We start from the raw sequence: 141,993 nt of genomic DNA on the forward strand, positions 1-141,993 counted from the left end.
CGGTACATTGCAACTGCCTCCGGAGTCCTCTGGGATAACATATCCCGGAAAGACTCCTTCTTCAGTCGGACGGCTTCCCTGACCACCGGTGTCCACCACGGTGTTCGTGGGTTACCGCCCCTTGAGGCACCTAAGACCCTAAGACCACAGCTCCTCATCGCAGCTTCAGCAATGGAAACTTTGAACATTGTCCACTTGGGTTCAATGCCCCCAGCCTCCACAGGGATGCACGAAAAGCTCCGCCAGAGGTGTGAGTTGAAAGTCTGTCGGACAGGGGCCTCCTCCAGACGTTCCCAATTTACCCGCACTACCCGTTTGGGCTTACCAGGTCTATCCAGAGTCTTCCCCCACCCCCTGACCCAACTCACCACCAGATGGTGATCGGCTGACAGCTCCGCCCCTCTCTTCACCCGAGTGTCCAAAACATACGGCCTCAGATCAGATGAAACGATTATAAAATCGATCATTGAACTTTGGCCTAGGGTGCTCTGGTACCAAGTACACTTATGAGCATCCCTATGTTCGAACATGGTGTTTGTTATAGACAATCCATGACTAGCACAGAAGTCCAACAACAAACAACCACTCTGGTTTAGATCAGGGAGGCCGTTCCTCCCAATCACGCCTCTCCATGTGTCTCCATCATTGCCCACGTGCGCGTTGAAGTCCCCCCCCCCAGCAGAACTATGGAGTCCCCCGACTGGAGCCCCATGCAGGACTCCACTCAAGGTCTCCAAGAAGGCCGAATACTCCGAACTCTTGTTTGGTGCATATGCACAAACAACAGTCAGAGTTTTCCCCCCCCCCACAACCCGCAGGCGTAGGGAGGCGACCCTCTCGTCCACCGGGTTAAACTCCAACGTAGCGGTGCTCAGCCGGGGGCTTGTGAGTATCCCCACACCCGCCCGGCGCCTCACACCCTGTGCAACTCCGGAGAAGAAAAGAGTCCAACCCCTATCCAGGAGTATGGTTCCAGAACCGAGACTGTGCGTAGAGGTAAGCCCCACCAGATCTAACCGGTAGCGCTCCACCTCCCGCACAAGTTCCGGCTCCTTCCCCCCACAGAGAGGTGACATTCCACGTCCCCAGAGCCAGCGTCTGCTGACCAGGTCTGGTCCATCGAGGCCCCTGACCTTCACTGCCACCCATATGGCAGCGCACCCGACCCCAGCGGTTCCTCCCACAGGTGGTGGGCCCATGGGATGGAGAGATAGGTGCCACGTAGCTTTTTCGGGCTGTGCCTGACCGGGCTCCGTGGCAAACCCGGCCACCAGACGCTCGCTGACGAGCCCTCCATCTGGGCCTGGCTCCAGACGGGGGCCCCGGGTTTCCTCCGGGCAGGGTCACTCCATCTCTACTCATAGGGTTTTTGAACCATTCTTTGTCTGGCTTCTCACCTGAGACCACTTTGCCTTGGGAGACCCTACCAGGAGCACAAAGCTCCAGACAACACAGCCCTCAGGTTCATAGGGACACACAAACCTCTCCACCACGATAAGGTGATGGTCCCCGGAGAGGTTACATATTGTTGCCTTTTCAAAAATGCATCCTGTTTTAAATGCTGTGGAGCAAATCACAGGTGGACTAGTTCACGATATACTTTACTAAACATCCTTCTACTTTCATCCAGTCAAGCAGGTTTGCAGCCTCTGATTGGACTAAAAGGAGCTGCCAATCAGGCTCTAGGGGTCTGCATGCGAGGACAAGATTTCACACAATAAACATTCTTTTAACTAACCTGCAGCTATTTGCAAAAACTATGAGTCACAAGCCTTTGTTCATCTCAAAATAATCCATGAAAATTGCAAAATATTGGATGTTTAATTCAGTGTTGTTCTGCAACAAGTGGTGCAGTCCACACAGTGTAATACACACACACACACACACACACACACACACACACACACACACACACAGCTCTTTTATAACATGATGACATTTTCCTCGGACTAGAGTGACTGCATGTATTTTCACTAATCCTGTTGTCCTTGTGCAAGGGGAAAGACTGTCAGTCGTGGTGATAAGGAGGTAATGATAAATGGCAGAGCCAATCAGACGCCAGACCTCCACAACTGGGATTTGTTAGTGTCAGCCGAGAGGGAGAGTGGACAAGCAGTAACCCCTCCACAAAGTATGGAGACACATTTGTATTTCCAAGACTTATTTCCTCAGCTAATTTCTGGGAATGGCACATGATCACATATTGTACAAATACAAGAGAATTCCCTATGGTGTATCTTGTTGATCAAAAACAACTGGGTGTTGTTATTGAAATGTGACTATGTTCCAGTGTTGCACTAGTTGTCAGCAGCTGCAGGATAAAATTGAACGAACCCTTTTATTGCTTTTGTAATTGGTATAATAAGGTCAGATACTGAGCTTTTAGACTTTACTCGGAAACCACTCCTTCTCAGCCAAGACTCTCATATGTAGCGGTGGATTCCCACTGAATACTGGAAATGCCAGTGGATCTCTCACCATGCTGTTAACCAAAAGGAAACAACTGATGTTTTTTCCTTGCAAGAGTTTAACAATCTAAATACACAGAATGTACAGAATATAGGTACCAGAAATGTCATCGAGAGATCTTTCAGAGTTAAATGTGGATCATTTGATGATTAGAAGAAAACTGTGATTATGCATCATTATTTATTCTTTGTCCCAGTTTTGGAAAGGTGTTTGAGTCAGGTGAACATTTTGTCGTTGGAAGATTTAATCACTTGATGAGCTGACAAATCTAAACTTTAAAACAGCTATCAGCTGAGTAACAGATTGGCTTTTCAAGAAAAATCTAAAATAAAAGGGATAGTATAGAGTTAGTTACACATCATTTTCCCTCTGTCCAGATCCCAGCCGTTGCTCAATGCATTTCCTGCCTTTCAGAAGTCAAGTGGGAATCTCTTTCAGAGAAACCAATCCACAAACTCAAGGAATCTGGGATTTTGTTTTTCTTCCTCACACTGTGAGTTGATTCAGTGTTACCTAATATGTTTTGAATTTCTAGCAAAGCTGGCTTAGTGATAACAGCCAGCTATAGTCCTGTAGCCTACTATTAAAACATGATGGATATGGGCTCAAAGTGGCTTCACATGTTGGCTGATAATATATAATAATATATAATATAATAATATGGCTTTTATTTGCTAAGTATATTTACACATACGAGCAATGTATCCTCTGCATTTAACCCATCCTAACTTGCAGTGGGCAGCAGTGCTAACCACAGGGCCTGGTCGACAATGACCTTTGTGGTTGACGAGCACAACTACTCACACAAAATAGGCCATGAGGGAGAGGTAGTTCAGCTGTACAATATCAATAGCAACTTATTTAAAGACACGCTGTTGGTCTTTTTACCACCCTATATTGTTGGTATAGACTAGTACACAGTGTGCACAAAGGCTGCGTAGTGAAATCAGCAGAGCAGCAGCAGTGTCTAACTGCTGTTGTAGTTATAGGCAGTCCTACTAAACAGTGTCTGAACACGATGTGTTTAGGCACAAAATGCAGGTCACTCATGTTCGAACTCAGAGCCCAATACATAACTGTTGTAGTTATACGCTTTGGGTGCAGCTATGTGCGTCAAGTGCGAGTGAAACATGAGCCGTTATGCAGCCTGTGTAAACAGCTGTTTTGATTAAAATAAAAACGAATCTGTTCCAGCAGACGTGTGTGAGATGTGTAGACAAGCAGTCACATGTAAAAAACAAAAAAGTTGGACTTCGGACTTAGAGTTTGTCAGGCTCAGTTCAACATCAGCCCAAGCTGTAGTTTGTGCTTGGACTCAGGCTCCTGCAACTGTTAGCATGTTACTGTTCTATGGTAGCCTAATGTCAAAGTATGATCTGATCATTAGTTTTAGGATTATATTTGAGGGGTCAAATAATCTCAAAAGCTGCCACTAACAACAAATCATTACCAACGTCACTGAGATTCATCCCTTAAGGATGAGGGATCTGTGAACCAAATTAGATATGGTATAATCCAATTGGTGGAATATAATTCACACTGGAACCAACTGACATTTCCAGCCTTTAAACCATGACAGTGGTGTAGCTAAAAATTAATGGTAAGAAATGCATTAAACATGTTTCTCAGACCTTAAAGATACATTCTGTAGTGCATTGTGTTCTGGTGAGAAACATTGAGTGCAAATGTCTGTTCACAATAACAACTTCACACGTCGTACCTTTAACTTAAGCTGCTCAGTGTGTTTTTTTTTGTTTTTTGAGATACTGCATGTACAATTTCAGAACAAGACTCTTCACTTCAGTTTAAAACTATAATAAAACTCTCTTTACAGGAGCTGGAATCACGCCTGGTGCAAATACGTAAACTCTACTCCATACATATAAAACAGAATCATAATAAAACAAATGGGCCTACAGTGTGTATATATATATATATATATATATATATATATATATATATATAGATATAGCGCTTTTCTAGTCTTAACGACTACTCAAAGCGCTTTAACATAGTACAGGAACCATTCACCATTCACACACATTCACACACTGTGGCCGAGGCTGCCGTACAAGGTGCCACCTGCTCATCAGATAAACTTTCACACACATTCACACTCCAATGGCACAGCATCGGGAGCAATTCGGGGTTTAGTGTCTTGCCCACTTCGGACACTTCGGCATGGAACTGCAATGCCAACCTTCTGATTGGTAGGCGACCACTCTTACCACCTGAGCCACAGCCGCTCAGGTGGTAAGAGTGTGTATTTTACTGTTATTAATTCAAGGCATACGAGGCGACCATGCAGTTTGCATTGACACTGATTGAAGTAGAGTGGATTTTTGCATCAATAAACATACAATACTTTTTTGATTACCAAAACTGGCATCATATGGTGTATTATTTAGTATTAAGCACATTTAAAGCATGTATTGATGTGTTTCATTTTTTCATGTTTCCCTTTGGTAGATTTACCACTTTGTCAGCCTGAATCAAGGAGCTGTCAGGTGGATCCCTCAGAGGGATCAGCGTTCATCACTGATATTTAAATATATTTTTACCTGCTCTTAAAGTCAATAAGCTGCCACCAGGCAGATGTTTTTTGTTTTGTTTTTTATATTTGATTGACATTAGACACAGAGATATATGTGGAAGTTTATGGCCATGTTTATATATGTTCCAGGTAGAGTGACACCTTTATCAATGCAAGTCCACAATCGTTTGATGATTTAATGATTTAGCTATTCTCTAAAAGCAATTGAAGCAGTCAGGAATATAGGAATATGTGGTTTATCTCTTTATTGAACCTTCCAGGGCTCTTTATTTATACAGTGCACTGTTCATAAAAGTAAATGCACTGAAGCTGGTATGGAGACCAATTTGATTGATCTTTCCAGATCTGTGTGCATAAAATCACATAACGCTTCATTTAGTTAAAAAGTTTTTTAAAAAATACAGACGACAATGGAAGCCTTCCTAAATATATTACAGCTTAATATACACATATATAAATGTACATTCAATAAATACAATATGAAGTATTCTTGAGATGTATTATGGCTATCATGTAGGCCAGTCCATCACAAATTACCAAGGCCTGCATGATTATTTTTAGTAATTTTTGTTATGTTTGACCTTTCAAAATAAGGGCATGTTGGAGCTTAGTCAATGAGGTAAACTGTTACAGGTAAGCCACTTTGACCCATTCATGAACTGATAAAGGAGCAATGCATATCCCATATCCTTGGACCTCAATCTCAATTACCTTAACATCTAAATGGCTGCAGGGAACAGAGAGCCTTTTAAAGTGACCAGTGACACAATAACCAAAATGCAATCAAAGAACAAGCAAGGCTTCAAGAGATCAGATATTAACACATTACTCATATATATAATACTGATTAAAAAAGGTATTTACAAAGACCGCTGTGATTCTCCATACAGTAGACAGTTAATACTTCTTTGGTCATTGTTGATTGTTGGCAATTAGTGGTTTGGTAAAGACAAGCATTAGCGACAAAATAATCATTTTGTACATTTAAAAAAAAAAGAAGATGTGCCGAAATTATGCCTATCACTCAGAATCATTTATACATCAACAATAATCCAAGTTCACATAGGCAAAGAAAACACACCACTTCAGGGGTATAAAATACATCAACATCAGTACAAACAGTATATGTGGGCTACAAAAGCATAAACAAATGATTATAAAGATATGCAGCAAAAGCTGCTGAAAGTGTACATTTTCAAATGTGAAAACATCATCACAAAGAAAAACTGTAACATTTTTCAGCAGCAGATTATGCAGAGAGACAGGAGAGAGCTTGTGAGCAGATTAATTTCCAGCACTGTGAATGAGGTTGTGATGGTTGCACTGAAAGTTGAAGTGATGAAACACAACAGAAGGAAAATCAGAAAAACAAAAACAGCATTCAGTATACGTCCAGTTACTTGCAAAGGCTTTCCCAGTGTCGCTGTGTACTGTCCATCTTTGGCTATGTATGTAGAGATGGATGCTGTGTGCATGATGTGTATTCAAATGAAACTTCAAGCATCATTCAGCCCAAAAAGACTGCCCTGCATTTTCAGCTTGTGCATCCTGTCGAAAAGAAGACAACAGTGAACAGGAGAGCTTCTGCTTTGATAAAACAGGATTTCCAATTAATAATTGACAATAAATAACCAAGCTCCATAAAAAGGAAGCGTCGCCTCAACTTACAATTTCTCTTTACGGTTCATGGTGTCTTCTTTTGACTTGACAAAGACTCCATCTTCTCCTCCCCTGACGAGGTAGGCAAACTCTCCTTCCTTCGCGCTGAAGATCACCCTGGAATCACACACAGAAAATAAGTCAGTTTTAAAGTAAAACTCAAATTAAAAATAGAAAAAAAAATGTAAAAATGTCTTAAGTGTCACTGGATCTGTTCCTAGTTTATTCTAGATAATCATATGTTTGTGATGGTGACCAAGAACGTACTTGGACTGGGTCTCCCCGGATTTAATGCGCAGCTTTCGGATATAGAACTTGCTACCGCCCCACCAGTCTGACCAGCTGATGATTGTGTCCTTCTCCCAGCGCAGCTTCACAATCATCAGGTCTCCAATGTCCACATCGGTGGTGATGAGGAAGGAGAAAGTGGTGTTACCATTCAGGACCGGCCTGGGAAGTAAAGGGAAGAGCAACGGTCAAAGGTCAGCTGTCTTCAACATGGACGCAATGAAGACATCTGTGGTATGTGTGTTTGTGCGTGTTCATGCGTGTATGTGACGTAACAGCACAAGTGCCCTTATGGTCTTTTTTTAGAGTCAGGAAATAACTGTTGCTGACCATGTGTTTACTTTTTCTTGTAATTTCCACATGCATGTCTGTGTTTTCTTTAGGTTTTCACATGACAGATGTTAAAATAAAAAATGGTACTGTTTAATTTGCGTACAGGACAAAGGAAATGTCCTCCTTCTCTCCGTGGGTTCCATACAGAGAAATCTTCATTGGCTGCTCGGTGAAGCTCAGTGGGTCCTTGCTGAAGAAATGTACCTTCACTTGATAGTGGAAAACTACGAGAGAGGAAACAGACAGTTTACATTTTAGACACACTCTCTCGCAGCTTGACATTTCTCAGCAACTGGCCCACGTCCCTCATACCTCTACTTAAAGTTGATTTAATACTGTAAAAGGCTAAGCCCTTTTGTAACCTGCAACTGTGCTGCATCTAAACATAGATTTGTGATAAATCCTGGTCGGTTACATTCACACACCATCGTATGAATGTATTACTATAGAACTCTTTACTAAACATGCTTTTCTTTGCACTACACATACTGCTGACTTGTTCCAAATTGTAATTCTTAAATAAACATTTCCATTGACATCACATGCAGCAGGTGTCGTATTACCTTAGCATACCCCAAGGAACTAAAATACCCATGACTTCTTCTTCATGTGACCTCCTGAATGCTTGCTACTTGTACACATTTTCACGTGTGAGAGAACTGTGTGTGGTGTATGTTTAGTGTATTTGTACCAGCGCCGACTGTACTAATATTAATTCCAGCTACAAGCAGCCACATCCACACTAAGTACACTCAACAACAGTAGCTCACACGCTGAGGATTACTCCAATTAATGTATGTGCATCAATGCTCAACTCCCACTAATCCCCAGTAAAGTACATAAACCCAGTCAGACTTATATTTTCTTGCACTGCACAGAACACAATACCTACAAAAGCATCTGTACGTGTTCTTCTTCCTGTGTGTTTACCTTTGTAAGGCATCATTTCACGAGTCTTAAGATACATCTTGACGCTGCGGGTCATGCGGACCTTGTTGATGTTGTAGCCCAGCTTGTTGCAGCGGTTTTTCCTGCAGCTGAGGCACAGACCCTTGTTGAAGGCCTCTCTGGAGTTGCAGCGGTAGGCCAAGCTCTGCTGCTGGGTGTTCAGCAGAGAGTCGATGAACAGATGGATCGAGCGCTCGTGGGAACATTTGACAAGCTGGTCCATATCTGCAGGACACAGAGTACAGAACCTGTGAAACCTCCACATTTTCAGAGGAAATGTCTTCCTTGTGTAGCTTTTATGGCTCTAGACATGTCAGTGTTGACCCAGATGACATTTCTCACTTAGTTCTGCCATGCTCAGGTAAAACACTTACAGCAGCTGGGGTACATACTGTGAATGTGTGGCTGTCTGGTATGACTGGAGGCAAACCCTAACCCTAACCCATTTAAATTGAAAGCTTTTATAGACTCAAAATGTCTGTTGACACCATGTACAATTACACAAGCCTATCCTAACGTTAATAATCTTCTTTAACACTGCAAGAAGAAGACTGGTAACGCCAGGTCTGAGCAACCGGAGTTCAGGTTCTACCTAAATCTGAGCTATCATCACTTACACAAAAACGTTTGCACATTCCACGACACATGAGATAAATCTAAGAGCATACATTGTCTATGAAAAACTCTCAGAGTCCCTTACTGGCCACTGGAGTCTAATAATAAGGGCAGATGCATGCTAACATGCCACAAGGTCATCTAGTTGAAGTTTAGTTTACAGTATTTAAATTGAAAACTAACCCAAAGCATCATCTCAAGTAGAAGTGTAGTAAGGAACAAACAATGAGAAGTATTTGTAGTACATACTTTGGAGGCCCTTGATGCCTTCCAGTGCGATCCCCATCAATGTATTTGAGATGTCGCAACCCGGCTGGAAAGTGCCTCCGTTGGGGTAAATGTCGATGTGGCCCACGGGTCTCTGGATGCCGATGCTGCGGTCCGGGGAGCCCCTGGTGTTGGTGTGTAGGACGTCCACAAACTGGGCATCGTCTCGGGATAGGGTGTTCTGGTTGTCTGCGTGCTCAAAGGTGGGACCAGCGGGATCCAGGCCTAGAATAAAAAAGAGCGAGACAAAGGCCATTTCAGTGATGCTTCAACTGTTTTGGAAGAAATTATTTTGTGCTGATTGCGCACAGTTCTCTATAAAGAAAGAGTGTTTAGATAATAATAGCTACACATGAAAGCAGAAAGAAATGTCTCTTTATTGATCAATATCTATGGATTGATATAAAACTATAAAACTGTTGGTTAAAACATTTAAGTACGTATGTGTTTCATTTGGGGTCTTTTATCCATGTGCAGGTATGCAGAACCACTGAAGCTCAGAACAATGTGAAGCAGTGATTGTGGGTTCGTAATGGACTCCTGCCTCAGATCACAGTAAACATATCATTATTCTAAACAGGTCAGAGTGATTTTAAAGCTCGATAAACTCCATAGTGACAAATTGGGGGATAGGACCGACTGGCTACATGCACACATACAATACGGGCCTGGAATGCAATGGCCGGAAGAATATATTTTGGTGTGTTGTGTTGTTTTTACAAGCAGAGCCTTAATATATAACATAACAGTACAGTACTAATTGGCTCAGAGACTACATTTAGAGTGTGTAATAAGACAAAATGTGTTTAGCTAAAACACTATGGGCTACACATGGTCATAAATGTATTCATGGCATTTAAAAAAAAAAAAAAAAGGATGTTACACACTGCACAGAAGGCAGATGAAGTCAATGACTCACTTTCCAATTAAATATATTTATGCACAGCCTGTTCATCTGAGTGTAACGTGAGCAGATGATGATCCATTGGTTAAGTTAACATTCTCACCTGTGATCCTGCTGATTTTATGGTCTGTGAGGTCTCCGGCAACTCCAGCCACATGTGCTCCCAGACTGTATCCCAGGAGATGAATCCTCTCCCAGGGCAGCTGCAGCTCTTTCTGAAAGGGAGGAGATGGATAAGATGTTGACATGCCTTAAAACAGTTTAAAGTGAATCGCGCAGACTTGCTGGAGGGAGTAATACTAATAGAAGGCTGTACCTGGCAAAGCGCTGGAGCCCTTTGTTCAAATCTTAAGGGAGTTTGGGACATAATCCAAGACGAGGATTCAGGTATGTAATATTATTCTTAGCCAAAACTTGGAAACTTGAAAGTCACGTACACAAAGGACAAACAAATGAAAGCGTTTGTGCCAAAACCCCTTTTTGCCTTGATGTCGCTCAAACAAAGTCTGCACTCCACTTAACTACTGAGCCTTGTAATAACTCATTACTAATGATGTTGTGCTGTGAGCCACAGTCAAAGCCATTACACAACTTTATAGGGCGTTTGAAATTATAAACCAAAAGGAAAACATTTCAGCAGCAGCACCGCTGGATTCAAAATATTACATCATCACATACAAATTTGTCAAAGATTCTCCGGCTGCTCTAATTTCTTTGCTGGCAGATAAAGAATCTGGTGGATTCAAAAGCATTGGGAAAAATCCACTTTTTAACAAAGAGGATATGGAGAATATGATCCAGCTGTTAGTAATTTGTTAGCCAGCTTGTATACTGTTCAATGAAAACACTCACTTGTATCCATGTAACAAACTTGGCCACGTCGCGGCCAACTAGTTTAGTGTAGGCTGCAGAGGTCGGGTAGTGCTGGTTGGCACGGGTCAGCCAGTCCACCACGATCACATTGGCACCGGGCTCACGGTCATAGAGAGCTGACACCAGTTTGGGCACCCAGCTCTCAAACATCCCTGTCACCTATAGTAACACACACACACACACACATAGTCAGACACATTTTAGGTCAGCTCCAGGACGGCGTGATTTATTCTGGCCTTAGCCCTCATTCTGCGTCCTGTGGTTGGAGAGACGCCAAAGTGTCATCCGGTTCAAATCTTGTTGCATGCCTGGCCTAAATCACATTATAGGAAGAGAAAGCCGACTCACTGCTGTCAGCCTGTCTGCTCTGAAATATGCATTTATTGATATATTTATCTCCCAATGGATGCTCATCAGTTTGGACTTGGCTCAACATTTATGATCAGTTTGTTGGCTATATTTCATGCACCATTCCATGAAATGGCTTTTTTTTTTAACTGGTATGTGTGGTATAATTTCACTGCATCAGTATCTCAGAGCCATATGGGCATTAGAAGTTTTTCCTCAAAGATGGCCAAAACAAAACAGTGCCCATTATACATGTTGCACAAATAGGTATTTAATTAACAAATGAGTCACCCATAAGATGGACCTGCTACATTACCTGTGATTTGAATATGATTTTTTTTTTTTTTTTATAGTAATGCACGCTGGTGACAACTTTACATGAAATACATTTTAGTTTAACATACCGTCCAGCCATGTATCACAATGAAGCTCTGTGTTTCTGAGTTGAATTCACACTCTTTGATTGTTTCTGGCCTGCCGGCCTCAATGTAGCACATGTCTTCATCTGGGATGTCCACAGTGCGCAGGGAGAACTTGGACACAATGTCAGTGTAGTCTGTGATCCATTCAGTAGTGGTCGGCAGGGGAGAAGCGGTGACTGTGGTGTTTACTGTCACAAGACACACATAAACAGTATGCAGTAGATTATTATGGTATGACGGAAATGTAGAGAACTGCATAAGGCACAAATCAGGCATTCTGACAAGAAAAAATGTAAATGTATGACATTATTATTACACTTTACAATCAGGCAGGAATAAAAAGGTTTCATCACGAATTGACTTGCAGAAGACAAAATAAACACACTAAAATGAACAAACAATGCAAATTACGAAACTTTGCTGCTGTTCTAATCCCATTGTGAACACTAATTACACTATAGTGTGAGTCAGTGAACCAATAGAGGCATAGAGCATGGCAGTGTCGCCCCCTTTTGTCTCCACTGCATTTCTACCCGCATAAAATAGCCTAATTAAACCTCAAAATATTGTTAAGAGCCTGGGTTTTCTTAAGGGATTCCATTCAGATACGTTGGTTAAAACGGGGTAAAACCCTCTAAACTAATTACATTATTCCACAGTGAATAGTTTTGTAACTTAATATGTCTTTTAAAAAAAATCAAATAGCCTAAGGCTAAATGGTTTTAAGTGGATAAATGTCATACAAAACCGTTCTAATTAAACAATAAATACTAGTATGTTTTTGTATTTTAACTTCGAAAATAATGCGATTTTATTAGATTTCAAAATACAGTTTTTTTTTCTCTGTTCTTTGTCCAGACAAAAGGCCTGTAGCAGCCGCTCTTCATCTTGCACACATAGACCTGAATGGTATGAAATATGATGCAGACTTGAACTGTGAAAGCGGGTTACTCCCGGTCAACACGGAGCAGCATGCATTCATTAATCTACTTAATGATCGCTTCATTACAGCTGCGGATAAATCATCAAAATACTGTCCTGCCAAACACGGTATACAAACACGTTGATGGGCCGCTCTTACCAAAAACAGTGGTGGTGAGTTCAGGATCAGAAGACAAAGTTGCAAAGATGTTTCCCAAACTTATCCAAACAGACAAAAAGCAGATTTTTTTTTTTCCCATATTATTGAGATTTTTTTTCTTTCTAAAATATCCTGAAAAAAAAGTTCTTTGGATGTCGTTGTATATCCAAGCGTATATTGTAAAACACAAAGTTGTATGGACATGCGGTTTAGGCGTAAAGTTTCTTAAGGTCTGTTACTGTTGCCGCTCCAAGTCATCTTTATGGGTGGCTCATTTGAATAATCAAACATGATTGGCTGAAGGTTAGAGGGCGGAGTTTAAACTTTGCCCACTCTGATTCACTGAAGGGAAATTATTCGCAATCTTCTTCACAGAAAAGCTGACGAACTGCAGCGCACAGGACTGTGTCGTTAGCATTCTTTTAAACGGTGTCATTATGTCAATTAGCAACTATCAAATTTGTTAGATTTTTTAGAAATTACAGGAGAGTTGCCTCAGACTTTAGGAAAGATTGTCATTATGAAAATGTGTTTTTTCATAACTCATAACAAGCTGTTGAAAAGAAAAAAAAACAAGCAAGAATTTATGTGGAGAAATAGTTTGCCAATAAGACAGAAGTAAAAGCCCTGAATTGAAAATGTTACTCAAGCAGAAATACACAAGTAGTATCACTAACAAAACAGAAAAATGTCCCCTGTCAGTGATATACTATTACATATTGATGTGAAAGCAGCATTTTGCTGTTGTAGTTTGTTGAGGTGCTAATTTGGTTCTGCAGTGTAATATATGCCAATGCAACACATTTTATAAGCTAATCATATCTTTTCTGTGTAAAATCTTGATTTGTAAAGTAGCAAGTAGCCTATAGCTGTCAAAGTAATGTAACAAAAAGTCAAATATGTTCCCCTGAGTTGTGAAGTAGAATACAGTGGCATTAAATGGAAAAACTCAAGTAAAGTGCAAGTACCTCATATTTGTGCTTAAGTACTTAAGAATTAAGAAGAAAGTAAGAATTCATGGTCCAATTTACCTTATTTCACCGGGATCATTCACTCAGTATCACTTCTCTCCAGGTGTCCTGGGTATATCAAACGCAAACAATAAGACAATTAAAACACAGTAATAACAGCACAGCTAATGAATGATACAATCTTGTAAATAATTAGTTAATTGATGCCATGGTGTGGCCAGTCAGAGGCCACTGACGCCCTGTCAGATGTGATCATCTGAAACAGATGTGCTGAACAGTGTGGGTGTGTTAAAAAGCCCCCTCTTCCATTGGAGTCTGCAACTCAAAAACAATGACAAAGCACAACTGGGTAACAAATGATACCACAATGTCTTGCCCCATGCTGTCCGATTGCGCGCAAAACGGAAGCTAGAATCATCCAAAATAAAATAAATCGAGAAAAGTACATTCCCGTCTTATATCATGTCATGTTAAATGAAAACAAGATGTTAAGACACTGTGCATTCTTCATGGTGGCAGTTAAATTCCCTTTGCAGCACGTGGTGGGTACCAAAGAAAAAAATCAAAGACACATGTAGATTAAGAACAGGCATGACGGAAATACGTCTAAGCCCACGTGTCTGAGTTTTATGAGAAATTTCATGCCCAAACACCTGCGTGAGAATATTTTACACCTCTGTTTTCTCTCAAAACTGAGGGCAACAATAACAGGTCGACCTATAGCCTATATATTTTTCCATCAGGATAAAGTGTTCATGTTTTTAAACGTGATATACTTTATTTTCAGTTAATCAGCCCCCCCCACACTGTATTGTTTAATCTTCAGAGCTATTATTCTTCTAAAACCCATAGAGAGAAACTCAATGAGATTTGGATTAAGTTTTCACATGCGGAGCGTGACACAGAGTGGGGGCCATGTTGTTTGTGTTCTGTATTGCCTTGAAAAAAATTAAAGACCTCCCCTGCCAGGAATTTACTGTGCACACAATATAGCGTCAACCATGTAAGAAGCAAGAGAGGAGTTTTTTTGTCTTGTTTACCTTATCTGCATATAGTATAAAGATTGCCATTTAACCCATGTGTTCTGATGACACTTCCTCATTGTTTGAGGACCCATGAACAGACCCAGGTGCTGTATGTGTAAATAATACCTATACAAATCAAAAATCAAATGCAAATGTCTTTTTTTTTTCCTCTGACCTCATTAAAACGATAAATGGTAACCCTTCCCTCAGCTTCTATGTGATGGTTTCTGAAACATTGTCATGTTTATAAGCAAATTCTCATGAAATAAGGGAAACTCGTGAAACCTCAAGTTGATTAAATATTGGCAAGCATGTTTTTTTTAGCTGTTAACTAGGGCCCAGGGGCTACAGGACAAACAGAACATTAGGTTTAATGCTTAGTTTGGGTGAATACAAAACTGATTCACTTTCCTTCATGAATATTTTCTGCACGATTGCACCGTGTTGTCCTTAGTAATCAACTGCTGCTCTATATTTTCCTTCTCTAAATATAGCCCTCTGTTTCTTTTATCTCACATGTATATGTATGTTTAGTGTTTGTACGTATGTGAATGCCAGTGATTGTTAGGAAGGTGATGCTTAGGGCCGGACCAACAGGCCCAACCCAGTGATTAGAGAGAGGAGCAACGCCTATCCCCGAGTCTGTGATCTCAGTCTCCATCTCTGCATTCACTGCAGTTACAGTATCTTGCCTCAAGGGAGACCCACAGTGATAAGACAGGGCAGAAATGTAATATCCTGTATGAGACACATCCTGGCACGTTTTAGAATAGATCAGACTTTTCTAAACGGCTTGAGCTCCAACTAGTTTGGCTTTGCCATTGAGAGCTGCTGAGGAAATGAAAAGATCACTGCAGAGAGAACCTGTATTTCCTGCTCAAGAGGAATTCCTTCACTTTCCCGGTGTGGCTTTTTCTTCTGGAGCCTTGCAAATCTAAATGGCTGATTTGTTTCACATTCCTCTGTTTGCACTTCTAAGAGATTATGAAAACAGCAGGGTTAAGTCACTCTGCTGAAGGTTTGAGGTGGTGTTTACGCTCCATCTGTTTCTTTATCTGTCTCTTTTTCTTTCTATTGCCTCCAGCATTCACATTTGTTTATTAATAGAGTAAACCACTGTAGCAAATACAGGTTTGACTTAAATCCCATATAACAACAACAACACACAGTCAGTCATGCTCACACAAAATCCTTGAAAGGGAAAGGGAAACCTCATAAATGAGCATTTATGCAGTTGGGCAAACACACTGGCTGACTTTTATGTTTTGTGTTTTATGGTGAAATGTAATACTTACGGGGCTTCATTTTTGATCTAGGGCTACACTTCCATCTTCTCCTCTGTTCCCTAAACTGTATCATTCTCGCATTGCACCCTGTGCAAGGCCATCCTCTCATTGTTTTTCCTGACTTCACTGACACATGACTCATCACATCTTGTTCCCCTTTATCTTTGCACTCTCTTTGATGACCATCGCTGTCCAGACACAACAGGAGAGAAAAAAGACCTTCAGAGATTTCTGCTGAGACCTTGAAGCCAGCTGGAGAGAAAATAATGTCAAAGACAAAAATAATCATGAATCACCAATCGCGCGTTTTATTTTACATTTGTGGCATGAAAGCTAAAGAGAACTCTCTAATTAGCCAACACCGGAGTGCATTTTAGCTTTACTGCCCATTCAGAATCCATTAGACGAGGAAAAAGATTTGCTGGGCAGGAAAGACAGAAAGAACGAAAGGCTCCTCAGTGAGAGTTCAGTCTTTTATGAGCCTCCTACTAAAGACACATAAAGGTCATAAAAGAGCCACAGAAAGACTTGAACGTGTGAGGAAGGCAGTATTTTAGCCCTCTATTCAAGGGTGACATGAAGAGGTTTTGTTAGACACTTGTGCCGGGGAAACTAATTGATGCGTGAATTGAGTGGGAGTGTTTGTACATGACATTTGGGTGTTTATATCTAACATACACAGAGAGTGTATCTCATTTGTATCCTGTGTACACTGTAAACTGTGTATGCCCTTATATGAACCTTTCAGTCCTCACTTTCCAGTAACTAAACCGGCTACAATACTCTTCCTGGGGAAACAATGTTTGTCAAAATGTAGAATTTAGAAGATCATAGATTATTATTATTACAGATTATTAGAATGCAACATGTACAGAAAGGTCCAAACTAACCAGTATTTTCGTTTTATTGGACATGCAAGAGTCTTGAATATTGAAAAAGCAGATAAAATCACTTCTGTGGCCTCGCTGTGAGCCACTTTTCTTTTGTAGAGATGATGCCCATGAGAAGCCAGAAACATCAGCCTCCTCGTATATAATGTTTGACATTTATAGTAATATATTTAGATATATGGAACCTAAGTCAGATTCCAAAGTCCAAGAAGGCAGGCAAGGTTTTTGTCAAGGAAGAAGGATTCTGCTGTCCCATCATAAGTCTGACAATGGTATAGGAGTGCAATGCAATGCTTGGTGGGGTACTCTTTTAAGAGAATCGCCTAAGCTTACGCCCCAAAATGAGAGCCATTTTTCTTTTGCAGAAGTGATCTCAGTGATCTCAGTGGGGAGACTATAGTGTATCTGACTCTGGCAACACTACAGTATATGAGGGCTGGATGTATGGTAGGGTGACCTTATGGGATCGGCAGGAAGCCTTCTCCTTATATAATGTTTGACATATATAAAAATATATTTAGATATGATACCTAAGTCCGCACACACACACACACACACACACACACACACACACACACACACACACACACACACACACACACACACACACACACACACAGAGGAACATACTGTATGGGTTGGAGGCTGTACATCTGTTGCTGTGTATCACTGTACTGTAAGTCAGGTCATACAGAGTTTCCACTTTTCCTTTACACTATTTTGCCAGTAGACAAAAGCCTACATCCATTGGTCATGGATGCATGTAAGTGTACACAGTGTCCCGACAGTGATATGCACACATGAAGCAGGCATGCATTTATCAAGGTGGTGCAGGCTGAGATGCACATCTAGTAATTCTGGTTTCTCCGTCACAGTTTCATGCCTGTACATTACATAAGGGCTTTTGTACATGTGTGTTGGTGGTTTTATCTGTATGTTATGAGTGGAATGCAGCAGACCCGAAGCCCGAATGAGTTCTATGTTTCATCCATGAAGGCAGCTGGTCATGCTGGCTGGTGTAAAGGGAGACAACTCGGGACGCTGTTTGTGCAGCAGTGAGCACCAGTCTAGTCAGAACAGACTTTCTCAACTCACTGATGTCCCAACTCACAAAAATAAGAGATTTCATAAGTATTGGATTTCAACTGCTCCAGAAGATGCCTGCGTCTGGCCTGTAGGCGCTGAGAGGGGGTTGCAATGTTCAATTTGTGTTGACTTTCCTGTTTAAATTATTTGAATCATTTTGCAACCTAATCTTATCTGAAAATCAACTTCAAAATAAACATTAATTATTGTACATCAAATACTGGGTAGTGAGTCATGTACTGTATTTGTGATGTTACATGGCATTGGTCAATGAGTAAACTGACTTATGGAATCATTATTAAGTCATATGTTTTGTTAAAGAAATTACCCAAATTATGGGAGGACCATCAAAGATTTGTTTAAGGTCAGAAACAACAGAACATTTGGTGGTAGACTTTGCCCATAGTGTTTAGCATCCCTCTTACCTTATGTCTGACTCTCCAGGTCTTGGACAGCGATGACCCATCTTGGCTCTGGTTTGACCTTCGCTCTCTTTTCATCAGTCTGTCTATTGCCTGAGCTTGATGTCTTTGGCAAGCAGGAGGCAGAGTTTACATCATTCCTCTCGTGCCGCTGCCCAGCAGTCTGGCATGATGTCTGGCTGTTCTGCACGAATGATTGTGAGAGGATCGTGTCAGGATCATTGTTCAGGCAGCAGATCTCCACCAGATGAAGGATTTCACCCATCGTTGTTTTTTTTTTTATATCAGGACAACATGATATTGTGGGCATTAATTTGACAAAAAATTCTCAAAACATTTGTTGGAAGAAACAGGGCAGGCCGGATGAAAATAATATAGATCCCACATCTATACACCATTTGTGTTCTTATCTGCCTCTCTTTCTGCATTCATCTGGCCCACAACACTGACGCTCTGCAGACCTCCTTCTCCTCCCTGCAGCTCTAGCTGTTAATCTGAGCTTCAGTTCTGTTGAAAGATAATAAAGATGTTGTCTCAGCTTTGTTTTGCCTCCGCTGTCCAAGAAAGCTCCTGGTGGAGCCACCTGTGGTGGTCTCAGGTCTGGTGCCTTGCAGACTAACATATATGAGGACCTTATGCACATGAGAGCTTCATCAAATGCAAACATGCAAGCCAAACATTACGACCCTGCCTCATCTCCCCTGCTTGCAGCGTCTCACGTTCACGTGCACTGTTCCTGATTCAGAGACGTGAACCAATGGATGCGACGAAACACTGCAGAGCATCTTACTGAAAACCTGCTGTGTGGTATGATGTCAATTCCATCATGTTTGTCTGTAGGTGAGGCTCTGGCACCTGCTGTAGTCATCACCTTACCTGCCACCATACCTCCACTTATCACACAACTACATTACATTTATTACAGATTAACCCTGGGATTATTTCTCTTATTAAATTTCTAAAACATCTCTGCTACATATTTGCAGCTGCAGGCAATAAGCGTGTGTTTCTGTGTAATAGATATAGAGAGGAAGAAAGACACTTCAGGACAGACAGAGAAAATAAACGCATTCCAAAAGATAGGAATTTGGGTTAATGATGATTAAGCAGCAGGGCGACGCAGAAGATCAGTGGAGTGTGTGTGTGTGTGTGTGTGTGTGTGTGTGTGTGTGTGTGTGTGTGTGTGTGTGTGTGTGTGTGTGTGTGTGTGTGTGTGTGTGTGTGTGTGTGTGTGTGTGTGTGTGTGTGTGTGTGTGTGTGTGTGTGTGTGTGTGTGTGTGTGTGTGTGTGTGTGTGTGCGCATGCATGCGTGTCCAGGTGAAGTGTCTGTGACCTTCTCTAGCTCAGATCCAGTGTGCTCCTCTCCCCTAGATTTGTATTTTTTGTATTTATTATAAGGATCCCCATTAGCTGATGCCTAGACGACCAGCTAGTCTTCCTATAAATAAAATAAATAAATAAATACAACATCTGCTTACAGAACTAAATAACAAAAAAGATTCCAAAGAGAATTAAAATGAAATTAAATAAAACAATAACAAACCAAGCAAAGTAGAGAAATATCTTGTAAACAAAATAATATATTACAAAAATCAAATAAATTAAACCAAACAAAAAAGATTAAAAAACAAAAAAACAAAAAACTCATGATAAATAATTTAAGTGAAGATAAGATTTAACTTTCTTTTTAAAATGTATCTTTCCTGTGATAAAACGAATGTTACTTGGTATATTATTCCACAAAGAACTTGCTCTGTAAATGAAAGTTTTTTTCAGGTTATTGGATTTTGGTAAAGGCACAATCATCTGCCCCTTACTGGCTCCTCTTGTTAAATAAGTGTGGATATCTGAACTGTAAGTTATGTTGTCAAAAATAAATGATGGTGTTTGAGTTTGAATAACAGAGTGCAACAAACTAAGCACATTGGCTAATAGTCTTTTTTCAACACTCAGCCATTTAAGACGTTCATGCATTTTAACAACATTGGACCTAGAATTGCACCTCAGAACAAGTCTAGCTGCTTTGTTTTGTGCTACTTGAAGTTTTCTAAGTAGGGTTTTTGAAGCAGATGACCAGATTACTGAGCAATAATCCAGGTGGCAGAGAACTAAATAGCAAACAATTTGCCTTAACAAAAAAGGGGGTAGAAATGGTGAGCATTTCCTTGTGGTGGCAACCGCTCTGCCCATCTTATAAACCATATAGTTAATGTGATCGCACCACGACAATGCACTATCAAGCCGTAGTCCTAGAAGCTTAACTTTATTTACTTGTTTTATGGATTGACCTGCAACTTCAAGATTCTCTCTCTGTGATCTACCAGACAGGTAACTTCTTAACCACAGAATAGCTGAGTGTTTAAAACCATAACACATAAGTTTACCAATTAAGAGATCATGATCAATCACATCAAATGCATCACTGAAATCTAACATAACGGTGCCTACAAGCATCAACCTGTCATTTGATGCAAGCCAGCTATCAGACATTTGTAACATAGACAGTTACAAATGTAGAGAGCCAGTAGAGTGACCAGCTCTATATGCATGTTGGAAAATGGAGGTTAAACCATTTCTAAAAAGAGAGTCTTGAATTTGTACAGACACAATTTTTTCTAAAAGTTTACTAAGTACAGGCAAGATGCTAATAGGCCTGCTGTTTGGACCGTTAAAAGTTGACTTTTTGTCTTTTGGAATAGGAGAAATCTTTCCTTCTTTCCATAATGTTGGACAAACACCAGTAATCAAGCATCTACTAAACATATGACAGACAGATTTGGAAATGTATGAAGCAGATATTTTCAACAATTTACAGTCTAGGTGGTCAATACCTGCAGGCTTATCAACTTCCAGAGAGTTCAACAATCTCTCTACTTTATCAACTTTAATCTCATGAAATTCAAAAGCACAGTTTTTACCCCTGTAGCCGTAGTCATGTTGATTTAAGCTGTTCATTCTACATCTGGTGGACGATTTACAGTGCTAGTCACTGGCAAATGTCTTGATTTTATCCCCAACAACCTCTCATCCACAATTCATGTCCTCATTCATTTTTCTTCACTTGTAGCACTGCTGTCATCAATGTCCACTAGGATGCAAGAGTTCACATCTAGTGTAGCCTATGTATGCAGTGACTGCAACCCTCAGTCCTCATGGTTCCTTGTAATGTAGTTTTTGGTATTTCAACTGATTCTACAGTTACTGTCAATTAATAACTACTACTTAATGCCCAAAGTATAAATAGAAATGGCCAGTTCTGGCTTCTATTTATGGTTATATAATACCCTCTAGTGGGCAAAAAGAAAATGACAGAGGAGAATAGGGCGGATTTTAGAATCAAGAGTTTCATGAACCGATATTAAGATTGTAATTACCTATTGTGTCTGTTTTTCTACATTAAACAGCAAGATGGGGTCGACAGGTGTTCGGCCAAGGTGTCAGTGATGTTGTCAATGTTGCAAACTGACAGATGCACACATCTGAACCATGCTGCACAAAATATGAAAGTAGTATGCAGCAATAGCATTCAGCTACGGACACATTTTCACAGTTTAATCAAATTTACTGTTAATATGAGGCTTAAATTAACACCCAAATTTACAACCTGCTGTTGAGTACTTCCCCAGTAATACATACACACTACGAGTCATCATTAACGTTTTATGACGCATGAGCAACAGTGTACTGACGGAGGAAAGTATCTGAGTGGAAGAGAGGAACTTCATTCATAGAAAAGGAACTTGGATCCAGTAATAGATAAGAACCAAGGAAGTTAGAGTGAAGAAGGAGCTATATATGGAAATCCAATCTAAGCCAACACTGACAGTTGGTCTACTCATGACTTATGAGTGTGATGTACAGAGGTCAAAATGACACCTGCAGTCAAGATCATTTCCTGTTGCAAATATAACCTGATATGTAATCCTAGACATGGTGCTCTTCTGCAAAGTTATATGCAACACTGACACTTACTGAGGTGACTGTCAAGAGATAACATTGTTGAACTCCAACCAGTTCCCCCAGCAGGCCACCCACTGGGTTTTCTGTTGCAGCCACTGGCTTTTCACCTAATTTCTTCAGTCTAGGCTGGAGGTCTACATGTCATGTGAAATACCTCCATCATCAGTGGACTTCCAAGTTGAGTAACTCTCCCTCTGCCATTTAGAAAGGTTTCAGGGCACCAGCACAGCAGTCAATGTGAGTGCAAATGCCTGTAAGTGGTACTGGAAAAGTTAACAGAATCATAGCAGTTAGGTGGTTTCATTATTATTCTGTTTTAGTCAGAGGGAAACACCCTGTTATGTGGATCAGTCAGCAACAATACTCCTCATCTTGGACACTATTAATCAGGTTTGAAACACACTATACACAGTAACTCATCCCAGGCCATGGCTCCTTCTTTCATCGGAGGTTTGTAAGACGTACGCTAGGATCTCGGACCTGCGGAATGGGTCGAGTATTGTGGCAATTCCATTTCAACGCAACTGGTTTCGACTGGCTTGTTGTTTTTGAGTAACTGAATTCTGCTTTTGCTGCTGTTTTTTAAGTTGCATTTTCATATTGCTGCATGCTCCTAAAAGTTATCTAGTGTTGCACTAAGTTAAAATGAGGATTGTCAATCAGGGCTTATTTGATGCAGGATCATTTTATTATTCCCAGCATTCCCAAAATCTCAACGCAGCCATGTTTTGTAATCAATCTGTCCTCAAACAGTCCAAAATGCTGGACTTAATGAACACACATTTTCCATAGTATATACAGAGTTTGAGTTGATCTGCTTGTACCAACTTATATGTTCAGATAAAATTCTCGAGGTCTCAGTTAACCACCAACTTGGGCTAAATTCTAAATATACTTTTAGTACGTACTGCAGCTGCCCTTATACATTTTGTACTGTTGCGTCCAAGGATTGTGGGCCAGAAATAGCCAGAAAAGCAAGCTGGCCTGCATACTACAAAATCTGACCGGAGTACAACATCCTGGTATTTTTGGCATACTGGATTTGACATACTATGTATCGGAACATACAAAATCTTTTAATGGCATACTAAATAGCATGGTAGTATAAGTATTGGAATGCAGTGAACCAAGTCAAAAGGGCTCAGTGCATGAGTCAAGAATGTAAATACATGAAAATGTAAAACTTATACACTGCATTTTTATAAGAAGGAAACTGTAATATAGCAAGAAGCTCTAAAGAAAAGGGTTGAAAATTAAATAGTTGCTCTAATGATTCATATCAGCTCATATGCTTTAAAGTTTTTGTGCTCTATGTGAGCCCCTGAAATTTACTTTTGAAAAATTGTTATGGCAATTTAAAAACAAGAGTAAGGGAGCATTTGTTTCTGTAGCAAAAAGATGAATATGTGTATTTTACAACTGAGCTCCATTAGACATTATCAGCTGCCGTTCTCTGCTACTGACCAGAAGATGGCATTAAAATGAACCAAACACAATCAACAAAAGGACAAAATTAAATACAACACTTTTATGAACAACAAAAAGACATTTGAGTTACAGATAATGTAGGCTGAAACATCATACATTAACTTTGAGATTTAGATTTTATAACAGATCTTAATCAATAGATTTCGAACACATACACACTCCTGGGGAATTTATTACCATTATCCAACAATCACACAAATCAAAAACTATAAACAAAAAAAAGCACCGGTTGAAATGTATATATAAAAAAAAAAGATAAAAAAAACAAAAAAAAAACAAGCATGGATAATCAGAATGTGACATTTACTTTAAAAACAGTTTCAGACACAAACTGGGATACAGAGACTGATGAAGGTCCATCAACCCAGATGTCTTTAAAACATCTGAATTCAGGACAGAGCTCTGATGTGACTCTCCACCACAGGCCAACTATACTGCATTTACAACACATTCTTGGCAAGCAGTGTTATACGAACAAGGTAGGTTGGTCTGAATAATAAATGCAAGGAAGGAGATCACTACATCACACAAAAAAACGAGAGAAGTGACCAGAAAAATAAACGACTCCATCGGAATTGTGTCAAAAAAAGAATTCCTAATTTTTTTTTTATTTTTTTTTAAATTTACAAAACAATTCACATCCTTCCTGATATGACACAGTCCCACTAATGTCTTCAGACAGACAGACAGACAGACATCAGTAGCGTCGGCCAAAAGCTCCACCCTGCAACCCGCTGCCCTGCATCAGCTGGTTCTGTCTGTTGAGAGCTCCAGACAGGGACTGAGACGTTCCTGCATTCATGTAGCTTCCACGGCTAGTGACGGGAAAAAAACAAACAGACAATGATCAATACTGTTCTAACAAATAGAGCTGGCTGCTCTTGTGAGCTGAAGTTTAAAAAAGGGAGAACATCGAAAATATGGCATAAATCCAGCTAATATTCACTACTCACCTTGCCATTCCTCCACGCGCCATGTGGCTCTGGCCTGGGATGGCACCGTCTCTACCTGGAACAAAAAAAAAAAAAGGAAAACAGACGCATTGACCAGAGTAGTTCTACATCTATATTGCCATTAAGCAGGATACTAACTATAGTTTCTGGACACGTGGCACCATATTCCTGCTACTATAATTGTGCAATCTGCCTCTCCAATCCTCAGAAGGTAAAACTACTTTACTTCAAAATGTACATAATGGTAGCATGAAAACAGTCAGTGTAACTAGTAGCAGTCATTACAAACAAACAAACAAACAATAAAGCACAAGTAATGGCATACGTACTTTGCCATGTTCTGTCTCCATCTATCTTCCGGCTAGAGTCCCAGTCTCGACCTCCTTCCCTAAAAAGCCAAACAAACATTGTTAACTTTTTTCCCCTCCTTCAGAAAATGTCAGCTCTGGACACTATTTAGGAACTGAAGCCAGTTCCAGCTCAGTTAGGTGCTCACCTGGGGTTGATGCGTTTGTCATAGCCTCCACTCCAGTCGCGGCCCTCTCTGCCATGTCTGTCTGATCGGTCTGAGAAGTGCTGAAAGAAAAAAAGACACAGGACAGTTATAATTCACTCGTTCTGTGTTCCTGGGCAGTTTATTCATTGTTACTGTATAAATGTGGCAACCCAGCGAGTATTTATCCTTTCCATGTGCACTGGTATACGAGTAAATCACACACCACTACCACGACAATTTAGCCATCTGCCCGGTTCTTCCCATCATAAGGATGTATGCTTTAACTGTAAAAAGTGCGCAAGTTGCATCTAAACTTCAGTGAGAGACAAGGGTCAACACCTCTTACCTGACCATCTCTGTCTGCAGCAACGTTACGAGTGTTGTCCCGCCTGTCCATCATCGCATCGTCTTGGTAACGGCCCCGGTCTCTGTGGTCAAAGTCCTGATAACGTTCCTGACGACCAAAGTCTGAACGGCTATAACGATCGTCAAGGGCCATGCGCTTCTCAGGCCAGTCATCTTTCCTAAAAGAGGAGCAGGAAACCACAACCAGAATGAAGTATATCCACTGAGCTGTTCTGTGTCCAAATGACATATACACAGTACATACAGAAGTACTGAAGCTCTCACCCTTGTTATTAATAAGAACTTTTATTATTTTTTATCATTAGATCTTAAGCACTTTAATAAAATAAGACTAATATTTAAATGAATGAGAAGCTAACTTGAATGAACCTCTGCCAAGCAATACATTTATTTATCAATCACCCTCTATGTCCGTTATTATTTACCTGCCATCCATGTCATAAGGCCTCTTAACAGAGCGTCGGTCCTGTTCATAACGCAGCTGCTCCTGCTGCCGTCGCAGCTCATCACGCTCCCTGAGGATCCTTTCCTGCTCGCGCCGCCTCTCATACTCTATACGAAGTCTTTCCCGCTCCAAGAACTGGCGCTCCATACGGTCCGCGTCGAGGCGCTGCTTCTCAGCCTGGGAGTCAAAACATTCATGGGTTCAGTGAGATTATTAACACTAAACCAGTGAGAAAATTGATATATGAACAGTGTGGGAAAAAAAAAAAAAAAGTATAATGGAGAAATACATGGCAGCGTACAATTTTATTTTTTTTAATTTTTATTACCGCATTCAACGAGTTAAGATTTGCACCAGAGAAAAATATAATGCAGGAAATGTGGGCAGAAACACTGACAGCAAAGCAGAGAGAGAAAAAAAAAATCCCCTGTTGGAATAAGTTAATACCTCCAGCCAGTTTCTCTTCCGGATCAAGTGTTTCCTCTCCTCTTTTTCTCGGAACAGACGGATTCGCTCGCGCTCACCACGTTCAGGACGGTTGTCACGGTCCCGGCTACTAAAAGAAAAATAGGAAAGAAATCTCTAAGCACCCACATGTACCGTTTCGGAAGTACTGTATATGTTGTAAATATAGGTCAATAGTGTCCAGTGTAAAATCATATTGTACAGACTGCTACAAAGATAATTTCTTCAGCCTTCCACAAGAAACTACAGAGCATCTTTTCATTTTACAAAAAACAGCAGGGATGATGTAAAAAGATATTTCCCATGGACCTTCACAAGTTTAAGTAAAACAAATTAAAGATCTGTAGCCCTGTCAAAATCAAAAACAGGGATTTGGACAATTATAATGTACGAATGTGCAAAACATACAATTAACAGGTAGCAATTATATAGCTGGGATGATTCCTTTAATTACTGGAGGAACAGGTGCTTCGGGGCCTCTGGCTTTTTCAGCTATTGTGCAGTGGTGCCTTTTGCTGTTATCATGAGCCTCTAGAAGGTTGTACCTGAACGACGTCGTTAATGTAGTCTATAAGGAGGATGTGCTGAAATAAGATCATCAACATGGGTATTAATAAAGCCTTTATCTATCTTTATCTAGAATGACAAAACACTGAAAATGACAGTAACATTTTAACCACTTTATGACTAAATTAGCGGATGTATGCCAGCAACAATAAAAAAAATTAGCGACAGTAATAAAAAAAAAAGGTTTGAATATGCGCAAGCAGCTCATCTACCATGGCCGGTTAGAACGTTGGTGGGACAGTTTGAAGTCCTCCTGAGCATGCTGCTGAAGCAAGAGTAAGAGAAAGTGGCAGGAGATGTGAGCGGACGAGAGAGTAAGGGAGTTTATGTACAGTAGCTAGAGTTAGGTAGTCTGCAGTTTTAGCACAATTAAATGCTGCAGCTCCTCAAGACCAACAGAGGCGTCCCGTCTTGTTTCTAGCTCTGGAGACTCCAGCCGAAGCTAACACTAAAGCGTGATTTATGGTCCTGCGGAGGCTCCACGCAGAGCTTTCGCCGTAGCCTACGTACGTGGCCCGATGTTTATACATGTGGGTTGGTGTGTGCGTCGAGCCGGCGTGTGTGTGTGTGGGGAGTGGGTGATAGAGCGAGGGAGAAAGTGAGAGAGTGACGTGATTAGCTTCGGAGCGAGTAGCGACTCTAGAGTCATAGTGAGAGAAACAAAGTGTCTCCCCTGTGTTTTCTGACCAAGGTGGGAAATCTGTAGCAGGAGAAGTTAACCCTCTCCTTGATTTTATGTCGTTTATGGAGACACAGCGCTACCAAGCCACGGCCGAGCGACGTGTATCGCCGCGACGTGTAGTTCAATTTTGAGAGGCGCACGTCAGGCTACAGCGTAGGGTCCGGCGTAGGTTCGTGTCTCTACGTACGCTACGTACGTAGCAATGGCGTAGATTTTACGCAGAAGTATAAATCAAGCTTTAGCTACAGTAAGCTATTTTATTGGGTTTTCTATTAGCAATATAGTGAATGTAATTTCCTCAAGTATACAGTAGAACAGAAAGAGGGTCTCTGCCGTTGCTAGCCTTTTTGTCCTACTCAGTTAGCTTGCTGAACGAGTCTGTCGCTGAGCAGCGGCTCTCAATCACAGGATAACATTTATTTTTCACTTGTCCAATCGGCCAACTGCATGAGGCATTCCACGTACACAGAGTTCACTTGTCCCGGGCAAGCGTTAATGTCGAGCACTGCTTAATTATGTTTTATTAAGCCCTTTGGTGGGGTCAGATATTGGTTTCTGGACCCCCTCGCATGATCCTTACTTGCATCTGCGTCTTTCCACCTCTCTGATCTCCCTCTCTCGTTGTCTCTGTCTCTCCCTCTCCCTCTGCTCCTTGATCTGGTCAAACGACAGGATGTCTTTCGTCTCCTTACTGGCTGACTTGCGGTCCCGACTCTTTGTGCTCTGCAGAAAGGAGAAAAGCAAAGAAAATTTTAAAAGAAAAAATGTTTGAAAAAAATTAAAATAATTATAAATATTAATAAATAAATGAATAAATAATTATTAAAAAAGTATCTAGAGGTCAAAATAAAATCTGGCCAGCAGATTTGAATGAAAGTTGTTCATTTGGGTATATGTATCCAACCTCCATATTAATAGCAACCTTATATGCTGGCATCTAACAGACCGCTCTTGACTTTATGGTTTACTTTGATCTTGTGAGGAAGTGTTTACTTACTCGTTCCTTGCTTTTGGTTTTGACACTGATGACAGGCTCTCCTTTGGACTTGTCCATAACTACAGTCCTCTCATTTCGCCCTGTCAAACAAACAATTGATAGTCAAAAATAGAAGTAAATGTTTCAGAGGTGCCCATTTTGTCAGCATTCACTTAATGTGTACAAGCTCAAAATAATCCCACATTTCTCACCTTTGCCATCTTTTCCTTCTCCCTCAGCCTTCTCATCAGATCTACAGAAAATATAAACAGTGTGAGCTCTATCAGTGCTGCATCAATAAAACATTTTAGTTGATAGCTTAGCCACACTCAAGGTCTCAAACTGCTGTGGTTGTAGGTTACCACTGGGGCATGCCATGCTAAAAATGTACGCACCCATGATATTTGAAAGCACACCGGACCAAAATACCGGCAGCTTGTAAGCGGTCTTACTTTGAGTCAGTGGATTGTCTCCTGTCACTGCCAGACTTCTTGGGGTCATTCTTGTCTGCTGGCTTCTTCCCAGCGGGCTCATTTTTAGCCTAAGTTTAAAACGGGAATGTGTTTATTACTTCATTTCACACTGATCATATAACCATACAATAAACATGAACAATAACACCTCTTTTGTAGGTATCTAAATACTTTCTCCTTAACTGAAGTTATTTTTGACCTAAAAGATATTCCAATATTTAACAAAATGATACATTATGAAATGTAACAATCACTTAGTGTTACTGTGTCCATTTTCCCCACTCACATCTATTCTTAGTACAGGCTTCACAACAGAATTACAAAAGACAACACACAAAAGATTCACACAGACCCATGAGGTAAAGCTGGGTGGGACCCCAATTATTGGACATCCAATGAATGCACTACAAGGAAGCAAAAATCTCTTCCTCCAAAACTCACCCGCTCCACAGAGATCATCCTGCCATGCAGCTCAGTCCTGTGAAGGTCGCTGATACACTTGGTGGCCTCCTCCGTGGAAGACATAGTGACAAAACCATAGCAGCGAGCCCCGGGGCTCTTGGCGTTGGTCACCACCTTCGCTCCAACAACCTGCAGGAAACGGAGAGATAGAGGAGGGGAAGTAAGGACAAAGAGGTAGAGAGGACCAGGGAATGGGAGACCCAATTGTGAAATCCTCAATTTTAGATAAAATATAAATGCATCTGTAAATTCAAGGCCGGTTGACAATGGTGAGGGATAGTTTGCATAGACTAACCTTGCCATATTTGCTGAAGAGTGTCTTCAGATCAGTCGCTCTAGTAGTGGAAGACAGACCACTGACCCACAGATTCCTGCTACTGCTTGCTGCAGTACTTCCAGCGGCTACACACAAAAACAGAATAAATTAGAGAAGGTGTATCCACTGAATTTGAAAAACCAGAACAGGAAAAAACTAAACACTTGATTCACTCACCCTTTTCATCTTTTGACTCAGTCTTGTCATCTTTCTCCTCAGGGCTAGAGACAAAGAAAAAAAAGCAATAAACATACAGCAGTGAGGATACCTGGTATCGCTCACTATACAGATGTATACACTCATGTGTTTTGTGGAATAATAAATAACTGACAGGGTTCAGCCCATCATGTACCATTATGCAGTAATTTTAACAGTGATTAAATGGAACTATACCCTATGGCAATCCCAAGACACTACGTGTTAATGGTTAATAAAGTGGAATAAGAGTGTAAAGAATGACAAATGAAAACCGACAAATGCACAGAACGTTTTTACCTCCAAAAGAGCATCCAAATTTTGCTAGCACAAAGGAGCCAATGCAACAGAGATAGCCATTTTGGTTTCTAGTAGACAGAAAGCAACAAACCTCTTTTTCTGATCATCGCCCTCTACAGAAGAGGACTCTTTCACTGTGGAGGCTGAATCCGCAGCAGCTTTCTCTTCTGTCTTCTCATCCTCCTCCGCCTCACCCTTCTTAGACCCCATTTCTGAATCAACAGTTTCACCCACAGTGCCCTGTTCGCTTACACTAACAGCCTGCGAGCTTTCGTTTTCAGCATCAAATGTCTCTTCTGGGGCATTCTGTGCATCCCCAACCTCTTTGGCGTCAGTCTCCACAACATCCTGGTCGCCCTGCACAACATCCCGATCGCTCTCCACATCTCCAGAGGCGGCCTTGTCGGACTTGGCACCGGTGTCGGACACATTATCTTCCCCTCCGGCGGTGGCAGCTTGCTCTTCTTCAGGGCTCGTCTCGTGGCGATCTTCGTTAAGTGGCTCAGATAAACAAGACCCGGCTACTTTGTCATTTTCTACGGATTTAACAGGAATAGAATGGCACAGAGTTTAATCACTTCTGAAACACAGCAATGGTTAACGAGGAACTGGCAAGGCCTGGATTAGGAACGTCATGACCACTGGCCTGTGCTCTTAGAACTATGTGTTAAAACGATGAAGTGGTCCCTAACGAGAGACTGGAAGGGAACCCAAAGGCTGGGGGACAACCAAGCAACTAGTGCGGCTAACACTTTGGCTTATTTTTCAAGTCGAACCACTTCACTGTGTTCACCTGATCCAAAGCAGACAAAGAGTTCAGTGCTGAAGAGAGCCACAAGATCAGCAGTGCAGCAGCAGATTCTCGCTGCAGTCCAACTTCTTTCAGCCTTTGACTTTGCCAGTGTCCATTCGTGATGACCAGAAGAAGTCTAGCTCAAGTCCAGCAATTTCATATCCGGCTGATTTCTGAGTCAGAGTCCTTAAAAAGTCGTAATAGTTGACGAGTCTTGATGGATCTTCTTTGTCTTGTTCTTCATGTGGCAACCTAGAAACACTGCAATCACCTGCAACAGCTCACACCTCCCTGACCATGACATTCAATTGCTGTCAATGTGCATCAAATTGTTAACCACTTATTATATTACTGCCAGAACATAACTGGAAACTTAATCAATATTTGCCAGCGAAAGTATTAAGTAGTGGTTAACCAAATTTCAACACAAAGCCAGCAATTCCCTTTGGGCTTCCAGTCTCTCTTCCTGATTGAAACTAAACAAAAGTGTTTGCATTCCAAGCTCAACACCGTAAAAAGATGCCTCCACCTTTTTCTACAGTACCTGTTTCTTCTTTTAAGTCATCTGCATCTGGATCCTGAGCCTAAAAGAAAAGAATGATGTATTAATGAATGTGACAGTTTGTGAAATTTTGTTTTCCCATAGCTTTACTAGCTTTGCCTGAAAAATATTTGTGACGAACATACCATACTGATTGATGAGCATGTCATGTGTTCATCCTTATCCAACATCCTGGACTCATCCATCTGTTACAATAGATACAAAAGCAGTTACATTAAAAAAGGTCCAATATGTAATATATTTACTGTAATAAATCCAAAAATGACCCCAATGCATCATCAGATGATAAGGAAATATGCTAAGTTGAAATACTATCTTTCCTGACAACAATGCTAAAGCCAGTATTCTCTCCTTTTAAAATTTCCGTTCCGTAACGGAATTTATGTTTGTGAGTTGTGTGTTTGGCCTGTGTGTTGTTATCAACTGCCCAGTTTGAGAGCCAGGCCAGGCTGCCAGATATACCTGTAAATACGTAAACCCAACGCGCTACAGCTGTAATGTTAGTACAGCCATGAAAGCAGCAAACAAATGAACAGGATCAAAAGGAGATAGATTCTACCCGACCTAAAAAAAAAAAGAAACTGTTGTGTAACCAGAGAAGTAACAAACCCCGGGTAAATATTGGAGATGTATTTGAAAGATGGAGACAGCTTAGAGCCCAGAAGGACGCCGAGTTGGCTAATTTCCTCCTGAAGAGGTAAGCATTAGCTTCAGGCTAATTTATCACAGCTACAAGGGACGGGCATTTTATGTCATTTCAACATTTGTGTACTCACATTGAATTATATAGAGTACCCAAGTTGGTTACACGCAAAAACAACTGAGACACAGCCAGTAAGTAAAGTGATCCCGACTGGTCCTGGCTAACGCTGTCATGCTAACTGCTAACGTTACCAGAGGACAAGGCAACTGGGCCGTGGCTGTTTACAACGTGTAGCCTGTTCAGCGGACGTAGCTGATAAACGGTGAGTAATGTTAAGCCAAGAGAGGGGGGCTGTAAATTGGGAAGAGAGGACCGTGTGTTTGCAGTGTGTTAAGCGATTGTTGCCGTAATTCTAAGCCAATAAAGTGTGTCAAGTTGGGTGGAGGGGATGGCAAGGTAACGTTAGTGTTATTGTTAGCAGTTCTCACCGTAATTCTAAGCAGAGGAGGTGTGTCTGTCAGTTGGGTAACATACAGAGCTCCGTGTGAACTTGGGCTTTTATGACTGTCAATATAGCCAGCATCTAACGTTAGCTACTCCGCTGTGCTGTTAAGTAATGTCTGGCTATGTGAGACAAGCGTCTAGCAACATTGTTGTGGATGCTGCGGTCTCAGCCTGGCAACCAACGTGAACTTCGAGTCTGGGGAGGAGGGGGCGGGGGAGACGACTCTCTCCAGTATTTTGAATTTGTACTGCAGTAAATATTTTAAACACTAGCTGTCAGTATTACATATTGTACCTTTAATACCTGCCAGTTGAACAGACAAAAGATTAAAATGAGTAGACAAGTTTCTCACCTCTGGACCTCTTGCTTCATCGTCTGACTCAAGAGTCCTGTTGTCATGCTCTTCATTCAACAGTGCGTCTTCATTAAAGTGAAAATCTGCGGTTTCATCCTCATCATCCTCGGCTGGTATCCCATTGTCATTCTCGGTCTCATCCAGAACGTTCATGTTGAGGATGTCCATTTCCTGCATGTTCTCATTATCATCCTGAAGCTCCTCCTGAAAAAGAAAGAAAAGGAATTTGCTGAAGAAGCAAGCAAAAATTAAAACAGCAATATCCAGAACTTCGCAGTCATTAAGGAGGGCGCCCAATTCTGCAAATGCACCATGCCACAGTATTGCTTAAACATGGGAAAATAGGTTTAGCAAACTCACATGGCCATCCTGGGAATACTCCTCGATAGTGCTGTCTTCTGGTTCATCAATCTCTTGCCTTGCATCTACAGGAAATAGGTTTTATTTTAGACCAATGCTGCATTTGGGTGTCTTCTGGGTATCAAAGGAAACTGTTGTGCTTCAGATTTTACAGGAGGTGGACAATCTTAATGCAATCCAATACAAGTGACAGGTCTTACATTTATGCGTCTTAAATGGTTCTGTGACTGTGTCATGTAAGCGCTGCTTGCCCCATAATAATTTCATTACCAACTTCATCTTCTCCGGGAACCATCACCTTATCGTGGTGGAGAGGTTTGTGTGTCCCTATGAACCTGAGGGCTGTGTTGTCTGGAGCTTTGTGCTCCTGGTAGGGTCTCCCAAGGCAAAGTGGTCTCAGGTGAGGGGCCAGACAAAGAATGGTTCAAAAAATCCTATGAAACATCGAGGAAGGGATGAAGTGACCCTGCCCGGAGGAAGCCCGGGGCCCCCGTCTGGAGCCAGGCCCAGATGGAGGGCTCGTCAGCGAGCGTCTGGTGGCCGGGTTTGCCACGGAGCCCGGCCGGGCACAGCCCGAAAAAGCTACGCTATGACATCTCTTCATCCCATGGGCCCACCACCTGTGGGAGGAACCGCTGGGGTCGGGTGCGCTGCCACATGGGTGGCAGTGAAGGTCAGGGGCCTCGACGGACCAGACCCGGGCAGCAGAGGCTGGCTCTGGGGGACGTGGAATGTCACCTCTCTGTGGGGGGAAGGAGCCGGAACTTGTGCGGGAGGTGGAGCGCTACCGGTTAGATCTGGTGGGGCTTACCTCTACGCACAGTCTTGGTTCTGGAACCATACTCCTGGATAGGGGTTGGACTCTTTTCTTCTCCGGAGTTGCCCAGGGTGTGAGGTGCCGGGGGGTGTGGGTATACTCACAAGCCCCCGGCTGAGCGCCACTACGTTGGAGTTTAACCCGGTGGACGAGAGGGTCGCCCCCCTACGCCTGCGGGTTGTGGGGGGGAAAACTCTGACTGTTGTTTGTGCATATGCACCGAACAAGAGTTAGGAGTATTCGGCCTTCTTGGAGACCTTGAGTGGAGTCCTGCATGGGGCTCCAGTCGGGGGACTCCATAGTTCTGCTGGGGGACTTCAACGCGCACGTGGGTAATGATGGAGACACATGGAGAGGGCGTGATTGGGAGGAACGGCCTCCCTGATCTAAACCAGAGTGGTTGTTTGTTGTTGGACTTCTGTGCTAGTCATGGATTGTCTATAATCGAACACCATGTTCGAACATAGGGATGCTCATAAGTGTACTTTGGTACCAGAGCACCCTAGGCCAAAGGTCAATGATCGATTTTATAATCGCTTTAATCTGATCTGAGGCTGTATGTTTTGGACACTCGGGTGAAGAGAGGGGCGGAGCTGTCAACCGATCACCATCTGGTGGTGAGTTGGGTCAGGGGGTGGGGGAAGACTCTGGACAGACCTGGTAAGCCCAAACGGGTAGTGCGGGTAAATTGGGAACGTCTGGAGGAGGTCCCTGTCCGACAGACTTTCAACTCACACCTCCGGCGGAGCTTTTCGTGCATCCCTGTGGAGGCTTGGGGCATTGAACCCGAGTGGACAATGTTCAAAGTTTCCATTGCTGAAGCTGCGGTGAGGAGCTGTGGTCTTAGGGTCTTAGGTGCCTCAAGGGGCGGTAACCCACGAACACCGTGGTGGACACAGGTGGTCAGGGAAGCCGTCCGACTGAAGGAGGAGTCTTTCCGGGATATGTTATCCCAGACGACTCTGGAGGCAGTTGCAAGGTACCGAAGTGCTGCAGCCTCTACCGTGAAAGAGGCAAAGCAGCGTGTGTGGGAGAAGTTCGGAGAAGACATGGACGAGGTCTTTCGGTCGGCACCAAGGTGCTTCTGGAAAACCGTTCGCCACCTCAGGAGGGGGAAGCAGGGAACCATGCAAGCTGTGTACAGTAAGGATGGGACGCTGTTGACCTCAACTGAGGAGGTAATAGGGCGGTGGAAGGAGCACTTTGAGGAACTCCTAAATCCGACTAATACGCCTCTATGGTAGAGGCAGAGCTGGAGGATGAGGGGGGATTGGCATCAATTTCCCTGGTGGAGGTTGCTGAGGTCGTTAAACAACTCCACAGTGGCAAAGCCCCAGGAATTGATGAGATCCGTCCAGAAATGCTCAAAGCTCTGGGTGTGGAGGGGTTGTCTTGGTTGACACACCTCTTCAACATTGCGTGGAAGTCTGGGACGGTGCCTAAGGAGTGGCAGACCGGGGTGGTGGTTTCCCTTTTTAAAAAGGGGGACCAGAGGGTGTGTGCCAATTACAGGGGTATCACACTTCTCAGCCTCCCCGGTAAAGTCTACTCCAAGGTGCTGGAAAGGAGGTTTCGGTCGATAGTCGAATCTCAGGTTGAAGAGGAACAATGCGGATTCCGTCCTGGTCGTGGAACAACGGACCAGATCTTTACTCTCGCAAGGATTCTGGAGGGAGCCTGGGAGTATGCCCAACCAGTCTACATGTGTTTTGTGGATCTGGAGAAGGCGTATGACCGGGTGCCCCAGGAGATACTGTGGGAGGTGCTACGGGAGTACGGGGTGAGGGGGTCCCTTCTCAGGGCCATCCAATCTCTGTACGACCAAAGCGAGAGCTGTGTCCGGGTTCTCGGCAGTAAGTCGGACTCGTTTCAGGTGAGAGTTGGCCTCCGCCAGGGCTGCGCTTTGTCACCAATCCTGTTTGTAGTATTTATGGACAGGATATCGAGGCGTAGTCGGGGTGGAGAGGGGTTGCAGTTCGGTGGGCTGGGGATCTCGTCGCTGCTTTTTGCAGATGATGTGGTCCTGATGGCATCATCGGCCTGTGACCTTCAGCACTCACTGGATCGGTTCGCAGCCGAGTGTGAAGCGGCTGGGATGAGGATCAGCACCTCTAAATCGGAGGCCATGGTTCTCAGCAGGAAACCGATGGAGTGCCTTCTCCAGGTAGGGAATGAGTCCTTACCCCCAAGTGAAGGAGTTCAAGTACCTTGGGGTCTTGTTCGCGAGTGAGGGGACAATGGAGCGGGAGATTGGTCGGAGAATCGGCACAGCAGGTGCGGTATTACATTCAATTTATCGCACCGTCGTGATGAAAAGAGAGCTGAGCCAGAAGGCAAAGCTCTCAATCTACCGGTCAGTTTTTTGTTCCTACCCTCACCTATGGTCATGAAGGCTGGGTCATGACCGAAAGAACAAGATCCAGGGTACAAGCGGCCGAAATGGGTTTCCTCAGGAGGGTAGCTGGCGTCTCCCTTAGAGATAGGGTGAGAAGCTCAGTTATCCGTGAGGAGCTCGGAGTAGAGCCGCTGCTCCTTTGCGTCGAAAGGAGCCAGTTGAGGTGGTTCGGGCATCTGGTAAGGATGCCCCCTGGGCGCCTCCCTAGGGAGGTGTTCCAGGCACGTCCAGCTGGGAGGAGGCCTCGGGGGAGACCCAGGACTAGGTGGAGGGATTATATCTCTAACCTGGCCTGGGAACGCCTCGGGATCCCCCAGTCGGAGCTGGTTAATGTGGCCTGGGAAAGGGAAGTTTGGGGTCCCCTGCTGGAGCTGCTACCCCCGCGACCCGACCCCGGATAAGCGGATGAAGATGGATGGATGGATGGAACTTCATCTTCCCAAATGACTATTGCCTCTATAAAACATAGTCTCAGTCTCAAACAAAATTGGACATTCTAAGACTCATAAATAAGGTAGCAGGTGTTGCAGACAATGATAATCTTTCCATAGTACTATTACTCCTCGCTCTGACCTGCCCTAGGAAATGTACACTGTACATTTTTGCAAATGGAAAATAAATAGTGAAACATGTTGTTCTACTCATTTGACAGTATATTTATTCAGTTTTAGTGGGAGAGTGCTGGGAAAGCTTACTGTAAGATATGTATAAATATGTTATTCAGGAAACTCAATCAAAATGGTTATCAATATTGGAGGTTAGAAATCCATGAAGTGGGTGTACACCAAGTTGCTGGTTTATTAGGTACACCTAGCAAAAACTAAGACTAAAGTCTAATACACCTGCCCTGATATAAATCCTACCATCTGTAGTTTGTGCTTGCTTGCTGCTGTTTAATTGTACAGTATTACTGACAGATGTTATCCACCCTAACTTATCTCTACAATCACCATAACAACGAATCCTCTTTAAAATATTAAATAATTTATGAAGATATACCTAACAAAATGATGTACTGCACACTGGCAAATACTCAGTACCTGGCAAATTCAATGGTAAGTGACATGAATGTAACTTAACTGCACAAAATAATAGGCCCTCTTCAGGTGACAGTCTCTCAAACAATAGAATATTTTCTGTTATTTCTTAACGCAACACTGTGAACGTGCACAGGCAGGAAATACCACGAGGCCGATGCATTTGCGTCATATGCTAGTTGGCAAACAGATTAGTTTACAGTTTAGTTTTGTCAAAAACAGACAGGCAGACCGTGTTTCAGATTGTACAGACATGCACAGTATTATGTTAAGTGGTGTCCGCATCGATTATTATGCAACATTTACCTTTGGAAGGCCGTTTAGGTGTAACGTTAGGCTTCTTTGGGGTCGACTCCGGAGCGACAATAATCTCATCAGGATTTCCACCCTCTTCCTCGATTGCCTATTTGTAGGGATACGAACACATTAATAGACTGCACAAATCAGAGGGATTTTAAAGTAAAAATCAACGTCAACTGTATAAAAAGCTACGGAAATGATAGCGGTTAGCCGTTTGGCGTAAACGTTAATGTTAGCTAACTAGCTAGCTAACTAGCTAGCTAACTAGCACACAGCCGATGGGCCTCGTAAGCTAACGTTAACGTAGCTTTACGTTTAGCGTTACATTGGTTTGACAGACTACACTCGCGAAGCCACAAAATGCATGCTTCTGTAGCACTCGTATTAATCAAATGCATGAATTGCCTAATGCTTAATAAGTGAACAGTAATAGGATACCTCTTTCAGACGCACGGACAGCACGCTCTTGACGCCTGTTGTGTCCAGGTTTCGTTTCTTCAGTTCGGCCTTCAGATCGATAACTCTCAGCTCCGACAGCTTGCGGACCTCTGCGCCCTCCGGAACCTTCACGTCGGCGGATGGGTCAGCCATCGTTTTGTCCGTGAAAGTTTCTCTTCAGCTTGCAATAAACCTTTAACGCACTTTATTTGACTGATGCTGCACTACGAGCGGAAGCAGCTGGCTTGCAAAATGGAGGCCGTGGTGGTGAGCCAGTCGACGTTACAGCGCAGGCGCTGTACAGTTATAGTGCAGAGACACAGGAGAAATCCTATTATTATTGTACATCCATGGAGAAAGACTCCTCTCGAAATCATAGAGAGAACTCCAGAATTCACACATTCAGTAATAAAACTATCTTTAACCATCCATTATTAAAACAGGAAAAACAAGAAACGTGCAAATATAGCGATGGCAACGAACCATTTCTGACGTGTACACATTATGGATGTATTATTTAAGTTAAAAAGTTACAAAAAAATTAACAGTTTAATACAATCTTACGGATGTTTTATTATTCCTCCATTACAATCACATATCGAACTTGATCTGCAGTATTTACTTTTTCAATGCATTATAATGCAAATTCTTATAAAACATTACAAAAATTGAATGCATAGTTAAGACTATGATAACAGTTACAGTGACCATATTCAATGACCAAAGTTCAGGGACAGCTGTACAGAAACAGAAAATTCACAGGCTTTCCTTCCCATCCTTTCACTTTTCTTAAATAATGTGCACTGACTTATCCTTTGTCATAGTCAAATCATACGATTCATACTGCTTAGTGAGAATGAAAATTGTACATGTCACTAAATTTGTAGTTTGTGTCATTTACTTGGCTGTGGGGCAAGCTTTTGCTGGCAACTAGAGGTTGAGGGGCATCAAATAATTCAGGACTGTCCATCTCCTCTGGAATATTGGCACTTCTGGATGAAGTTGGAGAGTCAGTGGTGGAGGATTCTCTGCCAGTTTGTGCATGATATGTCCATGAACTTGAGGCTGAACCAACAGAGGCAAAAGAGGAGCCCTCAGGAACATTGAAGGAGTCAAGGCTGAGGGACGAGGAGGCAGAGCAGGCGCGAGGCGCTCGTGGCTCATGCAGGTTGAGTTTGGAGACCAGTGGTTTACCAACTGTCACTGGTTTCCTTTCATGTACTTCGTCATCCATGTTGGAATAGGTGTAATGAAGGCAGATGGTGAATGTGAGCTCCCTCTATGAAGACAGTAAAGAGCAAAATGGTTTGTTTTTTTAACTTAAGATATAAATATCGCTTAAATTGGTCAATAGATCAATGTCACACATTCTACTGTTAATTGTAGACTTAATTACATCTTTTTCAATTTAAAATGGTGGTGTAGTCTTATTCTTGACTGTGAAATAGTACTAATTTGTCTCCAGAAGGCACATTAACATTTACCAGGTTTCTCCTAGGACAGAAATAGAAGAAGTAATTATGAAAACAATAACAGGTGTCTGACCCTGAGTCTCTGCAGACATCGAATGCGTGTGTAGAGACTAGGGACCTCCGGTGAAGGAAGATTTTCCTTGATTAATAATAAACTGCCGGCTTCAAGCAGAGTCTCCTGGTTACTCTGCTTCAGATCAATGTCCACATCCTGCCAAAGAAACATACAGTAGATTACAGTCAGCACAGTGCTTAAAGTGTTTTTGTGTGCTTCAAGTATCCATAATCACACATTAATTCCCACTTAAAATATAGTGTATTGTGAAACACTGAAGGATTCAAGATCACAAGCATGATAACTCATCACAGGCCAGAACAAAATGTCTTTATGTGTCTTTAAAATCTCAAATCTTAATGTGTAATATCAGCTAACAAACCTCAGGGAAATCAGTAAGCTGAGCACAGCAGGAAACTATTTCTTTGGGCTTCTCAAGTATGCGAGTGTAGATGACCATGACGTTGGAGAACTCTGCAGCAAACCCAAGCTGAACCTTCACTCCACAGTCAAACTGCAGGCAATGGCTCTTTGGTAGGACTGTGAAGAAAGACATTTGAATGTAGGTATACTTTACTCTAAGACAAAAAATTTTTTATTTAATGGCAACCTTAAATAAAGTCATCTACAGACATGACAATAACTATGACAATATGACATGACAATATTAAATAAGTACCGTGAGCGACAGTCCACTGCAGGTTTCGAGCTGAATGGGATGCAGAGCACTCAGAGGTTTGTATCTGGTCGGTGAGGGAACGCCGCTCAGAAAGATTACTGCGTAGCTCCAGAGCCTGCCTCCCTCGTGTGATCTCACATCGACCCATGTCTGGTAAGAGTAAATATAATACAATATACAGTATGCATTAATTAGAGCTGTTAAAGGAACATGCCGACTTGTTGGGACTTTAGCTTATTCACCGTATCCGCCAGAGTTAGATAAGTCCATACATACCCTTCTCATCTCTGTGCGTGTCGTAACTCTGTCTGACGCACCCACCGCTAGCCTAGCTTAGCACAGATCCTGGAAGTAACCGGCTCCATCTAGCCTACTGCTCCCAATAAGTGACAAAATAACGCCAACATGTTCCTATTTACATGTTGTAATGTGTATAGTCACAGCGTGTGTATATTTAAATAACAAGGTCACATGAGACACAGCCATCTTCTAACCGTATACATACTGGGAACTATATTCTCAGAAGGCGAAGCACTGCTACTTCTGCTACTTGGGCGGAGTGATTTGCTCGCAGCACCTGAAGCCCTGTGGTGAGGAGCAGCAGAGAGTTCGCCTGGAGTTCGCTCAGAGTTGGAGTAATAATCACGCCCAGGTAGCAGTGCTTCGCCTTCTGAGAATATAGTTCCCAGTTTATATACAGTTAGAAGATGGCTGTGTCTCATGTGACCTTGTTATTTGTACACGCTGTGACTATACAAATCACAACATGTAAATAGGAAAATGTTGGCGTTATTTTGTCACTTATTGGGAGCAGTAGGCTAGATGGAGCCGGTTACCTCCAGGATCTGTGCTAAGCTAGGCTAGCGGTGGGTGCGTCAGACAGAGTTACGACACGCACGGAGATGAGAAGGGTATGTATAGACTTATCTAACTCTGGGGGATACGGTGAATAAGCTAAAGTCCCAATAAGTCGGCGTGTTCCTTTAAAAGCGTTTGAAAGAGTGTTGTCACAACAGGTGTGTTTCATCATCTGTCAGTGCTGTTACATAAGTGGTATGTGGCCAGAGCTGCAACATGCTTAAAATGTTAAAAAAAATTTCACACAGAAACTGTAGCAAACAATGGTTTTAAGTACTTATACGGTTAAACACATTGTTTCTCGCACATTCTTGTGCACCAGTTGAAAAATGGAACTATTTATTTGATGCCATCGTAGCAACCAGTACCAATGCTTTGCAATAGGATGTTCAATAAACCTTTCATAGCAGGCAAATCACAGGTGAAACTAATAACAGTAATGATGGCTCTGCTCCATCTAGGTGTGTCAGTGACCCGTGTCATTGAGCCAACACGCACAATACCAGAGCCTTCAAGAGTGAAACATTTCAAACTATAAATAACAACACCACAGTGGTTGGTCAGGTAAAGTGATGATTACAGCTGTCCTTTCAGTACAGTTTTAATGATACGGTAACATCAGATATAAGATTTAAGCCAATCACTAACAGTAAGCAGATGCAGAAGTGATCAGGCACACGTGTCTAATAATCAGAATACAATCATCACACAATCAAGCAAGCACACAAGCAATATAAAGGGCTGGAAGAAAATTCACATACAGGAGCTGCATACAATCCACTTTTAGGCCACATAATGCAGAGTAATCTGACCTAATGAATTTGGCATTACATTACATAGGATCATCTCAAACATGAAAATGTCAGGTGTAATCATACTTTCCATGCAACATAGATAGCTTATTGCATGCGCAGAGATCTCATACTTCACGTGTGCTCCACATACCTTCAGCCACTCGGTCTAGCATGACTGTGACCTTCTCATCTACACAAACTCGCCGTTTGAGGAAGTTTATGAAGATGCCATTTGACACGTCTTCCCTCTTCACTTCATATGCTTCAGCGTCAACGCATCTAAACACAACAAGCGACACAAAGTGACACCTTTTATCCTAATGGCAGTGAGATTAATTCAGACATGTACGTTTATGCTATCGACTACAACACTGGATAAGGTGAATTAAGACATAGTTCGAAAGTGAAGAGAATCAGCAAACTTACGTGGCATATCCAAACACTATATTTGCTGTCACCTTGAGCAGTCCTGGTTGAACAATGATGTCATCATTTAGGTTTCTAAAAATCATTAGATGTGCAGCAGATGATATAACCTCAATGTGACAAAAATAAAAAGCTGGTACATCAACTCTAATTTAAAAACCCATTCATACCTTTTGCGGCACATGTCCAGCAGCAATACGTTTAGTCCAGTCTCTTTCTCCTGCATCCTAGTAAGTATATTCTGCACACACAAACAGTGCTCTGATGTGTAGGAGGCCGGCGCATCGATTGGAACCATGAAACTGTTGCCGTAATTCTCATAACCATGACCAGCAAAGTATAGCAAGCCTGTGGATGGAAGGACGAAGAATGTTATCAAATTTGATGAAGTGTGTCACTAGATTAAGTTGGCACGAATGCTTGGTTAGATTCTTAGTCTTCCTAGCTTATTGCTTTTAAAAAACAAAAAAAGAGTGTTTTAAATAAGTTTTTAGTTAGTTTTATACTATATTTTGTTTTGTTAAAAAAAAGCTTTATGTAGAAAACAGTGGTACATCCATTTCATTCATTATCATATAGAGCAGGTGTTTAGCCTGTGTTACAGTCTTTAAAAGGGGTGATAGAATGATTATATAGGGTATTTCACACTGTTCCATAAGGTCTCCTAATAGGCTATGTAACATTGATTGGGCTGAAAATTGCCCGAATGCTATTTTATTAGGCCCTTAAACTACCCTGTGAATATGGCTCTATTTGGAACAAGAGCTTTTCTTCCAAATATGGTATGCTTCTGAATATGAGATGAACAATGTATACAATTTCTGAGATCTGCTCGACCTATTCAGAAGACTAAGCTGACCTCAGGTCAGTGGTGTAGCCAATGTAAATGTTGGGGCGTGACAAAGATAGAGACTAGAGCCAAATGAGGAGGATTTTTCAGAGGCAGTTTCAAATTGTGAGATTTGCAGAGGATAGAGGTGTCAATGGGATTTTGAGGTTCTATGTATGTCCTATTTACCCACCAAACTGTCGTTATTCAACTATGACAAGGAAAAATCGGTTTTGCATTCTATCTCCCCTTTAAAGTTTGTACAACACACAACTTTGAACAAAGCAAATATATTGTCCAGCTGGCAAGAGACCAACCGTATACTCCCTTGTCAAGCAGCAAGAGGAACTCTGTAACAGCGCTGTGCATCTCCTGCCAGTTGAGGTCGAGCAGGGAAACCACCTTGAAGTCCATTTGTCTGAGCAGGTTAGTCAACTCGTGGACGTCAGCGATGGGAGCACACAGCTGAGTGTGGTAGAGGTAGTTCATGTTGCCAATCAGGAGTGCAACTTTGTCTGTGGCTGTAGAGGGGAAGATAAGGCATCATGAAATAACTGTAAACCTACAAAATCATCATTTTATAGTGTATATTTTGATCCACAGATATTGTATTGTGTCTAACTGTTTGCACAAAACTCACCATAGAAATCCCTGGCTGATGGGGGCGGATTGACCATCTGTTGTAGAGGATGTATTCCTGGTCTGCAAGTTGATCTGTGAACTTCCTGTGAGTCTGTCAACACCAATATGAAAAGATATAAATAAAATTAAAAAAAACTTATGCTGTTTAATGTCATTTTTATTTCTACAGTGCTTGGTAACCACACGTTCTGTACGGATTGATTTCTTTTGATCAGATGAACCGAGTCCACAACTGATCAAACAGTAACAGTTTGAAGAATTACACACACACACACACACACACACACACACACACACACACACACACACAAGCAAGTGGATTAGCTGCTTTGACACCCACAATGTAAGTCTTTCACTGATGTACATACAATAGTGTGATGTAATGACACGGAACAAAATTCTAGTCTAGTTCCTGTATTCTCTCCTAAACATTCCATCAGAATAGGACCAATGAATATATACATAACAATACCTGGACCACGATCAACTTCTACCCAGGAGGCATCAGTGATGGAACTGGGGCCTGCATAAAAGTGCAAAACAGGAAGTTATTCACTGCACAGTACTGCACCTTTGCTCAAGTGTGACGTTGAGCCTATAAATGTCAGACTTGATGATGGTCTAACTATGTTTACAAATTCCTCAAAAGTAATACTATTCATACAATTATAATAACTGTTTTAAATGTTTAAGACCTCTTTAATCTTTCTCATTTATAATTTGACATTCTGAATATAAAAAATATATAAAAAATGGTCTCACCAATGGTGACTGTTGCTGTGTCACTCCACGCCTCGTGATACAAATTGAACATTTTGCATCTGTACTGTCCTCTGTGTGCTGTGGTCACACATGGGATCTACAGGGAATACAAGGAGATCAACTAAACAAGGCATACTGATACGGAGACTAAAAATGACAATTAGTTAACTGTGTTTTGATGATAAAGTCTCGACACCTGAATTAATTTGGCCTAACACATTTCCCTTCATTTATGTCATACTTACATACAAATAAACTTTTATTTTTTGTTTATAATATCCCTTTCATGATGATAGCACAGGGGGTTTGTATTTCTTTCCTTGGTTGTAAATCGTTATCTCCAAAAAAAATGTGTTGTAATGTTATACACAGTAGGTAAGCAGTTCACAGCAGACTCTGTGAATACACTTACCTTCAGTGAACGCAGCTTGTGTTGGGTCATGGGCACCATGTTGTGGTACCACTCGTACTGAGCAGGAGGGTTGGCCTCTGCATTGCACTCCAGGAAAAGAGTGTCGCCCTCAGACACGGTTTGGGACTGAGGCTGAAGGATGATAAGCAGCCCACTCGCTGCCCCTGGAAACAAACTGCTGCTGCAACCTAAGATGATAAGATTTACCAGGACATTATATCACATGCCATGAGATGAAATAGAACAAGATAAACAAGGAGACGAGAAGGAGGAGAGGTACCTGAACTAGGACCTGCAGACTGGACGAAGCGAACGTGAGCCCACTGGGAGAAGATAAAGTTTCCGCCATGGTGGACCCTACAGATATAGGGACCCTGGTGGACTGGGGCTAAAGGACACAGGACCAGCTCTGGTGTACTCCCTGTCTCATCCAAAATCTAAAACAAGAAAATAAATGGAAATTATCCATGAAATTATCAATTTATAACTGACAGTTACCATCACCAAGCCAAAAAGTAACACACATCCAGTCCAAAAAGTCCACACATCTCAGGGTTTGACCTTAAACCTTACCATTACTTTTTTTCATTCACATAATCATACAAGGTTTGACTGACCTCCTCTTTGCCTCTGAACCACTGGTAGCTGAGTCCAGGGGGGCCGAAGGCTCTGCAGGTCAATACCACCCTGCCCCCCACTGTGGCCCACTGGGTCTGTGGCTGCACTGTGATCTGAATCAGCTCTGACATTACCACACACACACACACACACACACACACACACACACACAAATCATATATACGCACAGACAAGCAGAAACAGAGCGCAGGTATTTTCATTTCGATGTGGAGCATCAGAGGCACAGGCACTGACTGTGAAAGTTGTATCAAATTTACAGTAGACGCTCCAAGGCTAGAGCCTTGCTATAGTGAATGCTGGCTCCATGGTATGGCTTACTGGGGCATCTAAATTAAACTGAGCCATCACTAATGTTTCCATTACACCTGTTATTTTACTGCTATAAGTCAAAATGTGCACACTAAGAAAAGTCTATTCACATATAAAGTACCAGTGCCTCAACATTTACATGTAGCCTATATGTGTTTGTACTTTCAAACTCTAATCAGAACATGGTAAATAAGGGTGCTGCAGTAATGGACGGTAAAAGAGAAAAATTGTGTTTTTTGAACATTAAAGCATGTGAACATTTACTAGTAGACCCCCAAAGTATAAATATGAACCTGGAAATGTGCATAATCTGTGACCACTGAACACTTTCTCTCTCTCTCTCTCTCTCACACACACACACACACACACACACACACACACACACACACACACACACACTTAATGTGGGATTATGAACATGTGTTAAAGAAAACGTTTGGCATTACAGCCAAATTTAAAGCAACAACTCACATTCTACAGACAAATACCAATATCTTTACCATTTAGGTAAGCAGATGTAATGGCTTAGATCAAGGGTTAGAAGTCTGAGCAAAGTATAATGTTAAACCCTGCTGGGAAACACACCCAAGCTTATTTCAGGTCCCTAGATTTTTATAGTTAAAGAGGTATTTCCTGAAAAATATGTCACATTTATGGCACCCCCAGTCACTTCTTCTATACCCGTGGTGGTGAGGTACTGCGCAGCTTCCTGGTGGCCTATCTTCCTCAGGCAGTGGAGCAAGAAGTCCAGGGAGCAGGAACGATCAGCAAGCCGAGCCAGGAGAGTGCGTCCTGGGCTGCCTGCAGCGCTCAGCACCTGTAGTGAGCAGCTGGTCAGCTCACTCTCACTGGAAGGAAGGAGTTCGAAGGGCAGAGTTAGTCTCGTGGTGACAGTTTATGGGGCCCAATGCAGGGGAGAGCCCAAATAACTGATTATAATGTCATACAACAAAGACAATCCTCGTACTACAGCATGAAGTGTTAATGTTTTAATTAGTTATTATGGTGGTGAAAAAGGTGTGGAAATAATTGAATAGTGCGCTCTATTATGTGATGCATTCAATATCTCACCTGCAGCGGAATTTTGCCTGCTCGGACACAGCATTGGCAAGCTGCCTCCATCCGCAGGTGGAGTTGTCCAACATCTTTGCCAGCCTGTTCAGGACTTGTTCACTCAAAGTACCAATGCTCATTTTACACTCCTCCATCTTCGTATGTGTCACCACTAACAAACCCAGATATCTACCGGACAAACGGGAACATTAGAGGGAACTTTAGGTGCAACAGACTTCCCCCCCAATAGAAAGTGACGATCGAGGGCCTAGCTACATGCCTACAACAGTGCTTTGATTGTTAGAGGAATCTCCCACACGGCTGGTAACGTTACGCCAATAAAACTAACTAGCTATAGGTTGTAAACACAGGCTCGGGACTATTTAATGAAAATGGGTGGCTCGGGCGAAATCCGCCTGCAAATTAACTGTAACGCGCGGCAGATATTAATCTGATTCAGGAAATAAAACAGGTAACAGCGAAGCTAGAAAATGAAACCAAGAACATTATTCAGACCAAAACATCGCGACGATTAATACTGCGCTGCCGCACACCGCCATTAACAACATACTAGCGTTAGCTATAACATTCATCAAAGTCGTGAAGAAAACTTACCGACTTTACGAGTACCGACCGGTGACCAAATCCATTTGTATAGAAAGAGGAACGAGTGCCTTTGCATAAAAAGAGCTGCCTGATGCATGTTTCACCCCATCAGCCTTCCAGTCTTACATGATTTAGCTAGTTCCCCAGATGATCTGCTTCTCATTTCGGTTCCTCATTTCTGTCATCCCCGGTTGGCTGATAGGCTCGATCATTTGCATGAAGCGTTGTCACAGCAACATCACTTTTACTGAAGCTTTTTTTGTTTACAGAAAGATCAACCTTTTAAGTTTTTCATATTAAGAGCTTATAACTGATTTATAAAGTATTAGTTAATTATTTGGGTCAATAATTAATTACAGTAACCTTTTTTAAGAGTGCTAGCAAACAGTCATATTATGACGTTGATTAAAGAACTAATAAAAAGGCAACGTTGAATATGTCCTATTTATTTATAATGAGTTTGCAACAACAACAAAAAGAACGCCATTTGTGGAAATATGAGCAGGCCATTCCACTTCACATATGGTTTAAAACCAAAACCAAAAACATAAACGTGAACAAATTAATTCATAGCAATGCAGTATCCCTGAACCACAATTTCACCACAAGGTCCACTAATCTTTGAAAGTTGAATTTCATGAAAACTGAGCAAATACCATATCTGTCTTACAACTGAAAGCTCCGTAACAAAACTAAATGGAACTAGTGGTGAGGTTGTTTTGCCAAATACTGTTTCCAAGGTCAAGAATGATTATGATGTATGCAGTTTTTGTTGAGACTGTTTCGTTTTTGAGGCCTTACTCTGGTTGTGGGTTGGACCCATTACATTGTGAGTGTTAGGTCTTATATTTTATTTCCACCTATTTTCAACATAACCATCAATGAGCTTTCTTATAGCTTTAAATTATTGTCAACACAGGGCCATTGAATATGCTGCATGATTTCAAATTACACGCTGGATGTGGCAAACAGTTGGTCTAATGACATTTCACTCAGCAAGCTCTGATTATACACCATGTCAGGTAATTCAGTCCACAGAGTCTGAGACAACCCGATGTACGGGAAGAAGCCCTCTGTCAGTCCCGTTAGGCCTAAAACTTCTTCCCTTTATGTAGTCTGTTGAAACGCCAAATGTTTTCCTTCCTCAGACGCTTCCAGTATTCCCAGGTTTCTGACTCCAGCTCGTGCAGCTTTTTTGGCGTTCCCAGGTTCAACTGGAATAACCTGAGTGAAAGATAAAAGGAGAGGGGAATAAGATCAGTGGAGACACATCAGAATTACTTATTGGCCATGCATGTTTAGAGATACAGGGACTTTGATGTAACAAGTTACACTCAGTCACCTTTTTATGTCAATAACTCTCTGACACAGTCTCACAAAACTGAACAATACAAGCATGTGTCCTTATCAATGTACCCTTACACTGTAAAATATCATCAATCTAGAGCACCTAGTGAATTTGTGATTTCCTGCATTTTTCAGAATACCATTCACTTACCAAAACATCAAACTTGGGCTGCATGTGTAGGTGTAGAGAGCAATTGTAATAGTGAAACGCAGCATGTGATGCCTAAAGAGTTTTGGATCTACTTACATAAATGTGAACATAAAGTAACAATCCCTATTTGAGTAAAATATGTACAGTTTTCTACTACAGAAGGACACATTTACTTGTTCATTCTTAACCAGCTTTTCTCTAATTTGACAGAAGGCAGACCGAGTCAGTTCTAAATTATGATGAGAGAAAGCAATACAAAAAAGTGGCAGAAATAAAAAGAAATGTGCATGCACTCACCACTCTGGATATTGGTCAGAAGGCTTCAGCTTGGGGTCTTCTCCTTGCTTGAGGATGTTGACCCCTACTGCATAAGAAGTAAGTTTGACAGGGTCTTTACACACCTCTGGACCCTTGAACTCTTCTTTCGCCATGCCTTTACCTTTCCCTTTGGCCGCTGCAAAAAACAGGAAAGAGATATTTGCAATGTTTACATCACTATAGTGACATGTTGATTGTGATTAAGGTCATGACGTGATTGAAAATAAGCCACTGATATTTTTGTGTTAATAATAATGGTTTAATGGCATATATATGCAGACACTGGTGATTTAGGTGGGAGGACGAACAAAACAAGTATCCACCATTTATTTTCCACTTTCATTCACACAGTGGAGAAAACTAAACGTGCCAGCTCAACTCGATACAAATGTCTCATATACATACCACAGCTAATTAACAACTGGCACTGAAGAACATTGCGAATAAAGATGGTACGTCTTCTTTACTCACCGACTTTCTTAGCATATCCACATGTCTGTAGTCTGTTCAATCCGTTCGTCCTGCATAGCGACGTCGTAGCGTTGGTTGTGATGCATTTCGTTAACGTGACTATCCTAAATAAACTGTACCCTGACATTTTTACTGTATGCTAGTTGAAAACGAAGCCCACCATGCTACAGTTTGACCAAAGAGTGACATTCATAGTCCCTTCAACTTCCGTTGTGTGCTTTTGTGTTTGGCTCTGTGAAAATGATCTACTGCTCCTCTCTGGCCGGGAAGATACACTGCAAGACGACTAAGTAGGCCGAGTCATTTCGCTTCAGTCCGACAGGTGGCAGCACTGCTACACGTGAGCCGGGTACCATAATAACAAAGTAGAAGAAGACAATTGAGAGCTTCTCGAAAATGTCTGAGTACGCTGCGGCCGAGAAGAGTGCCCTGAAATTAAAAGGTGTAGGAGCCGTTTCAGCAGGAAAAAAGTAAGTCTTGTGTCGTTCGGTATATTTTTTTTTTTTATAAGAGACGGTGCTTTTTAATCGACAAAAATACGTTAATAGACTGTCGCAACTGATAAAAGCGCTTGGTATTCAGGCAAGGCTAATGTTAGCATGTCTGCTAATCGAAAAACAATGTTACGTTAACTTGAAACGTTACTGAGATTATGTGAATACAATAAAGTCATATTTGGGCAAATCCATTGTCAAAATAGCATTGTACAGTGAAAACCACTGGTCTCATCTGTGACCTCAAAACTGTACACGGTGATAGTGTTACAGTCATGGCTAAAAACATTAGCTAGGTAACGTTAAGTTAGCTAACGTTAGTCATGTCCCTGGACAAGTGTGATCATTTTTTCTCTGTCCTGTCTGTTGGAAGGTAGTGGTTGGCCTGACAAGCTACTCATCAACTACCTGGTCATTCATTATATATCTTTTTTTCAGGAAGAAGAAGGATAAAGAGAGTAAGCGTCGCTTGGAGCAGGTCGCGACCAGTCAAAACGATGAGGAGGAAAAAACCAAAGCATATGTTGACAAAAGGACACCTGCTCAAATAGCCTTTGACAAAATGCAAGAGAAGAGGGTATGTTATGATTCTGCAGTGATTGATCAAGAATTTGAGGCAGAGACATAGCTAATAAATTAGATAAGTTATAAGATGTAAAAGTCAAATTTAGCAGGAGACTAAATTATCCAAAAAGCTCTGGCCGCTGCTGTCTTTTTAGCCAGTCTTTACCACTCTATCAGCCACAACGTCCTAGTAGTATGGGGGCCCATACTTTATGACACAAGCCAGCAATAACCTGTCACCAATCGTCAGATGCACACAATGGGTTTTTTTTTTGTAAGCACAAACAACACTAGCCTAAAATTTTATTATTACAAAAACTTAAATCCAAAAGACCTTTTTTGGAAACTTTCCAGGCATACAGTATGACAAATGAAGATTTTGCGCACTTAGCTTCACAACCAGTAATGCTGCAGATTATTAACTTATGCGCTGTTTTGAACTTTCCCGTTCAACCAAAGGGCTGATTAAATTGGAAATACAGCTGAGATTCAATATACATCTTTTTTTAAGTTTGGGTAAGGTTCATGATTTTTTTTTAGTCATAGTTTATTAGTCTTCACACCATACTGTATATTGGAAACAGTTATTAGCCATTTTCTACCCAAACGACAAAGTTCAATGTTTGAAGCGGTGAATGTTAATGCAACAGAATCAGAATCAGAATCAGCTTTATTGGCCAGGTTTGTGTAGACAAACAAGGAATTTGACTCCGGTAGTCTTAGCTCTCAAAGTACAACACTTAACATATTAAGAATAAAAACAGAGTTGACGGTAAGAATATTTAAAAAAAAAGAAGAAAAAAAAGTGTACAGTATAACAATACAATAGAATATACCATTTTACAAAAAATATACGAAAGAGAGGAAAGGAACAGTGCAATATCGGTCAATAGATAGAGATTTTAGGATTTAAATATGAGTACAGTGCGAGGCAGATCAGTGCAATGGTAATATATTAATAGCAATATTGTAATTGTTGGATTGAAATAGACATGAGGTAGATGAGCACAACAGTGGTGGTTGACTTTGTTCAGTGTGAGGGTGGGGGCTATTTCTGAGTGTTCAACAGAGTGACACGTATGTTTAGAATATGACCAGCTACAAGAGGCAATTGCAGTAAATGCATAGCATTAAGGCAGTTTAAGCATGTGATTTATTGCTCACACTGTGAGAAGACCCCAGCTGTTTTCACTCACACTCACAAATGAGTCCATGTCAAGATTGTGGTTTTAATAGTGTTGCTGTTTTGTAGTACACTGGTAGTGATGTTTGTGGAGGTATTTACAGTGTGCCTAAACTGACAGGGATTACTGTGTATTTTTTTTTAAGGTTTATTTTGTATTCATTTGTATCTCTCTCTCTTTTTCCGTGAAGCAAATGGAGAGGATTTTGAACAAAGCATCAAAGACACACAAACTTAGAGTCGAGGTAAGTCATGTCAGATCTGGCATAGCACCATTCAGTCCCAGCTTGTTAAATTCAGTGAAATGTGCATTAGTCTGTAGACTATACATTGCAGTTGAAATTATTTTAGATTTATAAACCGAGAAAAGGAACAAAATAATGTATCTTCTATTGTTTGTTGATTTGCAGGATTTCAATCGCCACCTGGACACCCTGACAGAGCATTATGATATTCCCAAGGTCAGCTGGACCAAATAGAAGAGGAGCAAATGTTGTTTTTTTTTGTTTTTTTGTTACCGCTTCAAAAGTCTTGCACATCACATTTTGCTTGTTTTAAAATTCCCTCAATTGGCATTCAGTCATTATGATTTAAATCCTGGTGTATACAATAAAGGACTTAGTTAACTTGTATCTGTCGTGTTTCTTTGTCTTGCATTGTATACATTAGAGGTGTTGAAATTAATCAAATGATCAATGCATCGAATCGTGGACATGGACGATGCTGCATCGATAATCAATTATTTCTGTTTACAATTTAATGTTAGTCCTAACAACCTTTCTGTTTACATATTCTGTTATGTTTTGCACATTTAGGAAGTGCCATGTGCTCAGTGCTGTAGTTTTATGTATCCATTTGATTTAGTATTAGAGCACTGCAGAATGTTTTGTTTTTGAAGCTTGAAAAGCTATGAATTAAATATCCTATATGGCTCTAATAGTAAAAATGTATTTGATGCATCGAGATATTGAATCGCTGACATGATAATCGTAATAGAATCGGGAGATCAGTGAAGATTCACACCTCTAGTATACATCCTTGTGATTTGACCACATGGCAGATCAGCTATACATTTAAAGTGTGTGTAAACAATATACATTATGAAGACAAATGCCAGAAAGCGGAATATACTTGCTTTTTAATGAATACATATTAACTGGCTGCAGAAATGGCACACATACTGTAAACCAGAACATGCAAGGTACAGTAGCCCATGCTGAATTATTTGGGATGGCACTGTGAACATCTGAACTACCGTGAAGGTATCAACTAATAGTCAAAAAGTATTTAAGACTTTAAATACCAAAACTAACAAGTTGGTATACAAATATACATATTTCACTAAACAACTACTTTTGACACATTGGCAGTAAAACAGTATGATGTTTGTGTGAAAAACCTGGGTTGAGTAGCATCTTAAAATATGTAATTGTATCAATCAAATGGGAGGATTTACTGTTTTTACACTAACAAATGTATCACAGTGTAAATGTAAACACCACCACCAGTTTGTAAAACACAGTAAGAAGCAGCATCAAACAACGGCAAAGCATTCTCAAACTTTTTATTATGAGATGTTCAGGATTCAGAGAATGTTTGGATCATACAGTTCAGCCTCTTTGATTTAATTGGAAATTGTCTTTTCTCACACTGGAAAATGTATTTTCTTTGCTTTGTAGTGTTTCTTGTGTTGTCAGAGTTTACTTTGGCCCCAGCATTTCACTTGGCTTCACCCACTGGTCAAACTGCTCCTCGGTCAGGTAGCCCAGCTCCACGGCCACGGCCTTCAGCGTGGAACCCTTCTTGTGAGCCGTCTTGGCGATGGTGGCTGCTTTGTCGTAACCGATGTGTGGGTTGAGTGCGGTGACCAACATGAGAGACTCATTCATGAGCTTGTTGATCCTCTCTGTGTTGGCCTCGATGCCCACCACACAGTTGTTGGTGAAGGAGACAGATGCGTCGCCGAGTAGCTGAGCTGAGTTCAGCACGTTCTTGATCATCATGGGTTTGAAGACGTTGAGCTCAAAGTGTCCGTTGCTGCCTCCGATGGTGACTGCTACATTGTTTCCCATTACCTGAGCTGCAACCATGGTCATGGCCTCACACTGGGTGGGGTTCACCTTGCCTGGCATGATGCTGCTTCCCGGTTCATTCTCTGGTAAGATGAGCTCTCCCAGGCCTGAGCGGGGCCCTGACCCTAAGAATCGGATGTCGTTGGCAATCTTCATCATGCTGACAGCCACTGTGTTCAGAGCTCCACTCAGCTCCACCAGAGCATCGTGGGCTGCCAGAGCTTCAAACTTGTTGGGAGCGGTCACAAACGGCAGGCCTGTGAGAGAAGCAACAGTAGAAGCTACTTTCTCAGCAAAGCCAATGCGGGTGTTGAGTCCTGTCCCTACTGCTGTGCCTCCTGCCGCCAGCTCATACACCCTGGGCATGGCAGCCTTTACTCTCTCAATGCTGTACTTAACCTGCTGGACATAACCGCTGAACTCCTGTCCGAGCGAGAGCGGAACAGCATCCTGAGTGTGTGTGCGTCCAATCTTGATGATATCTTTGAATTCTTCAGATTTGGCAGCCAGAGCGCTGTGCAGCATCTGCAGGCCGGGCAGCAAGACGTGGTGGACCTCTGTGGCTGCAGCAATGTGCATGGCAGTGGGAAAGGTGTCATTGGAGCTCTGACTTTTATTGACATGATCATTAGGGTGGACAGGATCCTTGGAGCCTAGTTTTCCTCCTAGGATCTCAATAGCTCTGTTGCTGATCACCTCGTTGACGTTCATGTTGCTTTGAGTCCCAGATCCAGTCTGCCACACCACCAGAGGGAAATGATCATCCAGTTTACCAGCTGAAACCTCATCTGCAGCCTGGATGATTGCATCTGCTATCTTTGGGTCGAGACCGTACTCCTTGTTAACCTCAGCAGCCGCTCTCTTCAGAATACCAAAGGCCTTGATCACTTGGATTGGCATTCTCTCACTTGGTCCCCCTATCTTGAAGTTCATGGTGGATCTGACAGTCTGGGCACCGTAGTACTTGTCAGCTGGGACCTTGAGCTCACCAAACGTGTCCCGCTCGATCCTGTACTCTGAAGCGGCCATTCTGGACGTGCAGATGCGGAGTTTAGAGTTGACGTTAACTCTTTGCAAAGTCAGGAGTTTGCAGTTAAACTGCTGGACGCGTCTCAGAGACCGAAACATGGCTTCTCATTAGAGGTGAATCCGGGGGAGGTCAATGCAGCCTTCCACATTGTGATCTGTCATTGGGTGAAAAGGAAACTGATCGTGAGTCAGCCAATGGCGAGGTAAGAAAGGCGGGACTTCCGCTGTGGCTGTCGTATCGAGTGGAAACGATCAGGCTGCTTCATCCGGATCAGTGAAGCGTCTCACAACATTCCAGGTTTGTACTTCCGGTATACCAGAGAAGGATCATTTACTTTGTAGAATAAAAGTCAGTAACCTTACATAATTTAATAAATGTCAAAACCAATTTAACAATACATGTAATGTATCCAACAGGCCAACTTTTAAAGAAATATTTGAAATTTCTGACACATGGCGTTTGTGATATTGGCATAGAAACATTTTAGGTCATCTATAATGCCTTGAAAGCCATGTTTTTAGTTACTACATGCTATGTACCCCTATTTATTTCTATTTCTGTACTTATAACTAACTAATAAAGTTGTTGGGGGGGGGGGCATTTCTAATATGATGTGATTGTGTAATGTGATGTGTGTGTAATGACACTGAAACACATGGAAGTTAATTATATTTGATATATTATAGTTGATATATTTACCCCCTGTTAGACGCTGTACTGTACATGGACCCAACTTGGTACAGAAACCTAACCAAAAGGTTGGATAATGTTCTAATTCTAATATGTATGAATGTACACTCTACAATGATGATGCTACAGTAGTATGTGTACAGTATACTGTGCAGCAAGGTGCTGGATTGAGTTTGCAAATGCCTCTTTAGAGTATATTCAAATGTTGAGGTATTAGGTCCAAAAGGAAGGAACTCTGTGTGCTTTGGACTTACTGCTTTACTTATTACAACTATTGGGGCCCTGCATCATGTATAGGTTTGGCAATGCAAGACTATGCATCATGTGGCATGTACTTTTATTGTGATATTGTATAGTGTCCTAAAATATATAATTGCATTGGTTTTTTTAACACATTTTGTGTCCGTATAGAGATTATTTGATAAAGATATATTGCATTTTCATTTAATTGCAAAAACCATTGTCACTTAATTCCAATGATTTTGTATAGAGTAGAAAGTCCTTTATTTTGAAGACTGAGAACGTTATTTCACCGGAAGTGTTTTGAGCGTTGTTGCTATCTTCCCTCCGCCGTCTCTTCTCGCGGTAACGTTAGTGTACTGTTAGCTTGCTAGCTAACCCCATCGTTTCCAGGTTTCGTGTCGACCTGAAAAAAAGCAAACGAAGAGAGACACAGAAAGGCTACGCAGCCGAATACCTTTTAAACCCAGGCTGCATTGAGGAACGGGACAATGCCACACAACTTCCAGCCCGGAGATCTGGTCTTCGCTAAAATGAAGGGGTACCCCCACTGGCCAGCCAGGGTAAGCAAGTAACGTTAGCAGCAGCCGGAGGGGCGGAGGGGATGAGCTACTCTGCATGGGACGCCGGAGAAGGTTCTCTGTGTATCCTCGACACTGTCTAACATGAATAACGTTACCTATCATACACATAGCTACATAAGTTAATGTTTTGTTGTGCTTTAGGCCCACAGTCAGTGTACGAGCATCGTAATTTGCATGAGATGCTGTTGGCCTAAGTAACGTTAATCTGAATGGAAACGTACAGCAGCGACGCTAACGTTATTTTGGAAATGACGTTTGAGATCACTGCAGTATTTCTAGATAAGAAACCCTCTTCTCAATATAGAAAATACCCCCTATCCATACAATTTCCATAAGTTAAGTCTGTAATGTTTTGTTTTCCAGAGATAACCAACATCAATACATGCTACCATCAGGTTTGAGTCCCAGATTATTTCTTGCCACCTGGTGTTTACTTGAAAGTCTTGCTTGTTTACAGATAGAAGATGTGGCTGATGGGGCAGTGAAACCACCTCCTAATAAAATCCCAATTTTCTTCTTTGGGACACATGAAACGTGAGTACACAAAGTACAGTACTGTAAGTAACGTTAATGGATTACTTTAAAGCAGATGGTTTGGCGTCAAACTGGAATTCACTACAGAATGATTGAAAGGGTTACATATAAATAGTTTTCAGTTCAAGAAAATGTATAAAAAAAGAGTAATTAGACAATATGAAGTTAGTCAGGTGAAGGTATAAGTTGATTGTGAATTATTGTGTATAGCTCTTGATTCTTCTTTTTTTCTCATGTTACTGTACGCATTGAATGTTAAGTAACTGTAATTGACAGCTCATCTATTTCTATGGTTTATTTATGTTTGAGTAAGGGGCAGGGAAAATCTTATTTGGCTCTTTTCGGTCATGGAATGTGTAAATGGACTTGTGTTTTGAATGTGACTCGCTTTTTGAGTTGTGCATTACCATGGGCGGAACAAATGAAATAAATTATTATTATGAGTTGTTAGAGAAAGCTGTTACTGGTATGTACAGAGCAGTTTGACTTTAAATGACTGCAAATGCAGTTAGCTTCTTCTTTTTTTTATCCATCTGGAAGGAGCAAATTTGATTACAAATTTGGTTGAAATTCATTGACTCAAGTGTAGTTGCTTTTTTTGTCATGCATAGTTGAATTGGCTGTGCCGATTTTGAAATTCTGGCCATTGACTCATCTGTTTGTTTGCATGATATCCTCTTTGAGAGTAATGGTGTGAGACAAAAACACACGCATCACTTCTTTTGTCTCACACAGTTGCTTGTCCGTCTCCTCTCTTAAACTTTGCTCGTTTCTGAAGGTCCAGTGTTAAACATGGACCCGTGTCAGTCTCTGTGTGCAGTATGTCTGATGTGTCTGATCTGGCATCAGACACCATCCGTTTGACAACATGGCACCTGCAGTATATTAATCCATCACTAGGTGGCACAGTATGATGTTCTAGGGTCTCAAGTCAGTGAGCATACTTAATGTCAACCTGTTGTTTAATGATAACGTTGGGGAGGTTTTAAGTAAGTAGCTAAATTGTTCACATTTTCTTTTATCTCTTGCTGTTTCACAGAGCATTCCTTGCAGCTAAGGATCTTTTTGCCTATGAAAAGTACAGCGAACGCTATGGAAAGCCTAACAAAAGGAAGGGGTTCAATGAAGGTTTATGGGAGATCCAGAACAATCCACATGCCTCCTACAGTGCCCCGCCTGTAGTAAGTTACCCCGAAATCAGACCTAAATCCTGAAGCATCCATGATTCAACATTACCTCATACTCTTAAAAATACTGTACATGTTCTCTTGTTAAGTTAACTTTAAGGTGTCAAACCTGAAGGTTTTTTTTCTAATCATTCATGCTCATTTGATGCTTATTAAACTAACTGATGTGATTTTCATGCCCATTGTTTTCAAAACTCGCTAGTAACTTTTGAAGCACTTTGAATGATCTGATTGTTGAAAGGTGCTTTACAAATTAACTTTCCGTGTCTTGTCTTTTGATTATAATGCTGCAGTTCACACTAGGGCGTCCTGATGCCCAGCAGTTTAAGGTGTGATGCTTCCTGCAACATCTATTGTTCAATTGTAACCAGGGAACTGCATCTGCATTCTGCATCTCTGTCCCCATGTTTCATTTCACTGTCGAGGGGAAGGTAAAATGTCCCGAAATTTGTATTAATCTTCTCATCACGGTTCGTCTGCAGCCAGCCAGCTCATCTGACAGCGAGGTCAACAATGCCGGAGGAGGGAGCGATGAGGATGACGATGAGGGAGAAGCCCCGGTGCCTCAGAAAGTAGACTCGGCAAGTGAGGTTGACTCTGATTCTGGGAGTGAAGACCAAGGAAAGGGAGGAGGAGTGAAGCGAAAGCCACCACCTGTGAAGGTAATTGACGTTTAATTTCACTGTCGGTGGGAGAAAAAAAAATCCCTGCTTCATCTAAACGCCATTTTCAGTCATTTGGCTAAAATCATTAACTCATTAGAGCACACTAACTATGTTGTTGAGCTGAATATAAAATGTCATTCTTGCTCACAATTATGGGTACAAGAGGGCGTCGCTTGGCACAATACACAACCAAGTGGTGTGACAAGTGCCATTGGTTACCATAACAATTAGCAATGCTTAGATCTTCACTGAGAATGTATCTGCTTATGTGAGAATAAAAACAGTAGGTAGCAAAAAATGATTAATTACTGGTAGCTTCATTTTTTTGTATTAGGAGTTGTCATCGCAACGACAAAAGCAATAATGATGATTAATGGAGCTCATGTGCATGGCTTGAGCGCCGGTTTGACCGGGCGGATTGTTTGGCTGAAACAGTTGACTGCATATGGAAAAAGAGCTGCAGTGACATAGTTTATAATGGTTCAGTTGTTTTATTTGAATGAATGTGTTTTCTATTTAAGCGGCCTCCCCCTCCAAAAAAGGCTCGCGGCTCATCCAGTGACCGAGATGAAGGGGAGAGTGGATCCCCCTCTGATTCAGAACCCACACCTTCAGAGTCTGAGTCCGGCAAGAACAGTGACCAGGTAATTACACGCACAGATACACACAACACGGTATGATTGTTGGGTGAAACTAAACCGCCTATAAATTACTAATTTGTTTTCTTCCAACAGGATTTTACTCCAGAGAAGAAGTCTGGTGGACGAGGTGGAAAGAAAGCAGGAGGCAGAGGGAAGAAAAAGGTGAACCATCAGCCCCCTTGCACATTCAAATTTATTTAATTTTTTTTTTTGTCATAGCAGCTTGTGATTTCTTCTTTTTATCTCCCAACTCTATCCCCTTTTTTCCCCTCTGTGACGTTGCAGAAGGCTACGTCTGCATCGGACTCCGACTCGGGATCAGGGTCAGAGAAGAAAGTAGTTGACAGCGACTCAGAGGACCAGAAGCCTCGGCCAGCTTTGTCTGGCTCTGAATCCCGATCTGGCTCAAAGTCTGAATCCGACTCAGATCCACCTCCCCGGAAGGGCCCGCAGGCACGCAAGAAAGGTGTGGGTTGAGTCTTGTTTAAGATCGGATCGATCAGTTTCAGCTTTATCCAAAGTTCTAGAGATGAATGTCGTTTGATATTGAAGGAAAGATTTCATGCCTTTCTATTTGCTTATGTAAATGTGCTCAATGCTAGTTTTTTTTCCCCCACCCACAGAGAAGCCCCCACCAAAGCCTCGTGCACGGAAACCCAAACCCGCCCCGGCAAAACGAGCACCTTCATCCTCTTCGGACAGCGATAGGTCAGTCAAGTCTTTGACTATATTTATTTATATAGTCCAATATCACAAATTTGCCTCAAGGGGCTTGACTGACAGACAGACAGACAGACAGACAGACAGACAATGGATGTCATGTGCACAGAATAACCAGGCTGCTCTACAGATTTCCTGTTTGTTTCCTGTTTATGCACCACATATTCAATACCGTATTGTGACGTCCATACCAGCTTGTTGTGAAAGGCAGCGTAACGGTTGCAATGTGTTTTTTCACAGTGACAGCGACACTGACCGCATCAGTGATTGGAAGAAACGAGATGAGGAACGCAGACGGGAGCTTGAGGAGCGCCGGAAAAAGGAGGAGGCAGAGGAGCTCCGCAGGCTACGTGAGAGAGAGAAGGAGGAAGACGAGCAAAAGAAAAAAGACAAAGATAAGGCCAAAAAAGGGAGCGACAGTGACAGCAGCAGCTCAGACGGAGGTGTAGATGATCACCCATTGAAGAAGTCCAAGAAACCCCCTCCACCCCCAATCCCTGCACCCTCGGACTCTGATTCTCCAACTGAGGTACAACCACTTGCTAAAAAATACGACGTTACGTTTTGCTTTATTCAAAGTAATGAGACTGCAGGTGACTGGGTGCCATTGACACATGTGACACCTTGTGCTTTTCCAATCAAAAGGCTAAGAAGTCATCCAAGAAGCCTGACAACCAGAAGAAGGCAAGAATAAAGAAAGAGAAGGAGAGAAAAGAGAGAAAGGAGAAAGAGCTGAAAGAGAAGAAAGCCAGACGCTCAGAAGAGAAGTCCAGAGCAAGGTGAGTGCACAATGGGGAACAGACTACGGTATGCAAACCTCATTAAAATTGAATGTACACAGATCACAGTTCTCTCTCTCTCTCGCTCTCGCTCTCTCTCTCAGGTCTAAGCCTGAAAAACCCAGACGCAAACCAGAGAGGCCGCCAGAAAAGAAAGTGGAAAAAAAGAAGGGTCAGTGTCTCATGCAATCAGTCAGTTTGTTCACTGCAGCTGATTAGTAAACTTTTCTTGGTGGAAATGTATTTGCATACACTAAAACTGTGCGACAGGTAGACCGATCAATTATGTTTATTGTTTTTGTGAGGTAATAATTCAGTACCGAATATTGACCGTTACTTGGTGTGTCCATATGCAGAGCCATCGCCAGAAGAAAAGCTACAGAAACTCCACACTGATATCAAGTTTGCACTGAAAGTGGACAATCCAGTAAGTGACATCTATGATTTTGATAAAATACAATTTGCCCATCTTTCTGTGTTTTTATGCCAGCGTGAAAACTGAAATTGTATGTATTTGTGTGTTATTAGGACATAGACCGGTGTCTACAAGCCCTGGATGAACTTGCAGCGGTGCCTGTCACCAGCCAGATCCTCCATAAGAACGCTGAAGTTATTGCAACACTAAAAAAGGTGCATTTTTTTTTGTCTATTGTTGACGGTCCTTAATTCTCAATAACTCATCTTGCACAAAGACAGGATAACCCACAGTTAAAATAATGGAAATAAATATAGATGACATGCTGTCCTAATTTAAACTAAAATGTACTTTTTGTTGTAACGTATTTCATTAGTCAGAATATAACACAGTCATACACTTTGCACTTGAAAAGGTGGGGTCTCTGGAGGTTAACAGTTGCTTTCTGGAGTATTGATGATTGTTGGATACTACACTAATCCACTGCTTAATGCTGCTTCTCTGAGATATAAAATGTAAGCAGAAACACGAAGACACTATAGTTTTCCATGTCTACTGTGTCTTTTTTTAATAACTCCATATAGAAATGTGGTTACTTTACTTCTCTAGTTTTATTGATTCATTTCATTTTATTTATTAACTCAAATGTGCATTTACAAGATGTTAAATATCAGTCAGTTAAATGTCAGCCTACCTTGTTTGTTGTTTTTTAATAATCAGGGCTGTACTGTATTTTTTTAATTTCAATGATCTATTTGCAACTTTTTTCATGCGTTTGTTTGTTTTTGTTAATGGACAATATAGATTCGGCGGTACAAAGCCAGCAATGCAGTCATGGAAAAAGCTAGTGAGGTCTACAACAAGTTAAAACTTCGCTTTGTGGGAAAGCCGGACGTGGCAGCTAAACCTCAAACGGACGACAAGGAACCAGAAGATGATGAGAAGAAGACACAAAACTCAGGTAAAAACTAGTGATAGACCGATTTTATCGGATATTTGCGTTTTTACGTGTATCGCCATCGGCCGATACGCGGCTGCTGCGTTCGCCGATATATTTTTTTTCTCCCAGCATTATTTACAGACCGGCATCCGCAGGCAGCTCTGTGTTGCTGGAGACGCTGCAGTTCACGTGCAGACCGTGCACTGCCCCTCCACCACTAGCAGAGTGCTGGTGCTGGAAGCCTGCCAGGCTTCCAGCACCAGCACTCATGGCAGTCTTAAATTACAAATCAAGCACTTTATTTCAATGGGTACTTTTCAGGTTTATTGTTTTTCTTAAATTATTTAACTGTGTTGACAAGGGACATTTTGTGATGACCTGATTATATCTGTCTTATAATATGTCAGCAAGCAATGCATCATCAAGGCTGTATTGTAGATGTTGATGAAAGCCTTTTACCCTTGCACAGTTAACCATATGCAGTGCACCCATCCATATGATGCACATTGCACACATAATTTGGGTGATATGAATGTAAGATGATTGCAGAAGTGACACTGATCTTTGTTTTTGTTTATTATTTTTAAAGAAATGGCAGAGCAGATTCCGAAAACAAATCCAGTGTGGCAGGGTTTACATTTTTATGATATAAATTGAGGGAGCAAAAGCAGTATCGGCTCCAAATATTGGCTCAAGAAAATCGGCAGCCCGTATCGGTCATCGGCTAAGGTTGATGGAAAAAAAAATCGGTATCGGCACTATCTGTCGATCCCTAGTAAAAACTCACACCTTGGATCTAGCCTCCATCTGGGTTTGATATTACCTCCGATTTGTTTTGTATTTTTTTCTTTTAATCTATTTCCATTTTCTAGACTCCACTCCAGTGAATGGGGAATCGGAACAGAAAAAAGATAATATGGAGGTAGAAGAAAATCCAAAATCTCCTGCCCATGAGGAGAATAATGATAATACTGCTTCAAGTCCAATCAGGTAAGCATCCCATGTGAAGTAATGTACAGTACATTTTTGCTCTACTTGTAATTGGCACAGGCTACTAACTGATATGAAAGCAGATCTTGGCTCATGGACAATAACAAAAAGGCATGAATCTCCTTGGAACGATGCCATATTTAGTTTTAAGCTGAGCCATTTCATGTCTTCACTCAGCACTTTGTGTCAAAGTGGGACCGATTTGCTAACCATGACGAAGCTTATGTTGAGCATCTGCTCTTTAATATACAAGTAATCCTAATTGAAGCACAGCAGTGGTCGTGACTGATAATGTACTTTCTGTTTAGACGGAGCCCAGACAGCCCTGCTGAACAGCGGCTTCACTCATATGAAGAAGCAGACAACTCCATCTCCACAGAGATGGAACCACCTGCTGTAGAAAGCTGAAAGACCCTTAACCACCACTGCAGTGGACCAAGTGCTAAAGATGGTGGCCTCTTTGTTTGGCGTCATACAGTGCTCCAACATTGCAACACACACCCAGCATTTCCTACAGTATCTGTTACGTCAATGTTGATGTTTTGGACATTTTGTACTATAATGATATCAAACCAGAAGGCCCTGTTGCTCAAACCAGTTGGTCCATTATTTATCACAGCAAAAAGGAAAGCTTATTAGTGTGATAGTTTGTGGCGCTGCGCGAACTCCTTTTACTTCTGAAAATGTACTTTTTTCTTTTATACAACACTCAGCCCGTCCTGGATCTTCACCCTGTAATTCTGCTACTTTGTTCTTTCTACCACATGAACTCTTACTTTGGTCTTTCATACTGTATGTATATTGAATGATTACATTTTTAGCACTTCTAACCTTAAATTAGGCTGGGGTAGTATGAGATGAAACTTCAATGATTCTCGTGGGAAAATGGAGCCATGCCGTTAATTTTTTCGCTTGGAAGATTTGGTGCAGCCCGAACATCTGTTGGCTTCATTTTTTTTTTTTTTATAAAGCCTACAAAACATCAAAAAGGCCTCTTGTCTGTGTGTATGACATTGTGAGAGTGGTAAAGTACTATTGTGAGTCTTTTATGTTAAGTATTTCTTTTTAAATTATCTGGTCTTGATCCAGTTAATCCAGTCTGAAATGTAAAGCCATTAATTGAGTCCCTTAACTGTTTTACAACTGACTTCAACCTACTTTTTTTATAGCCTTATTTGCAAATATTTGCATTTACAGTTTTGTCTAAAACAATAATTGCTGTGGAGTTGAACACCTTCTACTCTCCTCTCCCCATAGTGTCTGCTTTCAGTAACTTGCGTAATACATGGAATAAATGTACAGATTGAAAACTGCCCTTAAAAGCTATTGAGATCTCATGTAGCTGCAGCCTATTTTGACATTTTCCTGTCATGCATACAACAGGTGTTTTTAGTGCTATGTAAATTGGTAAAGCATTTCTATCACTTAGTTGAGACTTGAATAAAAATCTCAGCATGGTTTTGTTTCTATTTCATTTCTTGGCGTGTAAAACTTTCTTTTAATCAATTTGCTTTGCTTGTGTTAAAGAGTGTTTTACCAACAACTGCATCAGCAAATGGTTGGTTATTTGTAGGTTACTGGTACTAAAATGATAGTCCACATTCTTTTTATGCAACATAGCCCACTGCTCTTACATACTCCACTGACTGTAGGCTTGTTAATGACTGGTTGACATGTCATGGGGCTCATTCACAAAAGTTGACAATATTATGAGGAATTATAGCACAAGCCTTCAAACTGACAGTGTCTTTTTTTCAATTATGCTGTGTCATAAAACAGTTTGCTATTCTGAACGGGGGGGACTAGACCTTTAAATCCACTGATTTCCATATGAGAGTCTCGCATAATACTCAAGTCAGCTGACTTAAGACGCCATTTTGTCAGCCATTTCCTACACTGAGCCATTGCCAGCGTCTCTGCACAACACAGGACGCCCCGTCTGGCCTCAGCTTCATCTACCCGGGCTTGGCAAACAGCAACGGACCCTGCACATACGGTACCCGGGTGGATGAGAGACAGTCTAGAGGGTCGGTCAGCACCCACTAGACCTCTGGAAGGCGCTTGGCCCCGCAGCACAGAAGCGGCACAAGTCACGGGCAGACATGGCTTTGAAGATTGTCAAAGGGAGCATCGATCGGATGTTCGATAAAAATCTCCAGGATTTAGTACGTGGCATTAGGAACCACAAGGAAGATGAGGTAAACCCACCAACGAGCAAACACTGTCACCTGGAACATTTTTTAACCTCACATTCATTAATGTGTTTGACTTAACACACATTGGCATTAACGTTATCGCTGACCAGCTAACGTTAGCTAACGCTAGCTAGGTAAATTAACGCTAGGTAGGCTGACCAGCTAACGTTAGCCAACAGTCACTCAAAACAGTCCTTTTCAGCGGCTAATGTTTATTTAACGTTTGCTAAATGACAAGTTAGGGAATGCATGTTGGTGATAACTTTGTAGTAACGTTAGCTACATGTCAGGGTTTAAGCAAGGAGGCTTAATGAAGAGTTGTTACTGACAGCTAGCAAACCTAACGCTAGCTAACTGACAGAGGAAGCAGCTCGATAGATTATCACAAGGGGAGATTACTCTTCGGCATAACGGTACCAGAGAGTACTTATAATGTGAACAGTCTTACTATTAGGCAACTACCGCTAACTAGATCAATTATCGGCCTTTAGTGACTGATTCATTTTGGAAGAAGCATCCAGAGGTCTTCAATCTGCCAGATATATGTGTCACTTATTTGAGTTGAATGGCTGATGCGATACTCTGATTACATGGGCAAAGGACAGAGTGTGAAAGAGGCATAGCCTGTCTATCTGCTTAACTTTGACTTTAAAAAAAGCAGATGTGACCATTCTGGATGTTGATTTATAATTGCATATTATATAAACTCGTAAAATCATTTGAGATGGGTCATCCAGCAGCTCGTTTTGAATACCCCATCAGTGGTTGAAGGTGATGTCATCCCTGTCACATCTATGTGGTGATGACAGGCTCATCATATCACCAGGAGATGGAGTTGGGTGTGATGGCCCGTTAGAGGGCACTGATTGGGGCAGCCACGTTTCCATCTCTCACATCAGCCTGCTCTTATACGCTCTGTGTTGGCTGTGTCTAACCTTGTTCCTGCTGTAAAAATGCTATGTCAGGTAGTTGGACGGGGTGGGTATAAGGCAGGATCCTTGGGTTGTTGTTACACAGAGCTGTGGTGGTGCTGTGTACACCTGTCTCAAGCTGTAGGTCAGGTGTGAAATGTAGAGGTAGTGTGTCTAACCTGATGGCAGCTTTTGAATTTATTACTTTTTCAACGTGGCAGATTTGTCCTGCTTACTATCTCACCTGAAAACCAATATACAAGCATGGGCTAAACCACCAGATTTAATCAGCTCTATACACATTTTGTTTGGATATTATGTCATCTATATTTGTGTCTTAATGTTTTTGGTAATCAAGCACTTAGATCAGCTATGTTGTACGAGGCTATCAATGCTTGATCTCTTGATTCAGTGTATGGGCTGAGATGTTCACCAATTGTAACCCAACCTGGGAAGCCTAGATACGGTGGTGGTTGCCCAGTCAACAGTGGACAGTTTGCTGAAATATTAATACGCTGTGAGTGTGCGTGTAAGTCTGAGTGTATGTTGACTTTTTCCTGGCCAGCCCACAGTTTGTTTTTCACGTGTGTGCTGAGTCCTTGTACAGTTCATTCATTCACTCTCCCTCCCACGCCTATGGAACAGCAGGCCTATTGTAAAAAGGTGTGAGGATGTCCTAAGTGTAATTCTGTGAAATTGCCACTAAGAATTTTAAGCATATTTGTAATTGACGTCTGTTAAAAAAAGATTTAGCACTAGCCCTCTAAGCCTACTCATCTTTTGCTTGGAAGGTATAGGCCTTTCAGTTGATCTCTAGCTTAGTCTGCATTGTTGGCTGTCCTTGTTGGCACTTTGGCAACTATTTCAGTTATTTCAATGTTCTGAATCAGTCTTCGAAGACAAATGTTATGCAGAAGCACCGTGTGTCTGGTGATCTTGTGTGGAATCCCGTCCTACAGCCCTGGTAGCCAGTTACTCCAGGAGCAACAGCAGAGCTCAGTCTTCTCTTCCCCCCCCCCCCCAACACACCTCCTCCTGTCACTGTGCTGTCTCATGACCAGCACACATGACCAGCACACACTAGACTCTACACAGATACATGTGTATGGGTTTTTGCAAGGTTGCTCCTCAACAATGTTTGAATGATTGCTCTATCTAGAAGTCTAACTGAGCTTGCCCTCCACTGTTGAATGAAATGTACCAATTTGGCTCTCTCTATTTCAGAAAATCTAGCGTATTATAAAAGGGATCATAAGTTTGGCTTTTTATCATTCATGGGATTGGCCTCATTCATTAAGGCGTCATAGACAAGTGGGACCATTTACTGAGTGTCAGTATTGGCCATCGAGGAAGGAAATGTTCTTGGTCTACAAGCCAAAGCCACATGCCATATTTCAACTGTGACTTGGAACAGGGCCTCAGAAATTATGTATTACAGTAGCAGGGCTGAACAATTAATTGTTTTTCTAATCGAAATCGCAATTTAAAAGAATGCGATTAGCTAATCATGAAGACTGCGATTAATCGAATATGAAATGTGTAGTTGAATTTTTGGTTTAACATTGGATTTAACATTTTTTTATTCCTCTTTTTTATTATATTTACTGTTTTTTCATAAGATAAATGCTGGAATAATGTTACATATCACATATTGTTTTATAGAAATGTTCTGTTTTCAGTGGATCTTTCGTTTATTTTTTTTATTACTTTTATTTATCATGATCATAGAAGGTGCAATATGTAGCTAAAACAAAAATCGCAAATCGAATCATAATCGCAATATCAGGCAGGGAAATCGCAATTAGATTCTTTTTTTTCCCCCAAATCGTTCAGCCCTATACAGTAGTCAGAAACTGGCTAGCACAACTGTGGAGCATACAAGTCATGAATTTGATGACTTTAGATTTGGCCTAACTGTATCCAACACCAATGGCTCGTGACTTGAGTTTGACTTTATGACTTAAAGCCCAGAGTCAAAGAAATTTGACTGATGCCAGAAGCAGTATATGGGGAGTGGAGGCCTAGAGGTTAAAGAAGTGAGCTTGTGACCGGGTGGTCGCCAGTTCAATCCCCAGACTGACCGGATAGATCTGGATGGGGTGTAATTGTGAATGTGTAACTAAATGTGACAGGTCGTTGTTGCAAATGACAATTTGTTCTCAATCGACTTACCTGGTTAAATAAAAAAATATATATATATATTAAGAGACGAAGCCAGCATTGTGACTTTATAAAGTCTAGGATATGTTTTTTACTTGATGTGACTTGGGACTTGCAAAACAATCATTCAGCCCCACCTCTGCTGGCTGGTGTCTTGGATAGCAACAGCAAACAGGATTTTTCAGCTTGTTCCTGGTGCTTGGTAGCAGCCTCCCACTCTGGATATCACTCCATCTAATCTGATCTGCTTCCTGTTTGTCCTCTTCCTTTGTCTGCCCTCAGGCCAAGTACATCTCCACATGCATCGATGAGATCAAACAGGAGCTCAAGCAGGACAACATCGCTGTCAAAGCCAATGCTGTGTGCAAGCTCACCTACGTAAGATCTCTCAACACCCTCCACAGAATCACTGACTCTTTCTGCCTTGAGTCATAGACACTGATACACATACAGTAATGATAGACACCATCATTGTTTGGCTCTTAGTGTAAGCCCATTTGTGTTTCTTTGGCCAGAGTCTCCTTTATTTTTATAGCACTATCAGGGCAATATTAATATTCAACCCAGGATTAACGAAGAAGAAAACTAACAAAACAGATACTATTTGATTCTAATAAGAACTTAATAAGTATGTGGTTTGTAATATGACCCTAAAGCAGGTAAGAAATATATTTTGTATTTATGTATGTTGTCTTAAGTGAACCTAAACGCCAGCGAGGGAAGATTTGGTTTTGAGCAGGCATTGATTTTGGTGCCTTCCAATATGCTCAAACTGTTTCATAGTTCAAGTGTAGCATTTTGCGTTGACAATGCACACAATGTCAAATTCTGTTTGCTTGTGATAACTGTAGGGAGCCGCACGCAGACTTTGTTCTTTGTACACTACCGGTCAAAAGTTTGGGGTCACTTAGAAATTTCCACTCCATTACAGACAGAATACCAGCTGAGATGAGTTTTTTTAACCAGGGCAGCAGTTTTCAGATTACATTATGTGCTTACATAATTGCAAAAGGGTTCTCCAATGTTTTCTCAGTTAGCCTTTTAAAATGATATGAGATTAGTAAACAGAATGTGTCTTTGGAACATTGGATGAATGGTTGCTGATAATGGGCAATGTAGATATTGCATTAAAGATCAGCCACTTCTTTCTACAACAGTCGAGAACCCTTTTGCAATTATGTAAGCACATAATGTAATCTGAAAACTGCTGCCCTGATTCAAAAAAACAATGCAACTGATCTCAGCTGGTTTTCTGTCTGGAGTGGAATGGAAATTTCTAAGTGACCCCAAACTTTTGACCGGTAGTGTATATTATCTATTTTTATTCAAATAGCATTATGCTGAATCGAAAGCCCATTGTTTCGGCTTAAGGCTTCATCAGGGGCAAATAGAAGTGACCAGAAAGAAACCACTCAATACATTTTTATAAAACCAGTACAACTACATGTAAAAATGTTTTGTAAATGAAGATTAGTCACTGCACAGCCTAATAGCTAGCAGCCGGCACTTATTGAGAACAGTGTATAATTTCTGTTAAAATAAAAGCACTCTTTCTTTTTAGCTTTTAGCTCAAATCATTTAGCCTCTCTGTGCACCAGAGGGACAGCTTGGAGCCCCTCTTTTTATTCACCCACATCCCTCGCTGTCTCTTTTCTTTTCTGTGTTACAGCTTCAGATGCTGGGCTATGATGTCAGCTGGGCCGCTTTCAACATCGTTGAAGTCATGAGCTCCTCCAAGTTCACATACAAGGTACGATTGGAATATAATCAGAGGTCTTGGAAATGCAGAACAGTTAACCTGGTCACTTCCTGGATTAAAGGTCATGATGTTGTGACTGTGGTGTACGCCCAAGTGTAGATTTGTCAGGACATTATTGTTGAAATACAGTCACTCTCACAAACTGTCATTTTCTGTAGCAGTTAAGTTTATTTATCCACATAGAAACTCAAAGCACAAGGAATAGTCACACTTTGTACTGTATAGGTACATCTGCATGGAACTGCTGCAGGTTGGTAGTTGTTTGTAATTATAGCATTGTACTGAAATATAATAATACTAAGTGTGTAGTGACAGTTATGTCATTCTTTCTGCTTGGTTTTTCTTCCTCCAGAGGATTGGCTACCTGGCGGCCTCGCAGTGCTTTCACGAGAGCACTGATGTCATCATGCTGACCACCAATCAGATCCGAAAGGTCAGTGATGTTCTTCTGTGTGCTCTATGAATATCTCTTGACAGTTATGAATCCCTCAGTCAACCTTTTTCTGTCTTGCCGTCCTTTAGTTTTCTTTTCTTCTTTTTCTTTCCCAGGATCTCAGCAGTCCCAACCAGTATGACACAGGTGTTGCCCTCACTGGCCTCTCTTGTTTTGTGACCCCTGACTTGGCACGGGACCTGGCCAATGACATCATGACACTGGTGAGTCATGGGGAGTATGTCAAGAGGTTTCCCAACAAGGATTTGTGCTCTTTAGTATTTGTTTCTGGCTACAGTTAATTTCCTCCCGTTAACTCCTGCCGTGGCTTTATTTACCTGAGAACTTTGCCGTCAAGAAGAGGAGTTATTTCATTTTCCAGCTTGAACACAACTGTGTCTATTTCACTTTTTTTCCTCCACCCTAGATGTCCCACACTAAACCCTACATCAGAAAGAAAGCGGTGTTGATCATGTACAAGGTGTTCCTGAAATACCCAGAGTCTCTGCGACCTGCTTTCCCCAGGCTCAAGGAGAAACTGGAGGACCCAGACCCAGGTATCAGGAAAGACACTGCATTCAGTCTGTTCCGCAGGAACCTTGTGCTTTGTCACCTGAACCCTATACATTATTCAGCATCTAAGAATATGAGATTAAGGAAGGCTCATTTGTTATACTGCCACTGCCAGGGCTGTCTGGCAATATTCAACAACTCACAAGACTATTTCTGTTACAAAGACAAAAACATCTCGCAGGACATTTATCTGGCTTCATGGCATGTGAGCAGGAACATGCCAGTGGTGTCACACTTATTTAATGCACATCAGTGAGACAGTATTCACTGTTCTCTAAGAAACGTCTGCACACGTACTTTGTCACTTGTCATACTGCATAGCTTTTCTACATTAACATGTTTTTCTTTGCCTGTGTTATTATGCTATATTATTGTACATCATTGTTTTTTAGCCATACTTCACTCTTAAGACCAATAAACACACAAATCCCATTTTTATTTTATTTTAGTATGTTTAATGAATTACGTTTATGGACTTTTATTCAGATTACTTTTAATTTTCTGATCATCTTTGTTCCTCTTTAGGTGTCCAGTCCGCAGCAGTAAATGTTATCTGTGAGCTGGCTCGGAGAAATCCCAAGAACTACCTGTCTCTCGCCCCGCTCTTCTTCAAACTCATGACCTCCTCTACTAATAACTGGGTTCTCATTAAGATCATCAAGCTGGTACGTCAACAGGATACAGGGAACTTGCCTTTGAAGAGGTTATGGATTGGTGTAGAAATATTCCTTGTGGTCTTATATTGCTGCCATGCTCTCATTACTAGGGTTGTTCTGATACCGATGCCAGTATCGAAAATGCCTCCGACGCTACCTAAAACGCTGGTATCGTTATCTGCGAGTATGCAAGTCTATGCACAGATCCGATACAACGTAATTTAGCCCTGGAAAAAAAAACTTTAGTAGTTTTATTTATGTTCTTTAGCAGTTATGACTGACTGTCAAATTAAATAATAAAAGAAAGATCTATGGCATTCAATCTCTATCTTCTTCTATCTATTTCTGTCTCTACTTGTTACCATGGATAAACGGCAACATACACTTTACTGTGCACCACCGCAGTATTGTACCAATCATAAAGGGATAAATCCATCATAAAAGAGGAAGGGATACCAAAACGCAGTGAAGACACATGATGGGTTGCATTGCTTAGCAAGTTGTATTTCTATAAACAGAACCACCACTTTCAAGTTCACATCCCTTCTCTTACAGTTGTTACATGTCAAATACAAGTAAATTACATCACATTTTCCCAGTAGAACTCCTTGAATCCATCAATGTTTATGAAAAGATTGTTTTAATTCTGCTGTGCCATGGCACTCTTTGTATTTGTTTTACAGTTCGGTGCACTCACACCACTGGAGCCACGGTTGGGGAAGAAGCTGATCGAACCTCTGACAAACTTAATCCACAGGTGAGATTAGATCCATTAATATTAAGCTTTTCCACAAATGGTAAATGTAGTGTGATCTGATGCGTATATCAATAATAATCTGCTCTCTCTCTCTCTCTCTCTCTCTCTCTCTCTCTCTCTCTTTCTGTTTCTTACCCTGTCCTCCTCTCTCACAGTACCTCTGCCATGTCTCTGCTGTATGAATGTGTCAACACTGTCATTGCAGGTCAGTCAATGTGTGCAATGTAGTGGTCTCATTCAGTTTAATGTGTGCTGTTGCTCTTATTTCAGTCTTTTAAAAAAAACAATCAAACAAACATCTTGAAACCTTTTTTTTTCTTCTTTTTTTCTCACATTAAGTTCATAATTCTAATTGTTTTTTTTGTCCTACATTGCAGTGTTGATTTCCTTGTCATCTGGGATGCCTAACCACAGTGCTAGTATCCAGGTAAGCCTCTGAGGTCCACTCCTCCATCTGCGCTTTCTTGTGGTTAATTTGGTTATAACCCTTTCCACCCCAGTTGATCCACAATGCATGCTTTCATCATTTTCCTTTCTGTTCGCAAGTCTGTCTGTTCAAACATATTGGCAACTATTAAACTTAAAACAGGCTAGCAGGACTCATCAAAGCTGTTTTTTTCCCCCCCTTGTTTTCAGTTGTGGCTGTCAGTTATGCATGATCAAATAATATTTTTCACCATTGAATATAAGCCCCATTTCCCCCACTCTTGTTTGTCTCATTTATGTTTTTTGAAGTGTGAGGAGTCTGGTGTGGAGATATGTTAATGACTCTCCCTTTCTCTCTCCCCCCCCCCTTTTCTCTTGCTCTCTTTCAGCTCTGTGTGCAGAAACTGCGAATCCTGATAGAAGACTCGGACCAGAACTGTGAGCCCTCTGTCAATGCCTGCAGTGTGTCATTTTCTCATTGTCTGCGTGTTTCTGACTGTGGAACAGTCCACCCTCTTAGATGACAACAACGTAGACCCCCTGACTCTAGATAACTCGAACACTATTACAGTCCCTCTCTCATTAGAATACCATTTCACTTAAGGCACTACCACTTTAACACACAAATCCCATGATTGACACAGAAAGTGAACACCCTACAGCAGGGTTTTCCTGGTTTGTTGCTTTAATTTGAAAGGGATGAAAGTTTCCAGTTTGCCATTCTCAAACATAGGGCTTCGCTCTATATATATCTATACACTCCCAGTTGGAGATGAGAATACTGCATCCAGCCATTCGAGTTATCTGGACACCCTTGCATAGATAGTTTTGTGCGTGGAGTAGACTATAGACCTCTGATGTTTATAGAGCAGACTGTGAACCTGTGGTTTTAGGTTTTGTTTATTCTTTTACCATACCTTTTTATAGTCATGCTTTAGGTATAACACTTTCCTAAAGCAAAGGAGGTGAAAGACCAGACGTTCCCTGGATTGTGAAGATGCTTTGCTGGTAGAATCAGTAGGTAAAATAACAAAAATAGGGCTGAGGTCATTTCTGCAATGTATTCACTGCAGTAACCAGCCTCACCTTACCCACAAGGTCACTACGCACACACTTATTGATCCACGAACTCGAGAGGCATTTGTCTCTGCCAAATTAGGTGATCGAAAAAAAGGTCATGATTCAGCAGATTTCTAAATCTTTAACAATCTGTTTGATGAGTAGGAAGAGCAGCAGGAATTTGACAGAGGAAAAAGGAAAACAAAACTACTGTTTCCAGTCTGTGTGTGTCCTTTCCATTGTATGTTTTGTGTTCCTTTCCTTTTGTGATATTTTGTTTGTCATTTCTATATGTTTTTATTTATTTTATTATAGATGATTCCATGGAAGATAACACAACAGTAATTTGTTCATATTATATTTACGTATTAATATTTTCTAGATGCAGCCAGCTAGGCCTTATAGAGTGACTAGATGTAGGGAAGTGCTCTAGGTAAGTAGTAGTAAGTGTAATAACATTTTTTAAACAAGTAGTCCAGTTTCAAAATAATTCTGTCCTCTGGAAACTGGATCTTTTTCTATAGTCATGTTTATAAATGATAGGAACTTGAATAAGAAAGTATTATAAAAGCATCATTTGTTAATGTAGAGAATAATGTCAGCTGATAGAAGTGTGTGTATATATACCTTTTTTTTTGTTGCTAGGGTGAAAGCATGTCTGTTTTGAAATACGTTAAGGCCATGTTTGTTTTTGTAGTGAAGTACCTGGGCCTGCTGGCCATGTCAAAGATCCTAAAGACCCACCCCAAGTCAGTGCAGTCTCATAAGGACCTCATCCTCCAGTGTCTGGATGACAAGGATGAGTCCATTCGCCTGAGAGCTCTGGACCTGCTCTATGGCATGGTATGAAGCAAAGACATTTTTTTTTTACATCAACATTTTTCAGTTAATTCTCAGTTTAAGTAATTACTTACTCAGATTTGTAGTGCCAGATAATCTCGTTTTCACTTTTGCCATAACTAAATGCGGAGTTCACCTGCCAATTGCACTGTTGTATGGTCCTTGATTGGTTTAGGTATAGGTTGTCAGGGAATGGCACTATTGCTAGCCCAAATATTTGATATATGGTGTAGAAACTTCTGCAGGTGGTGTAAACTCCACACTAGTGGTTGTGTGATATTATATTACGTCTGGGGGTGTCACAATTTTATTTTAAATGCAAAATCAATCGAAAATGGATCTGCGAATTCCCCCAGTATTTTTTTTCCTCTGACCTACTTACTCACACCCAAAGGAAAAAAAATGGCTGGTAGCATGCAGCTAAAGACATAGGGGAATGTTAGCTTACCGGTAGCGTGCCGCTTGACTTTTCCAGACACCATGGCCACTACGAAGGTAAAGCATGTGGGCTCCAACGGGACTCCATGGTTCAACCATGTCACTTTGTTAACCTAATGGTGCGTTCAATTGCACTTTGTTCATTTTGAGAAACTTAAACTGTTGTTGCAAAGTAGTATTCTACTATCTCATTGCTCTTATGGCATTGCTGTCCTTGTTGAGGAAAAAAAAAATATTAAATTGAAAATGAAATCAACCTTAAAATCGAAAGTCGAATCGTGACCCCCCCTAATTATGTCATACGGAAATATTCTGTGATTTATTCACAGTACAAAAATTGCATAGTCAATTGTGCTCTCTGTTTTTAAAGCTGTTTTGAGGACATTCTGTCTCTCTCTGGCTGAGTAGACCAAATGATCTTTTAAAGATTTACATTCATGCGTTTAAATTAGATCGTTGTTGAACTGGTGTCTGCTCCCCCAGGTATCCAAAAAGAACTTGATGGAGATTGTAAAGAAGCTGATGCTGCACGTGGACAAAGCAGAAGGAACCACCTACAGAGATGAACTGCTCACTAAGATCATCGACATCTGCAGCCAGAGCAACTACCAGTACATTACCAACTTTGAATGGTCAGTTACTCCACACCAGCATTGTCTTATATTTCACTCCATATTTTGTTAACTTTTGTTTCATTTTCCTCTCTTATGACATGATTATCAACCGTAGCTCTTAATATCTGCTTGACAGGTACATCAGTATCCTGGTGGAGCTGACCCGATTAGAGGGCACACGGCATGGCCACCTCATTGCCTCTCAGATGCTGGATGTGGCTATTCGGGTCAAAGCCATCAGGGTCTTTGCTGTTGCCCAGATGGCCACTCTGCTGGACAACGCCCACCTGTTGACCGGCAACGTGCAGCGAAAGGGCATCTGTGAAGTGTTGTATGCCGCCGCCTGGATCTGCGGTGAATTCTCAGAGTATGTTGATTTATCTCATTGGGATACACACACACACACACACACACACACACACACACACTGGTATAGGAGTGAAACCACTCTTCAGCACACAGTTATTGACAGTTGAACCCAATAGAGAAGGTAAACTTGAAGTAATTCAACAACCGTGCATAAAAATGTCATGACTGTATTATGATGATAATAAGGTATCCCAAGACCCCAGTATCCTGTAACAATGAATCCATAGGGAGATGACTTGACAGCTTGGTTCAGATACTGTGCTTCCCACCTCTGTGTTTCCTTCCTCTTTTATCGTCCAAGTACAAGCTAGCCCTTAACTGATTGATGACTGCAATGCTAATCTGTGTCTTTAAATTGGACTCTGAAATAACATTGGTGCCATCCTGGAAATTACGTATTATGTAATTCAATGCAGTTTTCAATCAGGCCTTTCTCTTAATCCACCTACTCTCCGTAGACACTTGGACAACCCGACGCAGACGCTGGAGGCTATGCTGCGGCCTAAGGTGGCCACCCTACCGGGCCACATCCAGGCTGTGTATGTGCAGAACGCAGCCAAGCTGTTTGCCACCGTGCTGAAGAGCCAGGAGGGGAACACGGACAGCACAGCAGCGCAGGAAACCAGCCAGCTGATGATAGACAGGCTTCCGCTGTTTGTCCAGAGTGCCAACCTGGAGGTCCAGGAGAGGGTAAGAGAGATATGCATATAGTTTTCTTTTGCCCACCTTTGGCATCATATACTGTACCACAAGAGGTTATTTACTACATACAAATATGATAATTGACTGCTAATCTCCCTATCTGCTTCACCTTCTGTCATGTCCTCAGGCATCTTGCATCCTGCAGCTGGTCAAGTACATCCAGAAACTGCAACAGAAGGACGTAGAAATAGCGGAGGAAGTCATCGCTCTGTTCGCTGGAGAACTCAACCCTGTTGCCCCCAAGGCTCAGAAGAAAGTGCCTGTTCCTGAAGGGTGAGTTGGCTCAATACATAAGTCCCTCCAGAAAAACGCGATTATGTGATTGCATAATTCAATGCATAATCAGCCAAAGTCTGCATATTTATGCGGGGGCCGCATTTGTTCAAATACGCTGCACTTTCGCCACATAAATTGCAGATTTCCGCGCAAAATATGCGGGGCTTGCGTGATTTCATAATCCCTGCATTTACGTTGTCAAAAAGTCACATATATCTTAACAGAAAGTTGAAAAATGTTGCGTTTACTTCACACAAGAGCAGCCCTTTTCCCCTGTTGCCTTGTTCCCCAGTTTTTGCAAGTTCCCGCAATATCATCGCATAAAATTGCATAAATATCTCGCATATTCCATCGCATTTTTTAAGAAAATGTGTCGCATAATCAAGAATTTTTGCCCGTAATAATCACAAAAAAACTCTGCATTTTTCTGAAAGGACTGAAGGAACACACACATGTTGAAAAAGTCCTTAAAACTACAATATTACATAGTTTGACATGACTGTACAGTATTTCTGAAGTGTAACAGAGTTTGTTTGTTCAGTCTGGACTTGGATGCCTGGATCAACGAGCCTCCATCTGAGAGCGAGTCTGAGGATGAGCAGCCCCGGGCTATTTTTGCCAAGGAGGAGCCCAAACACTCCCGCCCCCGTCACACAGAGGTGGACGAGAAGGAACTGGCGAAGGTGAGCTGGTCTATCATTGTAGCATTGTTAAACTGTACAAGCACCATTGTTTTATGAATGGTATAGATGTATAGTAGTGCATACGTGTATGTGTGTGTGTGTGTATATATATATATATATATATATACACACACACACATACGTATGCACTACTATACATCTATATATATATATATATATATATATATATATATATATATATATATATATATATATATATATTTATAAATTTATTTATTTCACCACTTGTATCTGGAAATAGTCAAGACATTTATATATGATGCAAACATTAGACATAAAGGTGTTTCTCAATCTACACATGATCATGCTGTCCCTAGCTTCAAAACAATATTGACTTTTTCTGAGTTCTACTGTGAATCTAACTTCCCATGTGGTTCCCCTCTCTCATGCTAAACTGAGGGAGACTGTGCCTTCATTGATTAATTCATGCAACTGTTTTTTCTTCACGCTCTACCAGAGAAGAGAAGCCAGAAAGCAGGAGCAAGCCAACAACCCGTTCTACATCAAGTCCTCCCCATCCTCTCAGAAGGTGTGCTTACCTAGTCATCATCACACAGCTTTTTACATGTCTGTTGAATCCAGTCTGTTGTCGTAAGTAATAATTACAGTATATTGAATAAAATGTGTACACTAACAAGTCATGTTTGAAATAGTCTGACCTAGGGCTGGGCGATCTATCGATATTATTATATCGAAATCTACTGTATATATGAGGCTAGATATAGTCTTGAATTTTGGATATCGTGATATGACAAGTGTTGTCTTTTCCTGGTTTTAAAGGCTGCATTACAGTAAAGTGATGTAATTTTCTGAACTTCCAAGACTTACTAGCCATTTTATTGTTTGCCTTTACCCACTTAGTCATTGTATTCACATTATTAGTGATTATTTATCAAAACTCTCATTGTTAATATTTTGTGAAAGCACCAGTAGTCAGCCCTACAATATCGCCGCAATATTGGCATCGATGTATTTGGTCAAAAATATCGTGATATTTGATTTTCCATATCGCCCAGCTTTAGTCTGACTTACCGGATGTAGAATGTGGGTATAAGCCTGCCATCTGCCAGCTATTTTGGCCGGCATTCTCCTCTCCTCCCGCTCTCTCCACTATCTATTTTCCAAGTGCACCGTTACTGCATCCGGGGTTTAGCGCCGCCCGAGACGATTGTGATTGGTTTTTAGAAATGCAACCAAACCAGAGCTTTTATTTCTCCATAGCAGAATTATAATAGGTGCTTCCAGACCTTTCTCTAGCTCTGACACAGCGCTCTGGACATAGGTCGGCTACGTGAGACTATGTTTTAAATGAATGTCTCCTCTGTGTAGGTGTACCAGGAGGCCCCTGGAGTGGAGCACATCCCTGTCGTGCAGATTGACCTCAGTGTGCCTCTTAAAGTCCCAGGTAGCACAAACTGTTTTAACGCTACCGCAAACACTTCTTTCGAAATCACAACTCTCAAAATTATATAAAAATCTAAATGGTTTGCTTTACTGCCATCGTAACAGACGTTATGCTATAATATAATTAAAATACAGTCATGGTTCAGGTTCAAAATAATGCTGTTGGTCTTACTTCTCTTATGTTTTTTGCATTCTCTGCTGATGTTTCTGTTTCTCTGTTTGTCTACTTATTAAAATATGACATAATACATGTTGCAGTCGTCTGTCCTACAGGACTGCCTATGTCTGACCAGTACGTGAAACTGGAGGAGGAGCGCCGGCAGAAAGACAAAGCAGAGAAGAAGAAGGAGAAGAAGAAGAGGAAAGAAAAGCGCAGCGGCCGTGGGAAGAGACATGATTCAGGCCCAGAGAGTGAGGAGGACATCACGCCTGCACACATGGTCGACATTGTTACCGAGGAGATGCCAGAGGTACACTGAAGCTGTGTAAACCTCATAATGAGTTTTGAATTGATAGGCATCATGACTCATAGTAATAAAATATGTTTGATTTCAGTGTAATCCTGTGCGTTAGACAGTATCAGTCATTTCTACTCTACATAAGACTGGAATTTACTGCATTATATTGTAATGCTGTTTACACATTACTCTTCTTTTTATTTTTTTTATTGACCAAAGCACAATTACATACAGAAACTGTATGAATGTGGACATGTATCTCAGTCAGAATAAAATACCACAGTCGTTTGCTTGGTTTATTGGGTTTTCATCTCGGAGACAACTGAGACTGGAGTCAGTATGTCAACGGATCACATTTTGTGTGTTGTTGATATAGATTTATTTACAAAGTTATTAACTCTGTTTTGATTGATTTTACGCCTTCTCATTACTTCAGAATGCCTTACCCAGTGATGATGATGACAAAGATCCCAATGACCCTCATAAAGCCCTGGACATCGACCTGGACAAGTGAGTCCACAGCATTTAGATGTATATGTACTCTATGTATACTCAGACACTTATGTAAATTTAACTTTTGACATAAATGTTAAAAAAATAAAAAATAAATATGTAGAGCTGAGGAACACTGTTTAGTTGTTCAGTTGAATCTTGAATGTCTGAATCTTGTATGACTTTTTTTAATCTGGATATTTTCTCAGCGTGACTATTTCCTGACCTTCCCGGCTGTAGTGTCACAGCCGATGTGACTCTACCCTTTCCCTCCTCTCACTCCTTCTCATTGCATTCTGCTTTCTGCTTCCTCTTTTCTATGCCTACATACACCCATTACTGCCTCTTTGTGTGGGCAGCTTGATGGAGATGGCTGGGCGCAGGTGAGTACTGTAGCACCCCAGCCACAGGACCTGGGCTACGACTGTACATGGATTGCCTCTCTATCTTAAAATAGCTGTCTTGCTCCTCTCACTAACATAGCTGTCCTTTTTTTTTTATTCCGCATTCGGAGTTTGCAGTACCTGCTCCCTCTTTTTTGCTCTTCTTTCCTAGTTATTTTTAATATTTATCGTTCACTGTAAGCTTTGTCCTATCTAGTATAATATCCAGTATCCCTTTTCTCTTACCCTGCTTCCTTTTTAAAAAAAAAAAAAAAAAAAACACTTCTATAAGCTTGACAATATTGGCAGCATATCACTCTATTTCCAAACTAACTGTTCTATGATTGCTCTGGCCTTCAAAGAAGAAGAATTATCTCAAGAATATACAGTATCTCTTTGATAAGAGTTGCATTGTTTCATAGTAAACAAAAATAAACAAGATAATTTTTAGCTGGCTGCTGCTGATGTTCTCAGGACTTCATCTTTCACCAGCTGTCCTTCTGGAATAGGCTCCTAAAAGCATTTTGGCTATTTTTTTAATTTTAGAGAAGACCATCAGCATCAATATGCTTTAAGGAAACTCATCCCAGGGGTTAGGTAGTATAATTCTTTTGCTCCCATTTCCCAGATTCTCCTCAGTTCGGCAGACTTGCCATGCCTCCAAATTCTCACCAGCTGTTTTTTAAATGGATACTTCTCCTTGCCTGCCCTTGGTGGGGAATAACAAGCACATGTGCCCTGAGACCAATGCTATGATTTACAGTTGATCTTGTCCCATCTTTGCATTAGTATGAAGTTAAACTCATTTTTAAGACTAAGAAAAAAGAGTAGAGATTGTGCAGGAGGAAACTGTCTTTAGAACATTTCTGCCATGGATTTCTTTTACTGAACATTTTCCTCCCTATATAATAAAAAAAGAGAGAAATAAAACTAGTTAAGTTAAAATAAAAATAATAAATGCATCCTGCAAACTAAGTAAAGCTAAACTATAAATAAAAAGACAAATAAGAAAGCACAAGCATTGTTACCCGGGGCTAATGACAGAGAGCGTTGTGCCTTTTTATAGAGAATAACCAGCAGGGGGCTGCAGTGCATTTGGTTATTGCTTTAAAGGCTTGGGGAAATACACTTTGACAGATCTTATCAGTTCAGTATGGAGGAATTTATTGGTGTAGTTTCTTGCTGTCTGGGAAGTTATAGTGCTTCTAGCTCTGCCAGAGGAATGGCTTAACTCAACGCTTTGAATGAGACCTGGCTGCTCCATAGTGCAGAATATGTGCCTGAATACGGTGGATTGCTGCACCCTACAACCCTTGTTCACCTTTTCTAACAGAACAGAATACTTACTAAAAAAAATAAAAAATACATGAAGTTATAAAATATTTTTCAGATGATCGCACTAGCTCCAGGTGGACAATAATCACCTCCTCCTCTAAACAAGGTCAAAATGTGTGTCTGTGTCATTTTCGTTTGTCCAGGCCACTTGCCGACAGCGAGAAGCTGCCAGTCAGGTCACACCGTGCAGCAGAGGTTCTCAAAAGCCCAGCTCAAGATGGAGACGCAGAGAGCGCCGCTTCACAGGAGCCCAAGAAGAAGAGCAGCAAAGAAAAGAGAGAGAAGAAGAAGGATAAAGACAGGGATAGGAAGGTGAGGGTAACATGTCTAACCCCCCCCCCCTCCCTCCCTTTATCTCCTGCAAACCACACTTGCCTCATTCTGTCTAGCAGCTGAAACTGCTTCTTAAAACCAGTAAATCAGATTTATGGAGCGGTTTGAGCGAGGGAGGGAGGGGGGACAACAACAAGAAGCTGTCAACCATCATGACGTGACGAGTCAGAGGTTGTGGTTCTTAACCTTGTTGTGACACGGAGCTGAATTTATTTTCTTTTTCTTTTTGCAGAAGAGCAAAGAAGACAAGAAGAAGAAGAAGAAACACAAACATGAAGAAAAGGGGGAGGATCTTCTCGGAGGTCAGGCAGACGAGCCTGTGGTCCAATCAGAAGAAACCAGTGAGGTGGCTGCACCGCCCACCTCTACCACTGCTGAGGTGTGTCATTACAAAAGGGTGGAGCGAGCCTGTTTCCTACCTGGCAACAGAGTTTATATCCAAGATATGATTTGACCCTGAATCCTGATTTTAAATAATCTGGTGTAAAATAATTTATGATGAAAAATGGCTTAAAAATATCACTAAATATAAAGTCTACAGTTTCCCGCTAAAAGGTTACATGCATACAGATATTCTTTGATCATTTCCATTGACTCAACCATTCCATTGCTTCCTCCCAGCCTGTGCTTCAATCAGCTTTAGTGATCAAGTATCAGTTTCCACGTAGCTGACTGCGCAGGCTCTTGGCAAATACTTGATTTATTCATGAAATAGAACAGTGTAATCTCTGTATCCGTTTTCATGAATAGTAGATAGATACGGAACCTGTTTGGCCCTCACCCCTCTCACCTCCTCGCACTCCTCTCCCTCCCTCCCTCTTCTAGGTTTCGGATCTGGATTTCTGGCTCTCAAACGCTCCAGTGCCCTCTAACACCCAGGTTGAGTTCTCTCTCTCTCTCTCTCTCTCTCTCTCTCTCTCTCTCTCTCTCTCTCTCTCTCTCTCTCTCTCTCTCTCTCTCTCTCTCTCTCTCTCTCTCTCTCTCTCTCTCTCTCTCTCTCTCTCTCTCTCTCTCTCTCTCTCTCTCGTTTATACTTTCTTCTTTCATAACTCCATGTTTTATTGATCTACCTCATGTTTTTGCCATATGTTCTCCCTCTATTGCCTCTTAATTTGGAACAGTTTTTTTTTTCACATCTTCAGCACCTCACCTTTTTGACACGACTTCCTGTCTTTCGCAGGTCACATAACCCTTTCCTCTCTCATTCTACAGCTTTCCTCTGTTTTCCAGCATGTCTGAATGTACAGTGTGTCTGTATACACAGTATGTGTGCATTTGTCTCACAATGCCAGTGGTTCTCTCTCCCTCAGCATTTGTTTTGCTCACTGGGTGTTGTGTCGGTCTTGAGTTCAAAATAGATATTGTTTTTGTTGTTGTTGTGGTGGTGACCGATGAGCCAGAGGTTCCCTGGAATGTGGCCTGGAGTCATTTGATTTTGTTCCTGTAGGCCACTAGCTAGTAAACATTGATGTGAACAATTCACGATTTTTCAGGACAATTCAAGATATTCAAAAAATCTGCTTGGCAGATGTTTTTATCAGGAAGGAAATACATTCAACACGTTTGTTGGACCTCAAGGATTCACACACTACTTTTGTTACAAGAAAACTTTACAGGGCATCTTTAACTTGCTCTTACCTAATGATTCACATTAAAATAACAGCATTATTTCACTTTTTAATGTTTTTCATGAAAAACGTCAATGCCATTAAATGTTGCAGAAAACCACTCTGTTATCTTCGGATAGAGCCATGCTAGCTATTTCCCCTTGTCTTTATGCTAAGCTAATCTCACGGACTGCTAGCTCCATCTCAATAATGAATAGGGTTCCATAGTGGAACCGGGTTTCGGGTACCCAACCCTAATAATGAACAGACAGATATAAGCATGGTATCAATTTTCTCATCTAACTCTCAGCAATAAAGTGAATAAGCTTATTTCCCAAAATGTCACACTGTTGCTTTAACCATACCCGATAGCTTGTGACATTAAAACAAGATGTTAGCACAGACTTTGTTTTGTACCTTCCATACCTTCTCATCTGTAGAAATTTGGTATGTGAAAACCAGGTCCGTCCTTTGGTTTTGAGGAATTCTGTTTTAGAGCATGTGCACTCCTGACCTAGAAACACCATCCTTTTAAAGACATGCCTTGACATGATTTTGTGGAAGACTTGTTTTCGTATTGGTTGTCACAGTAGCACAAGAGATCAGATTTTGGCCCATAAGGAGCTTCCAATAGGATATATATGTAGGCTGTCACAAGGATCTTTTAAATCAGGCGTTTTAATCTGTTAGCTGCAGCCTTTGTGGCTGGTTAGTACAGTTGCATCAACAATCCAAATCAATACAGATGCCTACAGACAAAACCTACTTGGGGGTTTCTTACGCAGGCACATTTGTGGTCCAGCTCATTTGGCTGGTTAGTATTCTCGCATGTGATGCACTTGGTTTAGCAAATCAGGTTCATGTTTGTGGTATCACAGAGCTCGTAGGTTGCAGCTCCATCACGAATGACTTTTTTTTTTTTTTAATGAATGATTGCACTCCCTAACTTTGCTTAACCTCTATCAACACAGAAGTGACAAACACTGCTGCATTTGTAACATGCTATGGTTTCTCACTGCTCATGCCTTTGTGTATTTTTGTGGTGGTGTGTGTGCGACCAGGAAGCAGCAACAGTAGTAGTAGCAGCAGCAGAAGCAGCCCCCGCGTCTGAGGTGGCCTCTGGCACGGCGCCAGACTCCGAGCCTGATGAGCCCAAAGACACCGAGACGGAGGAGACTGTGAGTCACCACTGATGACGCGACAATTGCGAAGTAGAAAGTTTGTCTGCTGTGCTAGAGATTCCAGTTCACAGTGACCTGACAGGATGCAGCACACTGGCAGCTCTTATTCTCACACGTTTGTGTAAATGATGTACCACAGACCTGCCAGTTTTGATATGGTCTTGGGAGGAATTCTTCTACCAGTAACCATGTTTCATTACCAATTCAATCTCTAGAATTTCTAATACTATTTCTCCATCTACCTTGTGGGTTTTCGATGATAAGAAGTCCTCCAAACACAAGAAGAAGAAGCAGAAAAAGGAGAAGGAAGAGAAGGAGAAGAAAAAGAAGAAGAAGCATCATCACCATCATCACCACAGCGACGGAGGTGGGGAGGAGTCGGTGCAGAATGGCACTGTGGAGGAGGAAGAGCCTCTGCCGGTCAGTGTTTGTCATCAGCCTGAACTCAACCAGGAGTGTGAATGAAAACATTCGGCACACTTTGACTATAGCATGTTTTTATTTTATGCTTTGAGGGAAGAAGACAAGTCACAAGTGACTGACTTCACAAACAACGTAATGCTGCATTTAAGCAGTATCATTTATTATCACTCTGATCTGTGCCTCTTAGCTCCCCTGTTTAAACCCCCTGACTGACACACACACACACACACACACACACACACACACACACACACACACAGTGTGTGTGAACCAGTTCCTGTTGCCTAGTTTGCATACAGTGTTAGAGAATGCCTGATCTCACCTGAGCTCTTCTCTCCTTTCAGCCCATGTCCAATTACTGCCTGCTGGCGGAGAACTCCTACATCAAGATGGTGAGTGATGGCGAGATGCTGCTGAAGAAAGGAACTTTTACTACTGGGCTCAGACAATTCTGTTTTTTACTCCTAATTCTAAATCCACTATTTTTGGCCTCCTCTGACATTTAATTCACTATTTTAATTTATGATGTCTAATGCCATATTCATTACAACACACACTTGAGGAGCAACATGTTTGATCATCTGATTGACCTCATGTGATGTTTGCCCTTAATTGACTCCGTTGTCATGTTGCTGTGTCACTGCATATAATATTTAAGTAAAATGTTATTACTAATAATCAGATCCAGGTTGTGGAACCTGCATTTTCCCATAACATTGTGGAAATTCTAACCTTCCTCTGCGTAGACTAAAATGGAAATGATCATGCTATTGTTCATGTTTAGGCTGTCGATATTAGTGTGAAAGTTATCTAAAACAACAGTAGCAGAAACAAAACAAAAAAACCAACGTATGCAGATCCTCTTCTTTTCTCTCCCTCTCTTTAAAGATGATGGAGGATGCTGATCAGGTACTGGTTAAAGTTCTGTCAGTGACAGAATATTATTAAATCTCTTTCCTAGATGTGTTTCTCTCTGTTCTTGTTGCTCTTCACGGCCTGGCCTCCGAGGCAGACTACGTTAATGTTTCCGGGAATGATTCTGTCCTTGTGATTTTGTCCTTGGGCTCAGACCGGTTTCTTGGAAACAGCGGTGTGTTCTTCGTTGTTGGGTTTATGATCCAATTTGCTGTGTTTACTTTATGTCTTATCTAAATAATCATCGCTCAGTGAATTACGAGATGGCAAGGCATATTTATTTAATTAATAAAAATGAATTGTGTATTCAAATTTGTCACCCGCTAAGGTTAACGACATCCAGGGGAACCTGCAGGATGGCAGTCAGGTGGTGGTGTCTGTTATATTTGAGAACAAGTGTGACAGCTTCCTCAAATCCATGGAGTTCAACGTCCTGGACTCTCTCAACTCCAAACTGCAGAGGCCAGAGGGGTCGGGTCCACATGACGGCCTCACCGTCCCCTTCCAACTTCCACCTGGTCAGTGATTACCTGCAAAATGCATGCCTTTTAATAGAAGAGTTGGATTTCCCTAAACGATACACATATACAAGATACAGTTTTTGTGCTATGGGTGAGGCCATTGTGTTCACTCTAGTGTTCTTAAGTGGTGTGTCCCTCCATTTTAATTACCCTTAATCTATTTCAAACCTAAAAAAAAAAAAAAAAAAAAGTTTTGTAAAGTCTGATTACTTTTGTGCTTCAGGGGTGTCCAATGAGGCGCGATTTGTCTTCACCATGCAGAGCATCATAACGCCACAGAAACTGAAGGGAACCCTCACCTTCATAGTAAAGGTGTGAAGACACACACACACACACACACACACACACACACACAGAAAATTGCAAAAAATCCACTTACCAAAACAAACCAATTGTTTTGGTATCCTACTGTATTTGAAACCAGTCAACGCTTCCATAAAGTGTTGTTAAATTGTTCATGTTTACTTTTTAAATGCTATGATATTCCCCACTTTTTCAGCATTATGTATTTTGCTGCTGCCACCCCCAACATGTCGAACATAAATCGGCAGTGTTGAATATTGTGAAGTTTTGTTAAAGTAATTCCCATTTAGTTGATTCCACTTGTGTAAAAACCATTTTGAGGGCAGCAGGGTGGCGTAGTAGTTCAGAAGCTGTGTACTGCAGCGAGACAAGGAATCCAAACCAGCTCCAGGTTTCATTTTGGAAACTAACCCTTCACCCAGATCTCTCTACAGGTCTGCAGGCCAAACGTTTGTCTGTTTGTTATTGATTATCTTTTATTTGTTGTTGTGTTTCCACAGAATGAGGACTCCTCCACTCATGAGAAACTGGACTTCAAACTGCACTTTACCTGCACCTCCTACCTAATCACTACTCCCTGCTACAGGTTGGTGTTTTACATTTCACACCACGTTACAACCCAAATTATAAAGGTAGAAAAACTACATACTGACAATTTTTTACATTCTTTAGGGGCATTAAAGTGCTCATATTATGTATCTGAATCATCAGGCATGTCATAATTGTATTTAAAGGTTATATCAGAATAGGTTTACATGGTTTAATTTTCAAAAAAAACACCATATTTTTGTTGAACTGCACATTGCTGCAGCTCCTCTTTTCACCCTGTGTGTTGAGCTCTCTGTTTTAGCTACAGAGTGAGGCATCTCACTTCTGTTCCATCTTTGTTGGGAGTCACACATGCGCAGTAGCTAGGTAAGGACTACTACCCAGTCAGAAGCAGAGTATGAGGGAGTGCCATGCTAGGCGAGCATTATAATGTGTGTTACAAAGTGACGCACGTTCGTCTCTGAAGTAAAAGCTGGACTACAATAGAGCTGTTTGGAGCAGTTTGTGAACAGTGTTTTCTGTTGGAGACTTTGTGCTTTTTCACTTTGTAAACCTATAACGTGCACAAATAAAAGATGTATAACACAGTAAAGGAAAGGGGAAAAGCCAAAAAGCATAATATGAGCACTTTAAAATAAAGGTAAAGCAGTGGGAGTATTGACTGTTTTGCCTAAGGATGGTACTAGAAAAAGTGTCCAAAATGTACATTTTTAAGGCCACACCCCCACCCTCCACCTTGCCCCCCCCAATAGCATTTAAAGCTACAGACACAGAAATGGCACATCCTAAGGAAAGCTCATTGTGGGACTGGCTCTAGTGGCTGTAATTCTGCACCAAGGCTGAATTTCGGGAAAGAGACTTCAGATACAGTATTAGGGGACCACTAAGGCCTATATAGAAGCATCCAAAAAGCAGCATGTAATAGGACTTTTAAGGAGAAATAAAAAAAATCTGAGTTTCGTTTGTTTTGTTTGGCCAGTGATGCGTTTGCAAAGCTGCTTGAGTCGGGCGACCTGAAGTGCAGCTCTGTCAAACTGGAGGGAGTCGTCATGCCCTTCCACCACCTACTGGCCAGGATCTGCTTCCGCCACCATTTCTCTGGTACGTAAACACACCAGGCCATATAATATTTGTCTCAAGTGACAGACCTTTGCCCTAAAACATCAAGGTGCCAGATGAGTATGGTGTTCCACATACAGAATTCAACAGTACAGTGTTTGTCAGGAATTTTTGCGGTGGTTTGGTTTGACCATGTAGTTTACAAGAAAGGTAAGCGGATCGTATAATTGCATGCAGTTGTTCTGAGTGTTTCCAACACTTGTGTTCTGTTTGTTTTGTTGGATTAGTTGTGGAGAGGATCGACTCCTGTGCCTCAATGTACAGCAGGTCTATCCAGGATCACCATGTCTGTCTGCTGGTCAAAACTGTGAGTGAACCAATGAAACTCCTCCTTATTATGTGCTGTGATTTGAGATTTTCATAACCAATTATTGTGCTGCTTTTTTTTTTTGAAGTGGACTTTTAGATTGTGACTTGATTATCTCTCTCCTCCCCCCCCCCAGTCTGGTCAGACAGTGTCCATTGACGCTAAATGTGACGAGCCGACGCTGCTTGGGAATGTGCTGGATGAGATCAAGCAGACCTTCTCTCAGTGCTGATTGTGTCCGACAGCTCCAGGGTGCCCCTGCCCCCCTTCATGCCACCCCCTCCCTCGCTGAAACACAACATAATCATGTTACGAAAACACTGCGGCTGGTACCTCCAGTATCGCCCTATTTATTAGTCCTCAGATTCGCAAGATTTGTATCCCCTTACCTTCTTCTTCAGTGTTCCACACTTTGTTCCGCTGCACTATGAACTCCCTGACACTTGGTGTTGTTTTACAGACTCACTGTGTGTACATGTGCCGTCTTCTTTGCAACGCACTTTCATCTTTAATTCCTGGTTTTCGAACCCCCAACAGCCACCCTTTTCCTCCCTGACTCTGACTCTATACTGAGCTCCTGTTTCTGGATGCCCTGCATCCTCTGCTCTTTCCTGTGTACCTCTCTCCACCCTCCACTCTGTCGGCAATTCAGTCTGTGACAGTCATGTAATGTAATGTTGACAACTGAACTTTTGCTGTTGATGGTTGAATTGTGATTTTACTGTTTTGAAGGTTTTGTCTGGTTTGTTTTTCTTTGTTGTTTTGTCTTCATTTTTTTTGTGGTATGAAACCTGTCTGCGCCTTTTTGTCTCGCGCCCTTCTTTCTGCCCACTAAACAGCAGCGTGCGTGCTGCTCAACTTTGTAGGCCTGGAAAAAACATGCGACTGACCCTTTCTCAGACTGGTCCTAGCTGGAACACTGGGGGACTCTCACCTGCTCACCCACCACTGACCTGGTGCCTGGAGAACACCAGACACTGAGCTCCTGCAGTGTGAACAGCAGAGATGAAACCACATATAAGGCATGGGTTTTAAACTTCTTTCAGAGCTGTTGCCCTACTTGCCTTTTGTCTCAGAGCAGATCTCCTAGTGTTGGTTCAACACAATCCTAGTGTGGCACTACGAGTGATTTGTACAGTAGATCAGTGGTTTTGCTCTGTGCCTTAGCTGTGCAGTCTGACCTACTCCAGCGCTTCATGAGTCTTGTAGAGACTCCCTCCCCAGTATATCTGCTCCCGCCCAAGCCCCGTGATCAACTGTGCTAAGCTGCAGTTTGACACCCCGCACCAAGAACTTCCAACATATCATTCCTTTCACAAATCAAAGATTAATTTGAAGGCAGAAGAGTATACAAATGATTGAAAACTCCAGAGTAGAAGTGTACAGTGTAATGTGAGATTTCTATTTCACCACAGGACAGGCCACTGCCACCTGTTATCAGCTTCCTCTTTAACTCACAGATATGTTGGTTAGTTGTATGGAAGATGTTAAATTCCTGTAATACACAGAAGGATACTGTTATTTCTATGAAACCTCTATGGTGCTGAGGGCCCTCAATTGTGTCACCATGGGGTCAAGTTAATGACAGAATAATCTGGCATTAAGAGAGCTACCAATGTTACATCACTGTCCTGACTCACTTCTCTGGAAAGTCAAATATGACGACAAAGTTACACTATCAACCTGTCTTTAGTTTTAAAACCTACAGGTTGCAAGTTGTTCTCTCTGTAAGCAGAGACTGTTAAGTGGTCAGTGGTTTTAGGTTCCCTTTCAAGCAGTGTTAGGCAACGTGGCTTCCAATGTAGGGAAGCCTCCACAGTGTCAACAGCAAAGTGCAGTTTTGTCTGACTTTGTGTGAAATCATGTGAGACATTTACACCTGTGCCACTTTGACGTTTGCATCACAGTAGCTGCGCCCAGGTTGGCTGACACCCAGTTGGCATGTACCTAGATAAACCCCAATGTTTCTTTTCCTTTTAGTAACTGCCTTGCCACTTTCTTGTACATTGACATGTTATGATAAAAATGAATGGGCCATTTTTTTTTTTTTTTTTTTAAAGAAATGGCTGCTGCCTCTTGGAACTTTCTCAGAGGTACAAACTTTTAGTTTGTCATTCATGTCTGAAATCACTACCTGGTCCAGCACGACTTAACCTTGTAGTAGCAAGATAAAAACTGACTTGGTAGCGTCTCTAATCATAAATACTGGTAAGGGCCTCATCATCATGTCTGTCTGCTATTGTAGATAACGACTATGATAATGATGTCTGTGACCTGAAGATCATGTCAGCCATTCCACCAGATCTTCTGTCCAGTAGTAGAGCCTGAATACAGAAAGGGTCGGCTGTATTCCAAGAATGGCAATAGAAAATAAGTATGTCTGTAATCCCTGTTCCTGATATAAGAGAAACTGGAAGAAAAAAAAAAAACTCCCCTAATCATACATTGTCCTGATTCTGATCATTTTACTGTGCATATTTGATTAAAATTTGTATATTGCATGATTAGGAATGTACACTTTTTTATTTCCCTTTTATTTCTGTTCCATTGACATGCTTACACAAAGAAAAACTTGTCATTCCATTTTGTCCTTTTTTTTATGAAGTTTACTTGATCATTCTATTTTTGATGGTATTGTGTTTTTATCTATTCTAAGTTCAGACAAATAAAAAAGTGATATCATTGAATGTTTTAAATTATTAAACACAGGGGAAGGATATTCAGTGTCATGACAGTGAGGGCATGGGGCTCTGAATAATAAGTTGAGTAGAACAGGTCATGTGAAGCAGCGTACTGAGAGGCAACCCACTCTTAATTCTCTATTGGTTCAGTTGTTAGTTATTTTACCAAGTTTGGCTTGTGACATTTAAATATACTCTCGTATGACTCTGACTTTGGAAAGTCCTGTCTTTTTATTTCTCCATATTCCATTATCAAGCTGTACAATGTAAAATGTTTTAAAGGGTACAACATAAATTATCTACATTCCCTTTAAAGAAAGTCCACCCAAATTAAAAAAATAAAGGCTGTAAGAAGCTGCTGTAGTGTCTTTTTTTGTTACAGTAATCTGATTAAAAACCCATATATGCCAAAATGGTTTTATTTATTACAAACAATATATAGATGTGTATGTGTGTGTGTGTGTATATATATATATATATGTATATATATATACGTATATATATATATGTGTGTGTGTGTATGTATATATGTATGTGTGTAGAGAGAGAGAGAGAGAGAGAGAATGTGATCAATACAGCTTCACCTATTGTTTTGAACTTCAATTCCCAGAAAACTTTGCATGACAGCAGAAGTAGTCGAGACATCTTTACTGACTGACAGCGAGCAGCTGAGTTTAGTAAAGTTCAACTAACAAAGCCGCAGGTTTTGGTTTTATTTAAAAGTTGTTTCTTTTCTTTGAACGCAAACGTTGCTCAGCCGACCCACTTTCATGTGTGATTGCAACGCACCCGAAAGAGGAGATATGCTAGCTTTCGTTAGCATCACTGTCAAGCTAACCGGCATAAGTTTCCCGTGTTCACTTTCAAAATAAAAGCCCCCACTCGAATCGTTAAAGCGTCAAAAGTCTACGCGAAATGTCCTCTGAGCTGTCATAATTGTTTCTTTTTTGTTTTGTTTTTATTCAGGAAAGGTTCACAGAGAGGAAGACTCTCTTTTGCAGCAACGCCCTTATCGCATTCACATAGTTACACATTCATACCTGGAAGCTCTCCATGGAAGCTCCCTAGTACAACCACAGTCTGATTTTGATAACAGGTTCATTTTAAGTGCAGCTGATATAGCGTTGAATATAGTTGACTAAGGGATTACAAGTTATAGCTAAGCTAAAAAGCCAGAAAACTACTGATTCATTCGAAACAAACTTGGCAATGTTCAGAGATAAATAGGGCCTTTATTTCTAAAGATGTAACCGGAAATGAAATACATACTGTGTCTAACTTGAAAACAGTAGGTTTAGATGGTCGTTGATAACTAGCTAGGGCTCCCCGGGATTGTTCACAACAGAGGAAGCCACACCAGCTCTGACCAAATAAAGCCCCGTCGCGATTTTTAGATCCTGTTTTGAAACCATACTAACGGAAACTAACGTTAACGCGTTCCTGTGCGAAGGGCTTCGTTCTTCTCCTGATAATAGCTAACGTTATTGTTTGTACCGAGCTAGCTTTGTCCTTTGCAGTCACAGCTGTGGTGTGTTGCTGATATATTTATACAAATCGTTGTGGAATATGGCTCAGCATGGACATCATGTAGCCAGTTCCCAAAAAGCACTAATGCTGGAGATGAAAAGTCTCCAAGATGAGCCAGTCGAAGGGTTCAAAATAACTTTGGTGGACGAGTCGGACATGTACAACTGGGAAGTAGCGATATTCGGACCCCCAAATACACACTACGAGGGTGGTTATTTTAAGGTGAGTAGCTAATGTTAGCTAGCAGTCGACCTATTGTTCTTTAGCTGGTAGATTTAGCCTACATTTAACTAATTTACTCATAGAGGACAACCCATGGGTTAACCATAGCCTCCAAGCAACCGTCTTCAACAACAGCAGGTAAGGTTACAGTTAATAACGTTAACTTAGCTAGCTAATTAGCAGTTGTTCCCTGTTTAATTGTGATTAAACAGTCTCCCCTTCTTTGTTCAACTTTTAATCAACTAGCTACACTCAATCATGATTATTACATGTTGCCGTCGCCAGCTTGTACACTAAAACTTTTTCCCTATGGCTTGGTTTTCCTTAAAATAGAGATTCATTGAGGTCCCTTACAGTGACAACCAGTGCATGATCACGTTTGACAGAATTACTGTGTTAACATGAAACTAGAGCTGTAAAGATTAATCGATTAGTCTTCAATTATTAAATGAATGGCCAACTGTTTATAATCGGTTTGAGTTTGTTTTTTTTAACTAAAGAAAAGTTTAAATTATCTGATTCCAGCTTCTTAACTGTGAATATATATATATATATATATATATATATATATATATATATATATATATATGTGTGTGTATATATATATATATATATATATATATATATGTGTATAGATAGATAGATAGATAGATAGATCAAACAACTAATCGAGTAAATTATCGACAGATTAATCAACAATGAAAATAATCGTTACAGCCCTAGATGAAACAGAAGGTTGTTAGCATAACCGCCTCAAGCTTTTAACGTTACCATGATTAGCTAAGCTCATCATCTAACTCATTCAATCATTTCCTTTGTGTTTTACTTTACAAATCAACAGCCCTATCTTGAATAGGCTTTTTGTTTGTATATTCAAATGAACTAAATCCATAATGTATGGTAACCTTGGTTTTGAAAATGTAGACAGCCCCAATCTTAGCTTGTCTAATTTTTGGTAACTCGTCATAAGCCATTTAATTTGTTTTCTAGCTCACTTCCTCCCTTGAGAGTGGAGATGTGTTGGTTTCACACATATCTTTTCCTGTTTATTAGCATTTGTGTTATTGACAAAGATGGTTGGCCATTTACAAAGCCTCCACTAACAATAACTAACTAACAAGACTGAATTGTCTTGGTCTTCGTCACTTTTTAGAGTGACAGGAATGTGAGCTCTACTTATTTTCATGGCACCATGGCAGTGACCATTGACCTCTTCTCAAGTATGTAGGTATCGGGAAGGAAAATTGGTATTGGAACATCGTTACTGTTCACTACTGGTTGTTCGTACTGGTTTGCCCTAAAAGTTGGCGCTACAGTACCTTACTTTAGACTCACTTTGAAGTCCCACTCGAAGGCACACTCCTACATTGTAAATGTAGAATAGCATTGCATTTGCTGCCATAGCAGAGAGCCCTCTGTTGATTTGTCTTAAACTTAAATGAGTGTGTGTGAAAATCAACTTCAGATATTGCAAAACACTGAGGGGATTGTTGCTCACCCAAGTCCTACACTAATGTGGTTATTCATCCTATAAAGCACTTTGATTAATTACTTTGTCTGGCAAAGTCAAATGAACCCCTGTTAAAGCTGCTTCAAACTTGCCCTAGATAGTTGTTTTATTGGATATCAAATAAAAAAAAAATAATGAGCTGTGATTGAGGTGGCATAATGATCCTGTCTTTCTGAGAAAAAGACAAGAATGTAGGTCAGGGCCCTGATAGAACATTTAAATTTGTCTTTGAAGTAGTAAAGAAAAAAAAAAAAAAACATACTCAAATTGTGCATGGTCTCTTTACAAGGGCTTTTTGTTGTGGGCTCATAATGCTAAATCCTGTACACTTTATTATTATAACATATTATGTTCCATATGCATGAACTGTAAAGCCCACTGTGTTGAGATTATCCAGCATATTGTAACTGCTCTGTTTGTAAACCCATCACTTTGGTGCTTTGTTATTCCAGTCGTTGAGAAGCTTGTCCATTTTGCCTCTGGTATATTTTAAGCCTGTGTGAACACAAGCAGAGGGCCCCGGCCAGGCTACCGTAGACGGTGTTCCGTGTGTATCCGTGTGGGTGCTGTGTACAGGAATCCTTTGTCGGGCTAGGAATGCACAGCCTGGCTGTGAAATCTACCGCATGGTTGTGACTCATTGTTCTCTGCTGGGTTTCCATCCAACCAGTTTGCCATATTCAAACAAAAAAAAACACCCTCTTCTGCTCCAGGTTATTCAAACAAACAAACAGTCATGACATGCTGCAACTGCATGTTCATCTGAAACAGGGCAGTTAATGAAGTCATACGAAACCTGGCTGAGTCAGCTATTTATTTCACATGGGTGTTGCTCTCAAAGAGTCGCACCATGGTGAATACATTATGACTGCAAGCACACAGTGGACTGCGACATATTGAAATGTCATTCAAACAACATTAGATAACTGCCCTGCATCCACAAAACCTAAGTAAACACAGTGCCATATCATAATACATTGACCTGTTGGTCTCACAATAGGCCCCGATACTGACATTCAGTCATCGGTTCTGAGACCTCTCCAAGCTGAAGGTCCTTTGTGTGTGTGCATTCTGCTTTGTCATGTGAAGTATCCCTTCAGGCTCTGATGGCGCTTTTCCATTACATGGTACCTGCTCGACTCGCCTCGACTCTACTCGCCTTTTTTGGTTTTCCATTACGAAAAAAAGTACCTGGTACCTGCTAACAGGTACTTTTTTTAGTACCACCTCAGTCGAGGTTCCAAGCGAGCTGAGGCGAGCCGAAAAGGTGACGTGAAAGCGACAGATGGGGGTGTCCTGAACAAACCTGCTATTTTTAAATAGTTTAGCCAGCTGTTTTTTTTTTTTGCTGCCTCCAGCTTCATTTGAAACTAAATGTCTTCTGGCTGTGGCAACAACAACACACCTTCCACGTTCTGTGTGTCGCGTTAGGTCACGGCAGTTTCCTGCGGCACCGCTTGTTTTACAGTTCTGCGGAGGCTCCAGGCAGAGCTTTCGCCATAGCCTACGTACACACACACATGGCCGGCTCGACGCACGCACCAGCGCACAAGTATAAACATCAGGCCACTTGCATAGTATACGGCGAAAGCTCTGCGTGGAGCCTCCACAGAACTGTAAAACAAGCTCAAGTGGCCTGATGTTTATACTTGTGCGCTGGTGTTTTGCGTCAAGCCGGCATATAACGACCAGCCACGCTGAGGCGGTACTAAAATCTGCAATGGAAAATGGACGCACAGTGTGTCGAGGCGAGTCGAGCAGGTACCATGTAATGGAAAACGATGAGGGCCAGTCAGTCCCAGTGTGTGTGTGTGTGTGTGTGTGTTACAGTGACTATGAGGTTTAAACCATCTACTTAAGTAAGTGAAATATGTTGTTCATCTGCGGTTTAAATATGAAAACTGTGGTGTGACTGGGGTCATCTTGAACAACTGTAGAATTGAAATTAATGGAAAGTTTATGATCCACCGCAACTGTTTGTTGATCGTGACTCGTAATCATGACCAAAACATAAAAACTGTGTTAGCCATTTTCTATCTCAGTGTAGCTCTCTAGTAGATCTCTGGTTCCTGACTGTTTGATTGTCTCTCTCCGTTCTTTTTCCTTTCTCTTTAACATCTCTGTCTTCTCTTCTCGTATTTTCTTGACACTGTGGAAGACTTACAAAATCAAGAAGTGAGACCTCTGTGTTTTTATGAAATGATACAGTATTCAACATGTCATCTGGGGAAATGATGGCAAGCACATACACGTGCTGCAATGATGAATTTTTGTTTTTATTTTTTAGATGTTTGTGTCTCCTTAAAATGTTTTATTTGTTGATGAGCCCCTTGTTTTTGTAATCTCACAATTTGTGAGTGCTTGCAGTTTTGTCTGATACTGCTATCCCCTCCTGTATGGTGGTGGTGGAGTAACATAAAACACAAAACCCACTGCATTTACTGTGTGTGCTTCTGTGCTCTCCATGTTGATCAGTTTATTGAGTTAATGAAACAACAAGGATGGCCATAAAAACATGTGGTCCATCATCTGTACTTAGGAACTATGACTTTGCCATTTCTGTGACACCAGAGTCTGTCAGTTCACATTTGGCAGGGTTGACCTCTTTCTGTGCCGTTTTGTGGTGTGCACCAGAACAGCAAAAAAAAAAAAGACTGTGCTTTATATTCATAACTATAAGGTCATGGTCACGGACGGTTATGTTCAACAGAAACTATGCTGTGTGTGTGTGTGTGTGTGTGTGTGTGGTGTGACTGCACTGCTGTGAAAAGGCCTGGGATCTGTGAAATTGGATGGCTGGCCATGTTTGAAGCACTGCTGTGTCAGCACCTGGCATCTTTAATTGTCCTTTTTGTTGCATGTAATTATGACATAAATGGAATCTCTGTGACTCTAAATATACTGTGGAACAGAACCTCTTTCATATCTCAGTCATGTGGTGACCTCGAGTGGCTAACTAAACACTGACAGACCACTTCTTCACAGCAAGCATGAAAAGGAGGGGTGTTGCCCGTTGGTTTTGGCTTGTCTGTCTTTTTCAGCTCCAGACGATCAGTCGACAGACACTCAGTTCTGTTAAGCAGCTGACTGTGTGCCTTCCTTTTTTTCCTCCGCGGGGGCATGCTTCATCATTTGTACCAGCTCCATGTTAGCCTTGCAGTAGCAGTGGAGGGGAGGGTACCAGCAAGAGGACCCAGCCCGGCTGCAGAGGGCTTGGCCGAGCCTGGCTGAACTGCCGGAGTCATGTTTCCCCCCCTCTGGCTGTGTCACAGAGAAATGAGAGCAGGGCAGAGGAAAGAAGACGGAATACAGAAACTGCCAGATCAAGAGCAGACAGAGCCTTTCCTTCTAGTGGTGCCCCTTTTGAAAGGAGAGCCTGCTGTGAATAGAGGTGAGCGTGAGGCCCCAGTAGACAGTTATAACCGTCCCCCTGAAGCCCTGGCCATGTGTTCTTTTTCTCTTCCTCTGTATCCAGTGTGGTAATCATACCTATGAAACATAGCTGTACAGGCTGTTTGTTTGAAATTGAAAAGGTGTTGCGACCACCTAAGAATCAGTTTGTAACTTAACTTCTGACCCTTTTCCTTCTCCTCAACATCCTCCTCCTGAGTTAAGTTAATGAGGCAGGGACCTGCTGGGTACGAACATGAAAATCTCTGGGACCTCTGTGTGTGTTAGCGGAATTACCTTTTTTTTTTTCCCTCGTCATTCAGTGCGAGTGTTGGGTGGGTGTGTGAGGATAAGGTCTGTAGAGAAGGCAAAGAGGTGCTCGGGGAGAACGGAATGATTTGTTCTGTTCAGGGTCTTTGCATTGACCTGGTTTACTTCGCCTTGCTGTCACTTTCCACAGGCTGGGCACGTTCACTCTCGTTCCTGTTCTCTCTTCAAGGCAGCTTTTTTGGCCCACAATCCAAGAAAGATTTTCGCAGAAAGACGAAATTGATCTTGTGTTGTTTTCTCAGTAACAAGCCTTTCATGAGTCATTTTTTTACGTCCTTGGTGGGAAATTGGCTGCTCTTCAAATGAGCTGTTCAGGGTTACTCACCTCACCGTGGATGCTGTTAATTCTGTGCTCAATCCAATTATGAGGCATGACATGCAAGTCAGCTTGTAGCGTGTTGCCGCAAGTGTACTGAGGCTAGCACTTAGTGATGGGCAGAGGTCTTCTCTGAGCTAGTATATCTGAAGCAAAAAGTCCTTCCCAGTAGCGGAGACGCACTGAGATCGGAGAGAGACGGTATTGTACATGAAAGGCTCACATGTGAGTATATAATAAGGATGTGAATCGATCTATTCAATAACATGAGTTGATCCCTAGAAACTCAAAAGAGAGAGGTGATATTGGCCTTCTAAGACCCAGCTGCATTGCTCCTTTTCCTCCTCTTGTGTTTCTTGTCTTCTGTCCGCGTGGTGCTGATGAGATAGACAAATGAGCCAAGCAAGCAGCCTGTCTGTGTTAAGGCCAGCTCTGTGGCCACTTGTGTTTGTGGCATTGTGTTACAAGGGATATGGTTTTAAAGCCTCCTGGTAAGCTGCATTGTGAAATCATTCTCTTACCTTCTCAAAGGGATCAATGCTCATGCTTATCCTTAATGCTTATCGCCACCTTTCTGATGTACTTGTAGTTTGCATTCAGACTCACAGGATTGTCATTAGGGCGGCACAATATATCGCTTTTTTTTATCATCACGATAACTGGCGCAATAATCACATCGCGAAAGGATGCGGCATATCGCGAAAGACACTAGTTTCTTAGTTGAAAGAAAATATCAGTAGAAAATGGCAATTTCAAATGTAACTGTCATTTTTTTTTTAGTGGTGCCTATTCAATTCAATGTTCAATAGTTATTAAGTTATTTTATTGGTTTACATATATACAAATAATAAAGAATAATATACACATAATCAATAAAAGACCCTCAGAGGGGCTTAATCTGTGCACTCTCCAATGCATAATCCAATTAAAATAGAAAAATAAACTAAAATGCTGAAAAGTGTTGGAAATGATTTCCTTTCATTTGTTTTAAATTCAACAAGCAAAACAATTTGTATTTTAGCAGAATATTGAAAGCAGCAGAACTAAGTACATTTTAATATCTGTTTATTTATCGCAAGTAATATCGTTATTGTGATATTCAACGTTATCCATATTGCATATTTTCCTCATATTGTGTGGAGCCCTAATTGTGATGAATGAAACTCTTTATCGGGAAGTGTTTGGTCTCAAAGCAAAATGCTACAAAGTGGGACAATTTTTTTTTTTTATTCAAATATTTAAAGCTATAGTGCGTAGTTTCTGTCTCCCCAAGTAATGACAACAACACTGTCATTGCATCCGGCAAGCCTTTCGGTGATCGCGCACCACCCCCGCCCCTCCTCCACGCAGTTACTTGTAGCCAAGGAGGACACAGAGGATTAAAAAAAACATGGTGGACTCTTCAGAAGAGGTAACTATCTTCGCTCCAGCTTCTGCACGCGAAAGTCGCCGGACTTCACCATTTTGTAAACCTAGTCATCCTGAGAAATACAGAGAGAGTTTTGTGGAGCTGATAGTCTTACTTAGCTTTGTATCAGCTCATTTGGCAATGGCTTGAATGTAACGGACATCCATTATTATAAAAAAAAGCTTTAAGGGCACAAAGATCCTATGTAATGAAAGCAGCTGAGTCATTGGTACCATTTCCCTGTGTGTCACCACAGAGCTGGTTGCTCTGGTTTGCTTTTCAGGATTGGACAAAGTGTGTGTGTGTTTTTTTCCCCCGCCTCTCTGATGATTTTTTTAATATCAAAGATATCATAATAAGTTAAATGACAACTGAATGGATAGATAGTTATTTGCCAAAGGAATTCAATTCGAAGGAAAAAAACCATAACAATGCCAGAAAAATAAAGACGTCTGGGGCTTTCAGAAGTCAAGCTGCTGAAGAGTGTTTTATTCACATTGTTTTGTTGGAAAATCAAACCTGAGAGACAAACAAACATAAACCACTTCACCCACTGGGAGTGTTGGCACAGCGTTACGTTCAGCCGAGTGCCCTCTAGTTCGCTTTTACACCATTTACATTTCATTTTGAATAGGACCACAGTCCATGTCCAACTGACTGTGGGCAGATGTGGAGGCAGGGAGGTTTCCCAAATATACAAGATTAGATTATCTTTGCCTACTTTTCAGCCAATGACATATTATCTTGATGCTGATATTGTTTTGGAAGACAAATCAAGCTCTCCCTGTTGTTCCCTGGCCCTCTTCTTCCTCCCCCCTCCTGGCTGGCTGCTGTTGGTTGCACTGTTGCCAGCCTGTAATGTGTACAATGCTGGCCTGAACCCTGCACTCTGAAGGGCCGCCAATTTTCTAGCAGGGTCAGTCGGACCCGGGGATTTAGTTTTTTTTTCCCTACAAGCAGCATTCTCTCAGGACTGTGTCAGTGTTTCCTCTCCACTCTGGTTTTATATGGTGAGAGCAGGTTTATTCTGCAAATCAGCATCACTCAAGACACCAAATACAACAAATGTGGCTCCTGTATGGAAAGTCAGGTCACTGATACACTTTAAAGGCAACAGACACTGAAATACAGCTTTAATGGACAGATTCACAGGTCATACTTATAGTGTTTTGGTCTGAGCGTTGATATGTTCCTGCTACATCCAGCCTGGTTCTAATGCTACATTGCACGCAAAGAGGGATAAGACCTTAATGTTAAGCACGAGTATTATATAAAGCACAACCCCTTTTTATTCCAAGTAAAATCCCCCCTGCCTCCTCCCTCCACCACTCCAACACCTCCCTTCTCCCATGCACCCGATCCCCCTGCCTCCCGCTTGTCTGTTCACTGAGGACCAGCTGACCATGCCGAATCAGCACATGTGAGCAAGTGTGTGTATATGTATATGACGGGGGGGATCAGCAGAAGGTTTCATGCTGCGAGTGACGTGCGTGTGTGTAATCAGAGTAGTCAGTGTGTCTCCCACCGTCCCACCCATGGCACGCCTAATGGAACGGGAGAAGGGGTCCACGCATAGTAGCATTTATACGGTGTGGGTGTGGTTTCAGTGCATATAATAGCAGAACATGGGTGTGAGTAGTGGATTGTCTTTGGTTGCAGTGACAGCTGGAGAGGACAAACCCCCACAATGTCTTTACACCAGCAGCTCCCCTCACCTATCGGTGTGTCTTTAAGCTCAACACACGCGGCAGCTGAATGCATTGCCTCGCTCCCTCCACACCGTATTACATTACACTGTCATTAGCTCCTCCATGCTCAGCCACCTTTGTAGGGTTTGCCATGACTCTACAACTACTATTTATAGGGTTCTTTCAACCAGGTATGAGTGAGTGAGTGAGTGAGTGAGTGAGAGAGAGATTTTTTTCTGGATTCAGTTACCCCTGGGAGACGGCAGCCACAAACACAGTGGTTTTTAGCAAAAGTATATGTGGATCCAATACACACTATAGGTTTTCTATAGTTAGGTTGCTCTTTTGACCCAAGCGGTGGAAATGGTTCTCCCAAACGGCAATAGTTCGGAGCAAAGTAGTCATGACTTGTCTGTTGGCAAAGGGAGAAGTGCAGATAAACAGCCTGCCTTTCGCAATGCTAATACGTGTCTTCTCCCCCCCTCAGGCTCGGATCAAGTTCCCCGTCGACTACCCGTACTCTCCACCTGCTTTCCGCTTCCTCACCAAAATGTGGCATCCCAACATTTATGAGGTAATTGTGACCAGTATAAATTGGGAATCGACCGATGCTGGTTTTTCAAGGCCTATACCGATACTGATTATTAGTGGTTAATCAAAACGATAACCGATATTTGGAACCGATATGCATTTACAGTGAAAATGAAAATCTTTAAGTCAAATGTAGGATTTCAGAATGTTACAAACTCCAACATAAAACTTTGTTTAGATGCTTTAAGCAATTATTTAATAAATGAGAAACTTTCAACATAATGCACAGTAAAAGATAGTGTTGTGGGACATTAAGTCAGACTCAGTGGTGAGTGAAACCGAAGCAGAGGGACAGACACAGAGCTGTAGCGGAGCCACAGTAGGGCACTTTTTAATTAATCAACTTGATCGGTTGTCAGGCAAATAAAACACCCATACAGATAATCTGCAAACGGCCGAGTATAAATGCTTGGGCAAAACATACAGGAGCTTCTCATAGGCTTTGTTAATACACCTGTGAGCTAGTGTCATATTTGTAGGGTACATATGAGTATAAGATAACACTAGATCCTGGTAAAACTCAATTTCTTTAGGATTTTAGGATGTTTATTTTAGACAAACTGTAGAATGTCCAGTCCTATTTCTTTTTAATCTCATTTGTAACTGTATCTGAGTAACTATTGTCTGAACGTGTTGGTGTATTCTCTTGTGTCCCTAGAACGGTGATGTATGCATCTCTATCCTGCACCCACCAGTGGACGACCCACAGAGCGGAGAGTTGCCTTCAGAGAGGTGGAATCCAACACAGAACGTCAGGTACGCTAAATAATGTTCTCAATTCCGTCCTAGTTTATTTTGTGAAGCACAACATGAACGAAAATGACAAGCAGGGTTACTGTTTGTCCAGTGGCTTACAGCTGCCTCCTTAAATGTAATTATTTGAATCATCAACAGCCTCCCGCAATCCAGTCATCAGTCTTTTAGTCAATTTGTCAAATGGTGGTTTTGTTTTTCTTCTCTTCTCTCACTGTCCACATTTCTGCATTTGACATGTGGACAGCAAAGATCAGATAGTCATGGCTGAAATCAACCCAATCGCGTTCCCATCAAGCATGAACTCAAACCGCTGATCTTAATGTTGTGAAGTCCTGTTGTGGTTCTGTCATAATGTTGGGATTTTATTGTTGGTATTATTCTTGTGGTGGTGTTTTAATGCTGTAAAATGGTATTGTTGTTGTAGTGTTGTCCTCACGTTGTGGCTTTTATTGTCGCAGTGGTGTTTTAATGTTGTGGTTTTTGTTGTTGTGGTGGTGTTTTATTGTTGTGAAAATCTTATGTTAGTGTTTTTATTAGGGGTGCACGATTCAGAAAATGTCACGATTCGATATCGATGTTCAGGCTCAAGATTCGATTCAAAAACGATTCTCAGTATGTAAATGTAGTTACTTTTCCCATGTGATTGTAGTAGACCTACAATAAAAAAAACAAATTTAAAAAAATAGATTAAAAGATTTTTTAGAGCATCGTGATTTGAATGTGAATCAATTTGTTTTGTTTTTTTGGTTTTTTTTGCACACCCTTAGTTTTTATGCTTCAGTGTTAGGTTTCCCTTCTGACAGAGATGTTATTCTCTGTTTCCTGCTCAGGGACTACAAATGAAAAATGGCTCATAGCTAACTCTGATACTGCTAAGGAGCTGTGCATTGTCCCTGTCAAATAAACAAATAATGGCATGTTAATAAATAAATGAATTAGGATTGCAGACGGGGATTTCCAGGGGCTTTGCACCTTAATGCCATGTCAAATAACTACCCTTCTTCTACTGTCCATGTTTCCCCCATTGTCTCCACCAATCAATACAGACTAAAGGCTTTAGGTATCATGCAAGTGTTTGTGCAGCTTGTATCCCATTTCTTACAAATTGCTGGTAGCTGGCATAAAACACGGTAAAATGCTTTATTTATTCAGCCCCTGCAGGGGGTACAGACACAAACTTTCATAGCTGGATTTAACGGTGTCCACAGTAACGGGCCCTCTGTAGCCTCTGAGCTGATGAGGGCCCACTACAGCTGTTTCAGGCTGCTAATAAGATTTGTAAATGCATTATGTTGGTCGGCTCTATTGTTGTTGCTGAAAGCCAGTCTGAAATAAACTTCAAGTACAAGTTGATTCAGCTGAGTCAAAGTAAAGTAGAAATAATAATGTCAGTATCTCTAATGAACGGTGGGCGGCTCTTGGAGCTAAATTCAACAGATGACCGCAGAGACAAATGGATGTTCTGATGTTTAGCGGGCTGGTTGTCTGACCCTAACATTCATCTCTCCCCCTCTCGTTCTGTCTTTGTCCATGTGTCCTTTCTTTCTTTCTTTCCATCTCTGTTCTCAATGTCTCTTGTCTCGTCTTACCTCCATCTTCCCTTCCCCACCCTGTGTCCCTCTGTTTCCCCTGTCCTCCTCCTGTATTGCTTTCCTGTATTTTAATGTCGCTCCACTCTCTGACGTCCCTCTCAGGACCATCCTGCTCAGTGTGATCTCTTTGCTGAACGAGCCCAACACTTTCTCCCCGGCCAACGTGGACGCGTCCGTCATGTACCGCAAGTGGAGAGACAGCAAGGGCAAGGACAGAGAATACATCGAGATCATCAGGTACCAAGAGGAAAAACGGCAGCGCGCGCACACACAGCACCTTTCACAGATTTCAGGTACACAGAGCAGCAGCACTGAAGCTCTGTGTGTCCTCTTCTGCTTTTTTGTTTTGTTTTTCTCTTCTGTCTTTCCTCCTCACAGGAAGCAGGTGGTGGCTACAAAAGCTGAAGCGGAGCGGGACGGCGTCAAGGTTCCCGTCACGTTGGACGAGTACTGTGTCCGCACCCAAGTCCCGCCCACAGACGACGGCTCCAACCTCTTGTACGATGACTACTACGACGACGAGGAACTGGAGGAAGACGACGAGGACGACAACGAGGACTGTTGCTATGACGACGACGACTCAGGCACCGAGGACTCCTGACCATGCCTTCCCATGATGTCTCCCTCTCGTCCCTGACCAGTCCCTGGCCTCGCCCCCTCGCACACACACACACACACACACACACACACACACCTCCCTTTCTTGTCATGGACTGAACTTTAACTCCCTGCCCCCTCTTCCTCCTGAATCAACCCCCCCCCCATCCTCCTCACTTAGCACAGCCCCCCGTCCACCTTCTGTCACATGTGCAGTCACAGTATGCACACTAAAACCTGATGCTTCGAAGAGAAGAAAGCTACAGAGTTGTTTTTGTTCGTTTCTTACATGTTTCTCTTTTTTCCGTTTTTTTTTTTTTCTTCCATTTTTTGTCTGAGTAGAGGTTACACACAATGCACACACACAGTAGCACAACTTACAGATAGTAGTACTTCCTCATCTGCTTCCGTTTGTCTGCACTGATAACTAATAACTGGTTGAAATTTCCTAAAAAAAAAACAAAAAAAACGTTTTAGCTCCAAGATCTGTTCCTTCCTCTGGCTTTGAGTGGAACAAAGTCTGTCTGATGGCCAAGTTTCTTGTAGAAAATTTGGCGGAGGAACGGTCGCGCCTTTATCTGACATCATCAGCAGGGTGCAATGTAACGTAACTGGTCAGATCAGAGTAAAACAAGCGGGGAGCATTTGCAAAGTAGGCTAATAGAGTGTGTGTGTGTGTGTGTGTGTGTGTGTGTGTGTTGAAAAGCGGAGTCACTTCTGTCTGTGAGCCATGTGTGTGACTTCTGGTTTAGCGGGCTGTTTGAAGCCCTGCCATGCTTCACCTCTGATCTTTCTTGAGCCCCAAGGCTTGTGTGGCACCAAACAGGCAAGTTGTCAGTTTAAAAAAAAGAAGAAGAAGAAGAGCTGTTCACACTCCCTTGTGCCTTCCCTCACTCCCTGATATCACAGATCTCAATGACTTGCCTGGATGAGCCTGCCTCGGTCAAAGCAGCCAGACATACAAAAGGTGGCCGAGGGAGATAGTCAAGCTCACAAGGTCTCAGGTGGGGATACTGTGCAAACAGCGCCCTCCTGAAGGAACAAACATTATAGCAGCACCTGTCAGATTTGTCCATGGTGTGATTGAGAAAGGTGTAAGATCCAACAGTTGAACTGAAGACTGGAATGTAGATCAGAATCCCACAATAGTCCTCTTGACTGCCACGCGGCCTTCAACATATAAGCACGTGCTACTAGTGGCCTGGATGCATTAAGAAACAGCTAGCTGAGCCTGCTGCTGCTCCTAAAAATCCAATGTACTGTATTTAAAAAAACAAAACAACCTATGCAGTCAGCGCTTGAACCTACTTAATATGCAGTGCTTTAAACGTGGCAGTAACGCTGAGCCTTTTCAACAGTCTGACCTGAACTCCAGCTTGAGGTTTACAACCTGTAAGGGCTTTGGACTGACTGTCCTTGGTTAGAGATGGACATGTGTAGTTGTATCTGTCTTTTAGGTTTGTCGGCGGTTTGTTATTCTAACTTAGAGTAGCACAAGTCTCCAGAGCCAGAGTGAGATTGTACACCTTCACCAGAGCTCTCCCCCTAGTGGCGGCTCTGTGTACTGGCATTTTGTTTTTCTCCCCCACCCCCCTTTTCCCCTGAAATGCTTGACTGGGCCGCAGCCATCTTGACTCACCTGAATCAATGAACCCTGTTACCTCAGATGAGATCAGGTAGCAGTGTGAGTGATTCAGAAGAATGAAAATGGCCTGATGAACACGCAGACTGACGGGGGGTTTGTTTTCAGTCTACGCTGTCAGACGGCCCACTTCGTTTCTTCTCTCCTAACTGCCAGGAGTGCTCTGTTTCACACTTAAGACCCATCCAACAGTATTTCCGATGAAATTTCCGTTGTGTGTGAATATTTGCCGACCGTTTATAAGATGTGCTGAGAAGTGTGGAGAAGAAGCAGAAATGGGGATAGGGTTGAACTTTGAGCATGAACAGGAGAATGTTCTTCACTAGCATGCTGTTATGATGTGTTTGTGGTTTTAGATCTGTTATAAGGGTCGCGGGGGGGGGTTGTCTCCAGAGACAAAGGTCTTCTACTCAATTTTATCTAAAACTGTTGCATTGTGAATGGGCTGAGGATTGTCATTGTTTTTTGGGAGGGGGGGGCTTCTTTTACTGTTTTGATGTAATCTTTTATTTCCAAATTGTGGTGCGAGCTGCAATGTTTTCTGTCTTGTATGTATTAAGTGCTGCGAATATTGACCTGATTGTTAAAAAGCCAGGATTGTTCATGGAAGAACACAACTAAATGTACCAGCTTATTAACACGAATATCATAACAGCAGAAAACTTGTAAAGAACCAAATTGACACAGCACTCTACATAGTAATTGTTCAAGCCCAGAATGCTCAGAAATGAGTTCTCAATACTCAGTAATTGACTGATTTCCATCACGCAACCTACGAATGATCCTTCTCCCCTCTGTTTTGAGGGTTTGGGGTGAATGGAATTTGATTTTGGTCAAACTTTGTTACTTTTATCGTCTTTCCTCCCCACTCGTCCCCCTGTTCTCTGAGCTCTGATTGGTGGCAGCATCACTGAGGGTAAAACCCAGCATATAATTACAGAAAACTACAAGAACCTCAGGAAAAAAACAACTACCAACTAACAAACGCAAAACAAATCCTTTTCCAGCTGAATGAACCTGACCCCGGGGAGTCTCACTTTTTGGCTTCAAGGGGACTGTTTACAATCTCTACCTTGATATGCACATGTGGATATTTGACGATCACTTGATGTTTGTTTTTTTCTTGTTTATATTTTCTTTTTTTCTTATGGTTTGTAAATCTATTTAAAATCTGAAATAAAGATCTTTATTAGATATTGACTGTTTGTTTTTTTTTTGGTTTTTTTGGGGGGTAAATGGTTGACTTGATTTTTTTAAAAGTCCCTTTTCTGTGTTCTCTTATAGACACTTAAAATGGCGTGAATGAATGAAACTCAGAGCTAGCTCTGAGAGGTAAGACTTGTGTCCTTCCTTCCTTTACTTTCACTTCATGTTTTTGTTTTATTAAACCTTGGGTTGTGTGCATGATGAGATGTGTACCCAGTAGGCACCCTGCTGGACTCCGAGGGTGGTGGAGACTTTAAAGGATTTCCTGACGCTTTCCATGTTTTCATCTATTAGAAGCGGGCATTTTGGAAATTACTTTTTTTAAATGGACATGGTTTCTTTTTTTTTTCCTTGTCTTCTGTTACCTTCTTCACTCTAAACATGTGAAGACACGGTAAGACATTTCTGTATGTTCTGTCCATTGCAACTCATCTCTCGGAGCCTCTCTGTGTCAACATGGTAAACATATCTGCTGAACATCAACATGTTGGCGTTGTCACTGTGAGCATGTTTGGATTTAGTTTGTAGCAGCGCTGTGCCTTTAGTGTAGCCTCACAGCTGCTAACATATCTGTAGACTCTTGTCAGATAAAGAATGGTGCTGATCTTATGAGGCATTACATGCAACTAGACTACACCAGGCAGCAGTAAGGGTGCTGAAATATGGACAAGGAACAATTGTGATAAGCCTGTCTCTGTAGTCTGGTTATACTGTAGGGAGACGAGTTTTATGTCATACTGACGTCTAGCTGTTTTGGATATTCATGTATCTTTACAGACAGTAAAGACAGTCTACACATGTTTGGTAAACAAACCATTTCACTGTAATGGTCTCCATTGACAAATACTGGAATGGAATAATTCTGTGTTGGGGAACGATGCGTAAGTACGATTGTAACACAGGAGTGTAATTACCAAATACCAGAGATAAAAGTAATCTGATGTGCTCCTGAGTTGGACGAGCCCAGTAATTATGCTTTTGATTGATGACATTATGGAGAAGGTTATATTGCAAGAAACATCTTACCTAAAAGCAGCTCTGACGGGCCCAGCATTATGCAATAAGCAAAATAATAAACTATAATAAATGAATAATAAGAAAATAGAAATTGGCTAATCACAAATCCCACAGGTGAGGAAACTTCAAAATTAATCATCATGTCTAATGCTGCAGAAGTTTTCCCACGCTTTTTACATCTTTCCTGATGAAATTAATAAGGAGATTAAATTAGATTGATGATTTCAACTCTGTGGGTATTCAACCCCTCAAGAGATGCACAATGAATTGTCTCAACAGAATTGTGTTGAGACAATGTTCAGTGGATAAGTGGATTTATTTATTTTATTTTGTTTCAGGTTTATTTATTTGGGACAATGCATACTAATAATACCTAAAAGTAAAATGTGCCAGAATTAGCCTGGAGGCTATTTTACATCTGCTGTCCCTGACTGGTGGTAGGAGGTCACCCTAAAATGAGATAAAACGATTATGACGATAAAGCGATAAAACCATGACTAACACCTATAGGTGAAATTATTTCTAAACAGTATTACATGCTTCACTCTGTTTGCACGTGCGTTGTTGCATCTTCTCACTTCTTGCATGTCACGATTTCTTTAAAGATTATTTTTTGGGCTTTTCCGCCTTTTATTTGACATGACAGCTAGGTGAGAGAGAGGGAGAAGACATGAAGGGAATCGTCAAAGGTTGGATTCGAACCCTGGACCTCTGCGTTGAGGCATAAACCTCTCAGTATATGTGCGCCTGCTCTACCCACTGAGCAACCCGGTCATGGCATGTCATGATTTCTGCAGATTTTTTCTGTGGGGAAACTGATCAGAAACAAGTCACAGGAAGTAGTCTTTAATTTAACAAACTTAAAAATTGCTGTTGACACTAAAGGCACAATCCTCCTTCTGTCTGACATATTTCCTGTCTTGTCTGTGCAGCTTTACTGGAGACATGATAGTTGTTTTTGGTAGATCCAACTAATTGGGCAATGCAGATATTTTCAAGAAACTAATAAAGATTCCTGTCACTGTGTCTTTTCTTCCATGTGCCTTTAGAAATGAATGTGGTCCTGCAAGAAAACTGAGGTAAGACTGTTCTTGCCTAAATAACTACACCAGAGTGCAATAACTTTGTCTTAGTGGAGACAAATGAGGTCATATCAACTGCTCTGGTGTATGTTTTTCCTCAGCTTTCCTTTATTTTAGTGATTTTCTGTTTGGTGTGTATGATTGATTTTGTGACAGCTTCATACCTCTAGGGGGCAGCAACAGCTTATTTCTTGTTACATTTCAGCTGTTAGTGGTCTGTAAGAAGCCTGAGGCTAAATGATAGATTTCAAAACCATGTGAGTGTAATTTTATTACTTATTTACTTTTTCAATAGCAGTCTATTAAAATGTGTGTTTCTCTTCTTTTCTCAGCTCAAACGTCTGGGATTCTACAATCAACACCGCAATCAAAGTTGAAGCCCACAATGTTTCCCTGCCATGGTTCTCCCATAGGGGGCGCTGCCAATATACAGACATTAGAGAGTAATATGGTCCATATATTCCACCCTCTCATATAAAAGTGCCACAGTATCCTCTGGTTCATTTCCACTTTTCTCATCATCCACTGCGACTTTGTAGATAGACTGCCAGTCTAACTCACATGTTGTGCTCTCATATGCTGCTCCTGCGCATGAGTTATAAGGTTTATCATCTCCACTCTCTCATTTCCTTCTGGTAAAGTGGACCTATGGCAGTAATCTGGAATATGAAAATCATCAATCTGTGAATTGCCACGAAGGAAGTTTCACCTGACAAAAAATGCTGATCAATTTACTGAAGGCTGGTGTTTCAGCCCAGCTCTGTGTGTGTGTGTGTGTGTGTGTGTGTGTGTGTGTGTGTGTGTGTGTGTGTGTGTGTGTGTGTGTGTGTGTGTGTGTGTGTGATCTTTCCATGTATTCTTTTGCATCCTATCAACTCTGCCTTGAGCTCCCAGGTCATCCCATCTGTCTCCCCCCACAGAGCTATACCGAGTCCATCACACATTTGTTTCCTGTGGCGACAGGTCTGACATTTTGCCCTGCGTGTGTTCAATCAAAATGCCAGTTCAGCGGACCGGAATAAGCAAGACACTGAAGTAATCCTGGCATTTGCAGCATTGCTCCTCTCTCTCTGTGGTTTATTTCATACAGTGAAAAGGAATACACTGTTTAAACTGCAGGGAATAAACCTGGATCAGAGCCAGATGTTACAACCCGCTGCCCTCTCTCACACTGTGACCTTGTCCCCCCATCCCTTCTCCAGCTGGTGGTTTGGCAGCAGATCTCCGTGCCTCAGCCGAGTCAGAGGCCCTCGGTGACCTGCGGAGAGCTGGGCGTCCTGAGGAACGAGCGAACTGGGTGAACTGTAACAGACCGGAGAACGGAGGAGATGTGAGATGAGAGAGGATGAGAACAGAGGAGGAGGGGGGGGGGGGGGGGGGGTTGATCCATGTGTCAGGATGTGAGATGTCTCCAAAGCAACAGAAGTTGTGTTGGAAGTGGGTTGGCAGGAAGGAGAAGGATGGATGACTGGCTGTGTGTGTTAAGAGTCAATGCACACACGGAAAAACCTGGAGGGGCACCAGACCTCCTGCAGAGCTCAGTCTGACAGCCTTGTTTCTGCATACTCGTAGACTTCCTGTCCTTCCAGGATGCCAATCAGGCAACCCAGCAGTAGGCCTATATAATGTAGTTAAATTAGCTCCACATTTACAAGATGTAACATAAGAAATATATACATGAATGCATCAATAATTATAATCTAATTACATACATTATTCTGAAATAATGTATGTTGTAATGTAATAAGGCTACTTTTACTTTTGGTAGCCTACTTTAAGTATATATTTGATGCTAATACTTTGGTACATTACTTAAGTAAAAGTTTGAATGCAGGACTTTTTACTTTACAGTCTTTCTACACTATGGTATTGCTACTTTTACTTAAGTAAAAGATCTGAGTACTTCTTCCTCCACTGGTAGTTACACCTGTCTATCCACTGAGAGAGCAAGCATGTTCAGCCACACTTAAACACGTCTGTATTATCCACTGAGGAACTGCACTTCAGTACTTTTGGGTGTGTAATAGCCTCAGTGTTCTTCACATTGTGAGGCTGACAGAGATGTAGGGTCCGGCCCCCTTAGTGAGCGCAGAACAGACGCATTGACCTTTTCTCATGCTGTCCTCGCCTCAGATGCTGAAGATTCAGACGCTTGTGTACCGATCTCATTATTTCGTAAAGGAAGCTGTTAACAGTGTGAGCACGGAGTACTAGGACATTCAAATGTTCCTCGGCAGATATTGTTTCCATTTTAATAAACTTACATATGTTTTGTGTACTTCTGTTGAATTTAAAAGGTAGTATTTCTTTCTTTTTCAACAATAAAGGGACTGTATCCTGTAAAAACACTTCAGGTTCTGTGGTCAACTGTAGTGTTGAAACATTGATTCATTTATTAGTCAATAGGCTGAATATTCATCACCATCTGTTTTGATATTCGATTAAGACATTTGTCAAACATTCCCTTTTTTTTTACACACATATATATATATATATATATATATATATATATATATATATATATATATATATATATATAGTAGTTTGTTATAGACACAGGGAGATGATTTGAAAGCTCTGATGCAGAGAATGTACACTAAAGTGACAGGTCTATAGGGTGCTGAATGAGCCCTGCCCTGGCTTCAGATGACAGACAGCAGTGGGTGAGGGTTCAAATGTGCCTCTGCAATCTATATGGTAAGTGGCTCTTTTCAGAGGTTGATTACGTCAGCGACTAAACTCTGAGGAGACCTCAGACGGCAAAATGTGTAATTATCTCCACTGCTTTACATGCATACTGAGTCTGTGTCCTCGTTGCTGTAGGTTAAACCTTAAAGTCCGGTTTTACTTTCATTACCTTGTGAAGAATGTGATGCCACAGGTTTATCCCGCTCTCTGGATCCGGATTTCTGTGTGTGTGCATATTTTTACTAATGCATGTGTAAACAGACATGGGTTGGTAACTGTTAAATCCATGTGAACCTTTGTTGTCTTTAAATATAAAGACAAATGTTTTACAAATGTAATTTATAACTGTTGCATATGTATTATGTGTCTGAGAGCAGGTATCCATACATGTGGTTGGAGATGATCTTTCTGTGAGTGAGTTAACCCGACTTAAAGTCCCTGAAAACATATTTTCTTCTACACATCTTCTTAGATGTAGTCCTGCATGAACATGTTCTTTGCCAGCAACAAAACAGTTTTGTTTTTTTCTCAGGATATTTGATCATTTATTCTGGCTTTTCTCACTGATTTGCAGTGGGCGAGGCTCCGTTGAAAAAATTATCATTTCACATGTTTCTGTGCAACTCCACGTGCCACACCTAGGATTGGGCATCGAGAACCGATTCCTACTTGGAATCGTTTCAAAAATTACGATTCCAGTAGAATGGTTTCTTTATTGGAATCGTTCTGAATCGTTTAGAGGATTTGAACATGCGCAAGTTTTGGTTTCCGAAGCAGCCCGGCGCTTGTTGTGTTGCAGCCTTGGAGCACAGTAAGCAGCGCTCATGTGTGGCTTTATTTTACATTGAAAAAGCCCTGTAAAACTGCAATTGAAAAAAAAATACCATTGAATCAAAATAAAACTTTCCTCTTATTTGTGAAAATAGGCATGTGACCTGTTTCAACTCCACCCCTCAAAGAATCGGAATTAAGAATCGATAAGAACCGGAATCCAAAGGAAGAATCGGTATTGGAATCAGAATTGTTAAAATCCAAACGATGCCCAACCCTAGCCACACCCCATGCACTATGGCCACATCAGAAACAAAATAACACAGATAGATCCTAAAGTTACAAGTACAAAAGTAGTGCATCAACCAAGTGTAATAAATTAGGGGAAATACGACAAATTCTCAGTGTTAGCACTGATAAAGGAACTGAAGGCTGACATTATTGCCATGACATTTAGAACAAATATTAATGTCCCCCTCTGGGTGAATTTCAATAACTTTGATGATCCTCTGACTTTTCATGGCGGCGCCATCAGGTCCATTTTTAATTTGTCCGATACTTTGGTTTATAACCAAATATCTACACAACTTTTGACATCAGCCTCAGCTGTACTTTGTGTTTTGTGATGAATACAGTTTCCTAACTTTACTTTGCTTCTTATGGAGTCAAGAACATAATGGAATAGAGAAATACTTCAGATTTAATACGACATTTTCCTGGGCTATAAAAAAGGCTGAAATTAATCTCATCTTCCATCTGAGTGAGGCAGAGACAGGCAGAGCTGACACCTCTTCCAGGCTTTTTCACATGAACTGTTTTAATCAGTGGTTTGTCAAGCTTTTATTGCCACTGTCCTTGCTGTCACTAGATATTCACTCTCTCAGCGGAAATCTGTCCATTTCTAAATCCCTTCCTGTCAAGCCAATGCAGCGCTGTTATTGGCTCTATGCAACTGATCTTTGATAAAACAGTGGCCTGTCCCTCTCAGTCCGCAGGTTACTTGACTTAAAACCAAGCAATCTGGACAAATAAAGATCTTTTTGTCCTGCAGATCAATGAAGACAGCGGGGCCCTTCCTATTTTAGACTGACAAATGAATTTGTTGCCATAGTAAAGTTTCCAGGGAAACCGATCAGTCGGTTGAAACCCAAAGACAGACAGACGAAAACAGAGAAGAAGCTAAATTGAATTAAACCACACAGGTGCATGTGCTACGCAGCATTGTCTGCTCAGCTGAATGTGCTTTTTCAGGTCAAACTGTCTTATTATAGGCTACATAATGATTTCCTGGCACACAGAAGCTCTGTGCTATAGTGGGGGAAAATAAAATCCAAAACAAAACTGTCTCTTGATGAGGATTGAGCTGAAAAAACACAAAGTGTCACGTCTCTTCTTCACTTTAATGGTGTTCATGTCTTTGGGAGAAAGTTTGATTGTAAAGAGAGAGAGAGTGTCATGTTAGGCTGAATGATTGAGATGCAACAGAGTGAAATCAATTAAAAGAATTCTTTTTTTAATCCTTGGGGAAAGAAAACAAGATGAGTAAGGCAGAATGGCAGTGATCTCCTTATTATATGATATCGTTATTATATTAAGTAGGCTACAGTTGCAGCACAAATATTCCAATAAAACATCATGATATGGAGCAGTGACTTAAAAATGTTAAACCCAACTGAAAGATGCATCCGCCTCTGATATGTATCCAGTGTGTTTTCCATTTGGTTTGGCTGGGAAACACGGAAGCGCACAGTTTGATCTTATTGGTCAGCTGCAGCCCTGCCGTTTATAAAACGCACACAGGACAACAGGAGCTCCGGAGCTGAGACCGTGAGGGCGCAGAGCAGCGCCGCGGAGCGCACAGGCTTTACCCGGGGAGAAAACACCTGTTACTGACGGAGCAAGTGGACAAAGACGTGTGTGTCTCTTTCTGTAGTGCGGTGAGTATATTATTTATACTTTTCTGCAGACAGGAGTAGTGTGTTACCCCCAGACTACACGAAGACAACGGATTTGAGAGGTTTTGGAAAACGGACTGGTGCGCAAATGGAGGAAGCATCGCACCTGTTGAATTGAATATCCGCTTGTAACTTTTATTGAATATTTTTCTTCAACTTTTGTACTTTTAACTATTACGTTTTTAGTTTTAGCTAATTGGATTAATTAATCCTAGAAACATTATTATTATTTAAATTCGCAAAATAGACTATACATTTTTTTTTCTCTCTCTTTCTTTTCTCCACCTGCCTTAGGCTATATGTTTAAAGTAAAAGCCAGAATAAGATCTGTTTTTTGTTTGTTTAAAGAATAAAATGCAAACGATAAGGGGGCATACATATTTAATGTCAATACAACGCTGATAAATGATAAAATAAAGAATGCGACTTTAAATTTGGTTCTTTAAAATAATTTAAGAAAAATAGTACCCTTTGTTGTCAATCTATTCCTAGACTGACTCTGTATTTACACCACCAATCAATGAAGCCTCTCTGCTGTCTTAACACAATTATGCCTGTTTCATTCTTTGTAAATACTGTATATTGTATATTTATCTGTTCAAAGACTTCACCTTGCTGCCTGTCGATAATATGTGTTGGCTGTTAATTCCCTTGCCCTAAAATGCAATAAGCCAAGGAAATGAACTGCAGTTCAAGAGAGAGCTTTTCTCAAATAACTACAGCATCTGTAGTCAATAGCTCCAAAAGTTTAGTATGCTGTAGTGCAATATTTCCTTTTTTTTTAAATTAGTTTTAATCGTTTAGATGCTTAAGGCTTTATCTGCATCATCAGAGCTACACCACCATTTATGGTGTTATTTTTATCTCTCTGCTCCCTGTAGAGTAACCATCCTCTGATCATTGTGTGTGTTATTAATTGCAGACAAACCTGACTGCACCTGCTCCACACGCCCACACATCCCACTGTCTTGTGGGACCATGTGGGTTCTTGATAAGATCCGTGGGTCGGTGGAGACCGGCGTGCTGCGTCAGGGGGAGAACGGAGACAATAAAAGCGTTGCCTACAGCAACGTTCTCACCCCCGACAAGATCCCAGACTTTTTCATTCCTCCAAAGCTGGTCAGTGGCCCCCCAGAACCTGACATTCACAATGTAAAGCCCAAAGAAGGACTCCAACCCTCAACTTCAGAGCAAATTATCAGCAGTGGGAAGAAGATCAGCAGCCCAAGGAGTCCACGCCTGGTATCCAAGATAGCAGGAGACACCAAAAACTTGCTCAGAGCAGCAAACCGTCACATTATACAGATAGAGAGTGCCGATGATGTTGGAGACACCAATGCAGACCCTGGGTCGCAGACAGCAATGTCCCTGCCTTATGTACCCAAGACTCAAACACCTTATGGCTTTGCAACCCTGAAGGAAAGCCCCCACACTCGCCGTAAAGAGTCACTTTTCCACTGCGAGCATACCAGTCCTATCACCTCCCCAAACCCCCAGAGGAAGACCCAGGGGAGAAGCAGCGAAGGAGGAAACCACCTGAACCCAGGTGACTTCAACACTTCTCACATGAATCCGTATCGCTACTTCAGCGGAGGGGAAAGTGACACCTGCTCCTCAGCTGAGTCTTCTCCCTTCAGCTCTCCCCTGCTCTCCCGCTCTGCCTCCCTGCTCAAGATCTTCACCCATGAGACGCAGGCCAAAGTCGGGAAAGTCAAGCGGACGTTCGCTCGCCACAGCTCCCTCTCCACCGACGAGTGCAGCTCTGCCGAGCCCAGCCCCAACATCCAGCGACGGCTCCACGTCCCCTCATTGCACGGTGCCGGAGCGTCAGACCACGGGCTCCATCGGGAGCACACCATCAACCTGCACAAAGGCGGGACGGTGAGGATCAGCGCCAATTACGACTCCAGCACCTCCCGTCTGCTCATCCGGGTCCTAGTGGCGGAGAGTCTTTACGACAATCACTTTGACATCAAGAGCATTAACTGCTGCGTGTCCGTCTACCTGAACCCGGGCAAGCTGCAGAAGCAAAGGAGCAACATCATCAAGAACAGTCGCAACCCGGTCTTTAACGAAGACTTCTTCTTTGACTCGATAAGTTTGGTTCAGGTGAAGAACCTGTTAGTGAAGTTCAAGGTGGTCAACAAAGGCACCAGCCTCAAGAGGGACACCCTGCTGGGAGAGCGAGAGGTGCCTCTACCCAAGCTGCTCTCAGGGGTTTAAAGCCACAAGTTCTGGAGGTCAAAGGAGGCAAAAAACAAGGAATGAAACTTAAATTAGATGCTTGCACTGGTTTCTATTCAAACTGCTCTTTTTATTCCAATAGATGAAAACGGTGAACATTACAATGAAGGTGGAGGTAGTGAAATATTTTCCTAGAAGGAAAGTGAGGCTTTGTTTTTCTTTTCTTTGTTGAGATCTAAAAATGTTGAAAATGAACATGTTGATGTAGCATACGTGAACGGATGAAGGATTTATGGTGGTCAAGGCTTGCCTCGTTCCTTTTGCCAATAATGAAAGCTCATTAAACCAAGCCAGGCTCGACAGCAACAGATGAATTCAACAGATGAAAGGTTTTTTTTCTGGACAGCCAACTTCCTCAGCCCGGTCAAGTTCAAAGGTTTGACGACACCTGTGCATCAGCCTGTCTCGGTATCCTTGCCTGGACTGTGTTCGCCATGTCTGGCATGGTTTTATTATTGTAATGTGGCATAAATCCACAGCAGCACAGGATGTGATTCTACATTACCTACACCATGTGTTCCGCACAAAGATGCTTTTGAAAATCAGTGCTTTGAAGTGGCAATACATTTGAATGTGCAAATGACCCTTTGATCCCAGTTGCCATGGCCCACTCCTACAGGGGACGGTGAGGGACAAACAGAGCAGCCACAATAGCCACATTTACATGCACATCAAAAATGCAAAGTCCTATGAATGCCATTATCCGATTATGTCAGTCTAATTATATTCTTAATAACAGAAAATAGAACTGCAGTAACATATGTGCTGCCAAAATCTCTACGTTTTGTCTGTAATTTAGTACAATTGAACGTTAAAGTAAAAGGTGTCCTGTGGAGGTTTCTAGTAAACAAAAAATAATAATAATTGTACTAAATGTACTTAATTGCTGTTTGGTTCAAATCTCTTCAGCCTTTTAAAGGACGTGTGTGGACGTTTCATCTGCAGTGTGTCAGGCATGCCCCCATCCAGTGTGGGCACCTTGATTAAATCCTGTGCAACTAGGCAACAAGCTCTCGCCACATCTTCACTCTGCATTCAGACCGGTTGGCGATACCTCTGTGTTATTCTGCACAGATTCTCAATTCCAAGATCAACCAAGACAATTGTTTTTAGTCGGTCACACAGCTTCAGTCAAACATGTAAAATCTGTCTTACTAACATTTGTTTTGATGTTGCAACCTAAAGAATATCATTTAACAGATTTCACTGTTTTTTGGTTCATTTTGATAGCAGTGGGACAAGAAACAAGGTGATTAAAAGTCACACTTTTACTGTGTAATCAAATTAAACACATCCGTCATGTAAACAGAATTTAATAGTCCTCAATTTATGCAACCAGGCTGCTGCCTTAGTCACAGTATTGGTAGTGGACAAATACATGCATGTAAATGTATTAACTGTCTCATATAAGAAGAACAGAGCACTGGTGTGATCCAGATGCATGGCATGACTATGTCACTGAGCTACTGGTGTTTGCATGACATGCTCAAAGTTTTTAGAAAACCCTAAAGCCTTACTGAGTGTGTGTGTGTGTGTGTGTGTGTGTTTGTGTATGAGATAGAGATAAAGAGAGAGAAAGAGAAAGAGTGTGTGTTTTGATTAGCATGACATTTTGTCCAAAGTAGTTGATTTTCTATGTAAGAATTACAGTAGTATTTTGTTAAAATGCTTTTGAATGGGTTGAAACGTGTGATGGATTTGTACTGTATATAACTACATGTTTACTAGTTTCTACAATTGTCAGCAAAATGCCAATTATGCACCAATGAGTGAGCAGTGCTGATGAGAGGCATTGTAATTATGTCTGTTTTAACTTTAATGAAGCCCAGGGGGAAGAGGTGAAAATGTCAAAAACTAAATAAGGAAAAGAATATTGTGTTTTGACATGAACAGCAGCTCTTGCCTCGGAGGAGAGCGACTACAGACATAGAAGAAGTCCGAGACATCAGAGTGATGCTAATTACTGAGGTGTCTTACACACTGCCCCACGTTACTTCTGAAAGGATTATTATCACCTGGTGTTTGTAGTTCACTTGTAGCACTGTTCTTGATGTGCTCTATATCCGTTCTATACAGTGACACTGCTGGTTGGCTTTGTTATGGTGTGAAAGTCAGTAAACTGTTGTAATCCCTGTTGCAAACATACAGTGCCTGCTCGTAGAGTTATTGTATTTTCTACTCAAGCTTCCTAAATTGTACTGAACCCTGTTGTTACCAAACCCTTTCTGAGGTTTCTTCAAGCATGATTAACATACTTCAGTAGTGTCAGTAATGACTTTCAGTGGATTCATATTGTGCAGTGGTGGGTCGCCTTGTGCTCTGATTCTAGATGAGGATTTGCTGCCGACACAAATGTTTAAAATAGTACATCTGAAATATAGGCGATGTGTTCTGCAAACTGTGTCCTATTTTTTTGAATAACTAATTGCTTTGACCGTTTTCATGTGGCTTATCATTTAATAGAAATGCAGGAAGAAAAAAACAATAAACAATTATACTACTTCAGGCCAGGACTTGGGCCACGTGTCTGAATAGAACAACCTAATAGCATATCTGAAGACTTGTAATATAATTAATATAACGGTTACACTTTTGAGCTTTAAAAACATTTTTTCTTTGACTTTCTTTCTTTTGCCTAAAGATTACAAATCTTTGACAAGCAACCAATTTTGGACTCCTGTCTCTGAATGGTTTCAGAAAAGGCAGAAACCAAAGATGAAAATGTAGGCTTTACATTTCACATTTAACAACACAGCACCACAAAGTTGCATCACTTTTTGCTGTCATGAACAGGAGACTTATTGAATTGGTTTGTGCACTTTGTATTGCTTTTGTGGTGGATTGTGAGCTCAGCTGGAGGTTTCTCTCTAACAGAAATATATTGAACATTAAGAGGTGATAAGTCCTGATAAGACCCCTTAAATGTGTTTTTGAGGTAGTCACAAAACATTTTTTATTTTTGTAAAATGTAAACACTCTTCCCCGTTTAACTAGTAGCTTTGCTAGCCAGCGAATGGCCTCAAAATTGTTGGATAGATTAAAAATGGGAAGATAACTTTGATTTTTATGGGGAAAAAATAGGTGTTGTCAGTGGAAACTATGTAGTTGCTACCTAATTCATATAAAGGGGTAATTCTCTGTTTTTATTTCTACTTCCATTAGTCTAAGTAGGTTTAGTCTCCTGCTACCATTAGCATGTTAGCCTGTTATGTTAGCATTCATTTTAAAGTGTAGCTGAAACTGAAGGAAATTTTATTTGGTTGTTTTTCATGGAATAGGTAAAACTCCCTTTTTTGCCGAGAGTTAGATGAGAAGATAGATATCACTCTCATATCTGTAAGCTACGTAAATACTGAGCTAGAGCCAGGAGGCGATTAGAATTAGCTTAGCGTAAAGATGGGAGACAGCGTGAAACAGCTAGCTTGGCTGACTCAGAAGTTAGTGAAAACAATACGCCTACCAGCACCTCTAAAGCTGATTAATTAACGTGTTATATTGCAATTGTTTAATTTATTCACAAAACGAAATGCAACAATGATAAATTGTGGTTTTATGGGGAGTTAGGCCTATGTGCTGTAACTAATAGCAACCAGTGCCGTGACTTAGCAAACTATTCTTTTAAAGATGACATACAGAAGTCTTAGACAAGCGGAAATATTGACCTGTTGGTGGCACTAAATAAAATGTCAGCTGACCTTCAAAAGCAATCAGGATTCTCCCTTTGAGGATCATGAATATGTGTACCAAATGTTATGGCAATTCATTCAATAAATATTTCACCCTGGACTAAAGTGTTGAACCAACAAACAGACAGCACCATACCCAGAATCACGCTGATTGTGTGGTTAAAAACAAGGTTGGTTATTTTGGTTGACTTTTGTTTGATCCACAGAGGAGAACTTTTTATTCAGCCTGCTGGTGGAAATCAGTCATTGTATCCCTGCACTCAATAGCTGTTTAATTAAACAAAGGGCGGAGAGGGTTGACTGATGACATTTAAAATGAGAATTGAGTAAAGTGTGTGTGTGTGTGTGTGTGTGTGTGTGTGTGTGTGTGTATGTGTGTGTGTGTGTGTGTGTGTGAGAGAGAGAGACAGAGATTGAAAGTGGTGGTCAGCTTTGTTAAATATACTGTACATATGCTGAAGCATCCCTCAAGTCTTCCTGTCTTGACAGGTTCTCTCTGAAAAATGAAACTGAAAAGTGCCCATCCATTACTTGACAATGAAATCTTTAATTTATTTCCGATGGAAGCTGGTTTCCATGTGCAGTTGCTGTTCTTGTTGTGTGTCTGGCCAGTGCAGATAGAAACTTTTTTACTGTAATGCTACCACCACTACTGTGTTAATGGATGTGAAATACTTTAATTAAAGGAAAAGTTCCACAGCATCTCTGCTCATGTCGTTATTGATTTACAGTTACATCAGTGCACTTACCTAGATGAGGTGATGATATTTGTGTCATTTAAGTACAGTAGAAAGTAGAAAGAAACTTTTTTGCTTTTAAAGCTTTTATAGCGTTTTGTACAGTAGCATAAACAGGAAAAAAGCATTATTACTAACATGCAATACCAGTTAAAACAATATGTGATAGCAATTGATAAAAACAAATTAAAACAGGGAAAAAGAAAACAATATTAAGACAAAAACAAATATGGGCTATCTTACTGGTAACATCAGAGGATGCAAATTAAGTGGTTTTATTGCACCTGCTAAAAGACACATTTAAATAATTTTCACCCAGAGATTTAATACCACAGCTCTAAAGGAAACTTTTTTTAATGGGTAGTATCACTGGCAATTTTGTTTTCTTTCTGCTAGACTGAATAAAAATGTCTAGAGGTGCTGACTTTTGTCGACCTATAATGTTATTGGTCATCTTTATCAGCTTATTCAATTAGGTTTCCAAACCAAGACCAAAGACTAAAACAGACTCAATAAATGATCTATAAGATAGTGTCATAAATTTCTAAAATTGTTAAAGACATTAAGAATAACAGATTGCATCTGTATGAATTAGTTGATAAGCTCACGTCAATAATCGTTCCATGGTACTTTTACCTTGCTTTAAGGTGTAAAGGTGCAAAAATGTAAAGTGCAGGTTGGCTTCTTAGTGTTTTAACTGAGGCAACTATACGGACATTTACCATGAATAAGAGATGAAGATGTGCTTGTGACTGAGAGAATGAAAACAACCCTATGCTCGTCCATGTTCAGACTTTGAGTCAATTTCCAACATTTTCTGTCAGGATAGCATCACCTCATCTCATCTCTGCTCTGCCTCTGTCCTTTCTGTCTTTCTAATTACTTGATTCACCACAGTAATGTGACACCGTCACTCCCTCAGACTAACCCCAAATCTTGTTAATGACGTCTTCCCACTTAAAATCCCATATCTAACAGAGTTTTCAGGCCTCCTGTCCTTCTCGACCGCTGTCTCTCTTCCTATTAACACCAAACCCAAACAGAGATATTAAACATCTCATCTCTGCCATGCTGTCTGTAATTAGCAGGGTAAAAGTACTGCACTATCACCATTAGCCTCAGGGAGGAGTCAGTCTTGGAGCTGCATGTTTGGAGAGGAAGTGCGTAGGAGGCCTAAGGAGACATGAGCTGTTACACACCAGGGAAACAGTAATGGCTGCTGCCAATGTCACATTTTCTATGCATCTTCTTATTTGTCCTTTTCAAGAAAACAACTTTAAAGCTCCACTTGTCGGCCTTTTTATATTAACAACAGCAGCTCAAATGTATAAAGTGAAATTGGTCGCTTGTATTCAATCTGCAGTTCCCTTTAGCGCTATGGAAACTTGTTTTATGGAGAGGAGGCGAGAACCTCACAGTACCAGCCCAGAGCAAGCCAACCTTGAAATCCATGGCTGCTCCGTGCATCAACAGTAGTGACAGCTGTAGTAATAGTTTATTAGCACATCTGTCTTATTTGTGTCTCATTAAATCAGTCTTAGACAGTAGGCTACTGTCCAACTTCTTCCTGTGGACATATTGTTATGGTGTTTGTATGCACAAAAAACAGCTAATGCGTTATCAACTGGTATTGCTAACAATGGCTAACCTGATAAGAGCAAACCCCACAGTGAAACTCAGGTGTGACGTCTTTCCCAGCTCCGGCTTGGAGTTCTGATGTAAATGGAACGCACTAAAAGCATTAAGCAGGTGTTTGTTTACCATATTCATCATCTAGCTTAGCGTGTTAGCATGCTAATATTAGCTAATTAGCAATAAACACAAACTACAGCTGAGGCTGATGGGGATGCCATTGGTTTTGCAGGTATTTAATCATAAACCTATAAACCATAAAGTATTGAGCATAGTGAAATTGTTTTAATGCAGTTTAGACGAAAAAACAGAGGATCACCAAAGTCAGTGATTCTTTTAGAACAATATAATTATTATATTGGGACAATGAATTTCCGTGCAAGATATCAGGGCAATTCACTAAAGTTGTTGCGATATTTCAGTCTACTCTGGACTACAGTTCAGAAACCGGAAGCGCATGCTTTTTTTTATTTTTTATTTTTTATCTGCAAACCTTTACAAATATGATATAGGCTTACGGTGTTTGAACAATTTGGCATCACACTTACAATACATATCAATAAGATATTCATTACCATCCAAAGAACATTACAACATTACTTAATGATAAAAAAATAAAACTCAAGAAGAAAGGCAATTCAATACATAAAGAGAGATAGAAAAAAAAGCAATGCCAACTGGGAAGCGAGTAGACCTATGACTTTTTTTTAGACTGGCTAGCTAGTAGTCAGTAATGTTTAAAATAAAGCAAAACGTTGCAAAAGAGTAGTTTCTTTAAATCTCCAAGGAAAACATTGTGAGAACAGATAAAAAACCTCCTTCATCTAGCTAAGTCTCGCAGTCGTGTCTGTTCTGGATTATAACTGTTAAATCAAGTTCAGCTGTGAAAGACTTGCTACATTTACCAGACACGTCGTCGTTGGGGAACGGCGACATCTATCTAACATTACTAACCGGTAAGGCAGATCATTTATTATTTTGAGATTGTGTGACATGCTGTAACCTGCAATTTTTTTTAACATTATTGCCAAACACAGCTAAAGTTAACCCAGTAACGTTAATGTAAGCTATATGTTTGGCTTTTAAGGGACGACGTGCCATATTATTCACCTCCGTTGTGAGATTTGTTTTTCTTTAATCGTGAGAAAGCACATAATTTACACAAAAATAATGCTATAGCCTCAGTGTCGGTCACGACGCTGAAGTTGGCTTCCGATTCACTGCGTCGGATTCAGCAGGGGAACATAACTTAGCTACATTGCTGAGAGACTGATCCTCCATTTTGTGAACCTCTTATTGTATTGAAAGCGTAGTCATTAAGGTAAAGTATTAATTATGTCTAAAACACACTTAGATTTGTGAAAGCTGTATTGTCTTTGTTATTTCACATTGAAAACCATTATAGTTATCAAATCTGGACTAAATTATCCCAGAGAGGCTAAAGATTCTTAAAAACATAGTTTCAGATTTGTGAAAGCTTTATTCTATTTGTGAAAATGCAATAAAAATATATGTTCCTGTTTTTTTCATATGTAGACACATTGGACCAGGTCCAGATCCAAAACCAATGTACCCAGACTTGTCAAACATTTCCACTATTTATTATTCAGGATCCCACACAAGCAACAGACTCATACAGATCCTCTTCGTTCCCAATTTATCCACACACTAAAACACTATTAGGTTTCCTGTGCCAGCTGCACACAAGACGATGCCACTGCCTACACCCGCTTACTGTGGCGACAAGAAAATGTTTTCCAATATCCCTCATCTGCCTTTCTTCATTTCCATCTGCTGCCGGATGTCTCTCCCAGCTTGTAAATTGATTTATAATGCTGTCCTCCTGAGTAGGGTGGAGGATGAGGGAAACAAAGTGGATGCTAGGGGTCTGGGAGGATGGGTGCAGGTTCTGGGTGTGACGTGGCAGCAGCAATGAAAACCTATACTCTGTAGGGCAAATTAGATTGGGTCAATTTCTATCGCCTGCTTTCTTGAATTGAGGGAGGAAAGGTTTAGGGCTGTCATTGGCTTTGGGATTACTATGGCAACCACAGAGCAGAGTAGTTCACTGAGTGAAGGAATGAGGTGTGTGTGTGTGTGTGTGTGTGTGTGTGTGTTTGTGTGTGTCTGTGTGTGTGTGTGTGTGTGTGCGTGTGTGTGTGCGTGTGTGTGTGTGTGTGTGTTATATCTCAACAAACATCCTCCATGAGCAAATTATATCATTTCACACGCGCAGATATTGCTCAACGCGCATTAATTCAACAATCGAGAGTGAACAGGCATGTGCGAGCGTGAAACTTAACATAGAGAGAGGGAAAGAATGGCACCTGCGCGTATAAAACTAAGAGCAGCCATCACGCGCCCGAGAGTGTCTGCTGTGTGAGTTTAGCGCCAGGAGCGGAGGAGGGCATATATGCTCTTGCAGGTAAACTCTGCTCGCAAAGTTGATTTGTGCCTGCATGAAACTGACTTTTGACATTTTGGTTGCGGAAACCAAGGAGGCACTGGCCCTCCTCTGATTGGTCACTTTCAATGCGATCCCACCCACGGACCTCCTTAGTTTACCTTGATTGACAGCTTTCATTCAGGAAGATCGGAGTTGTTGTCATGGCCGAAGAACAGCTTTTCTGTCTTTATTACAATGTAGAGCAATAGAGTGTAAATAAAAGGAACATAGGCTATGTATCTCTCATCCGTTCTGATGCTGGGATATGTGCGATGCTTTTGAAATGTCTGTAAATCCTTGCCGATGATCGCGATGCACCCTTATCTCTATCATTAGAGCTAACGTTCTAACCTTAGCTAACATGACTAACGTTACCAGATTACACATATTTTTGGCATGTTTAAAGCTACATTGTGTAAGAATTACTCTCATCTAGCGTTGAGATCATATATCGCAATCAACACTCTCTCGCCACGCAGTACTGCAGCTACAGTAGCCTTCATGCTTCAAAAAGCGAAGGTGTACAAAAGGCCGTCTATCAGCCGTGGTTGTTGGAGTTCATGGATGAGTTCATTCACACCACAAGCGGGCACGCGCGCCACTTGACGGAAAGGAGAGAGAAAGAAAAGGAGACTGCAGACGTGCAGACGTTTTCTTTTTCTAGGTGAAGAAGAAGACTCCTGTTCCTGAAATTTGGATTTTGAATACGTGTGGTCCTCCATGTTTCCTTCTTCAAACTTGCCGGGGCTGGGAAGTGACGATACCCATTAGCAGCAGCTGTGAGTCGAAAACACAAAAAGCGGAGCAGTTTAGCCTGTATGTCCCTTACCAGCTAACATATTTCAAGATGGCGCATCATTCTGGAGTGTCTATACCAGTTCATGCAAGCGCAAATGTAAAATTCCAAGCCAATAGGAATACTTGGAATTGATGGTGGTGGTCAATATTCATAAAAAAGGACAAGTTTGTGAATGGCAATACAGATTCTGATAATGAACAACTACAAACGTTACGCACTGGGGCTTTAACTTAGGCTATTAGTAGCTATAACGCGATCACATTAATGTTAATGTTAATACACCATGTCATGAATCATTATTTCTGTTTCTGGAATAATCAGACTGTCCAGGCTCGATGGTGTATTTGCCTCTAACAGCGCCTTCCAGGCAGCTAACCCTAACCTTAACCCTAAACATAACCATTACCGCGCTGCCTGGGAGGAGACATTGGGGGCAAAAAACACCAAAGACCACTGTCCAGGCTCACAGCCAGGGTGCGATTTGTGAAAAAAGCAGAGGTGGGGACGTTTTTCCCTTTCAATACCATGGGTAGTACCACTCGGCCAGCCATGCCAAAACACTTATTTATGACTTCAATATGCAATGGAAATTGAGCTCATATGAAATAGCACAACATGATAAGGAGCAGAGTTTACTTCGCGGCGAAAACAAAATACTTTAACCCAGGAAACGCTCGTTCCTTGCTCGGGAGTGTTTTAATCCAAACCATGATCTTTTTTTTCTTCAATTTTTAGTCGTGTTAGTGCCTGACTTAAAGGAGAATTCCGGTCAATTTCAACACGTAGCTCTGTTGTTTGGAAATGTGGAGTGCTGTCAGTAGCAAAAAAAACGAAAACAATCGGTGCTGCCTACACCGTGTTATTCCCCTGCTAGAGTTAGAACCTAACAGGCTTAAACAGGGCAAGTTTTAAACCTCAGGGCAAGTTTTAAGCCTCTAAACATGCTCGAAATGTCATTACAAGTGCCTAGCCATGTGCAGTGATTCCTTCCGAGGGAACACAGCGAATCTGACTGCAGTAGATGTGACAGAAAGGCATAAAAGTTGTGTTAATCCAGCTAGTGCACATACCTATGTTTATTTCCTGTTTTCCGGTCAAGTCCACACTAGTCGATTGTTGAACTCATACAATCCAATATTCCAGTCAGATTTGCTGTGTTCCCTTGGAAGGAATCACTGCACATGGGTAGGCACTTGTAATGACATTTCGAGCATGTTTAGAGGCTAAAAACACATTTAAAACTTGCCCTGTTTAAGCCTGTTGGGTGTTAACGCTAGCAGGGGGATATCACGGTGTAGGCAGCACCGATTGGTTTAGTTTTTCTTGCTACTGACAGCACTCCACATTTCCAAACAACAGAGCTACATGTTGAAATCGACCGGAATTCTCCTTTAACTGTCATCGTCATGGCCCCTGAAAGGACCGTCATCTGGCAGTGTATGTAGTCGGGTCGCAGTCACCTGTTGCCGGCTTCCTGGAGCTCTGTAGCGGATAAATACAACCAGCAGCTGCCGCTGGGATTTTATCGTTCTATCGCACTATAAACTGTTCATGTTCCATTGTTTTACTTAGTTTTAAATACTTATATTCCTATATAATGGTCTATTACATTACTATACATTTTGTATTTTTTAGGCACAGGCTAATTATTGCTAACTAAAATGCTAGTTAACATTAGTAATTACACTTAAACAGCTAATGTGAGACGAAACTGCCTGCGAGCTTCTCCTGTACTATACGGTAATTCCTCTACTGTGTGACAGTAACTCGCGTGGTTATGACACAATCGTTAGCCTATTTTTACAAAAACGTCTACTACGGAGCCATAACGTGAGATACAAGGTAATGGAGCCTTTTATACATTGTTGTGTTTCTTTAGAAATAAACAATGGACAAATAAAGTCTTTAAACACTTCAGATGTAAAGTTATTCGCTGTCAAAGTGGCGCCAAAATGAATGGCAGTCAATGGAATGCTAACGGGAGGTGATGGCTTATTAGCATCAAAATGGCGCCATAGGAGGTTCGCGGTCCGAGTGCCGAGCTTACCCACTTGGCCAATGCCCAGGGGCACCAACCATTCACAACCAGTGGGGGGGCACCACATGACACAAGCTTTAACAATATTTTCCGTAAATTGTTATATTATTCACTTGAAATTGTTGAAAGACCATACATTACTTGTTTATGAACACTAATTTCACAATAATAATAATAATAATAATAATACATTATAAATAAATCAATATTACATGACCACTATCACTCCCCTCCCCAATCTGTCAGAGTTGAGTTGGTCCACAAGTTCACGCAAATGTATCATTTGGGGGATGGTGGGGGTTTAACAATTATCAAAAGTGGCCAGTTTAACCCAATGAAAAATTTTATCATAATGATGAATGTAAAATATTAACTGTTGTAAAAAAATTATAAGTGGTTGGTTTTCTTGATTCAATGTAATTGGCAAGCAAAGAAAAACATTTTTCACACAAACCCCCCCACCTCTGGGTGAGACTTGGTTGCGCCCAACCCTTCTCCGTGTTTTCCAAACACACAGCACGGCGGTGCGCTTTGTGAGTTTGTTCAGTATGCAGAGAAGTATAAAAGACCGGTCCACAGTCTGTGCTTCTTTTCCTAGAACTCGTATTTCTTTCAGAGGACTTTGTGCAATAAATCCATATTCTTGGATCTAATATTGATTGTCTTTTGTCCATAGCTTATTCATTTTCGGTCCTTTTATTGTCATTAGCTGTGATGCTAAAGCAGTTTTAGCTTTCCCATGATGCTTTTGAAAGTTTTTGACCAATCAGAGGAGTTGCTTTCAGGGCCCATGAAATAAAGTCGGAAAAATACCGATTTGACCGACCCACAATGCTGCAATATATAGTATTGAGTTTGGCTTTTTTGAATTGATAGACATTTTGAATTGAGACATTTGAATAAAGTACTCACTTGTTTCATGTATGTAGTTGTACAAGTTAGTAAATTACATTTGTGAAATCCCCTTGATTATGTCTGATATGTTTGCCAGGAGGACAGCACGGGTAAAGGGGGTGGTAGATTGGGGGGGGGGCCTTTGATATAGTTGGTATAGTGCAAAGGGGCACCACATTGTCTTAATACGGGCCTGATCACACATATCCCAGCATCAGAACGGATGAGAGACACATAGCCTATATTGCTTTATTTACGCTATCTTGCGATACATTGTAATAAAGACAGAAAAGCTGTTCTTCGGCCATTACAACAACTCAGAGTTTCCTGAATGAAAAGCTGTCAATCAAGGTAAAGGAGGTCCATGGGTGGGATCGCCTTGAAAGTGACCAATCAGATGAGGGCCAGTGCCTCCTTGGTTTCCCCCCCAAAATGTCAAAAGTCAGTTTCATGCGGGCATGCAGAAATCAACTTCGTGATACAGCTGCCTGTTCACTCTCGATTGTTGAATTAGTGCGTGAGGAGTGATATCTGCACGTAAGAAATTATATACTTTGCTCGTGGAGCATGTTTTATCGCGCTCGTGGGATATGACATAAATCTGTAAAAAATATCTGCCATAGCTGTGTTTTTCCTTTCACAGTTAACCCTCAAACAAAGGATGCAATTGGGTTTGATCTTTAATTAGTAGCCCTCACGATGTGTTCAATCACATACTGAATCATTTATTTTCATTTTGGTATTTTATCAGAGATACTAGATATTTTACTTAAAACCCCTGAAACACCACTGTAGTTCAGTTTAGCACTTCTACAGACTTGACACACACACACACACACACACACACACACACACACACACACACACACACACACACACACACACACACACACACACACTATCATTATTAATGGCTACATTTCACTGGCTCAGATAAATAAAATATGACATAATGTCATTAGTTACACCTGTGCTTTTCCTACTTTTAAAGGTCAAAATATCCACTGTTAGAAACATCTATTGCTTCTGCTGGTGTGATTAATGCAATTTCATGTGTTACTGTATGCTGTTTACAAGAGACTGCTATACTTTCAACTTCATATAAATAAGCTTTTATTATTTTTATTACAAATTATTATATTATTATACATAGTTGTACTGAAGATTAGCTTAAAAGTTCATCCTGACCAGGGATGGATAAAGTATTCAGATCATTTACTTACAATAACAACAAGATAAAAAACACTTGACTACAAGTAGGCTAAAAGCCCTGCATTCCTACTTAAATACAAGTACTTAAAGTATCATCGATAAAAGAACTGGTTCTGGAATTTAAAAAAATTGTACTACTACCATCTCTAGTGGGTCACAAAATAAATCTTGGGGTTCGTGAGATGAACATACAAACACATTTCTGCTACACAAATCTATATTAGTCTTTTGGACTTTTCTTATTGTTGCTGTTATTTGTGAAATATTGGATAATTGTACCTCTTTGTTCCTCAAACTGTTATTTAGATGAAAGTGGCTGAAACCTGCTGTGAAAATGGCTCACACAGACCACTGAAAGATAAAAAAGGGTCCCAACTACACACTTTTTTTGTATTGGGGTCACATGCCAAAATATTTACCTAGTATTGTATTTTATAAGCTTATGTTGTTCTAAGTAAACCTTCTGCAACATAACTAGTATACCGCTGTCAGATAAATATGATGGAGCAAAAAGTTAAATATTTCTCTCTGAAATGTAGGGGAGTAAAAGTATAAAGCAGCAGATATTGGAACGGCAGCCTACGGCGTAGGGTACCGCACAGATTTAACGCAGGAACATAAATTGGGCTTAAGTGGCACGGCTTACTGGGACACCTAATGGAACAGAGCCATCATTGATGTTATCTGTGGTTTTTTTTCTACATTTGTCAAAATATGTGTTGTGCAAAAGGTCTTTCTTGGGAAGATATCTTGTTATCCTCAAAACATTTTCTCTTCTAAAAGTGTTACCTGTTTCAAATATATGTCTTTTATTATATAAATCTTATAATTTGTTTTGTTTGTTGGACTATATTTTGCTAGTAAGCAGTGGGACTACTGTACATTACAAAGTCTAAACAGTGACAATGGCTTTCTTTTAAAAGGCAGATTTCACCCAAAACTATTTGCTTAATAATTTCAAGGTTTGACTGGCACAGCAACATCTAGGCTTAGTGAAATGTCAGTTACAATCACATGTTAATTCAGTCCTTTATCACCACAGTCAGACAGAGCGAGAGCAGAGTTAAATACAGTCGCACTGAGAGGCACCTGTACAAAGGAGGTTATAGATAAGGAGCATTAGTGCTGTATTTATCACCTGGCAGTCAGTAATATTATGATATAAATAAATGTGGACGTATGAAATGAAAGTCTGCTTAAATAAATAAAAAAACAATTTATTTATTTATTGAACTATATTGACTCATTTATATATTTACATTTATTTATATAGTTATTGCCTCATTTATTTATTTCAAGATGTATTCATAGGGTAATTTATTTATGTATTAATTTATTTAATATTGAATAAAATGCCATTCCCATACCAGTAAAGTGATTTTTCTGAAAACAATGTTCAAACTATTATTTGATTTTTGTTGTCAATTAATTAATCGATAAATCTACTACTTGTTGCAGCTCTAGAATGGATTGAATAAACAGTTGATTTCAAAATAAGATATTAACTGTTCAAACATTTTGGAATCTGCTCTCATAAAATCACTGATGGTGTGAATATAAAGCTCATGAGAAAAGATAATTAGTGTAATTATTCATGTTGAAATGTCTCATTTAAGGGCATCAGAACATATTATTGGTTGCATCATTGAAATATTGACCGATAATCAGAACATATTATTGGTTGCATCATTGAAATATTGACTGATAAAGGTGAAGCATTAGGCTATATTGAAACAAAACAATCAATAGTCATTGTGGTTTCTGCCTTTTTAGTCACCTTATCATCACTGTAGTGATGGAGGAGGTACAATGATGTAAAATATTGTATGCATTTGTCTTCCCTGATTTGTCACCGATAAATAAAGGACAGGAAAAAGTCTACCTCTATTGATTTGAACGGGAAAAACAATAAACCGGGTGAAAGGAAATTAAAGCAGTTTCATTAACTAGTAATCAACTTTCTGTAGACAGGGCAAGGGCTTTTTTCCTCCCTAATATCTCGTCATATTAGGATGATATTGAGGTACTATACTGTTTGTTCTTTCACAAAGCAGCAAATTATTCATCTCTTCCAACAGTGACAACATCCTTATCAACAAAAGCACATGACACTCTTTCTTCTTCATATCTCTCTTTAAACCTCCGTCTTTCCTTTTCACAGCTTCATAGGAAAATATCACATATTTCAATGTTACAAGGTTCGTTTGTCATTCTACAACCAGTGTTGGGCAAGTTACTTTTAAAAAGTAATTTGTTACTAGTTACTTCTTCCAAAAAGTAACAAAATTAGTTACTCAGTTACAAATTATAAAAGTAACTAGTTACTTCAGAAAGTAACTATTGCGTTACTTTCAAGTACATTTTTAAATGCTCAAATGTGGCCACCACACGTTTTGTCTCAGACAAAGCGTGTGGTGGGCACTGTCTCCTTCTCCTTCAGTGGTTTTGGCCACTAATTTCGTGGAAGTATGCAACGTTGAAAGATGTTTGAGTAAGTTTGAATTACTTGACACCGACGTGGATAGGCACTTTTGCCCAGGGCATAATGTGCATTTCACGATTAAAGTCGTTCCTTTAATTTCTTGGAGGGAAAAGTAATGGCTATAGTTCTATTTAGAGAAGGCTACTTTTGGATTATTTGGGCTCGCCATACCTGTCTCTCGTTGACTGACTCGCTTGTGGTGTTTGTTGTGTGTCCGACTATGCGTGACCAAATTAACTGAACGTCAACAGTAACAGTACCTTAGTGAAAACAGTGTGTAGTTCATTTTTAACAACAGTTTGCTTTATTTGCAATCCTTTCTTAAAATTACATTCCAGGATATGTTAGTGTCCCTTCTCGGTCCTTTCTCACAGAGAGTTTTTGGATCCGAATAAAATCTGTTTCAGTTTAACGTTACTACTGTGAGTCTGTCAGTCCGTTCAGCTTTACAGATATAACACATAATGAACAATTCCAGATACCTTAACACATTTTGCAATGTGCATCTGACATCACATTTTCACTCAATATGATCACTACTACTGTCATTACTAAACATTGTGCCAAAATATGAACAATAACGTTGCTGTCAGTGGGCTTATTTGCTAACGTTAGCTACCATTACCTCAGAATAATCCAGCAATTAGATGATACCCTAGGATGCCGTTACCTGAAACAGGTGATTTAACGACACCACTCATTTTACACACAGTTTATCAACAAAACAAAATGCTACATTTAAAAAAAAAAATTTATTTCGGTTTTGAGCGGTATGCATTCCCACTAACCTGGAAAAAGTTTTAAACCGTAACGTTAATACAGCGTGTCGGGGGAATACATCTCCTGCAGCGGGGAGTCAGAGGGACCGCAGCGTTCGCTAAAGTTGGCTTCTTGTCTCATCTGGTGTCTGATAAACAGTAAATTCATCAAATTTAGTGTCCATAACGCTATTTTCCAATAAACTGTAGCTGTCATATTTCACAGGACCTGCGTCAGTGCGGTTTTCATGTCGAGGCTTTCGCTGTTTGTCACTCTGCCTAAGAAACTGCTATACTTGCGCTGTTGTTTATTTGGTTGCCATGCCTTCGCGAGTGATGACGTCCTGTCACTGTTCCAGTTGCTCACCCTAAGGGGACAGAGAGCGGATGACTGTTCGCTTAAGTTAAGTAATTATGACTTTATGACTTTTCATAAACAGCTAAAGGAATGTATATAGCGGAAACCCTGAGATGCCTATGTAAACATCAGAGTAAACACCAAGGAAAAGGTTAAGATGAGCTCAAGCAAGCAAGACCATCTCTGCAGCCATCTTATGACTACGAGGCGCTCATCAGGATAGGGAAATCATCTTACCAGTATCCTGCTGACTCTGCTAGCCTGGCTGGTTGCAGACTGATCTCAATAAGTGGCGTATGTATGACACGCCAATTCGTATGCCATTTTGGCGTGTTATCAAGACGCATAATCGCTTTTTAGCGTGTTTATCAATGCCGTTTGGCCTCCATTGACTTACATTACCTTGCAATTGCGTGTCAATTTACGCCGTAAATAGTAGTATGAAAGCCCGAAAATCTGCATAAGGAGGTTGGTTGGGGTGGTGGATGGGTCAAATAACACAGGACTTTCACCCAGCAGACCGGGTATCGTGTCCCGCGTGTCACGTTTCCTAAACCCAACCGTTGCTTTCTTCTTTTCCTAAACCCAACCCCGTTATTGTTTTCCTAAAACCCACCCGAAAAGCGATTATGTGTCTTGATAACATGCCAAAATCGCATACGAATTGGCGTGTCATACATACGCCACTTATTGAGATCAGTCTGCAACCCGTCTGCTGTATACGGTGTAGACACAAACGCGGATAGCTCAAAATGCATACAGATAACACGCCACTTGGCTTTAGAAAGTGCCGTGTATGTTTACGCAAAGTCATGATGTCACTTTGCCAGTTTAGTGCAGCAGATTAGTAAAAAGAATCGTTCACTTTGGTATAGAAGCATGAAATTTACTATTTGGCCACTATTTGGGAAAAAGGCGTTGGCCACTAAAAAATTCAATATGGCGGGCATTTTTCAAGATGGCCGCCATTTCTATTCAATGCTTATTATATCAATTATTCAAACAGTGATCCAAGCATAACATTTTATACAAATACAACACAACTTACAACTTACCATTAACTTACTGGAACAAAGCTGAGCAACGTGTTGTTGCTGGTGACAAAAACACTGAGTATATATATGTACATTGAAGCGATACTGGCGTTAAAGACCAGCTGATCGCTGCCAGAGTCTGTGAATGAATGGCCGCATTGCATTGTGGGATATCAGCTTTGAATGCGTCTAGCTTGGATCATATCGTAATGTTCTGTATTACAGCATACTGTAATATTTCACCGGTAATAAGACCGAAATAATATTATTAAAATAAAGAAATGAATACCATGATAACATCTAAATAAATGTTGATAGATGTAGCGTTCTAGTTTTAAAAATATAAATAAACAAAAAAGCAACCCAGCTTCCCTGGCCAAAATAGACCAAAATAATAACATTAAAACAAATACATATAAACCATGATAATATCTCATGAATAATGTTGATTAAAACAGCGGTTATTGGGCTAAAAATACCAATAATAAAACTGTCACAGATTTCGAGTTAAGGGGGGCGTGTTTTTTCTCTCATCTATATCTGACGGTGAGGGATTAACATGAATGTCTATCTGACGGACCCCCTCGTCGAAACATAACGCAACGGGTACGGTTGACCATGCATCATACATTTCACGAGTAGGGACTGAGACAGTGTTGACAAATACTCTCTAAAGGACAAAAAGCCATTTTTAAAGGTGGCCACCGTTCCTGTCAAATATTAATTATTTCAATTGTTCAAATGGTGATGCAAACATAAAATTAGGCAGAAATACTCTTCAAGGAACACTCTTTTGGAAAAAGGTATGTGCCACTCAAAAATTTAGGATGGCGACCATTTTCAAGATGGCCACCATTTCTGTCAAATAGTCATAATGTCTGCTTTGTCTGCCTCCTCTTCTTTGACCTGTCCGGCTTAGTTAAACTTGCCAGGGATATAAAATCTCATAGCTCTCAGGTTCATTGGAGTACACAAGCCTCTCCACCACGGCAAGGTGCAGTCAACAGAGGAAGGGCCACTGTTAGAAAAAGGAAGTGGCCAGTAAAAATTCAGGATGGAAACCATTTTTCAAGATGGCTGCCATTCCTGTCCTATGTTCATTGCCACAAATACTCTGTTAAGGCCACTTTTTGGAAAAATTGGATGGCCAATAAAAAATTCAAGATGGAGACCTTTTCCAAGATGGTTGTCATTTCGGTAGTATGTACACTGATGCACACATGCATGTTAGCAAAAATACTCTAACGGCCACACTTTTAGAAAAAGGCAATCGCAAAAATTCAAGATTCATTTTTTAAGGTAGGTGTTGCTTTAAAAGTGTACTATGTTGGGACTGAGTTAAAAGGAAGGATTGAAAAAAAACAAAAACATAAGTTATATTCACATTTTTACCAGCTCAAAGGCCTTGTGGTTAGCGTGTCCAACCTGAGATTGAGAGGTTGTGCCCTGCCGAGTCATAATAAAGACTGTTAAAAATGGTAGCCAATGCCTCCCTGCTTGGCGGTCAGCACGTGTTATATTGGGGGCAACATATCCAGGAAGGTGTACATATACATCACGGTCCAGAATCAGGAAATCAGCTCTCGGCCCACCGCAAGGCTACTTACTTTTTTATTCACATTTGCAATTGCATAGTTCTGTGCAAGTGAAACCCAATCTAAAACATTTGCATCCTCCACGGCACTCTGATTTGCAGCCACACTTGGCTAGTTTTTCACAACTTTGTGCAACTGGTGCATTTGTGGTCCAGAAGACCCCCCATTGTTCCCCAAGCTTTTTCCATCCCCAGTCAGCAGGACTCTCTGCTTCTGGCTGACACTGGGTTGTTTGACCCCATATTTTTTTATTTCATTTTTTATTTTACCTTTCTTTAACCAGGAAGAGACTCATTGAGATTAACAATCTCTTTTTCAAGAGTGTCCTGGCCAAGACAGGCAGCAGTACAACCACACATACAGTACATACAAACACAAAATATGCAAAAACACCAAAAAACATAAAACAACTGACACAGCAAATCTTTCAAAGTCAACCACAATCCTAAACACATCAGGCAAAACATCTGCAGCCAGATGTGGCTACCTCCAAGTCAATCATCATCCTCTTAAAGCGACCAATGAGACCAGCTCAGTAGGTTTCATGGATTTCTGTAACTTGTTCCAGGCAGAGGGAGCAGCAAACTTAAAGGCCTTTTTTCCCAGCTCAGTTCTAACCTTTGGAACAGACAGAAGGAAAAGATCCTGGGAACGAAGATTGTAAGTCCCGGTACTATTTACACTGATATAGGTCAGAAGGTAGGATGGAAGGAGACCTAAAATAGCCTTATATATGAAGGTATGCCAATGTTGACGTTTCTGTGTTGATAGAGAAGGCCATCCAACACGTTCATACAGTTCACAATGGTGAGTGAGGGCTTTCATACCAGTGATGAACCTCAGAGCTCCATGGTAAACAGTGTCCAGTGCATGTAAACTTTGAGATGAAGCATTCATGTATAAAACATCACCAAAGTCAAGTACAGACATAAAAGTGGCAGTGGCAAATCGCTTTCTAGATTTGAACGAAAGGCAGGATTTGATTCTGAAATAAAGCCTAGTTTAAATTTTAATCTTTATGCAGCCTGCCTGAGATGCAGCATGTTTAGTGTGTTGAGTTGAGTTGTTTGAGGAATGGCTTCATATTAGAGTTTAGATTCTCTGCCTGAGCCTGAGCCCGAACCGGACCCGACCTGACCCTCTGGCCGGGCCGATATTTTCCGCCGCTATCCTCAGCAGCATTTGTGTTTTTTTAATCATTACTTTATTAGCCTTATTCGGTGGGGAGAAAGATATGCCTCTCCATCTTCTCCCGTAAGTTTGGGTGTATGTCCTGCACTGACTTGAGTGTGAGGTAAACTGTGCTACATCGTGTCTCCCCCATCTGCAGCACTGTTCACGGCCAGTGCGTCAGCATGCAGACCGTGCCGAAGGACAGTATTAATTAGGTGATCGAGACAAGAAAGTCTCCTATATGGTTCCAGGGCTTTGATTATATTGCTGCCTTGATCTGTTACCCACACTATTCGGCTGAGGAAGCTAGGGTTGAGCGTTTTTTTTACGTTTCTTCATTCGGATCCATTTGCGATCCATTCCATTCTGAATAAACAAACAGCGCAGTTTACATGCTTCGTCCTTGTTGTATTACCTGCATTTATTAAGGTAATTCTAAACAGATTTCTGTAGTTCAAACAACTCAGAATGTTCAGTTATAACGGCCCACATATTAAAAAATTGTTGGGTTGAAATCAGGCTCGGGCTCATAGTTGGATGCAACGTGCGCGGGCTCGGGTAGGGTCAGGCTTGATTTTTTGGGCCCGATCTAAGCTCTACTTCATATGGCCTCTGCTTTCGAGCAAACATGTCAAGTCTAGCCTCATCTACACTAACAGCTGTACTTGATCGATCATACAGCAGGACCACAAACTTCTCAAGGATCTCCAGGTCAGAACAGGAGGGTATTGACTTAGTTTGCTGAAGATGAGAGAGGCCTCAGGGAAAATGTCCCAGGTTTGCCAGGCAGTCTTTTTGCCTTTGTGGCAAAAAGCTGATACAGTATCACAACCTGTAAAGGCGTGAAAGAATAGAATGCCTTTGGTCTTGGACCGGCCCAATAACATGGTACAGGTCATGAACACCAATCCACCGTAGGCTCACACCATGCCCAAATGCAACCCACAGCTGCTGGAGACCAATATCCTGGATGGATGGGAAGATGCTCAATGCTATAACAAGAATATCAGTGTCATTGGCTTTTGATTACCGTTGGCTATTACTAGCTAATTGATGAGGGGCTGTTAGACAGCATTTGGGACACTAAACTTAGCTATACTATTACTACTATTACTAAAACAGTATTATTTCGAGAACAATGTTGTACACTAAAGTCAGCCATGGCGTTCCTCAAGGCTCAGTGCTTGGACCAATTCTTTTCTCCTTGTATATGCTTCCTCTAGGCAATATTATTAGGAAACACTCAATTAACTTTCACTGTAATGTGGATGACACCCAATTATACTTATCAATCAAGCCAGACGAAACCAGTCAGTTAGCCAAACTTCAAGTATGCATTAGAGATATAAAATCATGGATGACCTACAATTTCCTGATGTTAAACTCAAACAAA

General features: G+C 41.2%; 10 protein-coding genes across 19 annotated transcripts; 5 read left to right on the forward strand and 5 right to left on the reverse strand.

The window, feature by feature from the left end:
- Positions 1–5,253: 5,253 nt before the first annotated feature.
- On the reverse strand, positions 5,254–13,010 carry lpla (lipoprotein lipase a). Its single transcript, XM_078259034.1, has 10 exons — positions 12,762–13,010; positions 11,663–11,868; positions 10,890–11,069; positions 10,141–10,252; positions 9,116–9,358; positions 8,234–8,476; positions 7,407–7,527; positions 6,950–7,132; positions 6,692–6,799; positions 5,254–6,571 (listed from the first exon to the last, which is right to left on the reverse strand). Exons 1-10 carry the CDS (start codon positions 12,859–12,861, stop codon positions 6,520–6,522), a joined length of 1,548 nt encoding a protein of 515 aa, XP_078115160.1. The 5' UTR covers positions 12,862–13,010; the 3' UTR covers positions 5,254–6,519.
- An 11,466-nt stretch (positions 13,011–24,476) lies between these two features.
- safb (scaffold attachment factor B) lies at positions 24,477–39,037 on the reverse strand. Of its 2 annotated transcripts, none has more exons than XM_078259036.1 (21): positions 38,791–39,037; positions 38,359–38,455; positions 33,804–33,868; positions 33,441–33,647; positions 32,066–32,125; positions 31,923–31,962; positions 30,677–31,121; positions 30,268–30,311; positions 30,070–30,176; positions 29,754–29,903; positions 29,292–29,380; positions 29,052–29,092; positions 28,861–28,940; positions 28,444–28,586; positions 26,597–26,702; positions 26,130–26,326; positions 25,685–25,862; positions 25,339–25,418; positions 25,172–25,230; positions 24,843–24,897; positions 24,477–24,704 (listed from the first exon to the last, which is right to left on the reverse strand). In XM_078259036.1, the coding sequence occupies exons 1-21, from the start codon at positions 38,941–38,943 to the stop codon at positions 24,587–24,589; spliced, it is 2,514 nt and encodes an 837-aa protein (XP_078115162.1). In that variant the 5' UTR covers positions 38,944–39,037; the 3' UTR covers positions 24,477–24,586. The 2 variants fall into 2 exon arrangements, with proteins under 2 accessions (XP_078115162.1, XP_078115161.1); XM_078259035.1 differs by having other exon boundaries at positions 26,597–26,705.
- Positions 39,038–39,338: 301 nt separating this feature from the next.
- On the reverse strand, positions 39,339–48,543 carry malt2 (MALT paracaspase 2). 2 transcript variants are annotated; one of them, XM_078259038.1, is made up of 17 exons: positions 48,453–48,543; positions 47,739–47,909; positions 47,349–47,515; positions 46,337–46,461; positions 46,000–46,156; positions 45,720–45,907; positions 45,308–45,404; positions 45,018–45,068; positions 44,544–44,636; positions 44,221–44,424; positions 43,245–43,422; positions 43,075–43,149; positions 42,800–42,927; positions 40,997–41,146; positions 40,700–40,857; positions 40,336–40,473; positions 39,339–40,069 (listed from the first exon to the last, which is right to left on the reverse strand). In XM_078259038.1, the coding sequence occupies exons 2-17, from the start codon at positions 47,873–47,875 to the stop codon at positions 39,638–39,640; spliced, it is 2,478 nt and encodes an 825-aa protein (XP_078115164.1). In that variant the 5' UTR covers positions 47,876–47,909; positions 48,453–48,543; the 3' UTR covers positions 39,339–39,637. The 2 variants fall into 2 exon arrangements, with proteins under 2 accessions (XP_078115164.1, XP_078115163.1); XM_078259037.1 differs by lacking the exon at positions 48,453–48,543 and adding an exon at positions 48,336–48,446.
- Positions 48,544–48,756: 213 nt separating this feature from the next.
- Positions 48,757–50,835, reverse strand: mrpl54 (mitochondrial ribosomal protein L54). The gene is made up of 3 exons (XM_078259041.1): positions 50,614–50,835; positions 50,122–50,278; positions 48,757–49,550 (listed from the first exon to the last, which is right to left on the reverse strand). Exons 1-3 carry the CDS (start codon positions 50,738–50,740, stop codon positions 49,418–49,420), a joined length of 417 nt encoding a protein of 138 aa, XP_078115167.1. The 5' UTR covers positions 50,741–50,835; the 3' UTR covers positions 48,757–49,417.
- A 139-nt stretch (positions 50,836–50,974) lies between these two features.
- Positions 50,975–53,486, forward strand: fam32a (family with sequence similarity 32 member A). The gene is made up of 4 exons (XM_078259042.1): positions 50,975–51,083; positions 51,546–51,684; positions 53,046–53,099; positions 53,265–53,486. The coding sequence occupies exons 1-4, from the start codon at positions 51,010–51,012 to the stop codon at positions 53,331–53,333; spliced, it is 336 nt and encodes a 111-aa protein (XP_078115168.1). The 5' UTR covers positions 50,975–51,009; the 3' UTR covers positions 53,334–53,486.
- A 489-nt stretch (positions 53,487–53,975) lies between these two features.
- Positions 53,976–56,099, reverse strand: fh (fumarate hydratase). Its single transcript, XM_078259040.1, has one exon. The coding sequence runs from the start codon at positions 56,052–56,054 to the stop codon at positions 54,555–54,557; it is 1,500 nt and encodes a 499-aa protein (XP_078115166.1). The 5' UTR covers positions 56,055–56,099; the 3' UTR covers positions 53,976–54,554.
- Positions 56,100–57,204: 1,105 nt separating this feature from the next.
- On the forward strand, positions 57,205–65,799 carry hdgfl2 (HDGF like 2). Its single transcript, XM_078259039.1, has 16 exons — positions 57,205–57,449; positions 57,928–58,004; positions 59,044–59,185; positions 59,674–59,853; positions 60,378–60,500; positions 60,591–60,659; positions 60,783–60,963; positions 61,121–61,205; positions 61,458–61,746; positions 61,863–61,996; positions 62,101–62,168; positions 62,353–62,423; positions 62,525–62,626; positions 63,216–63,372; positions 64,224–64,341; positions 64,650–65,799. Exons 1-16 carry the CDS (start codon positions 57,378–57,380, stop codon positions 64,747–64,749), a joined length of 1,968 nt encoding a protein of 655 aa, XP_078115165.1. The 5' UTR covers positions 57,205–57,377; the 3' UTR covers positions 64,750–65,799.
- Positions 65,800–66,211: 412 nt separating this feature from the next.
- Positions 66,212–92,596, forward strand: ap3d1 (adaptor related protein complex 3 subunit delta 1). Of its 7 annotated transcripts, none has more exons than XM_078259043.1 (34): positions 66,212–66,539; positions 69,890–69,985; positions 71,277–71,357; positions 71,719–71,799; positions 71,916–72,023; positions 72,227–72,356; positions 72,898–73,037; positions 73,712–73,785; positions 73,941–73,990; positions 74,163–74,212; positions 74,601–74,673; positions 75,968–76,113; positions 77,032–77,180; positions 77,299–77,529; positions 77,990–78,221; positions 78,361–78,506; positions 79,051–79,192; positions 79,671–79,742; positions 80,543–80,618; positions 80,876–81,087; positions 81,512–81,585; positions 83,429–83,597; positions 83,851–83,997; positions 84,444–84,497; positions 86,287–86,403; positions 86,671–86,826; positions 87,174–87,221; positions 87,718–87,738; positions 88,073–88,262; positions 88,489–88,577; positions 89,069–89,154; positions 90,097–90,218; positions 90,464–90,543; positions 90,680–92,596. In XM_078259043.1, the coding sequence occupies exons 1-34, from the start codon at positions 66,444–66,446 to the stop codon at positions 90,773–90,775; spliced, it is 3,834 nt and encodes a 1,277-aa protein (XP_078115169.1). In that variant the 5' UTR covers positions 66,212–66,443; the 3' UTR covers positions 90,776–92,596. The 7 variants fall into 7 exon arrangements, with proteins under 7 accessions (XP_078115169.1, XP_078115170.1, XP_078115172.1 ...); XM_078259044.1 differs by having other exon boundaries at positions 80,891–81,087; XM_078259046.1 differs by having other exon boundaries at positions 74,601–74,649.
- A 1,909-nt stretch (positions 92,597–94,505) lies between these two features.
- cdc34a (cell division cycle 34 homolog (S. cerevisiae) a) lies at positions 94,506–108,012 on the forward strand. 2 transcript variants are annotated; one of them, XM_078259050.1, is made up of 5 exons: positions 94,510–94,973; positions 104,103–104,189; positions 104,865–104,962; positions 106,657–106,791; positions 106,933–108,012. In XM_078259050.1, exons 1-5 carry the CDS (start codon positions 94,791–94,793, stop codon positions 107,153–107,155), a joined length of 726 nt encoding a protein of 241 aa, XP_078115176.1. In that variant the 5' UTR covers positions 94,510–94,790; the 3' UTR covers positions 107,156–108,012. The 2 variants fall into 2 exon arrangements, with proteins under 2 accessions (XP_078115177.1, XP_078115176.1); XM_078259051.1 differs by lacking the exon at positions 104,103–104,189 and having other exon boundaries at positions 94,506–94,973.
- A 9,349-nt stretch (positions 108,013–117,361) lies between these two features.
- Positions 117,362–122,154, forward strand: LOC144523481 (C2 calcium-dependent domain-containing protein 4C). Its single transcript, XM_078259052.1, has 2 exons — positions 117,362–117,494; positions 118,435–122,154. The coding sequence occupies exon 2, from the start codon at positions 118,491–118,493 to the stop codon at positions 119,733–119,735; it is 1,245 nt and encodes a 414-aa protein (XP_078115178.1). The 5' UTR covers positions 117,362–117,494; positions 118,435–118,490; the 3' UTR covers positions 119,736–122,154.
- The last annotated feature ends 19,839 nt before the right edge of the window (positions 122,155–141,993 follow it).

The sequence above is a fragment of the Sander vitreus genome, chromosome 9 (assembly GCF_031162955.1).
Source record: "Sander vitreus isolate 19-12246 chromosome 9, sanVit1, whole genome shotgun sequence".
In the NCBI taxonomy this organism is placed as follows: Eukaryota; Metazoa; Chordata; class Actinopteri; order Perciformes; family Percidae; genus Sander; species Sander vitreus.

Coding starts and splice junctions, on each gene's coding strand:
- fh (XM_078259040.1), bottom strand. CDS start 56,054: ATGTTTCGGTCTCTGAGACGCGTCCAGCAGTTTAACTGCAAACTCCTG.
- mrpl54 (XM_078259041.1), bottom strand. CDS start 50,740: ATGTCAGGGTACAGTTTATTTAGGATAGTCACGTTAACGAAATGCATC. Junction 50,279..50,613: donor TGGATATGCTAAGAAAGTCG/GTGAGTAAAGAA, acceptor TGTTTTTTGCAG/CGGCCAAAGGGAAAGGTAAA. Junction 49,551..50,121: donor TCTGACCAATATCCAGAGTG/GTGAGTGCATGC, acceptor TCTTTCACTCAG/GTTATTCCAGTTGAACCTGG.
- cdc34a (XM_078259050.1), top strand. CDS start 94,791: ATGGCTCAGCATGGACATCATGTAGCCAGTTCCCAAAAAGCACTAATG. Junction 94,974..104,102: donor ACGAGGGTGGTTATTTTAAG/GTGAGTAGCTAA, acceptor TCCCCCCCTCAG/GCTCGGATCAAGTTCCCCGT. Junction 104,963..106,656: donor AATCCAACACAGAACGTCAG/GTACGCTAAATA, acceptor CGTCCCTCTCAG/GACCATCCTGCTCAGTGTGA.
- hdgfl2 (XM_078259039.1), top strand. CDS start 57,378: ATGCCACACAACTTCCAGCCCGGAGATCTGGTCTTCGCTAAAATGAAG. Junction 62,424..62,524: donor CACTGAAAGTGGACAATCCA/GTAAGTGACATC, acceptor GTGTGTTATTAG/GACATAGACCGGTGTCTACA. Junction 64,342..64,649: donor ACTGCTTCAAGTCCAATCAG/GTAAGCATCCCA, acceptor CTTTCTGTTTAG/ACGGAGCCCAGACAGCCCTG.
- LOC144523481 (XM_078259052.1), top strand. CDS start 118,491: ATGTGGGTTCTTGATAAGATCCGTGGGTCGGTGGAGACCGGCGTGCTG.
- lpla (XM_078259034.1), bottom strand. CDS start 12,861: ATGGGAAAAAAAAAAATCTGCTTTTTGTCTGTTTGGATAAGTTTGGGA. Junction 11,070..11,662: donor TTGTGATACATGGCTGGACG/GTATGTTAAACT, acceptor GTGTTACTATAG/GTGACAGGGATGTTTGAGAG. Junction 6,800..6,949: donor TCCGGGGAGACCCAGTCCAA/GTACGTTCTTGG, acceptor GTGTGATTCCAG/GGTGATCTTCAGCGCGAAGG.
- safb (XM_078259035.1), bottom strand. CDS start 38,943: ATGGCTGACCCATCCGCCGACGTGAAGGTTCCGGAGGGCGCAGAGGTC. Junction 31,122..31,922: donor TGACTTAAAAGAAGAAACAG/GTACTGTAGAAA, acceptor TTAAATCCGTAG/AAAATGACAAAGTAGCCGGG. Junction 29,381..29,753: donor GGATGATCTCTGTGGAGCGG/GTGAGTTTTGGA, acceptor TTTTAAACTTAG/GCTAAAAATGAGCCCGCTGG.
- fam32a (XM_078259042.1), top strand. CDS start 51,010: ATGTCTGAGTACGCTGCGGCCGAGAAGAGTGCCCTGAAATTAAAAGGT. Junction 51,084..51,545: donor GCCGTTTCAGCAGGAAAAAA/GTAAGTCTTGTG, acceptor TCTTTTTTTCAG/GAAGAAGAAGGATAAAGAGA. Junction 53,100..53,264: donor CACACAAACTTAGAGTCGAG/GTAAGTCATGTC, acceptor GTTGATTTGCAG/GATTTCAATCGCCACCTGGA.
- malt2 (XM_078259038.1), bottom strand. CDS start 47,875: ATGGAGGAGTGTAAAATGAGCATTGGTACTTTGAGTGAACAAGTCCTG. Junction 45,069..45,307: donor CACAGCAACAGTCACCATTG/GTGAGACCATTT, acceptor ACTTTTATGCAG/GCCCCAGTTCCATCACTGAT. Junction 43,150..43,244: donor CTGGACATGTGCCGCAAAAG/GTATGAATGGGT, acceptor AATGATTTTTAG/AAACCTAAATGATGACATCA.
- ap3d1 (XM_078259043.1), top strand. CDS start 66,444: ATGGCTTTGAAGATTGTCAAAGGGAGCATCGATCGGATGTTCGATAAA. Junction 72,357..72,897: donor ACTGGAGGACCCAGACCCAG/GTATCAGGAAAG, acceptor GTTCCTCTTTAG/GTGTCCAGTCCGCAGCAGTA. Junction 78,222..78,360: donor ACCTGGAGGTCCAGGAGAGG/GTAAGAGAGATA, acceptor TCATGTCCTCAG/GCATCTTGCATCCTGCAGCT.